General features: G+C 47.0%; 2 protein-coding genes across 4 annotated transcripts in view; both read left to right on the top strand.

Annotated features, from left to right (window-relative positions):
- The window catches only part of TMEM41B (transmembrane protein 41B), a 10,160-nt gene extending 475 nt beyond the window's left edge, over positions 1-9,685 (top strand). The window contains exons 2-7 of the mRNA XM_066583652.1: positions 705-822; positions 910-1,038; positions 2,060-2,153; positions 2,765-2,869; positions 6,691-6,829; positions 8,163-9,685. Of these exons, the coding sequence (XP_066439749.1) occupies positions 705-822; positions 910-1,038; positions 2,060-2,153; positions 2,765-2,869; positions 6,691-6,829; positions 8,163-8,332 (755 nt within the window). The 3' untranslated portion in view covers positions 8,333-9,685. The remainder of the gene's footprint in view (positions 1-704; positions 823-909; positions 1,039-2,059; positions 2,154-2,764; positions 2,870-6,690; positions 6,830-8,162) is intronic.
- A 9,584-nt stretch (positions 9,686-19,269) lies between these two features.
- DENND5A (DENN domain containing 5A) lies at positions 19,270-94,015 on the top strand. Of its 3 annotated transcripts, XM_066583653.1 has the most exons (23): positions 19,270-19,446; positions 33,802-33,873; positions 35,320-35,429; positions 38,459-39,119; positions 48,595-48,782; positions 50,623-50,940; positions 52,315-52,530; positions 55,019-55,253; positions 55,337-55,487; positions 61,767-61,860; positions 62,791-62,922; positions 63,063-63,215; positions 63,295-63,376; positions 84,702-84,786; positions 84,981-85,109; positions 85,254-85,375; positions 87,352-87,497; positions 88,545-88,663; positions 90,033-90,214; positions 90,314-90,396; positions 90,956-91,079; positions 91,164-91,332; positions 92,996-94,015. In XM_066583653.1, the coding sequence occupies exons 1-23, from the start codon at positions 19,341-19,343 to the stop codon at positions 93,177-93,179; spliced, it is 3,861 nt and encodes a 1,286-aa protein (XP_066439750.1). In that variant the 5' UTR covers positions 19,270-19,340; the 3' UTR covers positions 93,180-94,015. The 3 variants fall into 3 exon arrangements, with proteins under 3 accessions (XP_066439750.1, XP_066439751.1, XP_066439752.1); XM_066583654.1 differs by lacking the exon at positions 33,802-33,873; XM_066583655.1 differs by lacking the exons at positions 63,295-63,376; positions 85,254-85,375; positions 87,352-87,497; ... (4 more) ...; positions 91,164-91,332; positions 92,996-94,015.
- The last annotated feature ends 14,662 nt before the right edge of the window (positions 94,016-108,677 follow it).

Consider the following 108,677-nt stretch of genomic DNA (forward strand, 5'->3'; position numbering starts at 1 on the left):
AGGCCCGGACTTCCTCATTATCGCCGGTCTAGAGGAACTACAAGTCCCAGGAGTTGTGACAGCTGGAGGTCATGTGACCGCGCTCAGCCGCCGCCGCCGTCCTGCCGAACCGGATCCACAACCTGTAATCATGTGTCAGCAGAAAGCTGCGCGGCGCCCTGAGGGCAAAGGTCACCGGGAGCGCTGCGTCCAGTCTGCTGCTCTCTGTGATCAGCCAGCTCAAGCTAAAAGAGAACTGCGCTCGCCTCTCCTACAGTCACCCCTCCCCCAGCCTGACATGGCTGATAACGGGGAGCAATAGATTGTACTCGCCTGTCCTACAAGAAAAAAAATCTATTACTCTCTGTTATCAGCCACATAAAGCTAGAGGGGGGCTGTCGGACAGGTGAGTGCAGTGGTTTGCTCTCTGTTATCAGCCCCTCTCCTGCTTCGCTCCTGGTTTCTGTCTGTCCCCTTCAGCCTTCAGATGGTAATGAAGTGATGGCGGCCGCGAGCCCCCGGGACTCCCTATCCGTATCAAGATCTCTGCTTCATGTCGGTGAATGCAAGCCTTGCTGTCTCCTGACCCCTCGCTTCTCCCAGCTGAGGGTTCGTTACAATGTATCCACTGTGAGCCTCCGGCACTGATCCACTGTAACGGACTGCCTGGACACAAGAGCTTGCACTCGCTCCCCGAGGGATAACACTGGGCTTTCCTCTTGCAGGGAAGGCGCGGTCCGAGGGAGGCTCCGCCCGCGTCTCGCTGCTCATCCTGGTCGCCATCTTCCTCTCCGCCGCCTCCATCATGTTCCTGGTCTACAAGAACTTCCCGCAGCTCAGTGAGTAAGTGTCGCCGCCCTGCTGGAGGGAACTCGCCGAAGCAGCGCGGCCGCCATCTTTGTGTAACGTGCCTGTCCTTTCTCTGTCCAGAGAGGAGCGAGAGAAGATAAGGATCCCGCGGGACATGGAGGACGCCAAGGCGCTGGGGGAGGTGCTGTCCAAGTACAAGGACACCTTCTACGTGGAGGTGCTGCTGGCGTACTTCACCACCTACATCTTGTATCCTTCTGGCAGCGTGTCAGTCCTCACTGGAGTACCAGCATTCCGTTCATTGCTGTTTGCTTTGCCCCCATCGGACAGTGCAGGGAATTGTGGGAGGGCGCAGTGAAGTGCGCGGCGCTGATGTCAGCAGAAGTTTTATGTTAAATTCTTTTCATGTTTTTTGTGAACGTTCTGCCCCCGGGGGCTCTTAGCGTTCGGCGCGGCGCCCCCGGGGGCTCTTAGCGTTCGGCGCGGCGCCCCCGGGGGCTCTTAGCGTTCGGCGCGGCGCCCCCGGGGGCTCTTAGCGTTCGGCGCGGCGCCCCCGGGGGCTCTTAGCGTTCGGCGCGGCGCCCCCGGGGGCTCTTAGCGTTCGGCGCGGCGCCCCCGGGGGCTCTTAGCGTTCGGCGCCCCCGGGGGCTTTTAGCGTGCGGCGCCCCCGGGGGCTTTTAGCGTGCGGCGCCCCCGGGGGCTTTTAGCGTGCGGCGCCCCCGGGGGCTCTTAGCGTTCGGCGCGGCGCCCCCGGGGGCTCTTAGCGTTCGGCGCGGCGCCCCCGGGGGCTCTTAGCGTTCGGCGCGTGAAAACAGCGTGCGGCGCGGGGCGCATTTACTGGGTCGGTCTGATGCGTGCTGGTCGTTATCGCATTCGTAAACCCCTTGTCTATTTTTGGTCTTTTTTTCTGTTTTTTGTAACCGCTCCGCATCGCCGCGCACTTGTGAAAAACGCATGTTTCAATAGGACAAATAGAAAAAAAATAAAAACAAAAGTGATTTTTGTGCGATTCGTTTTTATATCTGGCTTTCCGGCGCCCCAAAATAAGAGGTAACGTAACCTGTGGCAGCGACCGGGATGGACGGGGGGCGCCGGGGATGGACGGGGGGCGCCGGGGATGGACGGGGGGCGCCGGGGATGGACGGGGGGCGCCGGGGATGGACGGGGGCGCTGGGGATGCGGCACCCGCCCTCTGATGGCTCACCAGCGCTGTGATGCCGCTCGTCTCCTCCGCTCTCATGACTGTTCTCCTTAACGGCGAGCTGCGCAGCCTGCAGACGTTCGCCATCCCCGGCTCCATCTTCCTGAGCATCCTCTCCGGGTTCCTCTATCCTTTCCCGCTCGCCCTGTTTCTGGTCTGCTTGGTGAGTATTTGTGCGCAGGGGGCGGGCTCATGTATACAGTGCTTGGATGGGCGGGACTTGCGCTCTTAGGCCGTCCTTACACGAGCGAGGAAATGGTGATGTCTACATTGGCGATTGTATTCTCACAGCGAGTCTGCAGGAATCTCGCCCGTTAGTAAATAATTGGCGCCCGCGGGTCCATTCACGGTGCAGTGCTAATTATTTTTTCTATTGAAAATATGACCTATTTCTTCGTGAACCGCGGCACTCACACCGCAGCCGCTCGTATTTACTTCATATTTTTGTCCTTATTGTGTGTTTTTGATTTTTGTTCGCGCACGCATTTCACGCCCCCCCCCCCCACAAGAACAAAGGGTCTCTCCTGCCTCCATGTGTAAACACTCGTATATCGTGCGTATTCGCCGCGTGTTTCTAGCGCTCCCATAGGGCGGTTTTGGTCCGTAATGCTGACTAGACGACGACTCGCTGCGAATTACACGTAAAACATCTCGCCTGACTCCCGGAGAGCGTGCGCCCCACGGCGTCTCCAGTCACATCCAGAGCCGTTTCCTTGTACATTGACTCCTGCGATGAGGGGGCACTTACTTTCCCTCTTCCCTCCCTGCTTGCAGTGCTCCGGTCTGGGCGCCTCCTTCTGCTACTTGTTGTCTTACCTCGTTGGACGGCCGGTGGTTTACAAGTATCTGACGGAGAAGGTGGTGAAGTGGTCGCAGCAGGTAAATATCGGGCGCAGTCAGACCAAACTAGTCCGGAAACATGAGAAATAATTGGTACCGACCCCTCAGCTGTGAGAAGGTAGGATGTTCCATCCGCTGACAGTAAGCAGAGGTCTTGACAGGATCTCTTGTGCTGAGAATTGTCACCTAGTCTGATGGGGAAATGCTGCAGTGATGCCACAGTGTCCTACAGACGCCCCCCAGCACCAGTCATGTCCTGCCTCTCACAGCCTTAAGGACCACCGAACAGCTATAAACACCCTGCAGGTTCAGGAGTCGAGTCCACTCCATAACCAGCAGCTATCGGCAGTTTCTGGTAGCTGCCATGGTTAGTTGGCTCTGATCGCAGCAGTTAAATGGCTAGTTGCCGCAGTCAGTGGGGGTGCCCACACCCAATCGGCACCCCCCTGCAGCGTAGTTGGAGGTTACTGATGGACTAGCATGGCGGCCTGGAGAAGGATCCCAGGGGCTGCCACACACATGCTTATTAAGGCAGCATCAAAATTACTATATCCTGCAATACTTCAGTATGGCGGTATAATGATTCAGTATTGCGGTATAGTATATTGTAGTATAAGTTAGTATTGCGGTATAGTATATTGTAGTATAAGTTAGTATTGCGGTATAATGATTCAGTATTGCGGTATAATGATTCAGTATTGCGGTATAATGATTCAGTATTGCGGTATAATGATTCAGTATTGCGGTATAATGATTCAGTATTGCGGTATAATGATTCAGTATTGCGGTATAATGATTCAGTATTGCGGTATAATGATTCAGTATTGCGGTATAATGATTCAGTATTGCGGTATAATGATTCAGTATTGCGGTATAATGATTCAGTATTGCGGTATAATGATTCAGTATTGCGGTATAGTATATTGTAGTATAAGTTAGTATTGTGGTATAATGATTCAGTATTGCGGTATAGTATATTGTAGTATGTCAGTATTGCGGTATAATGATGCAGTATTGCGGTATAATGATGCAGTATTGCGGTATAATGATGCAGTATTGCGGTATAATGATGCAGTATTGCGGTATAATGATGCAGTATTGCGGTATAATGATTCAGTATTGCGGTATAGTATATTGCAGTATATAGTACAAGCGATCAAATAATTTCAATAACTTAAAAAAAAATGTAATAGTTTTTTCAGCCATTAAAAAAATATTAAAAGTTCAAAAAAAGCGCCCCTCTCCCGATTTCTCCCGTATAACGCTGGTATTTGTGTCGCCGTGTATGGAAGTCCAAACTAGTGAAATATCACAAATATTTATCCTGCCCAGTGAAGGCTGTAAAACAGACCAGATGGAAGGCCGCCCTAATCTGAAGAAGAAGTGACTGCGATGTGCAGCCCGAATGGCAGAAATAAAATGTACAGCTCGGCCCCAGAGCCTCCCACCGCGCAGTCAGTGCCTCAGGTCACGGGTCACGGGTCACAGGTCGCGGTGTGGCCACGAAATAGCAGCTTTTGTTTAAGAAAAAAACAAAACCCGTTGTTGTACTTGGCGTAAAGTCTCATTCACTGGGGGGGGGCAGCCTAGAGTGTGGGGTGCAGCTACTGCCAGCAGGAGGCGGACACTAAAGTGCTAGCTTCTACCGGCACCAAGCTACCCAGGGATGTAAGTAGGATAGACACAGAGCTCAGCGCCGTGTGCAATGCCAGGGAGGCCGCCCCGCAAGGGCGAGAACACAGTAAGAAGGTGAACACCGTCTGATCCCACTTTGGGGGGGGTGCGCTGTTCCCCAATGAACAAGACGAGAAAGAGATTTTACGGTAAGTACAAAAATCTGCTTTGCTCCCAGGTTCCATTGTGGGACACCGCCTGGGACCATGGGACGTCGCAGAGCAGTCCATCAAGGACATGTCATGTGGGCGGTCTACAGCCGTCTGCAAGAGAGCGGCATCAGCACCCAATGGAGGTTAAAGGAGGTGCAGAGAAGCCCACGTGGAGGCGCCGCTGCCTACTGCCCAAGTAGTGTGTGCAGTAACACTGATGGGGGCGCTCTGCCTGTGGCTTCATAGGCCTCCACTACCGTGGACCTGATCTAACACAAGATAAGGATCTGGACGCCGGTAGGCCGTGTCTCAGGCCGGATGTAATCACAATAGTGTCTGAGCACCAGAGAGGTAGATACTCAAGGCTCTCACCAAGGCCAGTGTATGGAGAGCGGATGCCCTCGGCTGCCAACGGAGGGACAGAAGGGAGGTGAAATCAGTTTGCTGATTTGTTCCACCAAGAGAGAATGGCCGACTGTAGAGACCGCATGTAAGACTGCCCACATGGGATAACCTCGAAGCCCCGGGACTCGTGCAATGGTAGATGGTCACTGGGGCGGGGTCTGCAGGCAGCGCATCTTTGATTGAAGGTGATGCGGGACGAAAACTCTGCTCCGTGTTGTCGAATGACAGAACCAGAAAGATCAAACCTTGAGATAAGAGGAGGGACTTGGGGTGGTTGATCCACCTGAACCAAAGACCGTATAGATTGTTGGAGCTTTTACCAAAATGTCGTGGAGGTCCAGAATCATCTTGGAGTCGAGGAGAGCCGCCACCGATCCTGGAACCTTGGTGAAAACTATGGGGCCATGGCCCCCCCCGAATGGCAATGAGATGAGTCAATGGCAAAGTGGAGGAACCCTTGGTGAACTCGACACATGGAGACGAGAGAAGTGCCCTTCAGGTCTATGGAAGGCAGGGGATCTCCTGTGCCATGGCCAATATAGCTGCCCTCAACGACTACGGGTGGAAGTGACAGAACTTGGCAAAGCGGTAGAACTTCTTCAGGTCCAGAATAGGTCTGACCGTGCCATCCCTCTTGGGCACCACAAACAGCTTGGCATAAAAGCGTTCTGAGGGAGGAATTGGCATTATTACTCTGAGAGGACAGAGTGCCCAAGTGGAGGCTTATTAAGGAGATGCTGGGATTATGGAAGAGGAGAAGCGATTGGGGGGGGGATCGTACCCGGGCATCAGAGATGTGAGCAAGTCGGGGCGCCCAGAACAGGGATGGCTGAGTCCTGCTGGGGCAGAGTAGGAAAGAGGAAGTAAGCAGTGGAGGGCGGCCCCGACACCAAAAGTAGAGGAGGATACCTTCCACGGCGGAGAGAAGACATGCCGTGCAGCCCCTGCCGTCCAGCAGTTTACCCCCAGCGCTCGCCTGCCTTTCAGGAGGAAGGGCGTGACCAACTATAGGGGTCATCCTCGCCCCCATCTTTGAAAATTTTTGTAAATGTTTTCTGTACATTCAGGCCCGCTGCCCCCGAGTGGATTTGTTTTGTGGAATCCGCATGGGTGACCCGCGCAGTAGATCTGCAATTCAAGGTGCCCGTAGGGAGGCATTGGCATCCGCAACTGAATTTAAGCATGCAGATTTGATTTGTGGACGGGTTGGTACGGAAAACAAATGGCAGCGGCTCCATATCAGTGCGACGATCCACAGCGCATCCGTAAATAGCATTGGGGATGTGAAGGTTAAAATCAATGGGGAGGGGGGAGAAGGCCGCGAGGTGCGGTTGCGGATTTTTTTTCTATGCGGATGATCTGCGTTCATCCGTGTGGAATAACCATTACAGCCGCGATCTCCCGCAAGCACTGAAATTATTGTCGCGCGCCTAAATGGTCCCATTTTAAAGGAATGCGTCTCGTCCCGCATGAAATAAAGAAACCTGAAGGAGTTAAATCCAACAGCGCCCCCTGCTGCCCCCACCGGTCTAATCCCAGTCAGGAGATTAACGTGTAATATGATTACTGTATTCTGCGCTGCGTGTAACGCGATCTCTGATGTTTCCTCACTTCGGTCATATCCTGCAGGTCGACCGACACCGCAGTCATCTCATCAATTACATCATCTTCCTGCGGATAACGCCGTTCCTGCCAAACTGGTTCATCAACATCACGTCCCCCGTCATCAACGTCCCCCTCAAAGTCTTCTTCCTGGGAACATTTCTAGGTGAGAGCTGTAACCAGAGCGCCCTCCAGTGGGGAAGAGGAGTAATGACTGGAGAGAAATATATCACCACTGATCACTACTGTACAGGATACTCCAGGCACTGTGAGCGCAGCTCTGGAGGATAATACAGCTAATAACTCAGGATCAGTACAGGATAAGTAATGTATGTACACAGTGACTCCAGCAGCAGAATAGTGAGTGCAGCTCTGGAGTATAATACAGGATGTAACTCAGGGTCAGTACAGGATAAGTAATGTATGTACACAGTGACTCCACCAGCAGAATAGTGAGTGCAGCTCTGGGGTATAATACAGGATGTAACTCAGGAGCAGTACAGGATAAGTAATGTATGTACACAGTGACTACACCAGCAGAATAGTGAGTGCAGCTCTGGGGTATAATACAGGATGTAACTCAGGATCAGTACAGGATAAGTAATGTATGTATAAAGTGACTCCACCAGCAGAATAGTGAGTGCAGCTCTGGAGTATAATACAGGATGTAACTCAGGAGCAGTACAGGATAAGTAATGTATGTACACAGTGACTCCTGCAGCAGAATAGTGAGTGCAGCTCTGGAGTATAATACAGGATGTAACTCAGGATCAGTACAGGATAAGTAATGTATGTATAAAGTGACTCCACCAGCAGAATAGTGAGTGCAGCTCTGGAGTATAATACAGGATGTAACTCAGGAGCAGTACAGGATAAGTAATGTATGTACACAGTGACTCCTGCAGCAGAATAGTGAGTGCAGCTCTGGAGTATAATACAGGATGTAACTCAGGAGCAGTACAGGATAAGTAATGTATGTACACAGTGACTCCACCAGCAGAATAGTGAGCGCAGCTCTGCAGTATAATACAGGATGTAACTCAGGATCAGTACAGGATAAGTAATGTATGTACACAGTGACTCCACCAGCAGAATAGTGAGTGCAGCTCTGGAGTATAATACAGGATGTAACCCAGGATCAGTACAGGATAAGTAATGTATGTATAAAGTGACTCCACCAGCAGAATAGTGAGTGCAGCTCTGGAGTATAATACAGGATGTAACTCAGGAGCAGTACAGGATAAGTAATGTATGTACACAGTGACTCCTGCAGCAGAATAGTGAGCGCAGCTCTGCAGTATAATACAGGATGTAACTCAGGATCAGTACAGGATAAGTAATGTATGTACACAGTGACTCCACCAGCAGAATAGTGAGTGCAGCTCTGGAGTATAATAAACCTGCTTGGCTCTGGAAACATGCGGTAAATGACTGTATAGCTCACTAATTGTATAGTATTCTAGCGTCCTGTAATCTTAAGCTCCGCCTCTATATTCCAGGTGTGGCTCCGCCATCATTTGTCGCCATTAAAGCCGGCACAACGCTCTACCAACTCAGCACAGCGGGCGAGGCGGTCTCCTGGAACTCTGTCATTGTGCTGATGATCCTCGCCGTTCTCTCCATCCTGCCGGCGATTTTCCAGAACAAACTGAAAAAGAAATTTGAGTGATTTCTCTGCCGGTTCGCCGCCCGCCACCGCCGGAAGCTCCGGGAAGAGGAAACCTTATTTAATTTGTGGATATAAGGACTTCTGGACCTTTGTACTAAATGCAGCTATTTTATTTAGAACTCTTCTCCTTTCTCCCGCGCCTCCCTCCATGCCTGCAGCTCGAACTGCAGACGGTGATGGGGGGGAAGGGAAGCCGTCTGCCCCAATAATTTTCTGATTTTTTTTTTTAAGGCAGTTTAAGTGTTAATATTTAATTATTTAACCTGAGGGCATAATGTGAAGGCTGCTGCCCAGCGGGAGGCATCACTGCCATCGGGACAAGGATCCTGCGCTATAACCATCACCCAACTCCTCCGCATCGCATCATGTAGGACTTTTTTCTATCATATGGGACGGCATGGTGTGGACTGCTGCGGAGACTGATGGTTGTCCTGATTGTAAGCTCTGCAGCCTAGTACATTACAGCGGGAGAGGGTGGAATGGTTTAGGGGCTCATAATTGAACATGTGCTGGCTACTGGCTGCCATATTTCTCTGGTACATCCATGTGGCAGGAGCGGCTGCAGCTTGGACGGTGACTGAGGGTTTCGCCAGTGAGGGTCCTAAAGCTACAATTTAAGGGAACTTGCTCCTGAAACTTAGAACTGGGTGCGGTTCCCTATCAGAGGGGGAACTGTATGGGGGGGGGGGGGGAACGACACGGACAGCGGACCGGACAGTTTAGCACTGGAAACCAGCCTGACTCACCCTTACCAATTAACTATTGATGACCTAACCTGAGGATGGCTAATTAAAGGGGTTGTCTTGGTTAGTTTGGACAGATGACCTATTTCCCGGATCAGTCGTCAGCTGGTTGGCTGATCCCCGGTCCTGCGCAGGAAGTGTAAGAGCAGTGCGGCTCACCCTTTCCTCCCCTGTCCGGCTACACTGGAGAGCGGCCCAGACGATTAGTTGATTGACATCCGCGTCCGGTATGTTCACATGGTGGAAAACTCCGCCTCTAAACTCCCAGCAGAATTGGTGGTTTTCCCCGTCTGATTTGGCGCTGTTAATAGGCGTGCGGTATTTTAACATGGAAAATCACGTTTCCCGTCACTTCTTGAAATTTCACATTCGGATTTCACCCTTTGACGGGGCGAACTGCAGATCTGCCATGATGTTTACAGCACGGAACATTCCGGCATGTGAGCGTACCCGAAAGCACCTTCCTGTTTTTAGTGCAGCCCCCATGTCGGCCATGTTTTGTATTGGACTCCGCAGTGTTCGCGCCGCCCCTCCTCCGGTGACTTACAGTCTCGTTTTACTCATTTCTTTCAATATGTGATTGAATAATTCTATAAACCATGAAATCCGATCGCTGAGGTCTTCTGTCTGCTTTAAGGGGGGTGGCGGACCATGAAAGGGGTTTCTGGGGCAAAATATAAATTTTAGGCACAGGAAATGCTGTAACAGAATTAAATATCTGCCCCGCCCCCAGGAGCCCCGCCTCCAGCTCTGAGCCCTGAAGAAGGTCCTCACTGAAGCCTGTGATTGGCTGAATGGTATGTGACTGGTGGGGCGGCGGCGGCTGTGCCGGACCAGTCCCTGCTCCTGAAATTATGCGTTTTTGATGTCCCTGGTCGCCCCATAACCTCTCACAGGCGTCAGCAGAGATCCTTCCACGGTTACTGAAGCCTGCCATTGACTGAGCGGTCGTGTGTACAATGTACGACGCGTGACCGCCCGCCGCTGCCTCTGGGTTCTGTGCGTCTGGACTGGGGCAGTTGGGATACTGCAGTATTCGATCTTTCTTATTTTTAAGTGTTTTTTAACTGTTTTTCCTTTTTTCATGTCTTGGTAAATCTATACAAGATGGGTGCGGGTTGTGATAGCGGACACCACCGCTGCAGTCAGAGCTGACCTCCCCTTCGGCTGCCGGGGTCCTTCTGAAGGACCCCCATGGCTCCTATGAATGAATGCCTGTCAGAATGTGGTATTACATTATACTGTATGAGCGATCAAACGATTGCAAGTTCAAGTCCCCTAGGGGGCCAAAAAAATGTAAAAATGAGGGGGGGGGGGGGGTTAATTAGTGGGAAAAATAAAACAAAGTTTAAATAAAATCCTTTTTCCCATATTAATAATAAAAAATTTTAAAACATGGATATTTGTTATCACCGCGGCCGTAAAAGTCAGATCTGTCAAAGTAACACGTTATTCATCCCGCATGATGAACGGCAGAAAAAAATATGCCAGAATTGCACTTTTTTTGGTCACATTAAGTCCAAAATGATACCAATAGAAACTACAGGATGTCGCACAGAAAACGAGCCGCGCAAAACTGTAGTGACTGAGAAGTAAAAATGTCATTTTGTTTCCAAGAATATATATATTTTACTTTACATTAGTCAGCAAAAAAATATATACATTTGGTCTCGTAATCGTACCGAGGCGCTGAATAAAGGTTTCAGGTAATTATTTTTGGTGCAGTGTGTGCGCACCGTGAAAACGAGCCCCCCCCCCCCCCCAAAAAAAAGATGGTGGAATAGGTGTTTTTTTTTCTATTTCACTCCACTTAGAAAAATACAAATCGTCCCGCAAACAACAAGTTATCAAACAACGATGGAAAAAAAAGCCGCATCCTCAAGGGGTTAATGCGAATTAGAAACGCACAAAAAAGGCCAAGTGTAAACGGCCTCAGAGGCGTCCGGCGCGCTATTCTCCAGCTAGTCTGCCGAATGCAAAATTACATTTGTGATATTTCTCCGTTTCCATTGTAGCGCCGCTGGTCACATGACCCTATTCACTTGCGTTTCTCCGATACGTGTGCCAACCCATCCTCTCCTGGCTCCCTGCCCAGCTCCTTTCATGTACAGAGCGTCACTACTGACATCATATACACAGCGCCATAAAACACTCCGACTCTTACTGGGCATCTGTTGGTATCGTTAGCGGGTGAACCCCCTAAATAATAGGAAGGCAAGCTGGCAGAACAGGAGCGCTGAGCATGCTGGGAACTAAGATCAGAATAAGAAGTGCAGCACGCCAAAGCATAGCGGGGAATTCACATGAGCCGCCATGAAGATGGAAAAAAGCTTGTTGGGAATTTGACAACAGGGAAGGAAAACCCCATAGTGACCGCAGCACCCCTTTTACAGCAGTCACTAATGGGCTTTAGGACGCTTTCACACAGGCAACAAAATCACACAGATGCTTCACTCAGCAGGAGAGCTTTCAACCAGAACAATATGGGAAGGAAAGTGAAAGGCAAAAATATACAACTGATGATACAATTGAGAAACGTGTTATTAGAAGTAGATAAAAGAACAAAACATTCAGATGGAAAGTAGAGGAGCAAGAGACCCCGATCACAAACTAACATGTTTCTTCACAAATGCACAGAGCATGGGAAACAAACAAGGAGAATTGGAGCTCCTAACAGGAAGAGAAATATGATGTTATCGGCATCACTGAAACTTGGTGAGATGATACACATGATTGGATACAAGGCTTGAAGGATACAATGTATTTATAAGAAACAGACCTAATAAAAGGGGAGGAGGTGTTGTGTTGTATGTTAGGAAACATTCATCTCCACAGAGATTCAAGCTTCAGAGCTGGGAGTTCTGTAGAAACTGTTTGGGTGAGAATACAAGGAGAGAACAACAGAAAGGACACCATTGTAGGCATTTACTATAGGCCGCCTGGACAAGCAGAAGATATGGAGGAACTCTTTCTACATCAGATGGCCAAGCTCTCAGGGAAGCCGAACATAATGATCATGGGAGATTTTACCCATCAGACATTTGTTGGGAATCTCTCAGGTAAAAGTAACGGATCCAACAGATTCTTATCCGCTCTTGTGACAACTTTATCTTCCAGAAGGTAGAAGAGAAAACAAGGGGATCTGCTATCTTGGACCTAATTCTTACCAACAGGAAGGGAATGGTTGGGGAAGTAAGGGTGGCCGGGACCTTAGGAGGCAGCGATCAGGATATCCTTGGATGTTGGATAACAAGGGGAGGAAGACCTGAGAAGACTCAGACCTCAAGGTTGGATTTCAGAAAGGCAGATTGTAATGGACTCAGAAAGAGGAAGAATCCAATGGCCGGATGTTCTTAAGGACAGAAATGTCCAAGAAGGTTGGGAAATATTGTGGAATGAGATTCTCAGAGCACAATCGTTACCAATCCCTAAAAGAAGGAAGAGGGGGAAGCATTTAAAGAGATCAGGATGGATGAACACAGAACTTGTACACATGTTAAAGAGGAGGAACATATGTTTATCAAATGGAAAGAGGGGAATATCTAAAGAAGAATATAATGGGGTCTGCAGAAACTGTAGGGCAAGGGTCAGAAAAGCTAAAGCTGATAATGAACCGAGGCTTGTAAGAGAGGCCGAAAGCAATAAAAAAGGATTTGGGGTCAAAAGAAAAATCAAAGATGCTATTGGATGCTTACAGGATGAAAATGGTGAATTAGTTAAGAATAATGCTGAGAAGGTCAAACTTTTACATCCTATTCTGTATCCGTTTTCTCGCAGAAAGTAGCTGTAACATCAGCTGATCTTCCCTGCGCTATTGGGGGAATAAGAGAATACAGGCTATCTATAAGCAGAGAGATGGTGAGGGAACACTTAGCCAACTTACATGAATCCAAGTCCTAAGGTCCAGATGAATTACATCCTAGGATACTAAAGGAAGCAGCGGAGGTAATTGCTGAACCACTCGCCAGAATCTGTGAAAATTCCTAGAGAACAGGAGAAGTCCCAGAAGATTGGAAAGTGGCAAATGTTGTCCCTATCTTCAAAAAAGGGAAGAAGGTGGATCCAGGAAACTACAGGCCTGTGAGCCTGACTTCTATACCGGGAAAGATCTTTGAACAATTTATTAAACAGCCTGTATGCAAGTACTTGGATGATAATGGAGTAATTAACCAGAGCCAGCATGGGTTTGTAACAAACAAGTCATGCCAGACGAATCTAATTTCCTTCTATGACAGAATCACCGACTGGGTTGATCAGGGAAATGCGGTGGATATAGTATATCTTGACTTTAGTAAAACATTTGACAAAGTATCTCATACCATACTTATTGAAAAAATGACCAAATCTGGGATTGACAAGACAACTGTTAGGTGGATTCACAACTGGCTGAGTGATCGTACTCAAAGAGTGGTCATAAATGGCTGCACATCCAAGGGGAAGAATGTATCAAGTGGGGACCACAAGGCTCTGTCCTGGGCCCAATGTTGGTCAACATTGTTATAAATGATCTGGAGGAGGGAATTGTGGGAAACTGATCAAATTTGCCGAAGACACAAAGCTAGGAGGGATAGCTAATACTAGGGAAGAGAGAGAGAGAGGATTCACAAAGATCTAGAAAAGCTTGCACAGTGGTCAGCGACTAACAGAATGGTATTTAACAAGGAGAAATGCAAAGTCCTACATCTGGGCAAGAAAAATGAAGAAAGCACATACAGAATGGGAGGAATTGGGCTAAGCAGCAGCACATGTGAAAAAGACTTGGGTATTCTAATAGACGTTGGTTGTCTTGTGTGTGCGGACCCGTGAGACAGTGAGGACCGTAAAATGGGCTCACAGGTTTAAGTATCTTGGCCAAAATATGAACTAATCCCTCGTATTGCATCTGTTCCATCTGATTATACATGCGGGTATGCTTGGTGCTTGGTGCGTGTTTTGAGTGTTTAGCAGCCATAGGTTTGTGTCTGTCCGCGAGTATAAAGTCCGTTCCGCAGTCCTGCGGCTCAGTCTTCGTTCGCAGTTCGCGTGCCGGTAAAACTCTGCAGGATGTTCATGTCCCAGAATAGCGTTCCAGAATACACGTGTGTCAGTTGGGAGGGATGAACGGAATGTGCATGGTTCGGGAGGGATTATGCATGTCGTTTGGGCCCCTGTGTGGTGCTGTTCACCACCAATCTACAATGTGTATGGCCACCTGCAGTGCCAGGACACATATCTTCAGTCGGGACACGTATGCTCACTCAGGACACACATGCTCACAGCCAGCTCACTGAACAGAAGCCTGTACACATTCTTTCTGTGCTGCGTGTGAGGAAGGAGCCTTGCAGCGGTATACAGCAATGCTGTGCGGACCGACTAGTGATCAAGTGAGTACTACTCCTCTTCACTGCTGCAGACTCTGGGGTTCAATGATTCTTTATCTGCAGAGGAATTTATGGAGGATTAAATGACTGCCAGAGGGTGAAGGAGTCTGATTGGGAAGCTTCCTGAAGAATATATATGGCTGCAAGAGAGTGAAGAAATCTGGTTGGGAAACTTACTAAGGACTATACTTCTAGCTGTCAGAAGGGTAAGAGGACTGACTGGGGAACTTACTAAGGACTATTTTATGGCAGCCAGGGGGGGAAGTAGTCTGATTAGAAAACATACTGAGGATTATATTTATGGCTTCTTGTTGGAATAATGAGGAGACTGACTGAGAAACTTACTGAGGAAACTTGTAGAGTAATATTTTACTGCGGCTGGGGCATGAAGGGGTCTAGATTTATGGCTGTCGGCCTGTAAGGAGACCGACTGGGGAACTTTATGAGGTGCCAGAAAAGGGGGAGAAGATTGGCTGTTGGTTAAGTAGGTGGGGAAGACGTATGTACGTATGCTGGGCAGACAACAGAGATGTGACGCAGCCCCCACAACGGCACAGATGAGCAGTGATGCTGAGGGGAGGCGGCGAAGGATGAAAAGTGGAAATTGTGCATTCTGGGACCTTTTTAAATCAATTGGATCTGTAACCCTTTAAGGGTTTTGGTGCTAGTTAAGAGTCTGCTGCTCCTTTAGTCTGGTCCTTCTTAGGACCCCCACAATGATCACCCCCATTACCACATGGAATGTAGTGTACCTCTCTGTCTCCACCTACAGGTCACTTCACGCCAAAACCTGTTACATGGTCTATCAAAATCCAGATATTGCAGCTGCTGATCTGCGCCCCATGCCCCCCATTCAGGATGCCAGTTTATACTGCACTGATTGGCTGAGAGGGACCACATGACTATATCTGTGGTTCCTTTGGCATAGAACGCCCGATGCTGCCGCCATCATTAACATCATTCTCCCCATGATGAATGGGCATTAGGACTGCGGGGGAGGAAGATGGCAGCCGGGAACATGAGTGTCGTATCCGGATGGCGGGGGGAGGGGAGGTTTTCTTCTGACTTTGACATTATGTTATTTTAAGCCCAAGATTTCTTCTTCATAGCAGAAGAGGAAATAAAGAAACCTGATAAAAATCTGCGCCGAGTCAGCAGCAGAATGCGCGAGATCCTCCCGACCGCCGTGACACAAGAGGAGCAAAGCTGAGAAAGAAGATACAAGTGACATAAAATACAAACAAAACCGTTACAATGTAACAGAAGCCCAGTGATTGGATCAGCGGAGATCGGGAAGGAGGAGAGCCGTGAAATACCCAGGCAGCGCTGCGATCCCGGCCGGGCGCTTCTTGTTGGTTGGCAGCTCCACTTTAAAGGGGTTTTCCGGAATAGGTCATCAGTAGTCACCCGCCGGGGATCCCCTGCCATCACCTGGCACAGCTGTCAGTGCAGCGGCCGGACGTGTCATAGGCGGTGGGACTGGAAGTGGCCTACCTGGCTATTACACCGCTGGCAGCTCCAAGCCTTCAACAAGACCCTTGCTGCCAGTTCAACCCATCACGTTGCCCCTTTGGCCAGCATTGACAGTGGCATAAAAGGAATTTAACAGCCATGACTGGAGCAACCGCCGGCTGTCAGAAATAGCTGACAGCTACCACGTTTGTCGCCGGCTCTGCCCCGGAGCCCCCAAACCGTCCCTGTGCCACCTGCGCCATACACGTATGTCAGATCACAGGGGTCATGGCCGCACTCCCTTAACCCTCCTAAACATGTGGGACTGGACGGCGAATTACACGGACAGCATGATTCCAGGACATATTCCTTACGTAGGTTCCATCTCTGGGAGACAATATGGCCGTCAGATCCACAGATGCGGCGCAGCGTCCGTGAAAAGAACGTCAGTAACCACGATGCGCGGAGGTGGAGCCTCGAAGCTCCAGCGCCAAAGTATTAAAAACTATGCTGCATTGAAAACACTTTACAAATTCTGTGCACGGCGATGAAAAGCGGCTCCAGCCCCCGGGGGGCCGCGCAGTACAGTTAGAGGACGGCCGGCGGCTCATTCCTGGCTATTAAACTCAGTACACGGATGACTGAGCGCCTGAGTGGCGGTTACAGCAGCGCCGTTACCTGTGTGCGCCGTGACTCTCAGCTCTAGATAAAGCTGCAGTATGGCTTCCCGCGCCATATGTTAATTAGTCTCGGACAGTCCGATGGGCGGTTCACATCTGCCAGCGGTCCGAACTCTCTCCCGCTTCTGCTATAACCCCCCCTTCAATGTTAATGGCCGTCTCCAGCTGCTGGAGACATCATGCGCTCCACTGGCGCCGTGCCGCCTCTGCACAGGTAACGGCGCTGCTGTAACCGCCACTCAGTCGCTCATGTGGCCGTATATGGAGTTTAGTAGGCAGCAATGAGCCGACGGACATCCTTTAAATCACACAGAAGTGAGACGTGTGCAGCTATACAGGGATGTGACGCTTATCTCCTCCCCACAGTATGCAAACAGACCTGAACACGGAGCCGAGCAAATCTGCGCCAGAACTATTAATACGCTTAAGAGATTCGTTCTGAAGCGAAGTGAAGCGTTTCTTATTTTAACCGCTCACAATAGGTGCACCAAGAACCGGCCATCACACCTAGTACCTGTTGTCACACCTAGTACCTGTTGTCACATCTAGTACCGGCCATCACACCTAGTACCTGTTGTCACACCTAGTACCGGCCATCACACCTAGTACCTGTTGTCACACCTAGTACCTGTTGTCACACCTAGTACCGGCCATCACACCTACTACCTGCCGTCACACCTAGTGTCTGCTGTCATATATAGTACCGGCCATCACATCTAGTATCGGCCATCACACCTAGTACCTGTTGTCACACCTAGTACCAGCCATCACACCTACTACCTGTTGTCACACCTAGTACCTGTTGTCACACCTAGTACCGGCCATCACACCTACTACCTGCCGTCACACCTAGTGTCTGCTGTCATATATAGTACCGGCCATCACACCTAGTACCGGCCATCACACCTAGTACCTGTTGTCACACCTAGTACCGGCCATCACACCTAGTACCTGTTGTCACACCTAGTACCGGCCATCACGCCTAGTACCTGTTGTCACACCTAGTACCTGTTGTCACACCTAGTACCGGCCATCACACCTACTACCTGCCGTCACACCTAGTGTCTGCTGTCATATATAGTACCGGCCATCACATCTAGTACCGGCTGTCACACCTAGTACCGGCCATCACACCTAGTACCTGTTGTCACACCTAGTACCGGCCATCACACCTAGTACCTGTTGTCACACCTAGTACCTGTTGTCACACCTAGTACCGGCCGTCACACCTAGTACCTGTTGTCACACCTAGTACCGGCCATCACACCTAGTACCTGTTGTCACACTTAGTAAAGGCCATCACACGTAGTACCTGTTGACACACCTAGTACCGGCCATCACACCTAATACCTGTTGTCACACCTAGTACCGGCCATCACACCTAGTACCGACCATCACACCTAGTACCTGTTGTCACACCTAGTACCGGCCATCACACCTAGTACCGGCTGTCACACCTAGTACCGGCCATCACACCTACTACCTGTTGTCACACCTAGTACCTGTTGTCACACCTAGTACCGGCCATCACACCTAGTACCTGTTGTCACAACTAGTACCGGCCATCACACCTAATACCTGTTGTCACACCTAGTACCGGCCATTACACCTAGTACCGGCTGTCACACCTAGTACCGGCCATTACACCTAGTACCGGCTGTCACACCTAGTACCGGCCATCACACCTAGTACCTGTTGTCACACCTAGTACCGGCCATCACACCTAGTACCTGTTGTCACACCTAGTACCGGCCATCACACCTAGTACCTGTTGTCACACCTAGTACCGGCCATCACACCTAGTACCTGTTGTCACACCTAGTACCGGCCATCACACCTAATACCTGTTGTCACACCTAGTACCGGCCATTACACCTAGTACCGGCTGTCACACCTAGTACCGGCCATCACACCTAGTACCTGTTGTCACACCTAGTACCGGCCATCACATCTAGTACCGTCCATCACATCTAGTACCGTCCATCACACCTAGTACCGACCATCAGACCTAGTACCTGTTGTCACACCTAGTACCGGCCATCACATCTAGTACCGTCCATCACATCTAGTACCGTCCATCACACCTAGTACCGGCTGTCACACCTACTACCTATCATCATACCTAGTACCGGCTGTCACTAGTGCTGTCCATTAGACCTAGTACCTGCTGTCACACCTAGTACCTATCATCATACCTAGGATTTGTCCTTGCACCTAGTACCTGCCATTACACTTAGTACTGTCCATTAGACCCAGTACGACCGTCACACCTAGTACCTGTGTTTTTGGGGGTCACTTTGGGTTGAGGGGCTGTTTTGGGGTACTCCAGGAGTCACTTTGGTTTTGGGGGAGGGGGTTGTTTTGGGGTCCTCCAGGGGTCAATTTGGTTTGGGGAGCTGTTTTGGGGTCCTCCAGGGGTCAATTTGATTTGGGGGGCTGTTTTGGAGTCCTCCACGGGTAACTTTGGGTGAAGGGGGGCTGTTTTGGGGTCCTCCAGGGGTCAATTTGATTTGGGGGGCTGTTTTGGAGTCCTCCACGGGTAACTTTGGGTGAAGGGGGGCTGTTTTGGGGTCCTCCAGGGGTCACTGTGCCGTCGGGGTCTCACTCGCCGTCTGACTAGTAAATACAATGACATCACCCCCCACAGCAGTGCGCTGCGCATGCGTCACACAGCCCCGCCCCCTGCGCCGCAGGCCCCGCCCGCTTTCGGTGCTCAGCTGTCCGGACATCCCGTGATGCAGTGCGGGGAGCCCGGGCGCCGCTGACCGGAGAGATGAGTGGGGGAGGGGGGAACAGCTCGGCGCCCGGACGCTTCGCTGACTACTTCGTTCTCTGCGGGCTGGACACCGACACCGGGCTGGAACCGGACGAGCTCTCCGGTAAGTGGCGGGAGGAGGAAAGGAGAAGGAGGAGGAGGAGGGAGTAAGGAGGGGGCGCCGGGAGACGCGGGGGATGGAAGGAGGAGGAGATAACGGGACCGGCACATAACGGTGCGGCCACATCAGCTGTCCGCTCCCCTCCCTGCTCTGTATACAGTGTATCCGGGGCTGCAACCGCTGCTGTCACCCATAGACCCCCTATATACAGTGTATCCGGCAGCTGCAACCGCTGCTGTCACCTATAGACCCCCTATATACAGCGTACCCGGGGCTGCAACCGCTGCTGTCACCCATAGACCCCCTATATACAGTGTATCCGGCAGCTCCAACCGCTGCTGTCACCCATAGACCCCCTATATACAGTGTATCCGGCAGCTGCAACCGCTGCTGTCACCCATAGACCCCCTATATACAGTGTATCCGGCAGCTGCAACCGCTGCTGTCACCCATAGACCCCCTATATACAGTGTATCCGGCAGCTGCAACCGCTGCTGTCACCCATAGACCCCCTATATACAGTGTATCCGGCAGCTGCAACCGCTGCTGTCACCCATAGACCCCCTATATACAGTGTATCCGGCAGCTGCAACCGCTGCTGTCACCTATAGACCCCCTATATACAGCGTACCCGGGGCTGCAACCGCTGCTGTCACCCATAGACCCCCCTATATACAGTGTACCAGGGGCTGCAACCGCTGCTGTCACCCATAGACCCCCTATATACAGTGTATCCGGCAGCTGCAACCGCTGCTGTCACCCATAGACCCCCTGCATACAGTGTATCCGGCAGCTGCAACCGCTGCTGTCACCCATAGACCCCCCTATATACAGTGTATCCGGCAGCTGCAACCGCTGCTGTCACCCATAGACCCCCTATATACAGTGTATCCGGCAGCTGCAACCGCTGCTGTCACCCATAGACCCCCTATATACAGTGTATCCGGCAGCTGCAACCACTGCTGTCACCTATAGACCCCCTATATACAGTGTATCCGGCAGCTGCAACCGCTGCTGTCACCTATAGACCCCCTATATACAGCGTACCCGGGGCTGCAGCCGCTGCTGTCACCTATAGACCCCCTATATACAACGTATCCGGGGCTGCAACCACTGCTGTCACCCATAGACCCCCTATATACAGTGTATCCGGCAGCTCCAACCGCTGCTGTCACCCATAGACCCCCTATATACAGCGTACCAGGGGCTGCAACCGCTGCTGTCACCCATAGACCCCCTGCATACAGTGTATCCGGCAGCTGCAACCGCTGCTGTCACCTATAGACCCCCTATATACAGCGTACCAGGGGCTGCAACCGCTGCTGTCACCTATAGACCCCCTATATACAGCGTACCAGGGGCTGCAACCGCTGCTGTCACCCATAGACCCCCCTATATACAGTGTATCCGGCAGCTGCAACCACTGCTGTCACCTATAGACCCCCCCATATACAGCGTACCAGGGGCTGCAACCGCTGCTGTCACCCATAGACCCCCCCATATACAGTGTACCAGGGGCTGCAACCGCTGCTGTCACCCATAGACCCCCTATATACAGTGTATCCGGCAGCTGCAACCGCTGCTGTCACCCATAGACCCCCTGCATACAGTGTATCCGGCAGCTGCAACCGCTGCTGTCACCCATAGACCCCCCTATATACAGTGTATCCGGCAGCTGCAACCGCTGCTGTCACCCATAGACCCCCTATATACAGTGTATCCGGCAGCTGCAACCGCTGCTGTCACCCATAGACCCCCTATATACAGTGTATCCGGCAGCTGCAACCACTGCTGTCACCTATAGACCCCCTATATACAGTGTATCCGGCAGCTGCAACCACTGCTGTCACCTATAGACCCCCTATATACAGTGTATCCGGCAGCTCCAACCGCTGCTGTCACCCATAGACCCCCTATATACAGTGTATCCGGCAGCTCCAACCGCTGCTGTCACCCATAGACCCCCTATATACAGTGTATCCGGCAGCTGCAACCGCTGCTGTCACCCATAGACCCCCTATATACAGTGTATCCGGCAGCTGCAACCGCTGCTGTCACCCATAGACCCCCTATATACAGTGTATCCGGCAGCTGCAACCGCTGCTGTCACCCATAGACCCCCTATATACAGTGTATCCGGCAGCTGCAACCGCTGCTGTCACCCATAGACCCCCTATATACAGCGTACCAGGGGCTGCAACCGATGCTGTCACCCATAGACCCCCTGCATACAGTGTATCCGGCAGCTGCAACCGCTGCTGTCACCTATAGACCCCCTATATACAGCGTACCAGGGGCTGCAACCGCTGCTGTCACCCATAGACCCCCTATATACAGCGTACCAGGGGCTGCAACCGCTGCTGTCACCCATAGACCCCCCTATATACAGTGTATCCGGCAGCTGCAACCACTGCTGTCACCTATAGACCCCCCCATATACAGCGTACCAGGGGCTGCAACCGCTGCTGTCACCCATAGACCCCCCTATATACAGTGTACCAGGGGCTGCAACCGCTGCTGTCACCCATAGACCCCCTATATACAGTGTATCCGGCAGCTGCAACCGCTGCTGTCACCCATAGACCCCCTGCATACAGTGTATCCGGCAGCTGCAACCGCTGCTGTCACCCATAGACCCCCCTATATACAGTGTATCCGGCAGCTGCAACCGCTGCTGTCACCCATAGACCCCCTATATACAGTGTATCCGGCAGCTGCAACCGCTGCTGTCACCCATAGACCCCCTATATACAGTGTATCCGGCAGCTGCAACCACTGCTGTCACCTATAGACCCCCTATATACAGTGTATCCGGCAGCTGCAACCACTGCTGTCACCTATAGACCCCCTATATACAGTGTATCCGGTAGCTCCAACCGCTGCTGTCACTTATAGACCCCCTATATACAGTGTATCCGGCAGCTCCAACCGCTGCTGTCACCCATAGACCCCCTATATACAGTGTATCCGGCAGCTGCAACCGCTGCTGTCACCCATAGACCCCCTATATACAGTGTATCCGGCAGCTGCAACCGCTGCTGTCACCCATAGACCCCCTATATACAGTGTATCCGGCAGCTGCAACCACTGCTGTCACCCATAGACCCCTATATACAGCGTATCCGGCAGCTGCAACCGCTGCTGTCACCCATAGACCCCCTATATACAGCGTATCCGGCAGCTGCAACCGCTGCTGTCACCCATAGACCCCCTATATACAGCGTATCCGGCAGCTGCAACCGCTGCTGTCACCCATATACCCGCTATATACCGTGTATCCGGGGCTGCAACCGCTGCTGTCACCTATAGACCCCCTATATACAGTGTATCCGGCAGCTGCAACCGCTGCTGTCACCTATAGACGACACCCCCTATACAGCGTACCAGGGTCAGTAACCGCTGCTGTCACCTATAGACCCCCCATATACAGCGTGCCAGGGGCTGTAACCGCTGCTGTCACCTATAGGACACCCCCCCATATACAGCGTGCCAGGGGCTGCAACCACTGTTGTCACCTATAGACCCCCCATATACAGCGTACCAGGGACTGCAACCACTGCTGTCACCTATAGACCCCCATATACAACATACCAGGGGCTGCAACCACTGCTGTCACCTATAGACCCCCCATATACAGCGTACCAGGGGCTGCAACCGCTGCTGTCACCTATAGACCCCCCATATACAGTGTATCCGGCAGCTGCAACCGCTGCTGTCACCCATAGACCCCCCATATACAGTGTATCCGGCAGCTGCAACCGCTGCTGTCACCTATAGACCCCCATATACAGTGTATCCGGCAGCTGCAACCACTGCTGTCACCCATATACCCGCTATATACCGTGTATCCGGGGCTGCAACCGCTGCTGTCACCCATATACCCCCTATATACAGCGTACCCGGGGCTGCAACCGCTGCTGTCACCCATAGACCCCCTATATACAGCGTACCCGGGGCTGCAACTGCAGCTGTCACCTATAGATCCCATATTTACAGCGTACTCGGGGCTGCAACCGCTGCTGTCACCCATAGACGCCGTATATACAGTGTATCCGCCAGCTGCAACCACTGCTGTCACCTATAGACCCCCTATATACCGTGTATCCGAGGCTGCAACCACTGCTGTCACCTATAGACCCCCTATATACAGCGTACCAGGGGCTGCAACCGCTGCTGTCACCCATAGACCCCCCTATATACAGTGTATCCGGCAGCTGCAACCACTGCTGTCACCTATAGACCCCCCCATATACAGCGTACCAGGGGCTGCAACCGCTGCTGTCACCCATAGACCCCCCTATATACAGTGTACCAGGGGCTGCAACCGCTGCTGTCACCCATAGACCCCCTATATACAGTGTATCCGGCAGCTGCAACCGCTGCTGTCACCCATAGACCCCCTGCATACAGTGTATCCGGCAGCTGCAACCGCTGCTGTCACCCATAGACCCCCTATATACAGTGTATCCGGCAGCTGCAACCGCTGCTGTCACCCATAGACCCCCTATATACAGTGTATCCGGCAGCTGCAACCACTGCTGTCACCTATAGACCCCCTATATACAGTGTATCCGGCAGCTGCAACCGCTGCTGTCACCTATAGACCCCTATATACAGCGTACACGGGGCTGCAGCCGCTGCTGTCACCTATAGACCCCCTATATACAACGTATCCGGGGCTGCAACCACTGCTGTCACCCATAGACCCCCTATATACAGTGTATCCGGCAGCTCCAACCGCTGCTGTCACCCATAGACCCCCTATATACAGCGTACCAGGGGCTGCAACCGCTGCTGTCACCCATAGACCCCCTATATACCGTGTATCCGAGGCTGCAACCACTGCTGTCACCTATAGACCCCCATATACAGTGTATCCGGCAGCTGCAACCGCTGCTGTAACCCATAGACCCCCTATATACAGTGTATCCGGCGGCTGCAACCACTGCTGTTACCCATAGACCCCCTATATACAGTGTATCCGGCGTCTGCAACCGCTGTCACCCATAGACCCCCTATATACAGTGTATCCGGCGTCTGCAACCGCTGTCACCCATAGACCCCCTATATACAGTGTATCTGGCGGCTGCAACCGCTGCTGTCACCCATAGACCCCCTATATACAGTGTACCTAGGGCTGCACCCACCTATAGACCCCCTATAGACAGGATACCCTGCACGACTCGTCTATAGACCCCCCCCTATATACAGAATATCCGACGGCTGCAACCACTGCTGTCACCTATAGACCCCCCTATATACAGGATACACTGCACGACTCATCTATAGACCCCCCTATATGCAGAATATCTGGCGGCTGCTGTTACCTATATACCCCTGCGTACCATGTACCTGGGGCTGTAAACACTGCTGTCACATGTAGACCCTCCCTGTACAGTTTACTTGGTGCTATAATCACTGTTGTCACCTATAGACACCCTATATACATTGTTCCTGGCACTGTAATCACTGCTGTCACATATAAACACTCTATATATAGCATACTCATGGTTGAAACAGCACTGTTACCTATAGTCATACTGCATACAGTGCACTTGGCAGTATGTAATCTCTGCCATCCACTGTCACATATGTATCTTTTGTATTCACTGGCACTATCGCCTATATTGTTCCTCTATTGAGTGTACCTGCTGCTGTGCTATACCCACAGTTTACAGTCTGCCTAGTGCAGTAACCACTGCTGTCACCAATAGACCACCTATATATGGTGTACGTGGCACTGCAATCACTGCTGTCACCTATACACCCACTATATATAACATGTACCTAGGGTTGTAATAACTGTGTATAGACCCCCTATATGCTGTGTACTGCACACTTTGTAATCACTGCTGTCACCTATATACAGTGTACACTACTGTGGAATTACTGCTGTCACCTATAGAACCTTTTACTCACAATGTACCCAAGGCTGTACTTCAATAGACTTCCTATATACAGTGAACCTGGTGCTGTGTAATCACTACTGTTACCTATAGACACCACCTGTAGACAATGTACCCCATGCAGTAATGACTGCTGTCACCCATGGACCCCCTTCATGTACATTGTAAACTGGTGCTGTGTTCCTATAAACCCCTTTATACAATAAACCTAGGGCTGTTGCCTATAAACCGCCTATGTACAGTTTACATGGCACTATCACCTATAGACCTCCTATATACTGAGTACCTGGCGCTCTGCTCTTATAGACCCGCTATATACAGTATATTGTGCCAGGGGCTGTGTAATTACTGCTGTCACGTATAGGACCCCCCTATATACAATATATCAAGGGCTATAATCACTGCTGTCACCTATGGACTCATTATATACTGTGTACCTGGCACTGTCACCTATGGGCCCACTATATGCAGTGTGCATGACACTATTGCCTAAAGACCTATTTTATGCAGTGCACCTGGCACAGTAATCACTGCTGTTACCTATAGATCCCCTATATACACTTGGCACTGTGCAATCTCTGCTGTCACCCACCTATAAATGTTCTCTATGTAGTGTACCTAGCGATTTCACCCATAGACCTACTATATACAGTGTACCCATAGCTGTGCAATCACTGCTGTTACCTATAGATAAACTATATACAGTGTGCTGACACTGTGTAAAAACAGTTGTCACTCATAGACCCCCTGTGTACAATGTACCTCAAACTGTGAAATCATTGCTGTCACCTATAGATCACCTATTTACAGTTTCCCTAGTGTGTGATTTCTGCTGTCACCTATAGACCTATATTTAGTGTACACCGTGTTGTTTAATCACACCTGTCACCTGTAGACCTCTGATATACAGTTTATCCAATACCTTGTAACTTCTGCTGTCACCTACAGACCTCCTATATCTAATGTATCTGCAGCTGTCACCTATTAACATCTTATATACAGTGTACCTGGGGCTGTACAGTCACTGCTGTCACTTATAGACTTGTATATACAATGTACCCTGCACTGTGTAATTACTGCTGTCTCCTATGGCCTCCTGTATACAGTGTAACTGTCACCTATTGACTACTTATATACAGTGTATCCAGCACTGTGTAATCACTGTGCTGCATTGCTTTCACCTATAGACCACTTTTATATATGGGGTCCTTAACACTGTGTAATATCTGCAGTAATCCATAAACCTCCTGTATAGACATATACACTGTAGTCTTATTGCAACCTATATACATCCTATATACAGTTTACCTGGTGCTGTGTAATCACTGTGATACACTGCTGGCACCTATACGCCTCATATAGGCAATGTATCTGGCATGTGTAATTACTGCTGTCAACTATGAATACTTTGTACACCGTTTACCTGGCACTGGGGATTATCTGCTGGTACCTATAGACATTTTGTATACAGTATAACCAGCACTGTTACCTATAGTCATTCTGTACTTGGCAGTATGTAATCTCTGCCATCCACTGTCGCATCTAGATCTCCTATGTACACTGTTCCTGACTCTGGAAACTCTGCAATCCACTTCTGTCACATATATACAGTGTACCTGGTGCTATGTAAAGCTCTGCATGCACTTCACTGTTGACACCTATAGACATCCAATATACAGTGTACCCGGCAGCATGCCCTATTTCACCTACTACTATTACCTATAAATATCCTAGCTATATACAGCATACCTGACACTGTCACCTATATACATCTTATATGCAGTGTACCAGCACTGTGCCCAAAGGCATTTTATAGGGCGCATCACATGGTACACTGTATGGAAGATCTCTATAGTGCTCAGTGTTGAGCGTAGCATACATAGGCGGTATATAGACGATAGCACAGCGCTGTGCAGACTGTATGTATCCTCTGCTGTTCCCATATAAGCCGGTCACCTATAGTACCTGTGCTACTGTATTCTATATGTATGTCATATATTGGGGAGTTGTGGTTTTTAGATGACATTTGGGGTTACAGCTCCCATCATTGAGGGGAGGGTTTAGGGGAGTCTATAAGATGCTATAGGGTCTGTCTCTGGGCGTCTTCTATTTCTGGATTATTGACAGATCTGCTGCCTATAGGGGCTCACACTATAGTGTGGGGGGTGTTTGCTCTTTCGCGTATAGTGGCAGCTCCTCTCTGTATTATATCGCTGATTCTACCTTATTAATCTTCCCTTATAGAATCTGTAGTTGCTCATTTCCTGCTGGCCTGTATAGTGGACAGTGAGGCGGCTGCGGCGTATAATGGAGATGGGGTATAAATAATGTCCAAAACCCCTGTATGTGTCCCCTCTATACTTGCAGAATCTACTAGTCCCTATATTGTAAGCTATACAGGCCAGACGTGAGGAAGAGAGGTCACCCTCCTGACGTTGTGCCCAAGGAGTCTACGTGGTCACTATGGACCATATATGAGGCCACTGTATGTAATGTGGAGTCGCCATATAACTTCATGGGTCGGGCACTCTCCATAACGTGGGGTCTTGCACTGTATGTCAAATGGGGTCACCCTGGGTCGGGCTCTATATATAATGTGGGGTCATCATGAGCGCTGTGTTTAACGCGGGGTAACTGTGGGTTGGGCTCTATATATAACGTGGGGTTATTATGGGTCAGGAACAGAATTTCATGTGGGATCCTTATGGATCTAAAACTGTGGGTCATTATGGGCGCTGTGTGTAATGTAGGGTCACTGCGGGTTGGGTTCTATATATAATGGGGGGTCATTATGGGCTCTAAATATAATAAGGGGTCATTATGGGCGCTGCGTATAACGCCGGGTCACTACGGGTCGAGTTCTATATATAATTCGGGGTCATTATGGGCGCTGCGTATAATGTCGGGTCACTGCGGGTCGAGTTCTATATATAATTCGGGGTCATTATGGGCGCTGCGTATAACTCCGGGTCACTACGGGTCGAGTTCTATATATAATGTGGGGTCTTTATCGGCTCTATATATATAATGTGGGGTCATTATGGGCTCTATATATAATGTGGGGTCATTATGGGCTCTATATATAATGTGGGGTCATTATGGGCTCTATATATAATGTGGGGTCATTATGGGCTCTATATATAATGTGGGGTCATTATGGGCTCTATATATAATGTGGGGTCATTATGGGCTCTATATATAATGTGGGGTCATTATGGGCTCTATATATAATGTGGGGTCATTATGGGCTCTATATAATGTGGGGTCAATATGGGCTCTATATCTAATGTGGGGTCATTAAGGGCTCTATATATAACGTGGGGCCACTATGGGCTCTATATATAACGTGGGGCCACTATGGGCTCTATATATAACGTGGGGTCACTATGGGCTCTATATATAACGTGGGGCCACTATGGGCTCTATATATAACGTGGGGCCACTGTGGGCTCTATATATAACGTGGGGTCACTATGGGCTCTATATATAACGTGGGGTCACTGTGGGCTCTATATATAACGTGGGGTCACTGTGGGCTCTATATATAACGTGGGGTCACTGTGGGCTCTATATATAACGTCGGGTCACTGTGGGCTCTATATATAACGTGGGGTCACTGTGGGCTCTATATATAACGTGGGGTCACTGTGGGCTCTATATATAACGTCGGGTCACTGTGGGCTCTATATATAACGTCGGGTCACTGTGGGCTCTATATATAACGTCGGGTCACTGTGGGCTCTATATATAACGTCGGGTCACTGTGGGCTCTATATATAACGTCGGGTCACTGTGGGCTCTATATATAACGTCGGGTCACTGTGGGCTCTATATATAACGTCGGGTCACTGTGGGCTCTATATATAACGTCGGGTCACTGTGGGCTCTATATATAACGTCGGGTCACTGTGGGCTCTATATGTAACGTCGGGTCACTGTGGGCTCTATATGTAACGCGGGGTCACTGCGGGCTCTTATATGTAACGCGGGGTCACTGCGGGCTCTCTTTATGTAACGCGGGGTCACTGCGGGCTCTCTATATGTAACGCGGGGTCACTGCGGGCTCTCTATATGTAACGCGGGGTCACTGCGGGCTCTTTTATGTAACGCGGGGTCACTGCGGGCTCTTTTATGTAATGCGGGGTCACTGCGGGCTCTTTTATGTAACGCGGGGTCACTGCGGGCTCTCTATATGTAACGCGGGGTCACTGCGGGCTCTTTTATGTAACGCGGGGTCACTGCGGGCTCTTTTATGTAACGCGGGGTCACTGCGGGCTCTCTATATGTAACGCGGGGTCACTGCGGGCTCTCTATATGTAACGCGGGGTCACTGCGGGCTCTCTATATGTAACGCGGGGTCACTGCGGGCTCTCTATATGTAACGCGGGGTCACTGCGGGCTCTCTATATGTAACGCGGGGTCACTGCGGGCTCTCTATATGTAACGCGGGGTCACTGCGGGCTCTCTATATGTAACGCGGGGTCACTGCGGGCTCTCTATATGTAACGCGGGGTCACTGCGGGCTCTCTATATGTAACGCGGGGTCACTGCGGGCTCTCTATATGTAACGCGGGGTCACTGCGGGCTCTCTATATGTAACGCGGGGTCACTGCGGGCTCTCTATATGTAACGCGGGGTCACTGCGGGCTCTCTATATGTAACGCGGGGTCACTGCGGGCTCTCTATATGTAACGCGGGGTCACTGCGGGCTCTCTATATGTAACGCGGGGTCACTGCGGGCTCTCTATATGTAACGCGGGGTCACTGCGGGCTCTCTATATGTAACGCGGGGTCACTGCGGGCTCTCTATATGTAACGCGGGGTCACTGCGGGCTCTCTATATGTAACGCGGGGTCACTGCGGGCTCTCTATATGTAACGCGGGGTCACTGCGGGCTCTCTATATGTAACGCGGGGTCACTGCGGGCTCTCTATATGTAACGCGGGGTCACTGCGGGCTCTCTATATGTAACGCGGGGTCACTGCGGGCTCTCTATATGTAACGCGGGGTCACTGCGGGCTCTCTATATGTAACGCGGGGTCACTGCGGGCTCTCTATATGTAACGCGGGGTCACTGCGGGCTCTCTATATGTAACGCGGGGTCACTGCGGGCTCTCTATATGTAACGCGGGGTCACTGCGGGCTCTCTATATGTAACGCGGGGTCACTGCGGGCTCTCTATATGTAACGCGGGGTCACTGCGGGCTCTCTATATGTAACGCGGGGTCACTGCGGGCTCTCTATATGTAACGCGGGGTCACTGCGGGCTCTCTATATGTAACGCGGGGTCACTGCGGGCTCTCTATATGTAACGCGGGGTCACTGCGGGCTCTCTATATGTAACGCGGGGTCACTGCGGGCTCTCTATATGTAACGCGGGGTCACTGCGGGCTCTCTATATGTAACGCGGGGTCACTGCGGGCTCTCTATATGTAACGCGGGGTCACTGCGGGCTCTCTATATGTAACGCGGGGTCACTGCGGGCTCTCTATATGTAACGCGGGGTCACTGCGGGCTCTCTATATGTAACGCGGGGTCACTGCGGGCTCTCTATATGTAACGCGGGGTCACTGCGGGCTCTCTATATGTAACGCGGGGTCACTGCGGGCTCTCTATATGTAACGCGGGGTCACTGCGGGCTCTCTATATGTAACGCGGGGTCACTGCGGGCTCTCTATATGTAACGCGGGGTCACTGCGGGCTCTCTATATGTAACGCGGGGTCACTGCGGGCTCTCTATATGTAACGCCGGGTCACTGCGGGCTCTCTATATGTAACGCCGGGTCACTGCGGGCTCTCTATATGTAACGCCGGGTCACTGCGGGCTCTCTATATGTAACGCCGGGTCACTGCGGGCTCTCTATATGTAACGCCGGGTCACTGCGGGCTCTCTATATGTAACGCCGGGTCACTGCGGGCTCTCTATATGTAACGCCGGGTCACTGCGGGCTCTCTATATGTAACGCCGGGTCACTGCGGGCTCTCTATATGTAACGCCGGGTCACTGCGGGCTCTCTATATGTAACGCGGGGTCACTGCGGGCTCTCTATATGTAACGCGGGGTCACTGCGGGCTCTCTATATGTAACGCGGGGTCACTGCGGGCTCTCTATATGTAACGCGGGGTCACTGCGGGCTCTCTATATGTAACGCGGGGTCACTGCGGGCTCTCTATATGTAACGCGGGGTCACTGCGGGCTCTCTATATAACGTCGGGTCACTGCGGGCTCTCTATATAACGCGGGGTCACTGTGACCCTTACCTACACTCTGATAACTCTGCCTGTCACTGGGATTGTCATAGACCGGACAGCGGGGTAATCTGAGCGTCCATCACCGGTGGCGCCGCGGTCCTCCTGACATCACAGGATGAGATTTCCGTGTATTTGTCTATGCTCTGCGCGGTCTCAGTTGCCAGGGATACGGTATCTATTGCTAGTCCCAGGCATGCGACGCACCATCCACTGGGGGCCAGAAGTGGCCCCTGGGGCCGTTGCATCAGATGAACTGCATAACGCGATCATCAGAAATCCTGCCGGAAAGTCACGGCTTCTGTGGGTTACAGTTTGGCGCAGATTCCCGCGGCGCCATTTCCACTGCTGCGTTCTATGGCGGTCAGAGTCGCGCAGGATGCCTGAAGCGTTGTGATGTATGGCGTGACGGCAGAATACGCATCATGTGACGGCGCTCGCAGCTTTCTAATAAACGTCTTTAAATTCTAACCGTTCTAAAATCCTCTGCTTGCTGTCAGTGAATGAAAACACGCATTGATTAGATCCAGACACTGCAAACCCCTCCTGACCCCGTCCTGCTCTCACAGCTGAGGGTTTGTTACAGTTGTATCCATTCTAAACAATCCTAAACACATCAGCGTGGGAAGTGCTGATAGTTTGTTACAATGTATCAGCGCCGGCTCATTCACGACTGCTGAGATACGCAGTGCATTCATGTGAATGAGCCCTCAGTGTCTCTGGGGAGAAAGTCCGGCGCTCCTTGAGATGGTAGGAAGACCGGAATGCGGTTCGTCCTCCGACATCTTGAGGTCACACAACAGTGATGTAAAGTCTCCTTCACGCAATTGTGGCAAACCACCAGCTGTGAGTAGGACTAGGCCCGCAGCTCATCAGCATCTGGATGGGAGCTGTGAGTGTTCTCATTCACTGACAGCAAGCAGGGGAGATGAAACGTAAAGATCTAGTTGTGTGGTGGATGTCGGTGCTGCCTGCCGGCCCGGGCGTCACGGCTGCTGATGGTTCCACCATAACTGATAGTAGAGAATGACCCCCACGCCATGAGTGATCGCTGATCCGCAGAATTCAAGTGTAACGGGAAACCTGCAGGCTCCTCCTCCTTATTCTGGCTCCTCCCATTTGTCCATGTGCCACGGTTTCCAGATAATCGGCATCTTCTCACTTGTAGTTTATAATCTTTCAGTAATGTAATAATCTCCCTCTACTGACTTCAAGGTGATATAAAGAAGCAGGCTGCAGTGTAAAGCATGGGGGCCAAAGCAGCAGTCTGAGCCTCTGATGAGCCAGGAGCTGCGTGATACCGCGAGCTCGGAGTCGGCGATCACTGTGGTTCCCTAATGTGGCAGTGCGTCTTCTACTCCAGTCACATCAAGATCTGCCGTTTGATGCCCCCTGTAGCTGGCTTCCCATAATTCCCTGTGTTCTAGCCTGGTGCGCAGTGGGATCACACAAGATCCTCTACATCTCTCACAATGCAACACGGCAGCTGGTGCAGGACTAGAACTCCCAGCATGCCGTGACAATAGCCCGAGCCCCCGCCGCAGCTTGTGCAGATGTGATCCTGCAGCATTGTGGATGCAGCTCTGGATGTGACTGGAGTACAAGTCCTGGAATCTGTGAATAGCAGATGGGGGTAACCGGATCCCTGCGGCCCACCCAGTCTGTCAGCCAGTCCTCGGGGACCCCAGCAGGTCATGTTCTCAGGGTGTCCTCGCTGTTGCCTGGGGTGGTCTTACTGTATCTGAGCACGTGACCTGCTGGGGTCCCCGCGGACTGGGGTAACGCTGTATTGGGGCGTATTACGGCTCGCTCCGAGAACACGCAGTGTTTTCACGGACTGAAAATGTTGCATGTTCCTTGCGAATTGCGCATTTTTTGCACGTGTTGCGTTGTTTTTCATGAATGCAAAAAAACTGCGCAGTGGGCGCCATTGAGTTCACGTGTAAATAAGCGGTCCGAGAAGGTCGGAATACGCCGAGTCCCGGCCCATAAAAATGCTACATATTCACAGACCGAACCGCAGTACGCCCCCCGTGTGAATGAGCCCTTAACGCCTTCCTTCCCGCTTGCTGTGTGTCAGTCCGCACTGCTCATGGACCAGGAAGCTCAGGATGAGCCACAGGGGGTGCAGCTTTCAGTATGATGTTTGGGGGTCCGGGGGGTCCTGTGATTGTTCTGTGCTGATCATCCTGTTTCGTTCCAGCCCTGTGTGAGTACATTCACGCCTCTAGAGACAGAGATGGCCTCGGACGGTTCCAGTCCAGTGCGCCGGAAGGTAATCGGAGGAACGGCGGCCGGAAGCCGCTCCCACCCAACTAAAATACGCTTTAGAGCCGTGACTCCTGCTGCTGACTGGCCAGCCCTCCTTCTGGGACTTGTAGTTCTGCAAGGGCTGGGTAGTCATTGGTGGTAAGATGTAGCCTCGGGGTCCCAGACAATCAGTAAGAGAGCGCTCCGCAACAACACCGACATCTTGGATCTGGGATTCCCATTAGGAATTCTTAAAGGGGCGGTTCAGTTTTAAAGCTTCTCACCCGTTCAGGATCTCTGTTTGCTGTCAGTGAAGGAGAAGATTTTCGTTTGCATCTGAAGACTCAAAGCCGGCCTCGACACAACACTTCTCGCTGCGAGGGTTCGCTACATTGTATCGGTTTAGATGATCACTAATCCAGTTCTTTACTAACAGCAAGCAGAGATCTTGAAAATGTCGAGAAACTGAAACACAGTCATTTTTTAACAATGAGAATTGAAACCCCCTGAAGATGATCTACCTCTGCACGCCGTGTAACGCGGAGATCCAAGATGGAATCCAGCATGCAGAGTCGGTGCGCGTTCAGGTCGGTTTTACAAACACGTTGTCCTCTCTTTCTGTGTCCACACTTCTGCTCCGGGGCTACATCTGTGGAGTCGAGCTTCAGTAACCTGTGTGCTGCTAACTAGATCAGCTGCCTGAGATTTGCAGTGCTTTCTAGCCTCCTACTGACGTTGAGCTTTTCTAGCCTCCTACTGACGTTGAGCTTTTCTAGCCTCCTACTGGCGTTGAGCTTTCTAGCCTCCTCCTGACATTGAGCTCTCCTCTGTTTCTAGCAGCGCTCTGGATTTTCACTTCGCCCCAGAATGCATTAACTTCTGCATTTTTAACTACTTCCTGTGTCCTAATTTTGGCGTTTTTAGCTGCGGTGTCTTCTGGTCTTCTCCGAGGCCGGAGCTCGTCCTTGACTGCGGTGAGGATGATGATGGTACCGGCCTCTGAGCTGTCGTTCTGCCCCCAACACATGACCTAGATATCATTTTTTCATGCGGTTGCCCTCAGTATAGTCCCGCCCATAACATGGCGGCTGTGCGGCCATTTAGGGGTGGCGGTCCCGTCATATTTTGCCCCCTGCGGTCAGTCGCTGTGCGGCACGCTGTCATTCATCATTTTCAGCCAGTGTCATGGCGGCCTGGCGCTGCTGCCCGCGGTAATTTTGACTTTTGATGGCGTTTTCTTGCAGCTCGGGGTCGCGGCTCCGCTGTGCGCTGATGCGTTCTGGATGTCTGCTTCGATAACTATCACTAATGTGCTTTCTTCTACAAGCAGGGGGCGCTCTGTAGCCCGGAACTCTGTCGCATCTGTCCCTGATCTGCTGATTCTCCGCCTCTGTCGCTGCCTCCGCTGTTTTGGGGGAGCTGCGCTTTCTCTAACTTTTCCACTTGTTTGCTTGTTTTTCCCCTCTTTCAGGAGAGAATTTCGAGCAGACCCCCCTCAGGCGCACTTTTAAGTCCAAGGTCCTGGCACGGTATCCCGAAAATGTCGAGTGGAACGCTTTCGACCAGGACGCGGTGGGCATGGTACGTGAACGGCCGATATGCAGGAGGTTTGGTGGTGGTGGGATGTCACCAGGTGTAGAGCTGACAATGGGGTCTGATGGTGGGATGTCACCAGGTGTAGAGCTGACAACGGGGTCTGATGGTGGGATGTCACCAGGTGTAGAGCTGACAACGGGGTCTGGTGGTGGGATGTCACCAGGTGTAGAGCTGACAACGGGGTCTGGTGGTGGGATGTCACCAGGTGTAGAGCTGACAACGGGGTCTGGTGGGGGGATGTCACCAGGTGTAGAGCCGACAACGGGGTCTGGTGGGGGGATGTCACCAAGTGTAGAGCCGACAACGGGGTCTGGTGGGGGGGATGTCACCAGGTGTAGAGCTGACAACGGGGTCTGGTGGGGGGATGTCACCAGGTGTAGAGCCGACAACGGGGTCTGGTGGGGGGATGTCAACAGGTGTAGAGCTGACAACGGGGTCTGGTGGTGGGATGTCACCAGGTGTAGAGCCGACAACGGGGTCTGGTGGGGGGATGTCACTAAGTGTAGAGCTGACAACGGGGTGTGGTCCGGGGATGTCACCTGGTCTGGAGCTGACAACGGGGTCTGGTGGTGTGATGTCACCAGGTGCAGAGCTGACAACGGGGTCTGGCTGTGGCATGTCACCAGGTGTAGAACTGACAACGGGGTCTGGTGGGGGGATGTCACCAGGTGTAGAACTGACAACGGGGTCTGGTGGGGGGATGTCACCAGGTGTAGAGCTGACAACGGGGTCTGGTGGGGGGATGTCACCAGGTGTAGAGCTGACAACGGGGTCTGGTGGGGGGATGTCACCAGGTGTAGAGCTGACAACGGGGTCTGGTGGGGGGATGTCACCAGGTGTAGAGCTGACAACGGGGTCTGGTGGGGGGATGTCACCAGGTGTAGAGCTGACAACGGGGTCTGGTGGGGGGATGTCACCAGGTGTAGAGCTGACAACGGGGTCTGGTGGGGGGATGTCACTAGGTGTAGAACTGACAACGGGGTCTGGTGGTGGGATGTCACCAGGTGTAGAGCTGACAATGGGGTCTGGTGGGGGGATGTCACCAGGTGTAGCGCTGACAATGAGGTCTGGTGGGAGGATGTTACCAGGTGTAGAGCTGACAACGGGGCCTGGTGGGGGGATGTCACCAGGTGTAGAGCTGACAATGAGGTCTGGTGGGAGGATGTTACCAGGTGTAGAGCTGACAACGGGGTCTGGTGGGGGGGATGTCACCAGGTGTAGAGCTGACAACGGGGTCTGGTGGGGGGGATGTCATCAGGTGTAGAGCTGACAACGGGGTGTGGTCCGGGGATGTCACCAGGTGTAGAGCTGACAGCGGGGCCTGGTGCGGGGATGTCACCAGGTGTAGAGCTGACAGCGGGGCCTGGTGCGGGGATGTCACCAGGTGTAGAGCTGACAGCGGGGCCTGGTGCGGGGATGTCACCAGGTGTAGAGCTGACAGCGGGGCCTGGTGCGGGGATGTCACCAGGTGTAGAGCTGACAGCGGGGCCTGGTGCGGGGATGTCACCAGGTGTAGAGCTGACAGCGGGGCCTGGTGCGGGGATGTCACCAGGTGTAGAGCTGACAGCGGGGCCTGGTGCGGGGATGTCACCAGGTGTAGAGCTGACAGCGGGGCCTGGTGCGGGGATGTCACCAGGTGTAGAGCTGACAGCGGGGCCTGGTGCGGGGATGTCACCAGGTGTAGAGCTGACAGCGGGGCCTGGTGCGGGGATGTCACCAGGTGTAGAGCTGACAATGGGGCCTGGTGCGGGGATGTCACCAGGTGTAGAGCTGACAACGGGTTCTGGTGGGGGGATGTCACCAGGTGTAGAGCTGACAGTGGGGTCTGGTGGGGGAATGTCACCAGGTGTAGAGCTGACAACGGGATCTGGTGGGGGGATGTCACTAGGTGTAGAGCTGACAACGGGGTCTGGTGGTGGGATGTCACCAGGTGTAGAGCTGACAACTGGGTCTGGTGGTGGGATGTCACCAGGTGTAGAGCTGACAACGGGGTCTGGTGGGGGAATGTCACCAGGTGTAGAGCTGACAACGGGGTCTGGTGGTGGGATGTCACCAGGTGTAGAGCTGACAACGGGGTCTGGTGGGGGGGATGTCACCAGGTGTAGAGCTGACAACGGGGCCTGGTGGTGGGATGTCACCAGGTGTAGAGCTGAGAACGGGATCTGGTGATGGGATGTCACCAGGTGTAGAGCTGACAACGGGGTCTGGTGGGGGGATGTCACTAGGTGTAGAGCTGACAACGGGGTCTGGTGGTGGGATGTCACCAGGTGTAGAGCTGACAACGGGGTCTGGTGGGGGGATGTCACCAGGTGTAGAGCTGACAACGGGGTCTGGTGGGGGGATGTCACCAGGTGTAGAGCTGACAACGGGGTCTGGTGGGGGGATGTCACCAGGTGTAGAGCTGACAACGGGGTCTGGTGGTGGGATGTCACCAGGTGTAGAGCTGACAACGGGGTCTGGTGGGGGGATGTCACTAGGTGTAGAGCTGACAACGGGATCTAGTGATGGGATGTCACCAGGTGTAGAGCTGACAACGGGGTCTGGTGGAGGGATGTCACCAGGTGTAGAGCTGACAACGGGGTCTGGTGGGGGGATGTCACCAGGTGTAGAGCTGACAACGGGGTCTGGTGGGGGGATGTCACCAGCTGTAGAGTGGACAACGGGGTCTGGTGGGGGGATGTCACCAGGTGTAGAGCTGACAACGGGGTCTGGTGGGGGGATGTCGCCAGGTGTAGAGCTGACAACGGGGTCTGGTGGGGGGATGTCACTAAGTGTAGAGCTGACAACGACTTATCAGAGCTTCTAGAATGCCGCTCTTCTCTCACTGGAGTACCATGAAAACGACATCTCTCGGTATGCAGCACAGCAGGGCCTGCTCTTCACACTGAGCCAGCAGGGGGCAGCAGTGTGTGGAAGTTGTTCACTTAGAAGTAACAGGAAGGCAGTTGTGAATGCAGCTTTGGATGTAACTGGAGTATAAGATGTGACGTATAAGAAACCTCTTGTCTTCACAGCTGTGTATGCCCAAGGGCTTGTCGTTCAAGACTCAGGCGGACTGCCAAGACCCTCAGTTTCATTCCTTCATCATCACGCGGGAGGATGGCTCCAGGACGTTCGGTTTTGCGCTCACCTTCTTTGAGGAAGTCACCAGTAAGCAGATTTGCAGCGCCATGCAGACCCTGTATCACATGCACAACGCCGAGTATGACATCATCCACATGTCCGCCACCAACGGCAGCAGCGGCACAAACTGCATGACGGACTGCAATGACTCGTCTGTGACCAAACTGCAGAGGTTCAACTCCTACGACATAACCCGCGACACGCTGTACGTCTCCAAGTGCATCTGCCTGATCGCCCCCATGTCCTTCATGACGGCCTGCAAGAAGGTCCTGGAGCAGCTCCACCAGGCCGTCACCTCCCCGCAGCCCCCGCCACTGCCGCTGGAGAGCTACATCTATAACATCCTCTACGAGGTCCCGCTGCCGCCTGCTGGGAGGTCCCTGAAGTTCTCTGGGGTCTATGGGCCAATCATATGTCAGCGGCCGAGCACCAATGAGCTGCCCCTGTTTGACTTCCCAGTGAAAGAGGTGTTTGAGTTACTTGGTGTAGAAAATGTGGTGCAACTCTTCACCTGCGCGCTGCTGGAGTTCCAGATCCTCCTCTATTCACAGCGTAAGAGATGTTCTGTGATCACATGACCCACAACAACCCTGTGCTACCCCCGTAGTAATACCGCTATACCCTAGTACATAGGGGGCAGTATTATAGTAGTTATATTCTTATACATAGGGGGCAGTATTATAGTAGTTATATTCTTGTACATTAGAGCAGTATTATAGTAGTTATATTCTTGTACATAGGGGGCAGTATTATAGTAGTTATATTCTTGTACATAGGGGGCAGTATTATAGTAGTTATATTCTTGTACATAGGGGGCAGTATTATAGTAGTTATATTCTTGTACATAGGGGGCAGTATTATAGTAGTTATATTCTTGTACATAGGGGGCAGTATTATAGTAGTTATATTCTTGTACATAGGGGGCAGTATTATAGTAGTTATATTCTTGTACATAGGAGGCAGTATTATATTAGTTATATTCTTGTACATAGGGAGCAGTATTATAGTAGTTATATTCTTGTACATAGGGGGCAGTATTATAGTAGTTATATTCTTGTACATAGGGGGCAGTATTATAGTAGTTATATTCTTGTACATAGGGGGCAGTATTATAGTAGTTATATTCTTGTACATAGGGGGCAGTATTATAGTAGTTATATTCTTGTACATAGGGGGCAGTATTATAGTAGTTATATTCTTGTACATAGGGGGCAGTATTATAGTAGTTATATTCTTGTACATAGGAGGCAGTATTATATTAGTTATATTCTTGTACATAGGGAGCAGTATTATATTAGTTATATTCTTGTACATAGGGAGCAGTATTATAGTAGTTATATTCTTGTACATAGGGGGCAGTATTATAGTAGTTATATTCTTGTACATAGGGGGCAGTATTATAGTAGTTATATTCTTGTACATAGGGGGCAGTATTATAGTAGTTATATTCTTGTACATAGGGGGCAGTATTATATTAGTTATATTCTTGTACATAGGGAGCAGTATTATAGTAGTTATATTCTTGTACATAGGGGGCAGTATTATAGTAGTTATATTCTTGTACATAGGGGGCAGTATTATAGTAGTTATATTCTTGTACATAGGAGGCAGTATTATAGTAGTTATATTCTTGTACGTAGGAGGCAGTATTATAGTAGTTATATTCTTGTACATAGGAGGCAGTATTATAGTAGGTATATTCTTGTACATAGGGGGGCAGTATTATAGTAGTTATATTCTTGTACATAGGGGGCAGTATTATAGTAGTTATATTCTTGTACATAGGGGGCAGTATTATAGTAGTTATATTCTTGTACATAGGAGGCAGTATTATAGTAGTTATATTCTTGTACATAGGAGGCAGTATTATATTAGTTATATTCTTGTACATAGGGAGCAGTATTATAGTAGTTATATTCTTGTACATAGGGGGCAGTATTATAGTAGTTATATTCTTGTACATAGGAGGCAGTATTATATTAGTTATATTCTTGTACATAGGGAGCAGTATTATAGTAGTTATATTCTTGTACATAGGGGGCAGTATTATAGTAGTTATATTCTTGTACATAGGGGGCAGTATTATAGTAGTTATATTCTTGTACATAGGAGGCAGTATTATAGTAGTTATATTCTTGTACATAGGGGGCAGCATTATAGTAGTTATATTCTTGTACATAGGGGGCAGTATTATAGTAGTTATATTCTTGTACATAGGGGGCAGTATTATAGTAGTTATATTCTTGTACATAGGAGCAGTATTATAGTAGTTATATTCTCGTACATAGGGAGCAGTATTATAGTAGTTATATTCTTGTACATAGGGGGCAGTATTATAGTAGTTATATTCTTGTACATAGGGGGCAGTATTATAGTAGTTATATTCTTGTACATAGGAGGCAGTATTATAGTAGTTATATTCTCGTACATAGGGGCAATATTATAGTAGTTATATTCTTGTACATAGGGGGGCAGTATTATAGTAGTTATATTCTTGTACATAGGGGCAGTATTATAGTAGTTATATTCTTGTTCATAGGAGGCAGTATTATATTAGTTATATTCTTGTACATAGGGAGCAGTATTATAGTAGTTATATTCTTGTACATAGGGGGCAGTATTATAGTAGTTATATTCTTGTACATAGGAGGCAGTATTATAGTAGTTATATTCTCGTACATAGGGGCAATATTATAGTAGTTATATTCTTGTACATAGGGGCAGTATTATAGTAGTTATATTCTTGTACATAGGAGGCAGTATTATAGTAGTTATATTCTTGTACATAGGGGGCAGCATTATAGTAGTTATATTCTTGTACATAGGGGGCCGTATTATAGTAGTTATATTCTTGTACATAGGGGGCAGTATTATAGTAGTTATATTCTTGTACATAGGAGCAGTATTATAGTAGCTATATTATTGTACATAGGAGCAGTATTATAGTAGTTATATTATTGTACATAGGGGGCAGTATTATAGTAGTTATATTATTGTACATAGGGGGCAGTATTATAGTAGTTATATTCTTGTACATACGAGCAGTATTATAGTAGTTACATTCTTGTACATACGAGCAGTATTATAGTAGTTATATTCTTGTACATAGGAGGCAGTATTATAGTAGTTATATTCTTGTACATAGGGGGCAGTATTATAGTAGTTATATTCTTGTACATAGGGGGCAGTATTATAGTAGTTATATTCTTGTACATAGGGGGCAGTATTATAGTAGTTATATTCTTGTACATAGGGAGCAGTATTATAGTAGTTATATTTTTATACATAGGGGGCAGTATTATAGTAGTTATATTCTTGTACATAGGAGGCAGTATTATAGTAGTTATATTCTCGTACATAGGGGCAGTATTATAGTAGTTATATTCTTGTACATAGGTGGCAGTATTATAGTAGTTATATTCTTGTACATAGGGGGCAATATTATAGTAGTTATATTCTCGTACATAGGGGGCAGTATTATAGTAGTTATATTCTTGTACATAGGGGGCAATATTATAGTAGTTATATTCTCGTACATAGGGGCAGTATTATAGTAGTTATATTCTTGTACATAGGTGGCAGTATTATAGTAGTTATATTCTTGTATATAGGAGGCAGTATTATAGTAGTTATATTTTTGTACCTAGGAGGCAGTATTATAGTAGTTATATTCTTGTACATAGGGAGCCAGTATTATAGTAGTTATATTCTTGTACATAGGGAGCCAGTATTATAGTAGTTATATTCTTGTATATAGGAGGCAGTATTATAGTAGTTATATTCTTGTACATAGGGGGCAGTATTATAGTAGTTATATTCTTGTACATATGGGGCAGTATTATAGTAGTTATATTCTTGTACATAGGGGGCAGTATTGTAGTAGTTATATTCTTGTACATATGGGGCAGTATTATAGTAGTTATATTCTTGTACATAGGGGGCAGTATTGTAGTAGTTATATTCTTGTACATAGGGGGCAGTATTATAGTAGTTATATTCTTGTACATAGGGGGCAGTATTGTAGTAGTTATATTCTTGTACATAGGGGGCAGTATTATAGTAGTTATATTCTTGTACATAGGGGACAGTATTATAGTAGTTATATTATTGTACATAGGGGACAGTATTATAGTAGTTATATTCTTGTACATATGGGGCAGTATTATAGTAGTTATATTCTTGTACATAGGGGACAGTATTATAGTAGTTATATTGTTGTACATAGGGGACAGTATTATAGTAGTTATATTCTTGTATATAGGAGGCAGTATTATAGCAGTTATATTATTGTACATAGGGGGCAGTATTATAGTAGTTATATTCTTGTACATAGGAGCGGTATTATAGTAGTTATATTCTTGTACATAGGAGCAGTATTATAGTAGTTATATTCTTGTACATAGGGGCCAGTATTATCGTAGTTATATTCTTGTACATAGGGGACAGTATTAAAGGAGTTATATTCTTGTATATAGGAGGCAGTATTATAGCAGTTATATTCTTGTACATAGGGGGCAGTATTATAGTAGTTATATTCTTGTACATAGGGGGCGGTATTATAGTAGTTATATTCTTGTACATAGGGGGCGGTATTATAGTAGTTATATTCTTGTATATAGGAGGCGGTATTATAGTAGTTATATTCTTGTACATAGGGGGCAGTATTATAGTAGTTATATTCTTGTACATAGGGGGCAGTATTATAGTAGTTATATTTTTGTACATAGGGGGCAGTATTATAGTAGTTATATTCTTGTACATAGGGGCAGTATTATCGTAGTTATATTCTTGTACATAGGCGGCAGTATTATAGTAGTTATATTCTTGTACATAGGCGGCAGTATTATAGTAGTTCTATTCTTCTACATAGGGGCAGTATTATAGTAGTTATATTCTTGTGCATAGGGGGCAGTATTATAGTAGTTATATTCTTGTACATAGGGGGCAGTATTATAGTAGTTATATTCTTGTACATAGGAGCAGTATTATAGTAGTTATATCTTGTACATAGAAGCAGTATTATAGTAGTTATATTCTTGTACATAGGGGGCAGTATTATAGTAGTTATATTCTTGTACATAGGGGCAGTATTATAGTAGTTATATTCTTGTACATATGGGCAGTATTATAGTAGTTATATTCTTGTACATAGGGGGCAGTATTATAGTAGTTATATTCTTGTACATAGGTGGCAGTATTATAGTAGTTATAGTCTTGTACATAGGGGCAGTATTATAGTAGTTATATTCTTGTACATAGGGGCAGTATTATAGTAGTTATATTCTTGTACATAGGGGGCAGTATTATAGTAGTTATATTCTTGTACATAGGGGCAGTATTATAGTAGTTATATTCTTGTGCATAGGGGGCAGTATTATAGTAGTTATATTCTTGTACATAGGGGGCAGTATTATAGTAGTTATATTCTTGTACATAGGAGCAGTATTATAGTAGTTATATTCTTGTACATAGGAGCAGTATTATAGTAGTTATATTCTTGTACATAGGGGGCAGTATTATAGTAGTTATATTCTTGTACATAGGGGCATTATTATAGTAGTTATATTCTTGTACATAGGGGCATTATTATAGTAGTTATAATCTTGTACATAGGGGGCAGTATTATAGTAGTTATATTCTTGTACATAGGGGGCAGTATTATAGTAATTATATTCTTGTGCATAGGGGGCAGTATTATAGTAGTTATATTCTTGTGCATAGGGGACAGTATTATAGTAGTTATATTCTTGTATATAGGAGGCAGTATTATAGCAGTTATATTCTTGTACATAGGGGGCAGTATTATAGTAGTTATATTCTTGTACATAGGGGGCAGTATTATAGTAGTTATATTCTAGTACATAGGAGCAGTATTATAGTAGTTATATTCTAGTACATAGGAGCAGTATTATAGTAGTTATATTCTTGTACATAGGGGGCAGTATTATAGTAGGTATATTCTTGTACATAGGGGGCAGTATTATAGTAGTTATATTCTTGTACATATGAGCAGTATTATAGTAGTTATATTCTTGTACATAGGCGGCAGTATTATAGTAGTTATATTCTTGTACATAGGGGGCAGTATTATAGTAGTTATATTCTTGTACATATGAGCAGTATTATAGTAGTTATATTCTTGTACATAGGCGGCAGTATTATAGTAGTTATATTCTTGTACATAGGCGGCAGTATTATAGTAGTTATATTCTTGTACATAGGGGCCAGTAGTATAATAGTTATATTTTTGTACATAGGGGACAGTATTATAGTAGTTATATTCTTGTACATAGGGGGCAGTATTATAGTAGTAATATTCTTGTACATAGGGGGCAGTATTATAGTAGTTATATGATTGTGCATAGGGGGCAGTATTATAGTAGTTATATTCTTGTACATAGGGGGCAGTATTATAGTAGTTATATTCTTGTACATAGGAGGCAGTATTATAGTAGTTATATTCTTGTACGTAGGAGGCAGTATTATTGTAGTTATATTCTAGTATATAGGGGGCAGTATTATAGTAGTTATATTCTTGTACATAGGGGGCAGTATTATAGTAGTTATATTTTTGTACATAGGGGGCAGTATTATAGTAGTTATATTCTTGTACATAGGGGCAGTATTATAGTAGTTATATTCTTGTACATAGGCGGCAGTATTATAGTAGTTATATTCTTGTACATAGGCGGCAGTATTATAGTAGTTCTATTCTTCTACATAGGGGCAGTATTATAGTAGTTATATTCTTGTGCATAGGGGGCAGTATTATAGTAGTTATATTCTTGTACATAGGGGGCAGTATTATAGTAGTTATATTCTTGTACATAGGAGCAGTATTATAGTAGTTATATCTTGTACATAGAAGCAGTATTATAGTAGTTATATTCTTGTACATAGGGGGCAGTATTATAGTAGTTATATTCTTGTACATAGGGGCAGTATTATAGTAGTTATATTCTTGTACATAGGGGGCAGTATTATAGTAGTTATATTCTTGTACATAGGTGGCAGTATTATAGTAGTTATAGTCTTGTACATAGGGGCAGTATTATAGTAGTTATATTCTTGTACATAGGGGGCAGTATTATAGTAGTTATATTCTTGTACATAGGGGCAGTATTATAGTAGTTATATTCTTGTACATAGGGGGCAGTATTATAGTAGTTATATTCTTGTACATAGGGGCAGTATTATAGTAGTTATATTCTTGTGCATAGGGGGCAGTATTATAGTAGTTATATTCTTGTGCATAGGGGGCAGTATTATAGTAGTTATATTCTTGTACATAGGGGGCAGTATTATAGTAGTTATATTCTTGTACATAGGAGCAGTATTATAGTAGTTATATTCTTGTACATAGGAGCAGTATTATAGTAGTTATATTCTTGTACATAGGAGCAGTATTATAGTAGTTATATTCTTGTACATAGGGGGCAGTATTATAGTAGTTATATTCTTGTACATAGGGGCATTATTATAGTAGTTATATTCTTGTACATAGGGGCATTATTATAGTAGTTATAATCTTGTACATAGGGGGCAGTATTATAGTAGTTATATTCTTGTACATAGGGGGCAGTATTATAGTAATTATATTCTTGTGCATAGGGGGCAGTATTATAGTAGTTATATTCTTGTGCATAGGGGACAGTATTATAGTAGTTATATTCTTGTATATAGGAGGCAGTATTATAGCAGTTATATTCTTGTACATAGGGGGCAGTATTATAGTAGTTATATTCTTGTACATAGGGGGCAGTATTATAGTAGTTATATTCTAGTACATAGGAGCAGTATTATAGTAGTTATATTCTAGTACATAGGAGCAGTATTATAGTAGTTATATTCTTGTACATAGGGGGCAGTATTATAGTAGGTATATTCTTGTACATAGGGGGCAGTATTATAGTAGTTATATTCTTGTACATATGAGCAGTATTATAGTAGTTATATTCTTTTACATAGGGGACAGTATTATAGTAGTTATATTCTTGTACATAGGCGGCAGTATTATAGTAGTTATATTCTTGTACATAGGGGCCAGTAGTATAATAGTTATATTTTTGTACATAGGGGACAGTATTATAGTAGTTATATTCTTGTACATAGGGGGCAGTATTATAGTAGTAATATTCTTGTACATAGGGGGCAGTATTATAGTAGTTATATGATTGTGCATAGGGGGCAGTATTATAGTAGTTATATTCTTGTACATAGGGGGCAGTATTATAGTAGTTATATTCTTGTACATAGGGGGCTGTATTATAGTAGTTATATTCTTGTACATAGGAGGCAGTATTATAGTAGTTATATTCTTGTACGTAGGAGGCAGTATTATTGTAGTTATATTCTAGTATATAGGGGGCAGTATTATAGTAGTTATATTCTTGTACATAGGGGTAGTATTATACTAGTTATATTCTTGTACATAGAGGGCAGTATTATAGTAGTTATATTCTAGTATATAGCGGGCAGTATTATAGTAGTTATATTCTTGTATATAGGGGGCAGTATTATAGTAGTTATATTCTTGCACAAAGGGGGCAGTATTATAGTAGTTATATTCTTGCACAGAGGGGGCAGTATTATAGTAGTTATATTCTTGTACATAGGAGGCAGTATTATAGTAGTTATATTCTTGTACATAGGAGGCAGTATTATAGTAGTTATATTCTTGTACATAGGAGGCATTATTATAGTAGTTATATTCTTGTACATAGGGGGCAGTATTATAGTAGTTATATTCTTGTACATAGGGGCAGTATTATATTAGTTATATTCTTGTACATAGGGGGCAGTATTATTGTAGTTATATTCTTGTACATAGGTGGCAGTATTATAGTAGTTATATTCTTGTACATGGGGGCAGTATTATAGTAGTTATGTTCTTGTACATAGGGGGCAGTATTATAGTAGTTATGTTCTTGTACATAGGGGGCAGTAATATAGTAGTTATATTCTTGTACATAGGGGGCAGTAATATAGTAGTTATATTCTTGTACATAGGGGGCAGTATTATAGTAGGTATATTCGTGTACATAGGGGGCAGTATTATAGTAGTTATATTCTTGTACATAGGGGGCAGTATTATAGTAGTTATATTCTTGTACATAGCGGTCAGTATTATAGTAGTTATATTCTTGTACATAGGGGGCAGTATTATAGTAGTTATATTATTATACATAGGAGGCAGTATTATATTAGTTATATTATTATACATAGGAGGCAGTATTATAGTAGTTATATTATACATAGGAGGCATTATTATAGTAGTTATATTCTTGTACATAGGGGCAGTATTATAGTAGTTATATTCTTGTATATAGGTGGCAGTATTATAGTAGTTATATTCTTGTACATAGGTGGCAGTATTATAGTAGTTATATTCTTGTACATAGGGGGCAGTATTATAGTAGTTATATTCTTGTACATAGGGGGCAGTATTATATTAGTTATATTCTTGTACATAGGGGGCAGTATTATAGTAGTTATATTCTTGTACATAGGGGGCAGTATTATAGTAGTTATATTCTTGTACATAGGAGGCAGTATTATAGTAGTTATATTCTTGTACATAGGAGGCAGTATTATAGTAGCTATATTCTTGTACATAGGGGGCAGTATTATAGTAGTTATATTCTTGTACATGGGGGCAGTATTATAGTAGTTATGTTCTTGTACATAGGGGGCAGTATTATAGTAGTTATATTCTTGTACATAGGGGGCAGTAATATAGTAGTTATATTCTTGTACATAGAGGGCAGTATTATAGTAGGTATATTCGTGTACATAGGGGGCAGTATTATAGTAGGTATATTCGTGTACATAGGGGGCAGTATTATAGTAGGTATATTCTTGTACATAGGGGGCAGTATTATAGTAGTTATATTCTTGTACATAGGGGGCAGTATTATAGTAGTAATATTCTTACGTGTTGTTCTTCTTCTTCCTCCCCCATATTGGCTCTCAGTGGATGGATGCGATGGGACGGTTGATGAATTGATGCTGTTTTCTTGATTTTTAGACTACCAGAGATTGATGACTGTGGCGGAGACCATCACCGGCCTCATGTTTCCGTTCCAGTGGCAGCACGTCTATGTCCCCATACTGCCAGCATCACTCCTGCACTTTTTGGATGCTCCCGTGCCATATTTGATGGGTTTACACTCCAATGGTTTGGATGACAGGTCGAAGCTGGAGCTGCCGCAGGAGGTAGGACTTGCATGCATGGGTGTGGCTGGGGAGGTGTCGGAGCATTAATCTGAGCTGACGGGTGTCGGGCAACCATCATGATGTCCTGGGTTATCTCGATGTATCCAGAAGACTACAGGACCAGTAGTGGTTATGTACCGTGTGCTGTGCAGGGGGCTGACCCCTCTACATTAAAGTGGAGGTCTCATGAAGCTGGCTTCCTTTATTTTGTGGCATTGAGCTTATGTCGTCCGTTGGCCACTGTGCTATGTGGCGGCTCTCTGATACAGCACTTCCTGGCAGCTCTTCATTTTCACCACTACCTCATGGTAACTGACTGCCAGGAAGAGCTAACAGAGGGAGGAGCTTTAGAGCCAGGAGTAACTACATAAAACTTGGATTGTGGGCAGCAGTCAGAGATATCGGTCTCTTGATTACTAATACGGCTGATGGAGAGTAGCTGTGCAGCAGTTTCGGGGCTCGTATAGAGTACGCAGCTCTGGGGTTTTGCTAGTTATGACTCGGAGTTATATAAAAGCTGTTTATGAGCCAGAAGGAGCAGCGAGCAGATCCGACACTATAATCCCCCGATTGTTCTGGGCTCTCAATGCCTCCTTGTCCGCTAGTTACACAGCAGCTGCTGTCTGCGAGGTATATGGAGCCGAGGTCCTGAGAGTCCTGCCAGGGAGCTGCTAACCCGAGAGAGGGCAGGAGTTATGTGAGCGTTAGAAAATTCCCCGCATGGTTCCCTGGACAGTTGGGCATATTTGAAATTTTGGACCTACTCTGATTTGTCACTGCCACCCTCTAGTGATGGATAGGTGGCATTCTCAGTGATGTCACCGCTGCTCTCTAGTGATGGATAGGCAGCGTTTTCTGTGATGTCACCGTTGCTCTTTAGTGATGGGTAGGTGGTGTTTTCAGTGATGTCACCGCTCCTCTTTAGTGATAGGTGGCATTCTCAGTGATGTCACCACTGCTCTCTAGTGATGTATAGGCGGCATTCTCAGTGATGTCACCGCTGCTCTCTAGTGATGTATAGGCAGCATTCTCAGTGATGTCACCGCTGCTCTCTAGTGATGGATAGGCTGCATTGTCAGTGATGTCACCACTGCTCTCTAGTGATGGATAAGCGGTATTCTCAGTGATGTTACCGCTGCTCTCTAGTGATAGATAAGCGGTATTCTCAGTGATGTCACCGCTGCTCTCTAGTGATGGATAAGCGGCATTCTCAGTGATGTCACCACTGCTCTCTAGTGATGGATAAGCGGTATTCTCAGTGATGTCACCGCTGCTCTCTGGTGATGGATAAGCGGTATTCTCAGTGATGTCACCGCTCCTCTTTAGTGATAGGTGGCATTCTCAGTGATGTCACCACTGCTCTCTAGTGATGTATAGGCAGCATTCTCAGTGATGTCACCGCTGCTCTCTAGTGATGGATAAGCGGTATTCTCAGTGATGTCACCGCTCCTCTTTAGTGATAGGTGGCATTCTCAGTGATGTCACCACTGCTCTCTAGTGATGTATAGGCAGCATTCTCAGTGATGTCACCGCTGCTCTCTAGTGATGGATAAGCGGTATTCTCAGTGATGTCACCGCTCCTCTTTAGTGATAGGTGGCATTCTCCGTGATGTCACCACTGCTCTCTAGTGATGTATAGGCGTCATATTCGCTGATGTTGTTAATGAGCTGCTCTGGGCTTCGGTTCTGTTCGCTGCTCTTCCCCTCTTCCATCACATTGGGCAGCAGATGTAACTTGACTCTTGTGATTATTGGGGGACCCTCTGCCTCGGTGCCGCATGGCCTTGCTGTGCTTCGTCTTCTACGCTGTTGAGTTTTCCGTGTCTTCCGCTTCCTCCAGGCCAACCTGTGCTTCGTGGACATCGACAACCATTTCATTGAGTTACCTGAAGATCTTCCGCAGTTTCCGAACAAGCTGGAGTTCATTCAGGAGGTGTCCGAGGTCCTCATGTCCTTCGGCATCCCCCCCGAGGGGAATCTGCACTGCAGCGAAAGTGTCGCCAAGCTGAAGAACCTCAAGACCGCCGACCTGGTGTCGGACAAGAAGAACGGGAACCTGGCGGGGTTGCCGCTCAATTCCTTTGATCTTCTGAAAGAGAATGAAACCCTGGCGCGGATCCAGGCGCTGGTGAAGCGGACGGGCGTGAGCTTGGAGAAGGTGAGGGATCCTCGGGGAGCTGTGCCGGGACTTTGGGGTTTGCCGTGTTGAGTGACTTGTGCACAAGTTTTGCGCAGTTTGTGTCGTTGAGCGACAGTCCGGCTCCAATAGAACTCCAGAAGTAAAACTTGTTACAGTGGGGAGCGTTCTGCAGCTTGTAACATCATTTATTTCTATTTCCCGCGGTTACAAGACCTCTGCTTGTTGTCAGTAAATAAGCAAGTGCTTGATTACATCCCAAAGCCAACTGCAGACAAAGGTTATAGCGGAGTATTTCTGCCAACCTCCCCGCATGTATGATCACCTGAGCTGATGTGTGCGGCTCCGTCCTGCGAGCCCTCCAGGCTGTTCGGCTCACAGGGGATTGTAGCAAACACTCAGCTTTGAGCCATATTAGTCTTTAGGGCTTTTTCAGCCTCTGGACAAAAGCAAAATGGTCTTCAGTTACTGACAGAAAGCAGAGATCTTGAAAACGGTGAGAAATCCAGATTCCAAGTTTTAATGCAGGCAACTTATTTAACACCTTCCTGCCCCTAAATGTATGACCCGGGTGGAAAGTGGTTCCCGCCAAAGGGCATACACTCATGTCCTCTGGATGGCGCAGACTCAGAAGCTGAGCTCATGCCATCCGCAGCGGGAGCCAGCTGTGACGGTCAGCCGAGCTGTAACAGTGGGGATCGATGTGAATACCGACTAGCGCTGTTAACCTTTTACATGCCGTGTTCAGTGTAGATCACAACACGTTAAGGTTTGACAGAGGGAGGCACTCCCTCTGTGATGTCAGTGGCCCTCTGTCATGTAATCGTGGAGGGCCAAAGGGTTGCCATGGCAACCAGGTGCCAGACAATGGTGGAGCTATAATGCATTATTACCAGTGCAATCATAAAAAGTGTAACAATAAATAAAAATAGAAATCTACAATTTTGGTGTTGTGGTCGTCGTACCAATCTGCAGAAATAATGCAGTCACTTACGCTGCATGGTTAACGCTGGGGAAAAAAAGAAAGAAAAAGGACAAAACAAAATAGCGGAATTGATTGATTTTTTTCTCCCTGCCCTCCAGAGAAAAATGTATAAAAGTTCTACAATAAGTTTTTATACGTATCCAAAAATGATGCCAATAAAACCTACAGCTCGCCGCCCGACACCCATCCCCCATACGGCCTCGCTGACAGAAAATGTAAGAATAAAGCGACAGATTTTGAAAAATAGAGACAATTTTTTAAACAAATTATTGCGTCTTTAGGGTCAAAACGGGCCGTGTCACTAAGGGGTTAATGGCGTACAACCACAGCAGTGGCGCATCATTTACCGAAGGATTCGGGGACGAGTCTGTGTCCGCTGCCGCTCATGTTTCAGATTCCCTTTCCTGCAGGTGGAAGTTAAAGAAGAGATGATCAGTAAGAAAGACACCAAATTCCAATGCGAGGAGGAAGAACTCCGCGTCCATCAGCTGAACATCCACGTCCGGGAAGTGTTCGCCAACCGCTTCACCCAGATGTTTGCCGACTACGAGGTGTTCGTCATCCAGCCAAGTCAAGACAAGGAGTCGTGGTTCACGAACCGCGAACAGATGCAGAACTATGATAAGGTAAGCCATTCGGCACCTTACGTGTTTCCACATCTCTGCTTGTTGTCAGTATGCAGTCCAGACAGTGCTCCTCATTGTCTACACCAGGGGGTCTCAACTGCACCGTCCTACCAAAGGTAACCGGACCCCTGAGCAAGAATCAGAAGTAGTAGTTGTTTCCATATATCCATACTTGGTGGGGCGGCTCTGGTCCTGATGACCTCGGACACTCTCCGCGGTATACTCCTTACTGACGTCCGATACCCGACAGCTGGTGTTCCTATCAAGCGACTTCTATCGGCCAGTCTACAATGGCGCACGGAGCGCCGTCATTGGAAGTTCAGCAATTGGAGAACGTTCTATGCAGGGATGAATGTAATTACTCCACCTTCACAACAGATGGCGGTAGCTGGGTGTGGGCGATGCTGGGGAACGTCTTCTGCCCGCGTGGGTTGTGCCAACAGGTAAGTACAACCGAGGTTCTGTTAGGTCTGGTGATGCTTTGTGTTACATGGTCTCGGTCCGCTGGTTGTAGTGACAAGAACCATGAACACGGAGGTGGACCCTGACCATATTAACAGAAATATGCTACCAGCAATGTGGTGATACTCTGGCAGCGGTCAGCAATACTTCCAACAAGACCTCGCGCCTCGTCACACATCCAACGCGGTGTTACGTTGGTCTGAGGATATGGATGTCCCACGATTGGACCCGCTATACGGTCCCCACCTGGACCCACTGAACATCTCTGGGACGAACTGGAACATTGGGTCAGGAAATATGAACAGCGCTTCTCTTCTCTGAGAGAACTTGCCAGAGGTTTACAGGATGAATGGAGGGAAATACTGAAGTGTATCAGATATTAGTAGAAATGCCATGGAGAGTATCCAATGTCATTAAGGCCGAAGGAGCCCCACTGAGGATCATATGGAAATAACTACTGATTTTTGCTCAGGTGTCCCATGACTTTTGGTAGGATAGTCTAATCTTAGCCACTTCAGGACCGCCAAATGCCTATTAATGTCCTGCGGTCCTGGAGCAGGCTCGGGAACCAATTCTGCTCCGTACCCGATGGCCATCAGCCCCATCGGTACCCACTCAACCCGATGGGCTAGTGTGGCAGCGTGGAGCCCACTGAAGGGTCCCAGGGCTGCCACACATAGATGTCTTTCACTCCCTGCCAAAAATTGCTATTTACTGCAATACTGAAATATAACCGTTTATAGTTCAAGCGATCAAATAAGAGTAGAAAGAAAAAAAGATTTAAAAGTTTTGTTTTTTTTATTAAAAAAAAGTTAAAGAATATTAAAAAAAACATTTCCCATTTTTTTTTTCTATAAAAAAAAACTAATTGATTAAAGAACCCGACATATTGTGTATAGCTGTGTACGGAAAAGTCAGAACTATTAAAACAACAGGATTACTGCGCCGTCAAGGCGGGTAAAAAAGGGGAATGAAAAAGATGTCTGCACCCCAGAATGATGGTAATAAAGGCTCCGCCCACCCTGCAGAAAAGGGGTCCGCAGAGCCCAATTAATAAAACGTTACCGCGTTCAGATTATGACGATGGAAAGCAAGATTTGGTTAAGAAAAAATAGAAAAACATTTCAAAAAACTATCTAAATGTAGTGTCCTGACAATCGCACTGACCGTAGAACAAAGTTCATAGCCGCTTTTACCGCACTGTGAACGCCGGAAAAACTGAAACCCACCTGAAATTGCGCAGTTGTTGTTTTTGTTTTTCATTTCTCCCCACTAAAAATGTTTTTTAAGTTTTTGCTTCCATTATACGGTCGTCCCGCCACTAAGCCCTCAGCCGGCTGTCAGCGCTAACATTAAAAGGTTGTGATTCCTGGAAGGTGAGGATGAAAAAGTAATAAATCTCTGGTCCCGAAGGGGTTAACGAAGGTCCATTTACCGGGGTCTGCAGTCAGGCGAAGGACGGAGCTGAACACCAACAGCCAAGATTAGACCCGACCCTTACAGTTAATTAATTTGTATCTTCCTCCTCCCTTAAATTAACCCCTACAGCCCCGAACATCTAAAATTAATTTGGACTCCTCCGCTATTCCTGAACCTTAAAATGGAATTTAGATTGCAAACCAAGGGCGACCCCCCCCCTAAAATAATTTAAGCTCCTCCTCCAGGCCTGACCCCCAAAATGTAAGCACACCCCCCGGTATTGGCTAGTTATATTGGAGGAGACCCAGCGCTCTTCCTGTACGTCTATGACAGCATGTCTGCAGGATCCGGTTCAGACCGCGGCCTATCAGTTGTGTACCTGGTCTAGACTAGATACAATTGTAGCAAACCCTCAGCAGTGTGAGCAGAACTAGATCAAGATGTAAACAAGAATGTTCACATTCACTGACAGCAAACAGATCTAGATACTGAGGAATTGAAACAAAAAGTCTAAAGTTGCAGAAAAATAACCGAACTTGATCTGTTTATAGCTGGATGACGAGGGGCTCGCCCTCCGCTGATCACATGACCCTTTCTTTCCGTGCAGGCGTCCTTCCTCTCCGACCAGCCAGAACCGTACTTGCCTTTTCTCTCGCGTTTCTTAGAAACTCAGATGTTCGCCTCGTTCATCGATAACAAGATCATGTGCCACGATGACGACGACAAAGACCCGATTTTACGCGTTTTCGATGCAAGAGTTGATAAGATCCGACAGTTGAATGTCCGGACGCCGACCTTGCGCACATCCATGTACCAGAAGTGCACGGCTTTCGAGGAAGCGGGTAGGGCTTTACTTGGGGGCGGATGATGACGGTGCGGGGTGTTGTGCAGCGCCATTCATACGTTGCTCTTGTCTCTTCTGTAGTGAAGGCCATCGAGCTGCGACTCTCCAAGATCGACCACACGGCCATCCACCCGCATCTTCTGGACATGAAGATCGGACAAGGCAAATACGAGCCGGGGTTCTTCCCGAAGCTGCAGTCTGATGTGTTATCCACAGGACCAGCGACCAACAAGTGAGCAAAACAGTCATGGCGAATAGACCACTGCTGATGAGGAGGATGAAGGTCCTATATATATTACTGCTGATGATGAGGAGGATGAAGGTCCTATATATATATTACTGCTGATGAGGAGGATGAAGGTCCTATATATATTACTGCTGATGAGGAGGATGAAGGTCCTATATATATTACTGCTGCTGATAGGGAGGACGAAGGTCCTATATATATTACTGCTGATGAGGAGGATGAAGGTCCTATATATATATTACTGCTGCTGATAGGGAGGACGAAGGTCCTATATATATTACTGCTGATGAGGAGGAGGATGAAGGTCCTATATATATTACTGCTGCTGATGGGGAGGACGAAGGTCCTATATATATTACTGCTGCTGATGGGGAGGACGAAGGTCCTATATATATTACTGCTGCTGATGAGGAGGATGAAGGTCCTATATATATATTACTGCTGATGAGGAGGATGAAGGTCCTATATATATATATATTACTGCAGATTAGGAGGATGAAGGTCCTATATATATATATATATATATATATTACCGCAGATGAGGAGGATGAAGGTCCTATATATATTACTGCTGCTGATGGGGAGGACGAAGGTCCTATATATATTACTGCTGCTGATGAGGAGGATGAAGGTCCTATATATATATATATATTACTGCTGCTGATGAGGAGGATGAAGGTCCTATATATATTACTGCTGATGATGGGGAGGACGAAGGTCCTATATATATATATATTACTGCTGCTGATGAGGAGGATGAAGGTCCTATATATATATTACTGCTGATGATGGGGAGGACGAAGGTCCTATATATATTACTGCTGCTGATGAGGAGGATGAAGGTCCTATATATATATATATTACTGCTGCTGATGAGGAGGATGAAGGTCCTATATATATTACTGCTGATGATGAGGAGGATGAAGGTCCTATATATATTACTGCTGCTGATAAGGATGAAGGTCCTCCCCACTGCGGACTCCTCGTATAATGATGAGCGGCAGGCAGCGCTGACCTATAATCCACACCCGTCCGTCCCTGCCAGCGCAGGAATTACACGGTGTGACAGAATGGGGTTATACGACTAAGTCCTTCCAGGCACCCGAGAATTTATTGTATGGGGGACATTGCACCTGGTGGATACTTTGTATCACATCTCATTAACCCCTTGACACCACATGATGTACCGTTACGTCTTGGAGGTTTGTATGGAGCGGGATTGTGAGACGATCCCTCTTCATACAAAGCGGGTGCTGTGTCTGTCTGTGATGGCACATAGCCACCTGCAACAGCCGCGATCAGCCCTGATGCTCAGCGTGGCTGTTAACCCTTTAAATGCTGTTGTCTAATCTGACAGCAGCATTTAAATACCCTGATCATCGATCGGGGGTCCCCAACAGACCCCTGGCGATGAGATTGCGAGGTGCCATTTGGTTGCCATGGCAGCCAGGAGCCTTCTGAAGTCCCCTGGCTTGATAAACTGGCTGTCAGAACTTGGTATAGTGCAATACTGGGCTATTGCATTATACTCTATGATGAAAGAATCACACGTTAAAGTCCTCTTTAGGGACTAAGAATAAAATGTAAAAATACGTTGAAAAAGAAAATTTTAAAAGTTTTATTAATTATTGTGGAAAATAAAAGTAAGTAAAGGTTTAAAAAAAAAAAAAACTTTTTCCATATTAATAATTAAAATATATAAAAAACCTATTTGGTATCGCGGCATCCGTCCAATCTATCAAAGTAATGCAGTATTTATCACACATGGTGAATGTCGTCAGAAGTGAATGGACTGGGATTATACAGATTTACCTGCCTGACCCTTAGAAGGCAAGGAGATATAGACCCTCCTGTGTACCGTTTAGCTAAAAACAGCACCCCCTACCTGTGACGGACGCCTCATCCATTTCAGAATGTAGGCGTCAAAAAACTGGAATCCCTAGCTAAAACTTCCTTTGATGCAGTGGGTTCAGCACTTCACCCCGTTTTTGCCTCCCCCTGGGTCAGTAGGTTCACTACTGAATGGGCTAAGCAACTACCGTGTGGCCTCCTCTATGGCTCTTCTCCAGAAGAATTAGCAGACATTGCACCGCAAATAAGTCAAGTGGGAAAATTGCTCCGTGAAGCCTCCATAGATACGGCTGGACTATTGGCTCATGGGTCGGCCGCTGTCGTTTACACTGTCGCTCGAATCTTGGGCCGCGGGTGCCTCCTCTAAGCAGTCTTTTACATGTCTTACTTCGCACCTATTTTGCACCAAACCAGACAAGATTATTTCCGAGGCCACTAGTGGTCAGAGGTCTCATATTCCACAAAACAAGGTCACCTCTGCAAGATCTACACAGGAGAAGAGGCTTCGGTTCTGTCCCTTTCGCTGCTCCAGCCCCGGGATCTCGGATAACAAAAAAAAATCCTTGCAGGATCAAAACCGAAGACCCTCATACGAAACCCCGTCCTCCGCATGAAGGTCAGCCTCCACCCAAACCATCCAGGGTGGGGGGACGACCCGGCTCGCTCACGTCTTGGACACCTGGTTGTAGGAGGTCATCTCTTCAGGCTGTGTAATAGAGATTTCCAACTGCCCCCAGATCGTCTCTTTAGTTCCAGAATTCTGGCGTCGTCTATAAGGCCAATGCTTTGGCTCATGCAATACAGACACTCTCCCCTCAGGGCGTAATTGTCCCTGTTACCCCCTTAGAATAGTAAAGGCTTTTATTCTAATCTCCAAGAAGGTTGGCACTGTCCGAGCCGTTCTGGATATGAAGAGGTTACATCAATATGTCAAAGTTCAACACTTCCATATGGAATCCTTTAGATCTGGACACTGAACTGTTTCTATCATCCATTGACATCACGGATGTGTATCTTCATATCCTTATCTGTCCAGCACATAGATTTCTCCGCTTTGCCATCCGGTCAGAACACTACCAATTCATGGCCCTTCTGTTTTGATTGGCCACAGCCCCCCGAGTCTTTACAAAGATTCTGACATCAGTGATGGCTCTCTTCCACTCCAAGGGGTTTGTGTCCATCCCCTATCTCAATGACATCTTAGTCAAGGCCCCGGCTGGGTAGGACAATCCACATCACTCTGGACACTCTATTTCAGTTCGGGTAGATCATCAACCATCCCAAGTCTTCGATCTCGCCATTGCAACATCTGAACTTTCTGGGTCTCTTCTTTGACACGGCTTGTTCCCAGCTTCTACTCCTAACACAGACGTTACACCTCCTCCACGGGCAGGTGCGCTCCCTGCTAGCTCGGAATCCTGTGACTGCATGAGAATGCTGGGGCTGATGGTTTCATCCTTCGAGGTGATTCCATTGGATCAGTATTACACCCAACCTCTCCAGTGGACCATCCTCTTCCTGTGGGACAAATCTGCAAACTTCCTCGAACAAGTGATCCGCCCGCCTCACCAAGTTCAGCACTCCCTTCTCTGGTGGCTGGACTTTCCAAAGGTCCATTTGGGGTGCTCCTTTGTCATACTCCACTGGCAGGAGTTCACCAAGGACACCAGCCTACTTGGCTGGGGGGTGGGGGGGGTACGCTGTGGAAGATCACAGCGCAGGGTACTTGGACCATAAGGGAGTCGGTCCTTCCTATAATCATGTTGGAGCTGCAGGCCATTCTCCTGTCTCTTCATCACTTTTCACCCCATCTGACAGGTCTCCCTGTTTGGGTCCAAACAGGCAAATGTGATGTCTGTCGCATACATAAATCACCAAAGCTGCAGATCACCTTCTAACACTCTTGGCGGTCCTCATTCCAGGTGTGGACAATTGAATAGCCGACTTTCTGAGCAAGGAAACGGTCAACCCAAGTGTCCCATACTATTTGCCAAAAATGGGGTCACTGGACATCGATCTGCTCAACCACAAGCTCCCCACCTTTGTGTGAAGCCTCAGGATCCCCAAGCTTGAGCAGTGGATGCCCTTGTAAATTTCTGCACTGATTTCCAGTTCCTGTATGCGTTTACTCATTTTCCAATTGTCTCACAACTCCTCAAGAAGATTAAGATGGAAGACCTTCCGGTAACTCATCACCCAAGAGTGGCCTAGTTGCTCATGGTGCACAGATCTAGTCAACCCTCCATGACACCTTTCTTTTCAAAAAGATCTTTTGCTACGGGGACCCCTCTTCCTCCTGAGTTTGTCCACACTTCCCCTAACCACGTGGCAGTTGAAACTACATCCAGAGAGCCCATGCTTTTGTGGAACTAGACATTTAAACTATGATGGAGGCCAGAAAGGTTAACCATCATGTCTAGAAGACCTTTTTGCTTTGGTGCAAACAGCACAACTTCAGTCCTATGCGTTTTTCGTTATACTGCCTTCTGTCCTTTCTTCAAGAGGGTCTAAACATGGGATTGGGCCTCAGCTCCCTGAAGGATCAGGTGTCGGCGTTGTCTGTTCTTTTTCAACACTCCCTGGTTTCTAAGTCGGCTGTCTGGACCTTTCTACAGGGAGTTGCCCATGCTGTGCCTCCATACCGTTCTCCTGTCCCACCTTGGGACCTCAATTTGCTACTGGACGCTCTGCAGTCTCATCCCTTTGAACCATTCCAGCTCATCTTTTGTCTTGGAAAGTGGCCTTTTCGGTAGTGTCCGTTCAATGGGTCTGTGAGCTTGCAGCTTTGTCGCCCAAACCTCCGTTCACCATCTTCCATCAGAGTAAGGTGGTCCTGTGTCATCCTTTTTGCCTATTGTGATGTCAGCTTAAGGCCCATTTATACGCAACAATTATTGCTCAAAAGCCATCGTTTGAGCGATAATCGTTGTGTGTAAATGCTCCCATCTTTCACTCTTTGGCTAAACGATGATTTTTAGGTGAGCATAAAATCCATTGTTCAGCCGAGACAACATAACACAGACTGCTGGCTGTGTTTTCTGTCCGTGGTGCTGTATTCTCCACGGAAGCATTGACTACATTGTGTTCAGTAGAAAGCCCATGGCAGAACAAAGGAGCTGCATGCAGAGAACAGACCACCTGCTGTTCTCTGCATACAGGTCCCAGAGGCTCATTTACATGCAAATGAAGGTGAAGGGCTGCTAATGGACATTAGTGACTATTAGCAGTTGATGCAAAACAATCGCTCCAGACCTATGGTTTGAACAATTATCTTTGCGTGTAAATGGCCTCTTACCTTCATTCAGCCACTGATCCAAAGGAATGCAGTTTCCACAAGTTGGATTTGGTTCGAGCCTTGACAATATACCTCTTCTAATTGTCTTTTTTTCAGATGCTCTGATTCTCTGTTTGTGATCTCAAATGGTGTGAGATCTGATCCTTTGGCTTCCAAAGCCATCATATCACACTGGATCAGATCAGCAGAGACTGGCTGTGCCAAGGGCAAGGAGTCTCCCCTCCGTATTACAGTGGGTGCTTCTTGGGCGGCTCACAACTGTACTTCCACCCTTCAAGTGTCCAAGTTCTACGGGGTGCACAACCTTTGCATCTGCTGCTGCCTCTCTTTGTTGAAGAGTTTTGCAGGCGGCCATTAACTGACCACTTGTCATTGTGTACTTTCCCTGCACCTCAGGGGACTCCTCCTGGAAAGTCCCACGACCTTTAGCTATGTCCCCCAATGTAACAGATTTGGTACATAGTGTAAAATCTGTTCTCATCAGGGTCATTGGGGGACACGGCACCCACCCAGTTGGAGGATTTCACAACGTTTTCTCCTTGTTGTCCTTTGTCTCCAGAGTTCACACGGTTCGCCTCTGTGTTGCCCTCCAAAATCTTTTAAGGTTTTAATATTGACTGTCTGTTTTTCTCTCTCGTATCTTACTTGGCTGCTCCTACTACTTGCATACAAACGGATTAGCTTGGTCCTGTAGGGGGTATATAGCTAGTAGGAGGAGCTAATACTTAGTGTCCGCCTCCTAGTGGCAGTAGCTATACCCACGCTCTTCAGCTGTGCCCCCCAATGAATGTGAAACAGATATAACAAGAAGTACATTTCGTTTCACTCCACTTAGAATTTTTTAAAAAGTTGTTAGAACATTATCTGGTAGATTAAATAGTATCACTTAACAATACAACTCGTCCCGCAAAACGCAACGGCGATGGAGAGGTATGACTATTTGAAAGTGAGGAGGAAAAGGCGAAAATGAGAAAAAAAAGGGTCTCCTCCTTAAGGGGTGAAAAAGGTTCTTCAGCAGCTGGAATGAAGAGGAGGAGGAGGGGAGAAAGAAAGAGAGGTTCCGATCAGCAGGAGCTCCGTGTCCGCCATGTTTTTATTTTTATCCTGTTATATTACAGGTGGACGAAGAGAAACGCGCCGGCACAATGGAGACGGAAGGACAGACAGAAACAGCACACGGAGCACCTCCGACTCGATAATGACCAGAGGGAGGTGAGTGACCCGTGGAGACATCCAGCGTAAAGGATCGCTCCACCTATGGTTTGTTTTCTCTATATGTGCTGGGAAGGTAAATTCAATACGTTGCTTCCTGTTATCAGCCACGTAGGCTGTGGATGTGTTAGCTGATGATGATCATACAACAAGATCCCTGTGTATACAGATGTACATAGCCACCACTAGGGGGAGCTCACTGCATACAGATATATACAGCCAGCACTAGGGGGAACTCGCTATATACAGACACCACTAGGGGGAGCTCCCTGTATACAGATATATACAGACACCACTAGGGGGAGCTCACTGCATACAGATATATACAGCCAGCACTAGGGGGAACTCACTATATACAGACATATACAGACACCACTAGGGGGAGCTCCCTGTATACAGATATATACAGACACCACTAGGGGGAGCTCCCTGTATACAGATATATACAGACACCACTAGGGGGGGCTCCCTGTATACAGATATATACAGACACCACTAGGGGGAGCTCCCTGTATACAGATATATACAGACACCACTAGGGGGAGCTCCCTGTATACAGATATATACAGACACCACTAGGGGGAGCTCCCTGTATACAGATATATACAGACACCACTAGGGGGAGCTCCCTGTATACAGATATATACAGACACCACTAGGGGGAGCTCCCTGTATACAGATATATACAGACACCACTAGGGGGAGCTCCCTGTATACAGGTATATACAGACACCACTAGGGGGAGCTCACTGCATACAGGTATATACAGCCATCACTAGGGGGAGATTAGTGTATACAGATATATACAGCCACTACCAAGTTGCCGTGTAGAGTGATGCAGGGCATTTGGAGCGGTGTATCTGAAGATCAGAGCTCCGCCCCTCTGACTATGATGTGATTTTATATTTATTTTTCTCCATGATTTTACAGAAATACATCCAGGAGGCGAGAAATATGGGCAGCAGCATCCGGCAGCCCAAGCTCTCCAACCTCTCTCCCTCCGTCATCGCTCAGACCAACTGGAAGTTTGTGGAAGGGTTGCTGAAGGAGTGCCGTAATAAGGTGCGCGCCCCGTTATAGTTGTTATAACTGCTGCAGGGCAGGAATGCCGCGTATGTCACAGCAGCTGCCCCCTCCTGGGAAGTCTACGTGGGGAGCGGCACTTGTGTTATTCTGGATTATCGGAGTTCATTGTCTTCTAGACCAAGAGGATGCTGGTGGAGAAGATGGGCCGCGAGGCGGTGGAGTTGGGCCACGGCGAGGTCAGTATCACAGGGGTGGAGGAGAACACGTTGATCGCCAGCCTCTGTGATCTGCTGGAGCGCATCTGGAGCCACGGCCTCCTTGTGAAACAGGTAGCGTCCTGCTTGTGGTCAGTCATGCGACTCGCCATCTTCCAGAGGCTTCACCCCTTGTACTGTGTTTGTGCCGCAGGGAAAGTCGGCCTTGTGGTCCCACCTGTTGCATTATCAGGACAGTAGGAGGAGGATGAATGCCGGAAGCCTCAGTCACACAGGTTATTGCATGGCTTTTATTGGTGCCCGCCCTCACCAGGCACCCCGTCTGTCACTATCGGACAATTTCTTGTCACCTGTGCTTTATCTATGTATGGCGGCTCCACCAAAGATTTCAGTGCCGGACTAAGGTTTAGATGGCGCTCTGTCCGGAATTTCAGTATTTTTTTGGGGGGGTCTATTTCCCTTGAATGACATAGGAACAAAAATTTTATAAATTGTCGTCTACTAGTATATACGGAGGAGGATGTCCTCTATGTAACATACAAGTATATAAGCTGTAGGACGTCGTCTACCAGTATATACGGAGGAGGATGTCCTCTATGTAACATACAAGTATATAAGCTGTAGGACGTCGTCTACCAGTATATACGGAGGAGGATGTCCTCTATGTAACGTACAAGTATATGAGCTGTAGGACGTCGTCTACTAGTATATACGGAGGAGGATGTCCTCTATATAACAGACAAGTATATGAGCTGTAGGACCTCGTCTACTAGTATATACGGAGGAGGATGTCCTCTATATAACAGACAAGTATATGAGCTGCAGGACGTCGTCTACTAGTATATACGGAGGAGGATGTCCTCTATATAACAGACAAGTATATGAGCTGTAGGACCTCGTCTACTAGTATATACGGAGGAGGATGTCCTCTATATAACAGACAAGTATATGAGCTGCAGGACGTCGTCTACTAGTATATACGGAGGAGGATGTCCTCTATGTAACGTACAAGTATATAAGCTGTAGGACGTCGTCTACTAGTATATACGGAGGAGGATGTCCTCTATATAACAGACAAGTATATGAGCTGCAGGACGTCGTCTACTAGTATATACGGAGGAGGATGTCCTCTATATAACAGACAAGTATATGAGCTGTAGGACCTCGTCTACTAGTATATACGGAGGAGGATGTCCTCTATATAACAGACAAGTATATGAGCTGCAGGACGTCGTCTACTAGTATATACGGAGGAGGATGTCCTCTATATAACAGACAAGTATATGAGCTGTAGGACCTCGTCTACTAGTATATACGGAGGAGGATGTCCTCTATATAACAGACAAGTATATGAGCTGCAGGACGTCGTCTACTAGTATATACGGAGGAGGATGTCCTCTATGTAACGTACAAGTATATAAGCTGTAGGACGTCGTCTACTAGTATATACGGAGGAGGATGTCCTCTATGTCACATACAAGTATATGAGCTGTAGGATGTCGTCTACTAGTATATACGGAGGAGGATATCCTCTATGTCACATACAAGTATATGAGCTGCAGGACGTCGTCTACTAGTATATACGGAGGAGGATGTCCTCTATGTAACATACAAGTATATGAGCTGCAGGACGTCGTCTACTAGTATATACGGAGGAGGATGTCCTCTATGTAACATACAAGTATATGAGCTGTAGGACGTCATCTACTAGTATATACGGAGGAGGATATCCTCTGTCACATACAAGTATATGAGCTGCAGGACGTCGTCTACTAGTATATACGGAGGAGGATGTCCTCTATGTAACATACAAGTATATGAGCTGCAGGACGTCGTCTACTAGTATATACGGAGGAGGATGTCCTCTATGTAACATACAAGTATATGAGCTGTAGGACGTCGTCTACTAGTATATACGGAGGAGGATGTCCTCTATGTAACATACAAGTATATGAGCTGTAGGATGTCGTCTACTAGTGTATACGGAGGAGGATGTCCTCTATGTAACATACAAGTATATGAGCTGTAGGACGTCGTCTACTAGTATATACGGAGGAGGATTTCCTCTGTAACGTACAAGTATATGAGCTGTAGGACGTCGTCTACTAGTATATACGGAGGAGGATGTCCTCTGTAACGTACAAGTATATGAGCTGTAGGACGTCATCTACTAGTATATACGGAGGAGGATGTCCTCTATGTCACATACAAGTATATGAGCTGTAGGACGTCGTCTACTAGTATATACGGAGGAGGATGTCCTCTATATAACAGACAAGTATATGAGCTGCAGGACGTCGTCTACTAGTATATACGGAGGAGGATGTCCTCTATATAACAGACAAGTATATGAGCTGTAGGACCTCGTCTACTAGTATATACGGAGGAGGATGTCCTCTATATAACAGACAAGTATATGAGCTGCAGGACATCGTCTACTAGTCTATACGGAGGAGGATGTCCTCTATGTAACGTACAAGTATATAAGCTGTAGGACGTCGTCTACTAGTATATACGGAGGAGGATGTCCTCTATGTCACATACAAGTATATGAGCTGTAGGATGTCGTCTACTAGTATATACGGAGGAGGATGTCCTCTATATAACAGACAAGTATATGAGCTGTAGGACGTCGTCTACTAGTATATACGGAGGAGGATGTCCTCTATATAACAGACAAGTATATGAGCTGCAGGACGTCGTCTACTAGTATATACGGAGGAGGATGTCCTCTATGTAACATACAAGTATATGAGCTGCAGGACGTCGTCTACTAGTATATACGGAGGAGGATGTCCTCTATGTAACATACAAGTAGATGAGCTGTAGGACGTCATCTACTAGTATATACGGAGGAGGATATCCTCTATGTCACATACAAGTATATGAGCTGCAGGACGTCGTCTACTAGTATATACGGAGGAGGATGTCCTCTATGTAACATACAAGTATATGAGCTGCAGGACGTCGTCTACTAGTATATACGGAGGAGGATGTCCTCTATGTAACATACAAGTATATGAGCTGCAGGACGTCGTCTACTAGTATATACGGAGGAGGATGTCCTCTATGTAACATACAAGTATATGAGCTGTAGGACGTCATCTACTAGTATATACGGAGGAGGATATCCTCTGTCACATACAAGTATATGAGCTGCAGGACGTCGTCTACTAGTATATACGGAGGAGGATGTCCTCTATGTAACATACAAGTATATGAGCTGCAGGACGTCGTCTACTAGTATATACGGAGGAGGATGTCCTCTATGTAACATACAAGTATATGAGCTGTAGGACGTCATCTACTAGTATATACGGAGGAGGATATCCTCTATGTCACATACAAGTATATGAGCTGCAGGACGTCGTCTACTAGTATATACGGAGGAGGATGTCCTCTATGTAACATACAAGTATATGAGCTGCAGGACGTCGTCTACTAGTATATACGGAGGAGGATGTCCTCTATGTAACATACAAGTATATGAGCTGTAGGACGTCATCTACTAGTATATACGGAGGAGGATATCCTCTATGTCACATACAAGTATATGAGCTGCAGGACGTCGTCTACTAGTATATACGGAGGAGGATGTCCTCTATGTAACATACAAGTATATGAGCTGCAGGACGTCGTCTACTAGTATATACGGAGGAGGATGTCCTCTATGTAACATACAAGTATATGAGCTGTAGGACGTCGTCTACTAGTATATACAGAGGAGGATGTCCTCTATGTAACATACAAGTATATGAGCTGTAGGATGTCGTCTACTAGTGTATACGGAGGAGGATGTCCTCTATGTAACATACAAGTATATGAGCTGTAGGACGTCGTCTACTAGTATATACGGAGGAGGATGTCCTCTGTAACGTACAAGTATATGAGCTGTAGGACGTCATCTACTAGTATATACGGAGGAGGATGTCCTCTGTAACATACAAGTATATGAGCTGTAGGACGTCGTCTACTAGTATATACGGAGGAGGATGTCCTCTATGTCACATACAAGTATATGAGCTGTAGGACGTCGTCTACTAGTATATACGGAGGAGGATGTCCTCTATGTAACATACAAGTATATGAGCTGTAGGACGTCGTCTGCTAGTATATACGGAGGAGGATGTCCTCTATGTAACATACAAGTATATGAGCTGTAGGACGTCGTCTACTAATATATACGGAGGACATATCTATGTAATGTAGTAGTATATAGGGAGGAGGACGTCATCTATGTAACATAGTAGTATACGGGGAGGATGTCGTGTATGTAATGTAGTAGTATATGAGGAGGAGGACGTAGTCTATGTAGCATAATAGTATATGAGGTGGAGGACGTCGTCTATGTAACGCAGTAGTATATGAGGAGGAGAACGTCGTCTATGTAACGCAGTAGTATATGAGGAGGAGGACGTCGTCTATGTAACGCAGTAGTATATGAGGAGGAGGACGTCGTCTATGTAACGCAGTAGTATATGAGGAGGAGGACGTTGTCTATGTAATGTAGTAGTATATGAGGAGGACGTCGTCTATGTAATGTAGTAGTATATGAGGAGGAGGACGTCTACATAACGTAGTATATGAGGAGGAGGACGTCTATGTAACGCAGTAGTATATAGGGAGGAGGACGTCGTCTATGTAACGCCATAGTATATAGGGAGGAGGACGTCGTCTATGTAACGTAGTAATATATGAGGAGGAGGACGTCGTCTATGTAATGTAGTAGTATATGAGGAGGACGTTGTCTATGTAATGTAGTAGTATATGAGGAGGAGGACGTCTACATAACGTAGTATATGAGGAGGAGGACGTCGTCTATGTAACTTAGTAGTATATAGGGAGGAGGACGTCTATGTAATGTAGTAGTATATGAGGAGGAGGACATCGTCTATGTAACGTAGTAATATATGAGGAGGAGGACGTCGTCTATGTAATGTAGCAGTATATGAGGAGGAGGACGTCTATGTAACGCAGTAATATATGAGGAGGAGGACGTCGTCTATGTAATGTAGTAGTATATGAGGAGGAGGACGTCGTCTATGTAATGTAGTAGTATATGAGGAGGAGGACGTCTATGTAATGTAGTAGTATATGCGGAGGAGGACGTCTATGTAATGTAGTAGTATATAGGGAGGAGGACGTCGTCTATGTAACGTAGTAATATATGAGGAGGAGGACGTCTATGTAACGTAGTAGTATATGAGGAGGAGGACGTCGTCTATGTAATGTAGTAGTATATGAGGAGGAGGACGTCGTCTATGTAATGTAGTAGTATATGAGGAGGAGGACGTCTATGTAATGTAGTATATAGGGAGGAGGACGTCGTCTATGTAATGTAGTAGTATATGAGGAGGAGGACGTCGTCTATGTAATGTAGTAGTATATGAGGAGGAGGACGTCGTCTATGTAACGTAGTAGTATATGAGGAGGAGGACGTCGTCTATGTAACGTAGTAGTATATGAGGAGGACGTCTATGTAATGCTGTAGTATATAGGGAGGAGGACGTCGTCTATGTAATGTAGTAGTATATCAGGAGGACGTCGTCTATGTAATGTAGTAGTATATCAGGAGGACGTTGTCTCTATAATGTAGTAGTATATGAGGAGGAGGACGTCGTCTATGTGATGTAGTAGTATATAGGGGGGAGGACGTCGTCTATGTAATGTAGTAGTATATGAGGAGGAGGACGTCGTCTATGTAATGTAGTAGTATATGAGGAGGACGTCGTCTAAGTAACGTAGTAGTAGATGAGGAGGAGGACGTCGTCTATGTAATGTAGTAGTATGTGAGGAGGAGGACGTCGTCTATGTAATGTAGTAGTATATGAGGAGGACGTCGTCTATGTAATGTAGTAGTATATAGGGAGGAGGACGTCGTCTATGTAACGTAGTAGTATATGAGGAGGAGGACGTCTATGTAACGTAGTAGTATATGAGGAGGTGGACGTCGTCTAGGTAGCGTAGTAGTATATGAGGAGGAGGACGTCGTCTATGTTACTTAGTAGTATATGAGGAGGACGTCGTCTATGTAACTTAGTAGTATATGAGGAGGAGGACATCTATGTAACGTAGTAGTATATGAGGAGGAGGACGTCTATGTAACTTAGTAGTATATGAGGAGGACGTCGTCTATGTAATGTAGTAGTATATGAGGAGGAGGACGTCGTCTATGTAATGTAGTGGTATATGAGGAGGTGGACGTCGTCTATGTAATGTAGTAGTATATGAGGAGGTCGTCGTCTCTATGTAGCGTAGTAGTATATGAGGAGGAGATCGTCTCTATAATGTAGTAGTATATGAGGAGGAGGACGTCGTCTATGTAATGTAGTAGTATATGAGAAGGAGGACGTCGTCTATGTAATGTAGTAGTATATGAGAAGGAGGACGTCGTCTATGTAATGTAGTAGTATATGAGGAGGAGGACGTCGTCTATGTAATGTAGTAGTATATGAGGAGGAGGACGTCGTCTATGTAATGCTGTAGTATATCAGGAGGACGTCGTCTATGTAATGCTGTAGTATATCAGGAGGACGTCGTCTATGTTATGTAGTAGTATATGAGGAGGACGTCGTCTATGTAATGTAGTAGTATATGAGGAGGACGTCGTCTATGTAATGTAGTAGTATATAGGGAGGAGGACGTCTATGTAACGTAGTAGTATATGAGGAGGAGGACGTCTATGTAATGTAGTAGTATATGAGGAGGAGGACGTCTATGTAATGTAGTAGTATATGAGGAGGAGGAGGTCGTCTATGTAACGTAGTAGTACATGAGGAGGAGGACGTCGTCTATGTAATGTAGTAGTATATGAGGAGGACGTCTATGTAACGTAGTAGTATATGAGGAGGAGGACGTCTATATAACGTAGTAGTATATGAGGAGGAGGACGTCGTCTATGTAACGTAGTAGTACATGAGGAGGAGGACGTCGTCTATGTAATGTAGTAGTATATGAGGAGGACGTCTATGTAACGTAGTAGTATATGAGGAGGAGGACGTCGTCTATGTAACGTAGTAGTATATGAGGAGGAGGACGTCGTCTATGTAATGTAGTAGTATGAGGTGGAGGACGTCGTCTATGTAATGTAGTAGTATGAGGTGGAGGACGTCGTCTATGTAATGTAGTAGTATATGAGGAGGAGGACGTCTATGTAACGCAGTAGTATATGAGGAGGAGGACGTCTATGTAACGTAGTAGTAGATGAGGAGGAGGACGTCGTCTATGTAATGTAGTAGTATGAGGTGGAGGACGTCGTCTATGTAATGTAGTAGTATATGAGGAGGAGGACGTCTATGTAACGCAGTAGTATATGAGGAGGAGGACGTCTATGTAACGTAGTAGTAGATGAGGAGGAGGACGTCTATGTAACGCAGTAGTAATATGAGGAGGAGGACGTTGTCTATGTAATGTAGTAGTATATGAGGAGTAGGACGTCTATGTAATGTAATAGTATATGAGGAGGACGTCGTCTATGTAATGTAGTAGTATATGAGGAGGAGGACGTCGTCTATGTAATGTAGTATATGAGGAGGAGGACGTTGTCTATGTTGTGATAGACATGATAATTATTTAGTATAAAATGTCTATCGCTATTTGTATATAACCCAAATGTATTTTGCTATTGTAATGACTTTCAGCTCTGAGGAGTTCAAAGGACACACACACAATCTAATGTTAGTTAAGTACATAGAAGTTACACAAGTTGCACAACCAGCTTCTAAGAGTTAAGGGCTATAGTGTCGTGTATATCCTTATATCCTGTGGTTAATACTGAGTGTTTGTCTAGCCCCCTTCCACTCCTCATCCTGAAGCTAGGTAAACAATGAGTCATCACTACACGGAGATGACTTCAGCTAGAGGACGAAGTCCATACCACCTCAACACTTGGAGGGGGTGGGCAGAGAGGTGGGGGATTCTGTATGATCCGACAAATGAGAATCTTATATGTTACTGATGTAATCTGTTGCACGCCCATTGAAGGGCGGTTGTCATGTGTTATAATAAAAGGCTTGAGCCTCTACACATTGTAGAGACTCTCCCAGTTTTAGACCAACATTGGTGTCTGATTCTGGTTCGATGATGTGTGCACACGATACTCAATTTGGAAGCGACAAAATACCCCAAAAGCCTGCTGGAGAAACCATACTCCAGATCAGTGGAGTCCCTGGGTGAGCGAGTGGATCTGTGAGGTCACAGCCTGGAACGTACAGAGATCGGCAGATGGCACGCAGAACTCAGGGGCCCGAAAATCTACAGAACACGGTAAGATTGCTTTATCTACCTGTGTCAAAGCTGGGTTCTGACTGCTTTTCTGCCTGTTCCTGATCCAGACTGGACCTTCACTGAAAGACAGGTCTGTCCACTCGAAAAATCACCTTGTTACCTGTCTAGGGGTATTTTGTATGCTGTTGTGTCTGTTATGTCTGAGACGGTTAAAAATTGTTTATGCAAGACCAAGAGATAAATTCTGTGAGGGTTAATGTGTCGGGAGGGCGGACTCGGCTGTTTAAGTCTGAGGGAACACGCCAGTGACACGTGCTCCTAGGTAAAACTAGTGTGAGGTTAGGAAGATTTATGATACGTATACTTAACTTTATGATTGAGCGTGTTTTGTTCTCATATGTGGAAAGGTATATACGTATGAAGTATAGTCGTGCTTTGTGACGGCTGATTTCTCCAGAATATTATTGAGGTTTTGGTCATTAAAATAATCGTCAGTCTCTGTGTATAGCTAAATGTCCTGTCTAGATCGTGTACAAGGAGTGCTCTTGGGGATTACTAGACGGTGGGTTGTTAAAAAAGGTAGATGAGATATATATATATACCTTGAGCCGTTGTGGGTATTCTCCAGTAATCCCGTCTGTCTGCTATTATAGAAAGAATGTGCAGTGTTGATTGTTGGGGGGAGGGGTGCTGGTAAGAGAGTGAACTGAAAGCTTTTTCAATTAACCCTTTCTGTTTCCTTTGTCTTTTCTGAGTGGGAAAGAGAGGTTATATGGGAAGGATTTGAAGAAAGCAGATTTTACAAGAGAAACAGTACTGTGTCCAGAAACTTTGAATATAATAGAATAAGCAGGTAGCATAAAGTTGAGCAGATTGAGAAGGTTCAGGCATAGACGCAGGTTGTTTAGAGAATGGGGAGCAAAGTGAGCAAGGACAAAGGTCATAGAGCTTGTGATTTGGTTACTGAACAATGGGAAAGGATCAGGAAAAGTTGCAGAAAGAAATGCCAGGTTATAGACAGATAAGATAGATTGTAGAAAGTTTTCAGAAGATGAGCAGGAAGCCTAGCAGAAAGAAATGTGTTTTTAGATTGCTAGAAGGAGGTATAATGTAGTTAAGAGATTGAAGAGGGGAAAGCATGTAGGGGGGGTATGTGTATTGCTTATGAACAATGTAATGTCTTTGTGTTGACTACAGCCCCTCCCTGTAATGGCGGCCGTGCTTGCAATGTTTACAATCCAACATAGTGTGACTCTGCAGAAAATGTAGTGAGGCCTGCCCCCACCCTGAAGTTACTTCCCCCCATGTGCTCACTTTCAGGGTGTGTGATGTTACTTCCGGTCCCTCCCCATCCGGGACAGGACCTGGCCCTGCCCCTTCCTCCTCCAGCGGCCATCTTGCCTCACCTGGAAGTGCTGCTACTCAGCAGCCATTTTGCCTCACCTGGGAGATTTTTAGCCCCGCCCCTTTCTGCCTCTGGCGGTCATTTTGCTGCATTTGGGAGGCCTATATTTCCCAATGCCACTGTATCCAGTGCTAACATCATGATTGTCTGAACAAAGGTTTTGTTTGACCAGACTTTGTTACGCTCCAAGATGTGGCCACTTTGGATGTGTGATAAGTTCAGGGAAACAAACCTTTGTGGAGATGCAGCTTGGGACATAGTAGACGACTAAGCTGGTTTATAGTGCATGGAAGATTGGAGTTGATGCATGGGGGGCAGAGGCCGGGAATACATGACAGGGGACGCTCTCTCATGTTCCCAGGGGCTCTGTTTTCCACTGCCCGCTTCTCCAATGGATGCTCAGACAGATGATGTTATGGAAGGCTCCTACAGATGGAATAATTTCCCTATAGTCACCCAGCAAACTTTTTCATGCAATTTGGTGAAGTAATTTTACTTTTTATGTGAAGAAAGAGGGACTGAATTGCCCAGAGTAGGATGTTAATTCATCCGTATTCTTTAGTTTTTCTTTAAGTCTTTTGTATATTCTAGTGTCAGTTTACACTGAAGCTATAATTATATTCCGACAGGAGAGTAAAAGCTAAACGCTGGCCATACCCTGAAATACTATTACACTGGGTGACGTAAAATTTGAATCGTGTGGCGCCCCCTTGTGTTAAAAAAATACTAACTGCGACCTGAAATTAAAAAAAACAACATTTTTTTTGTAAGGAGATTTTCGCTCAGACTTCGCTGCATACAATGTCACCTTGACCTACAAAGTGTTTGTTTTTGTGCCTCTTGGTTTACTAGTTTGAACGCAATGACTCTTTTTCCATTGAGTATTGCGGTTCAAAAGGGGGGAGGCATAGGTGATCTGGGTCATAGATGATCTAGGTGTTGTAGATCAGCTATTGGGTTTGAAAAAAAATAAATAAATGATTTTGTGCTACAAGATTTCGAGCCATGTGAAATAGAACATCAGAACGATTATTTAGTACTAATTCAGTAAGAAACTGCAGATATGCAAACAGTTATCAGAACCTCTGTTGATAATGCATATGTTGAGCTTTTTGCAGATGGTACCAGGGTGAGGATTGATGACTCCACATCGGATATGCAGTGGTCACACAACAAGATGTCCTAGAAGCAGAAGCTCTGCCTCCGCATGTCACAGTACAATAAGCGGAATTGAAGGCCCTCACTGAGGCGAGTAGAGTGGTGAGAGGTAAGACGGCAACCCTTTACACTGACTCCTGGTATGCATTTGGCATAGCTCATGATTACGGCCCAATATGGAAGGCCAGACAGTTTTTTACCTTAGCAGGACAACCAATTGAGAATGGTGCAACGGTACAGAGTCGCATGGAGGCCCTACTTCTACCTGACAAAGTTGAGAGTTCGCACCGATTCCTACACTGGAGAGGCGAGAGACGACACCCTCGCTGACAGCGCAGCAAAGGCAGCGGCCCTCAAGCCGTGGAAGAAAGAAGAAAGATACTGACAGCATGAGTCAGTGGTAAAAAACTTTGGACATTGACAAAAATTTGGACTTTGATATGCTAAAAGACTTTTACAGTTACAAGCCAGCAAGGAAGAAAAGAATAAATGGACTAATATGGGAGCAGCAGAAACAGGACAGCGTGTGGTGAACGGTCAACAGCACTTGCCCACCACAGTTCCTGTATCCCATGATGGCCCAGCTGATGGACGGAAAGACCCACCTAGTAAAGCAGTAATGACGACGACGCTTGAAAGAGGTTGGGCGACTTCTAGGTTCTCTGTAGCTGCTGTATCATTTGTCCAGTTTAGCATGATCTATGCCATGGGTGAGACAGGGCAGAAGTAAATTTGCCACATCACACTTGCCGGGACCACTCTACCCATTTCAGGGATTGCAAATTGACTACGTTCAGCTCCCACTTGTTGGGAAGTATGACTACGTGCTTGTTGTTGTTGATGTCTTTGCAGGTTGGAGGCCGACCCTGTTACCAAGGTAAACAAGTAGGTAACCGCAAAGAAGCTCATGAACGAGGTAAACTGTGAATATGGGGTACCAGAGGTGATTCAGAGTCAGACAGAGGTATAAACTTCGCAGGTGAATGTAACATGTCATGTCTGCTCTGGGTGTATCCCAGGCCTTTTACATACTGTACCACCTTTAGTGTAGTGGAAAGGTGGAGAGACGTAGTGGCACGCTAAAAAGTAAGATATTTAAAAATGACGCCACTTTGGAAAGACTGTCATCCAATAGCCTTATACAGTGTTAGATATGAACCCAGGGGGGATTATACATTATCTCCCTACGAGATTGTTTGGGCTAGCCCCAAGGCTAGGTTGTTACTATCCTCAGTGGTTACAATTACAATCTGATGTGTTGACTAAGTATGTGATTTCCGTTGTTAAAGAACTAACTAAAGCCTATGCACAGGTGTTCTCTTCCAGACTCAGAGGCAGACACTGGGACACATATCTTGCAGCCTGGGGATTGGGTGTGCGTCAAGAAGTTCCTCAGGAAGCACCCTCTTGAGCCCGATTTGATGGCCCCTACCAGGTGCTTCTGACTACTGTCACAGCTGTGAAACTAGCCGAAAGACTTACATGGATCCATGCTTCATACTGTAAGAAAGCTTCAGATCCGGGAGACCAGTCTTAGTTGTGTCAAAGACGTTACTCTGGTTAGGGCTAGTGAGAAAGGAAGGTAGCAACTGGAATCCTTAGTCGGAAGAATATGGGGGTATGGTTACCTTCTAGTATAACTCGTCCAATGCTCAAGTAGCTGCATATTCCTTCGACTATTGTACTGTGGTCCCGTGTCTAGGCGCAAGATCCCACCGCAGGCCAGATTTAGCTCAGTCCAGCTGGTTATATGACTTATATACCCGGGGAATACAATATGTTTGCGCCACTGATAACGTCTGGGGAGAAGACTGCCGTTATTGGGGATTAGTGGGATGGAACGCAGGAACAGACTAGTCCTATAAACCGCGAAGTGCCTTAAATAAGAAAAATAAGAGCGGGAAATCCCTAATTGGTCGTATAACCCTCCTTGAGAATAATAAGGACAGCAGGTATTGGAAGGCTGAACTTAGTATGCTGCTTGGTTTTAATGCGGTTGTTACACTAACCATGGAAGATCCAAGCCCGGGGGACGGGGAGACTTATAGTCTGGGGACATACCGGTACGGGAGGATAGATCCCTTAGGGAAGTTTAAAATAAGGGATATGGTAGATGCAGCCGAATGGAAGCCTTCACTTAGTCCCGTGCCCATAATTAACCCCCTCCGCCGTAAGATAAAGACCTTGACGAACATGATGATCATAGCCGACCCTACCTTTGAGGACACCTTGACAGTAGCGACTGGCTACTCTGACCAGAATCTCTGGTTGGAGTTGATGAGGTACAATGCTAACAGGAGCAACAAGTCTAACTGTTGCGTGTGCGGTAGTGCCCGACCACACTCGGGGATGGTCCCCCTAAATCTCCCTGTAGATGCTGAAGAGTGGTTTATTAGTCTCTTCACGAACATTTCCGCTAATTACACTGTCCGTGAGAAATGGAAGAAGGAATACTCTATAACTACTTAAGTGTTTTGCACCGGAGAGAGTATTACTGACTACCCTGGAAACTACACCTGCCAGGCAAATAGGCAGGGTGGAGGGAGATTTTTGGGGAACTCACCAACGGGTATTGCTCCTCCTACAGTATGATAGGAGGGGAATAGATGCAGAATCAGGTCCAGTCCTTAGGAGACGTTTACTGGCTTTGTGGAGACATGAGGTAGAGGACCCGCCTGGAGGGTAATTGGACAGGGGAGTGTGCCTTAGTAAAGCCCTTATGCTCCTCCACATCCTGTCAGACACCAACGTTTCCCTTGTTTAAAAAAGATGAAGAGCCAGTTCCGATAATGCCAAACACATACGCTACCAAAGAAAAAGGAGAAATGTACTAGTACTGTGCCTGCCCCGATCTCCTAAGATGGATTGTCAGTGGAATTCCCATTTGCCTAGGGATAGTGCAGAAGACCTTAGGTTCCGGCGAGGGCACACCCTGTGGGGTGTTAACTTGTACAGATAGAGGGTATGGATGCCCGGAAATGAGCCCAGGGAATCCATGGCCTCCCTCTGAGGTAAGGTAGGGATCCCCCCCCTCCTAGGAGTAGGGACTTACGGGCAGTGGGAAAACCCTGACGCAAGGGTGAGGCGACTTGGACGTGTTCACCATTAGGACTATCTCCAGGAGGGACATTGGTGTGGGTGAAGATTAGGGAGTCCCACACCGTGCGTGCCTGTGCACACTACTAGTATTGTAACATTATGCTAGAGCGAGAAGAGAGACCCCTGGTGGTAGTTTTGATCTACACGTGTACATTGACGTCTTAGGATAGCCAAGGGGGGTACCTGACAAGTTTTAAAAATTAGAGACCAAGTTAAAACTAGATTCGAGTCCATTTTCCTGATCATTATGGTAAATAAACGTTGACTGGATTAATTATGTTTATTATAATTAGCAGTGGTTTATAAATTATACTAGAGACGCCTTATAGGGACTAGTCGACCAATAGGACCTACCTCGACTATGACTTTTTTAAAAATAGAATGGCCTTAGAGACGACTTTAGCTAAAAAGGGGAGTGTCTGAAAGATGATAGGGGAGACTTGTCATACCTACATCCTAGACGACACGTGACCCGCGGGTAAAGACGCACTTGCCATTAAGAAGCTGACCGCACTAACTAAAAAGAGCTAACTTTTGGGACCAGCACTCGCCATGGATGAGCGGGTGGTAAAGGATCCTGGCACAGACGGGCGTCGCTGTTGTATGTGAACTGATGGTTACCTTTTCTGTTCTAGTCTGCTGTGTTATCCCCTGTGTCAGAGAGACCTGTGAAACTGATGCTGGAAAAGCCGCCCCCACCATGAGTTTGCTGGATGCATCCCCAGAAGGAGTGGACAAGTCCTACACCCCCTTGAAGACCCTAAAACGAACCTTCAACGCGCTCCGGTTATAGGCTCATGCGCAGAAGACTGTGAAAATTAGATAAAGAATTAGAGGATAAACATTTTAAGGGGGGATTGTGATAGACATGATAATTATTTAGTATAAAATGTCTATCGCTATTTGTATATAACCCAAATGTATTTTGCTATTGTAATGACTTTCAGCTCTGAGGAGTTCAAAGGACACACACACAATCTAATGTTAGTTAAGTACATAGAAGTTACACAAGTTGCACAACCAGCTTCTAAGAGTTAAGGGCTATAGTGTCGTGTATATCCTTATATCCTGTGGTTAATACTGAGTGTTTGTCTAGCCCCCTTCCACTCCTCATCCTGAAGCTAGGTAAACAATGAGTCATCACTACACGGAGATGACTTCAGCTAGAGGACGAAGTCCATACCACCTCAACACTTGGAGGGGGTGGGCAGAGAGGTGGGGGATTCTGTATGATCCGACAAATGAGAATCTTATATGTTACTGATGTAATCTGTTGCACGCCCATTGAAGGGCGGTTGTCATGTGTTATAATAAAAGGCTTGAGCCTCTACACATTGTAGAGACTCTCCCAGTTTTAGACCAACATTGGTGTCTGATTCTGGTTCGATGATGTGTGCACACGATACTCAATTTGGAAGCGACAAAATACCCCAAAAGCCTGCTGGAGAAACCATACTCCAGATCAATGTAATGTAGTAGTATATGAGGAGGACGTCGTCTATGTAATGTAGTAGTATAGGAGGAGGAGGACGTTGTCTATGTAATGTAGTATATGAGGAGGAGGACGTTGTCTATGTAATGTAGTAGTATATGAGGAGGACGTCGTCTATGTAATGTAGTAGTATATGAGGAGGAGGACGTCTACATAACGTAGTATATGAGGAGGAGGACGTCTATGTAACGCAGTAGTATATAGGGAGGAGGACGTCGTCTATGTAACGTAGTAATATATGAGGAGGAGGACGTCGTCTATGTAACGTAGTAATATATGAGGAGGAGGACGTCGTCTATGTAATGTAGTAGTATATGAGGAGGAGGACGTCTATGTAATGTAGTAGTATATGAGGAGGAGGGCGTCGTCTATGTAATGTAGTAGTATATAGGGAGGAGGACGTCGTCTATGTAATGTAGTAGTATATGAGGAGGAGGACGTCGTCTATGTAATGTAGTAGTATATGAGGAGGAGGTCGTCTCTATGTAGCGTAGTAGTATATGAGGAGGATATCGTCTCTATAATGTAGTAGTATATGAGGAGGAGGACGTCGTCTATGTAATGTAGTAGTATATCAGGAGGACGTTGTCTATGTAATGTAGTAGTATATGAGGAGGAGGACGTCGTCTATGTAATGTAGTAGTATATGAGGAGAAGGACGTCGTCTATGTAATGTAGTAGTATATGAGGAGAAGGACGTCGTCTATGTAATGTAGTAGTATATGAGGAGAAGGACGTCGTCTATGTAATGTAGTAGTATATGAGGAGGAGGATGTCATCTATGTAATGTAGTAGTATATGAGGAGGAGGACATCTATGTAATGTAGTAGTATATGAGGAGGACGTCGTCTATGTAATGTAGTAGTATATGAGGAGGAGGACGTCGTCTATGTAATGTAGTAGTATATGAGGAGGAGGACGTCTATGTAATGTAGTAGTATATGAGGAGGAGGACGTCGTCTATGTAATGTAGTGGTATATGAGGAGGAGGACGTCGTCTATGTAATGTAGTAGTATATGAGGAGGAGGACGTCGTCTATGTAATGTAGTAGTATATAGGGAGGAGGACGTCGTCTATGTAATGTAGTAGTATATGAGGAGGAGGACGTCGTCTATGTAATGTAGTAGTATATGAGGAGGAGGACGTCGTCTATGTAATGTAGTAGTATATGAGGAGGAGGACGTCTATGTAACGCAGTAGTATATAGGGAGGAGGACGTCGTCTATGTAATGTAGTTGTATATGAGGAGGAGGACGTCGTCTATGTAATGTAGTAGTATATAGAGAGGAGGACGTCGTCTATGTAGCGTAGTAGTATATGAGGAGGAGGACGTCGTCTATGTAACGTAGTAGTATATGAGGAGGAGGACGTCTATGTAATGTAGTAGTATATGAGGGGGAGGACGTCGTCTATGTAATGTAGTAGTATATGAGGAGGAGGACGTCTATGTAATGTAGCAGTATATGAGGAGGAGGACGTGGTCTATGTAATGTAGCAGTATATGAGGAGGAGGACGTCGTCTATGTAATGTAGTAGTATATGAGGAGGAGGACGTCGTCTATGTAATGTAGTAGTATATGAGGAGGAGGACGTCGTCTATGTAATGTAGTAGTATATGAGGAGGAGGACGTCGTCTATGTAATGTAGTAGTATATAGGGGGGAGGACGTCGTCTATGTAATGGAGTAGTATATGAGGAGGAGGACGTCGTCTATGTAATGTAGTAGTATGTGAGGAGCACGTCGTCTATGTAATGTAGTAGTATATGAGGAGGAGGACGTCGTCTATGTAATGTAGTAGTATATGAGGAGGACGACGTTGTCTATGTAATGTAGTAGTATATGAGGAGGACGACGTCGTCTATGTAATGTAGCAGTATATGAGGAGGAGGACGTCGTCTATGTAATGTAGTAGTATATGAGGAGGAGGACGTCGTCTATGTAATGTAGTAGTATATGAGGAGGAGGACGTCGTCTATGTAATGTAGTAGTATATGAGGGAGAGGACGTCGTCTATGTAATGTAGTAGTATATGAGGAGGAGGACGTCTATGTAATGTAGCAGTATATGAGGAGGAGGACGTCGTCTATGTAATGTAGTAGTATATGAGGAGGAGGACGTCGTCTATGTAATGTAGTAGTATATGAGGAGGAGGACGTCGTCTATGTAATGTAGTAGTATATGAGGAGGAGGACGTCGTCTATGTAATGTAGTAGTATATAGGGGGGAGGACGTCGTCTATGTAATGTAGTAGTATATGAGGAGGAGGACGTCGTCTATGTAATGTAGTAGTATATGAGGAGCACGTCGTCTATGTAATGTAGTAGTATATGAGGAGGAGGACGTCGTCTATGTAATGTAGTAGTATATGAGGAGGACGACGTTGTCTATGTAATGTAGTAGTATATGAGGAGGAGGACGTCGTCTATGTAATGTAGTAGTATATGAGGAGGACGACGTTGTCTATGTAATGTAGTAGTATATGAGGAGGACGACGTCGTCTATGTAATGTAGTAGTATATGAGGAGGACGTCGTCTATGTAATGTAGTAGTATATAGGGAGGAGGACATCTATGTAATGCTGTGGTATATGAGGAGGAGGACGTCTATGTAATGTAGTAGTATATGAGGAGGAGGACGTCTATGTAATGTAGTAGTATATGAGGAGGAGGACGTCTATGTAATGTAGTAGTATATGAGGAGGAGGACGTCGTCTATGTAACGTAGTAGTATATGAGGAGGAGGACGTCTATGTAACGCAGTAGTATATGAGGAGGAGGACGTCTATGTAACGTAGTAGTAATATGAGGAGGAGGACGTCGTCTATGTAACGTAGTAGTATATGAGGAGGAGGACGTCTATGTAACGTAGTAGTATATGAGGAGGAGGACGTCTATGTAACGTAGTAGTATATGAGGAGGAGGACGTCTATGTAACGTAGTAGTATATGAGGAGGAGGACGTCGTCTATGTAACGTAGTAGTATATGAGGAGGAGGACGTCTATGTAACGTAGTAGTATATGAGGAGGAGGACGTCTATGTAATGTAGTAGTATATGAGGAGGAGGACGTCGTCTATGTAATGTAGTAGTATATGCGGAGGAGGACGTCTATGTAATGTAGTAGTATATGCGGAGGAGGACGTCTATGTAATGTAGTAGTATATAGGGAGGAGGACGTCGTCTATGTAACGTAGTAATATATGAGGAGGAGGACGTCTATGTAACGTAGTAGTATATGAGGAGGAGGACGTCGTCTATGTAACTTAGTAGTATATAGGGAGGAGGACGTCGTCTATGTAACGTAGTAATATATGAGGAGGAGGACGTCTATGTAATGTAGTAGTATATGAGGAGGACGACGTCTATGTAACATAGTAGTATATGAGGAGGAGGACGTCGTCTATGTAACTTAGTAGTATATGAGGAGGAGGACGTCTATGTAACGTAGTAGTATATGAGGAGGAGGACGTCTATGTAACGTAGTAGTATATGAGGAGGTGGACGTCGTCTATGTAATGTAGTAGTATATGAGGAGGAGGTCGTCTCTATGTAGCGTAGTAGTATATGAGGAGGAGATCGTCTCTATAATGTAGTAGTATATGAGGAGGAGGACGTCGTCTATGTAACGTAGTAGTATATGAGGAGGAGGACGTCGTCTATGTAACGTAGTAGTATATGAGGAGGAGGACGTCGTCTATGTAACGTAGTAGTACATGAGGAGGAGGACGTCGTCTATGTAATGTAGTAGTATATGAGGAGGAGGACGTCGTCTATGTAAAGTAGTAGTATATGAGGAGGAGGACGTCGTCTATGTAACGTAGTAGTATATGAGGAGGAGGACGTCGTCTATGTAACGTAGTAGTATATGCGGAGGAGGACGTCTATGTAATGTAGTAGTATATAGGGAGGAGGACGTCGTCTATGTAACGTAGTAATATATGAGGAGGAGGACGTCTATGTAACGTAGTAGTATATGAGGAGGAGGACGTCGTCTATGTAACTTAGTAGTATATGAGGAGGAGGACGTCTATGTAATGTAGTAGTATATGAGGAGGAGGACGTCTATGTAATGCTGTAGTATATCAGGAGGACGTCGTCTATGTAATGTAGTAGTATATGAGGAGGACGTCGTCTATGTAATGTAGTAGTATATGAGGAGGAGGACGTCTATGTAACGTAGTAGTATATGAGGAGGAGGATGTCGTCTATGTAATGTAGTAGTATATGAGGAGGTGGACGTCGTCTATGTAATGTAGTAGTATATGAGGAGGAGGACGTCGTCTATGTAGCGTAGTAGTATATGAGGAGGAGGTCGTCTCTATAATGTAGTAGTATATGAGGAGGAGGACGTCGTCTATGTAATGTAGTAGTATATGAGGAGGAGGACGTCTATGTAATGTAGTAGTATATGAGGAGGAGGACGTCGTCTATGTAATGTAGTAGTATATAGGGAGGAGGACGTCATCTATGTAATGTAGTAGTATATCAGGAGGACGTCGTCTATGTAATGCTGTAGTATATCAGGAGGACGTCTATGTAATGCTGTAGTATATCAGGAGGACGTCGTCTATGTAACGTAGTAGTATATGAGGAGGACGTCGTCTATGTAACGTAGTAGTATATGAGGAGGACGTCGTCTATGTAATGCTGTAGTATATCAGGAGGACGTCGTCTATGTAATGTAGTAGTATATAGGGAGGAGGACGTCGTCTATGTAACGTAGTAGTATATAGGGAGGAGGACGTCGTCTATGTAACGTAGTAGTATATGAGGAGGAGGACGTCGTCTATGTAATGTAGTAGTATATGAGGAGGAGGACATCTATGTAACGTAGTAGTATATGAGGAGGAGGACGTCGTCTATGTAATGTAGTAGTATATCAGGAGGACGTTGTCTATGTAATGTAGTAGTATATGAGGAGGAGGACGTCGTCTATGTAATGTAGTAGTATATGAGGAGGTGGACGTCGTCTATGTAATGTAGTAGTATATGAGGAGGAGGACGTTGTCTATGTAATGCTGTAGTATATGAGGAGGAGGTCGTCTCTATAATGTAGTAGTATATGAGGAGGAGGACGTCGTCTATGTAATGTAGTAGTATATGAGGAGGACGTCTATGTAATGTAGTAGTATATCAGGAGGACGTTGTCTATGTAATGTAGTAGTATATGAGGAGGAGGACGTCGTCTATGTAATGTAGTAGTATATGAGGAGGTGGACGTCGTCTATGTAATGTAGTAGTATATGAGGAGGAGGACGTTGTCTATGTAATGCTGTAGTATATGAGGAGGAGGTCGTCTCTATAATGTAGTAGTATATGAGGAGGAGGACGACGTCTATGTAATGTAGTAGTATATAGGGAGGAGGACGTCGTCTATGTAATGTAGTAGTATATGAGGAGGAGGACGTCGTCTATGTAATGTAGTAATATATGAGGAGGAGGACGTCGTCTATGTAATGTAGTAGTATATAGGGAGGAGGACGTCATCTATGTAATGTAGTAGTATATGAGGAGGACGTCGTCTATGTAATGCTGTAGTATATCAGGAGGACGTCTATGTAATGTAGTAGTATATGAGGAGGAGGACGTTGTCTATGTAATGTAGTAGTATATCAGGAGGACGTCGTCTATGTAACGTAGTAGTATATGAGGAGGAGGACGTCGTCTATGTAACGTAGTAGTATATAGGGAGGAGGACGTCGTCTATGTAACGTAGTAGTATATGAGGAGGAGGACGTCTATGTAATGTAGTAGTATATGAGAAGGAGGACGTCGTCTATGTAATGTAGTAGTATATGAGAAGGAGGACGTTGTCTATGTAACGTAGTAGTATATGAGGAGGACGTCGTCTATGTAATGTAGTAGTATGAGGTGGAGGACGTCGTCTATGTAATGCTGTAGTATATAGGGAGGAGGACGTCTATGTAACGTAGTAGTATATAGGGAGGAGGACGTCTATGTAATGTAGTAGTATATGAGGAGGACGTCGTCTATGTAATGTAGTAGTATATGAGGAGGAGGACGTCTATGTAATGTAGTAGTATATGAGGAGGACGTCTATGTAACGTAGTAGTATATAGGGAGGAGGACGTCTATGTAATGTAGTAGTATATGAGGAGGACGTCGTCTATGTAATGTAGTAGTATATGAGGAGGACGTCTATGTAATGCTGTAGTATATGAATCCGAGGATGTAGTTATTTTATTTTATTCTCTTTTAGAATTGTTTGTCGATTCTGAAAGACGTAAATCGGATCCCAGCCCGGTGATGGCTCCACTGAAGATCTCGCTGGTCCAAGACATGTTGTGAGTTTTATGAATGAGCTATGATGTGAGGAGTATATGTGGAGATGATAGCGGGGGAGTCCCAGGAAGTCTGTGGTTTAGTAATTTGGGGCCGTGCCTGCAGGTACATATGTGGGGTCAGTGGTTTTGGGGGATGCTGGAAGAGGCTCCTTCATGCTGTATGTCATAGACTCTCCTGTCGTTTCTGCTCTCAGGCACATTCAGAACATTGGGGAGATTAAGACGGATGTGGGGAAGGCTCGGGCCTGGGTCAGACTGTCCATGGAGAAGAAACTTCTATCTAGACACTTGAAACAACTTCTACTGGATCACGAATTAACCAAGTAAGTTCCCCAGTGTCCACGATCATACCCTAGAATCCCTTCCATCATCCTCCATTGTATGGAGAGTAACGCCGCGGGTCGCTGAGTCTTGGGAGCTGTTCAGTTTTTGTGGTTGTATTCACAAGATATTTTGTTTTTCACTAGAAAATTATACAAGCGCTATGCCTTCCTGCGGTGTGACGACGAGAAGGAGCAGTTCCTGTACCATCTGCTCTCCTTCAACGCTGTGGATTATTTTTGTTTTACCAATGTCTTCACAACAATAAGTGAGTATAAGACTTAGTAGAAATAACCTAGATAAACCACGAAGTCACTGTGTACATACATTATCCTGACCCGGACTTACATCCTGTGTTATACTCCAGAGCTGCACTCACTATTCTGCTGGTGGAGTCACTGTGTACATACATTACTTATCCTGTACTGCTCCTGAGTTACATCCTGTATTATACTTCAGAGCTGCACTCACTATTCTGCTGGTGGAGTCACTGTGTACATACATTACTTATCCTGTACTGCTCCTGAGTTACACGCTGTATTATACTCCAGAGCTGCACTCACTATTCTGCTGGTGGAGTCACTGTGTACATACATTACTTATCCTGTACTGATCCTGAGTTATATCCTGTGTTATACTCCAGAGCTGCACTCACTATTCTGCTGGTGGAGTCACTGTGTACATACATTACTTATCCTGTACTGCTCCTGAGTTACATCTTGTATTATACCCCAGAGCTGCACTCACTATTCTGCTGGTGGAGTCACTGTGTACATACATTACTTATCCTGTACTGACCCTGAGTTACATCCTGTATTATACTCCAGAGCTGTACTCACTATTCTGCTGGTGGTCACTGTGTACATACATTACCTATCCTGTACTGCTCCTGAGTTACATCCTTTATTATACCCCAGAGCTGCGCTCACTATTCTGCTGGTGGAGTCACTGTGTACATACATTACTTATCCTGTACTGATCCTGAGTTACATCCTGTATTATACCCCAGAGCTGCATTCACTATATTGCTCGTAGAGTCACTGTGTACATACATTACTTATCCTGTACTGCTCCTGAGTTACATCCTGTATTATACTCTAGAGCTGCACTCACTATTCTGCTGGTGGAGTCACTGTGTACATACTTTACTTATCCTGTACTGATCCTGAGTTACATCCTGTATTATACTCCAGAGCTGCACTCACTATTCTGCTGGTGGAGTCACTGTGTACATACATTACTTATCCTGTACTGATCCTGAGTTACATCCTGTATTATACTCCAGAGCTGCACTCACTATTCTGCTGGTGGAGTCACTGTGTACATACATTACTTATCCTGTACTGATCCTGAGTTACATCCTGTATTATACTCCAGAGCTGTACTCACTATTCTGCTGGTGGAGTCACTGTGTACATACATTACTTATCCTGTACTGCTCCTGAGTTACATCTTGTATTATACTCCAGAGCTGCACTCACTATTCTGCTGGTGGAGTCACTGTGTACATACATTACTTATACTGTACTGATCCTGAGTTACATCCTATATTATACTCCAGAGCTGCACTCACTATTCTGCTGGTGGAGTCACTGTGTACATACATTACTTATCCTGTACTGATCCTGAGTTACATCCTGTATTATACTCCAGAGCTGCACTCACTATTCTGCTGGTGGAGTCACTGTGTACATACATTACTTATCCTGTACTGCTCCTGAGTTACATCTTGTATTATACTCCAGAGCTGCACTCACTATTCTGCTGGTGGTCACTGTGTACATACATTACTTATCCTGTACTGATCCTGAGTTACATCCTGTATTATACTCCAGAGCTGCACTCACTATTCTGCTGCTGGTGGAGTCACTGTGTACATACATTACTTATCCTGTACTGCTCCTGAGTTACATCCTGTATTATACTCCAGAGCTGCACTCACTATTCTGCTGGTGGAGTCACTGTGTACATACATTACTTATCCTGTATTATACTCCAGAGCTGTATTCCTTATTCTGCTGGTTGTTATTGGAAACAACAAGCGTGAGGACAAACACCCCTGTAACAATTTAGCTGAGGTCCTATCATACAGTAACTAAGATGTATGCAGTCACTAGGCGAGCAGAGAATGTTGGGAGATTCCAGCTCTGAAGCCTGAGAATAGTAAATGCAGGTCTATAATAGAACACACTCTGCAGATGCTATCTATACGGAGACTGTATGACACATCTTGTATCTCCTCAGTGATCCCGTACCACATCCTCATAGTGCCCAGTAAGAAGCTGGGAGGCTCCATGTTTACTGCCAACCCGTGGATCTGTATCTCGGGAGAGATGGGCGAGACGGGTGTTCTGCAGGTGCCCAGGAATATCTTGGAGATGACCTACGAGGTGCGTTGGATCTCTGCGACTCCTAATACTGAGCATCCATATAGCCATGGGCGCTGTGGGCTCCGCTCAGTACATTCACGAAACCCATTCAATCATGAGATGTCGGTGCCCCATTTAACCCTTTCATGCCCCAGGACATATATTTACATCATGGGCTTGTATGGAGCAGGTTGGCACCTAATCCTCTTCCATACACAGCGGGTGACGCCTGGCTGCAAGAGCTGCGAACAGCATCAATGCTGAGCGTGGGTGTTAACCCTTTAAGTGCCCTGGTTGGTATTTAAAGGTTCTGAAAGACCCCCTCCGCAATGAGGTGGCAAGGTGCTGTTCTGTTGCCATGCCAGCCTGGGGACTTCTGAAGCCCCCTGGGACTACCATGTCTGATAGCCTGTGACGTGGCTCGCTAATTGCCCTATAATGTAATATTCTGATGCTATTATTAGAAAAAAGGTAATAAAAGTAACACATTATTTATTCTGCGCGGTGAATGTTATCGGGTAGGAAACCCACGGCGCCGCCCGTCTGCGAGGAGAACGTTCATCAAGAAGTGATCCCAAAGCCAAAATGGTAAGAGTAGAAACTACGGGACGTCCCGCAAAACAATGACCCCCGCACAACTACGGCCACCGGAAAATGGCGTCACGGCGGCAGAAAATAATTGGATTTTTAACAGTAGTAGAGCAAAAAAACCTCTCTGACTTTGGTCTGGTAGTAATCGCAGCGCCCCGCAGACTAACGTCCTCTTGTCATTTTTGCCGCAGTGTGTCACCATAAAAACAAGACACCTGATCAAAGATGGCGGCACCGCTCTTTTTATCCTATTTCCCTCCACTTTTGCCGTTTTCAGTACATTATATTGTGCATTAGAGATCACCGCCCCTCAAAGCTGCATTGATGGCTTCTTAGAGTGAGGGAGAAGGAAAAGAGCCTGCGTCATGAAGGGGTTAAATGCTTGGCTCTGGATTCATCCTCCCGTCTTTGTGTCACAGCGACTCCTTCCTCAGATCTGCATGATGTAATCTGCTTTTCCTGTCTCTGTCTTCACAGTGCCAGAATCTCGGCAAGCTGACGACCGTGCAGATCGGACACGACAACTCCGGGCTGTACGCCAAGTGGCTGGTGGAGTACGTCATGGCCCGGAACGAGATCACCGGCCACACGTACAAGTGAGAACCCCACGGTTACTCTTCTGCAGCGATAGGGAGACACTGCAGGCAGCACTGCACCAAGGCAGCCTACACCAGACTCCCCTGCAGGGGGCTCTGCAGCCCAGCAGGTTACGGGGGTTATGGGGGGAGCTTGTTGCTTTAGATACATTGTAGATCCTTGCTAGAATGTTGAGTAAGTTTATAAATAAGTAACTGTTACATTGTTTCTTGTACTCCAGTCACATCCAGAGCTGCAGTCACTATGCTGTCAGTAGCCTCAGTGTCGTGATGTGTAGCAGAGGTTATATAACGCCGAGTGCTTTGATGCACGGACGATGGGAGATGTATTTTAGCTCATTGTCTAGAGCTTGATATAGATACTCTATCTCCCACAATGCAATACATCGGTGCATGTTTTGCATACACAATAAACCGCAGCAGCAATGAGATGTGAAGCCCTGCAGCCTGAGCTATGCAGGAAACCAGCAGAATTTTGAATGCTGCTCTGGATGTGACTGGAGTATAATTCAGGATCTATGTAGAGATCAGTACATGATAAATAGATCGCCCCTTTTCCATGACACTGCTGCCTCAGGTAGGGGGCGGCGGCGGGCTGCCACCCAGCTGGTATTTATTTTTTTACCAGCCATATTAATGAGCAGTAAAAAATAACTGCTAGCCGTGATCTGCCGGGGAGCGACCCAACAAGCATTGAACTCGCTCCGTCCGTGGCTCCCTCCCGGCAACTGCTGTTGTAATAAGTCTGTGATCCCTGTCTTCTTCTCATCACCACCCGACATCCATGCTCCTGCATGCAAACACCAGGAGGGAGAGGTCAGGGGTCACAAACATTACAGCAGCAGCATGGGCCGCCACGGAAGGGAGCTGTGGATGGAGTGAGTTCAATGCTTGTCGAGTTGCGGTTCGAGGTCCACTATGGGGGACACTGTTACTACTGGGACCACTAACGGGGCCACCGTTACCACTGGGATCTCTAACGAGGCTACTGATACCTCTGGGGCCACTAACGGGGGGACGCTGTGGCCACTAACGGGGGGACGCTGTGGCCACTAACGGGGGGACGCTGTGGCCACTAACGGGGGGACGCTGTGGCCACTAACGGGGGGACGCTGTGGCCACTAACGGGGGGACGCTGTTAGTGCTGTGGCCACACTTATTCTGTCACTTCAGACAAGTCTCAATGGTTCAGATATGTGTTGGGTATCTTGTGTTTTGGTGCTTTCAATGCCTGTAACATGTGTGTGGGGTATTTTTCGAAGGGGGGGAGGCACCCTTGGTGACAAGTATTGGGAACTGATGGCAGCGCAGGGTGCAGCCTGGTTGCAGTTTGGTTACACCAGTGATATTTGTGCATTTTCGCTCCCAGGTTCCCATGTGGCCGATGGTTGGGGAAGGGGATGGATGATGGGAGTCTGGAGAAGGTTCTGGTTGGAGATCTTCTCACGTCCACACCAGACACTGAGGAGAGACCCTGCCGGACGCCTCCGCTGCAGCACTCGCCAGGCATGATCCGGAGACTTGTGGCCATATCCCCAAACAGCAGAGCCAGTAAGTGGCAAGCAGGCCTAGAGCGCCTCCTGCTGGTGACATGAGTCTGCGTGTCGCTTCCCCAGTTTTCTTCATCCTGCGACATTATCTTCCTCACAGAACTGAACACCGGGCAGATTCAGGAGGCCATCGGAGAGGCTGTGAACGGCATCGTCAAGCACTTCCACAAGCCAGAGAAAGAGGTAACCTGCCGTTCCCACCCTGCGCCCCCTTCTCTTCCCTTCCTTTCTTGGATATCTTCCACTTGGCATCTTCAGCTTTAACACCTTCAGGACCATAGAGACTTTTTGTTTTTTTCCTTCGCCTTCCAAAAGCCATAAATTTCTCATTTTTCTCTTGCTGTCTGCGGGCGTGTTGTTTGTGGGCGGAGCTGTGGCCATAATGGGGCCATGTAATAAACTGCATATTGGGCAAATACTTTAAAGAATTCTTAATTGGAAAGAAATGAAAGAAGAGATTTGATTCCATGTTGGTGGGTTAAGTCTTTACGGCATTAACAGGGTAGTAAAATGCCATTTGAGCTTTGCTCTGTGGGTACAACTACGGCGATGCCACATTTATAGAGTTTGTTAATGTTTTTAAAAGGTGTAACATGTTTAAATTTCTCATTTTTTGTTACACTTTCTCTTCGTTCTCACCGGGGACTTGAACTTGCGATCGTTTGATTACTTGCATCATGTACTGCAGTACCTCAGTATTACAGTGTTTACAGTGGGCGCTCATGACGTGTTTGTGTTGCAGAGGGGCAGCCTGACGCTGCTGCTGTGTGGAGAGTGCGGCTTGGTGTCGGCATTGGAGCAGGTTTTCCAGCACGGATTCCGGTCCCCGCGACTGTTCAAAAGCATCTTCATCTGGGACTTTTTAGGTAAGGAGGCCGACGGCCTCGCAGGGCAGAGGAGATGTAAATGCTTCTGTGCGACATTGTAGGTTTTTGTCGTGTTCTCTGTAGAAAAAGCACAAGCGCACTACGACGCACTGGACCAGAGCGACACGGCGCTGGGCGAGGACTGCCAGAAGAGGGTCCGTATCTTCAGCCGCTTCATCACTGCCATAAACTGCACCCCCAGAAACATTGGCAAAGATGGCAAGTTCCAGATGTTCGTGTGTTTAGGAGCCCGGTGAGTGCGCGGCCGTAGATTGGTCTTACGGTATGTTCACACATACAGACCCGCACCACAATCTGCAGCATGTTTTGTCCCGTAGATTTTGGCATGGATCTGCATTAACCCCTTAGTAACATTTTTTTCTCTCTCCATCAGCAAAGCTTGTGAGGATTTGTTTTTTGCCCGACAAGCTGTATTTTTCATTGGTACCTTTTTGGGGTACATATGGCTTCTTTTATCACTTTTATTGCATTTTTTGGGAAGCGGAATGAACAAAAAAAGCATTTTGGTTCAGTTTCTATTATTTTGTAACTATTTTTATATTTCCCTGTGGGTGACTTTCTACCTACCATGCTCCTGATTCCTCTGATAATACATTGCAGTACTTCTGTATTGCAGTGTATTATCGCTTAGAATAGCGATCACAGGACCCGGATGCCGTTGACTGGCATCCAATTACCATGGCAACCCATCGGCCTTCCACAATCCCATGACAAAGTGTTAATGATGTCCCAGAAAGAGCGCCCTCCCTCTGTGAACCCTTGACATGCCGTGGTCAGCATTGATCGCAGCGCGAACGGCACGAGCTTCGCTTTTGAGCCCTAACCATCCATGGCGCGGAAATGTACGTCCATTCGTGTGAACTATTTTTGGGCGGGGGTTGCTTTTGCTTTCATGGTGCAGTAGAGATCACGCTGGCTTCATTGTATAGGTCAGCACCGCCATGAAGAGAGAGTTGTTTTTTTTGTTTGTTTTACTAAAAAAACTAAATTTGACATTAAAATAAATAAAATAATTAAAATTAACGCTTTTTGAGTCCCATAACGTCCTTATTTTTCCGTTGAGGGCTCACGTGTTGCGAGATGAGCTGTGTTTTATATTGCCACCATTTCTGGGTAAATGCAATGTTTTGAAGACTTCTTCTATTTCTATAGGCGACGGCCGTGACAAAGTAGCAGTTCTGGCATTGTGTATTTTTCCTTTTGTTTTTACAGCATTCAAAATGTGAAATGGGTATTGAGATCCTTCGATCGGTCGGGCTTGATGTGGCGATGCCAATTATTTATTTAGTTTTTTTTTTTTTTAGATTTGTCTTTTGGGGGAATTTTTTATTTTTTTTTTGAAAAGAGGTTTTTGAGTTTTTTTCTTTTCTTTAGAGGACTTGAAATTTGATTGTTTGATCACTTCTACAATATACTGCAATACTGAAGTATTGTAGTGTATTGTATTTTATCCTTTAAATGTTAAGTCCAGATGCAGATAGGCCTTCATAGGGTTAAATACTTGGCAGTCTTAGGAGCCTTCACTAGGCCTAGGACTACTGTGGCAACCATCAGCACCCCACGATCACATCCCAGGTGAGTCAGAGGGGATCGCCTCTAACGGTTTATATGCCACGGTGAGGATTGACAGTGCAGGTAAGCTGAGATTGCAGCTGTTTGTGGCGGCTGTTTGACCCAGCTGGCATCCACCAGGTATGCAGTTGGCTTCACTACCAGGCCCACCTCCTATCCAACCCGCACCTTTGTGAGGTACATGAATGTCACAGAGGAGGAAGCAGTTCTATATTTCTCCTGACGTCCTCCAGCTCGTACGGACTATGTAACACTCCGTCATGACGCTACATGTTATTCCTAAGTCGTGTGCTTATTGACCCTCTTTCTAATCTTTTCCGCAGGGATCATCACTTGCACCATTGGATCGCCCTCCTGGCCGACTGCCCCATCATAGCACAGATGTACGAGGACACAGCGTTAATAAAGGACCACACCCTCGTCAACTCGCTAATCCGCGTCCTGCAGACGCTGCAAGAGTTCAACATAACCCTGGAGAGCTCCCTCATCAAAGGGATCAATATCTGACCCTCCTCCCGAAGCAGCATAGCCAAACCCAAGAGATCTATTCGTACTGTGCACGGAGCGGCGGCGCCCCCTGGACTGGCGCCGTGTAATATATTACAGAGTATCTTTATTTATGTAAATGCTTTATGACTCGTTACATCCTTTCATACCAGAGAGGTGGCGGCTTATTGTCAAGCTGTCCTATTTACTCACCGTGGAGCCGTTTTCCGAGCCATTGCGATGTCGCAGGATCCCGTGGAGGGCCGTCGTTCCTCCGTCTGTTACATTATTCGGATACACGGCGCCTCCTCCTTTATTTGCTGTTACAAGAAAGAAAAAAGTCTATATTTTTAAACCTTCTCGTGCCGAGCGCAGTGTTAGGGAGTCATGTGGGGGTTTCCTCGTCAGTATTACCTTGTGATTAGCGGAATGTTGAGAGCGTGTTTATATATTGCGACACAAATGCACAGAGCGAGGGTTTTTTTTTTATTAATATGCTTTATTTTATTTATTTAACTCTTCATGTTCTCCAAACTGCATCGCTTAATGAACCCCGCGCCTCCCCCGGCACAGAGGGCGCATGAAGACGGAGGGCATTCTCTCTTGGATCACCCACTTGCCGGAGATTCGCTCCTTGTCCACCCCGATCACCGCTGACATTTCCTTTATCATGTATTTTCGTCTGAGATGAGTTTCATTTTGCTGCTTCATGTTTCTCCAACATGCAATAAACAGGCGGTGGTCCAGCCACTCATCGTCTTTGCCCTCTCCTCGCCGCCCGCCATCCGGTTTGGGTGCAGGAGGCATTTTGCACAGATCAGGTTAGAAAAAAATAAATAAATCCTTTACACAATTGGCGTCTTTGGCTTCTGGGTTTTTTTTAATTTCTTTGTGGGGAGGATTTTAAAAGGGGTGTCGCATTATAAAGTTATACCCTATTGGGGATCCAACTGCTGTGCCCCCATCCATCCCAAGAATGGGGGTCCTAAAGGTGCCCACAGGAACTGTGCGGAGGTCACACATGCACGCTGCCGCTCCACTTATATCAGACCTTGCTGAGCGTTTGTAATTAGCAATTTCTGATGCTGCCATTGGTGTGAATGGAATGGTGACATGCATGCACAACCTTTACACCATTCCTGTGGGCACCCTCCGGACCCCTTTCTCCAAATGAGAGTCCCAAGAGTTGGACCCCCAATAGGGGATAACTTTTTATAAGTTGGCGCAACCCCTTTATGGAAAATTCTTTGGATAAAATGAACAGGTAATTGAGGGCAAACGGATGAAGTTTGTCGACGACACAATGATAAGAGGGATGCCTAACACTGGAGAAGAGAGAGTATTCAAAAAGATCTAGAAAAGCTTGCACAGTGGTCGGCGACTAACAGAATGGTATTTAACAAGGAGAAATGCAAAGTCCTACATCTGGGCAAGAAAAATGAAGAAAGTGAATACAGAATGGGAGGAATTGGGCTAAGCAGCGGCACATGTGAGAAAGACTTGGGTATACTAATGGATCATAGACTGAACATGAGTCAACAATGTGATGCAGCAGCCAAAAAGGCAAACACAATTCTGGGATGTATTAAGAGAAGCATAGAGTCTAGATCACGTGAGGTCATTACCCCCTCTACTCTTCCTTAGTCAGACCTCATCTGGATTACTGGGTCCAGTTCTGGGCACCCCACTTTAAAAAAGACATAGACAAACTGGAGCAAGTTCAGAGAAGAGTTACCAAGATAATAATAATAATCTTTATTTGTATAGCGCCAACTTATTCCGCAGCGCTTTAGATGGTGAGCGGTCTGCAAATCATGTCCTATGAGGAACAGTTAAAGGATCTGGGAATGTTTAGCAGAAGAGAAGGCTGAGAGGAGACTTAATAGCAGTCTACAAATATCTGAAGGGCTGTCACAGTGCAGAGGGATCAGCCCTATTCTCATCTGTACAAGGAAAGACTAGAAGCAATGGGATGAAACAGAAAGGAAGGAGACACAGATTAGATATTAGACAGTGAGGGGGATCAATGAGTGGAACAGGTTGCCACGGGAGGTGGGGAGTTCTCCTTCAATGGAAGTCTTCAAAGGCCGGACAGACATCTGTCTGGTATGATTTAGTGAATCCTGCAGTGAGCAGGGGGTTGGACCCGATGACCCCGGATGACCTGGGAGGTCCCTTCCAACTCTACAATTCTATAATTATATGAATTTGGGGAGTTGAAAGAGAAATGGCTGCATAAGACTTGATGCCCGATTTAACTTTAAAGCCTTTTTAACGAGGACATCCATAGTCCTCCATAAACTGGTCCCCCCATTACAAGAACATTCACAGTCCTTTCATAATAGTCATGATTTACCCACTAACAGTCGTGGTGCCCACTCTCCAGATTGGCACGGCGCTACCCAGATGGGTATTGTTTGGGGAAGGATAGGCTGTACTTTGTGTCTCTGACTAGTTTTTCATTTCCTCCTTTTAATGATTCCAGATTGTGGGGCAATTTTGAATTCAAGAAAAGCTCCTGAGTTTCATGATGAAGCCTCCGGCCGGGCAGACTGCAGTGCGGCTGTACTGGTTATATTTTTACTGTGGAGCACCTGTACCAAAAGGGGGTGTGGTCAGGGGCGGGACTATGTGCATTTATAACGCCATATGGTTTTACCTCTGTCATTTCAGTGGCCCCACTAGTAATAGTGCATCACATATGCCCCTGATTGACCCTGAACTCAAGGACTCGGATGCCGAATAGTGCCTGTCACTGATACCCACATCTTCTTTTGTATGCTCCCATACTGTCTGTCATAGATGCTCCTAAAGGTCCACAACCTCAGATTCCCCCACAGTGCCAGTATCAGATGCCCTATGGTACCAGCCCCCATGCTCCCTACAAGCCTGCTGACCTGTTCCGACTTGCTCATTACTGACCCTCCGGATGCTGCGCTGAAGCGATTAGCTGACTCCTCCCACCGATCCTAATAGACATATATGCAAAGTGCATACAGATCCAAAGGGAGGAGTCAGCTGATCGCTTCAGTGCGGCGCCCGAACAGGTCAGCCGACTTGTAGGGACTCTGCCCGGTCCGAGGTCCCACACGCTGCCTAATTACTTTTATTGGCTAGTAATATGACCGGTAAAAAATAATTACTGGTATTGTCCTCTAGGCAGAATTACCAGCTGTGGCCCCCCGCTTGGGAATCACTGGGTTATATGTTGGGTGCCTCAATCTGGAGATATATGCGGCGTTTAGAACGTGGCTCACGACCGCCAGCCTAGGAGAGAACATTTTACGCTGTAGTTATTTCTGTGCCCCAAAGATTGGGGTAAAGCTGTGTGATACTGCAACAGAGCAGCATGGGTTTGTACTACAAGTGGCCACCAGAGGGCGCAGTTTACAGATCTTCTCCACATCTCCCACAATATCCCCAGATAAGGGTATCACGGCCCCTCCAGAGCGTGGATGATATGTGACAAGGCTTCCTGCTTCATTATATATGCTGTATACCGGCCGCACCATTTGAGACTATATTTCAATGTAATTTTGGGTGGTCGTTTCGAAGCAACAGTGATTAGTGGAGAGAGATGTATATAAATCTGAGTGTGCGCTCACACGGGTGACGGTGATATCGGTCCGAGAAGCTCAGACTAATATCACACTTTCATGCATCACACATCATGCGATTATCACGCCATGTTTCAATACGAAAAATCGCATCGCCTTTACATGAAACTCGCATTTACATGTGAGTGTGATGTCATTTGATTTTGTCCCGTAGGAAAGATTGGGCGATTCCTAACGGGGTCCTGTCATTAGAGAAAAAACATTCACTACTTCCCTATTTCTCCCCAGGCTAGCTTCTTACCGCATCTTACGGTGTCACGGTCATGTGATTCCTGACTCCACCTAGGTGATCGCGTGATGGTGACATCAACACAGGCACGGTAGTAGCTGCTGTCAGTTTATCCAGTACTTTCTACCAAACTGCACAATGGCTCCTCCCACAGTAGTGATGTCACTGCAGGTCCTTCAGCCCACCGGATCTCTGTGGTGGCAGTAGGTCAGTGTCTTCTGTCAGGACCGCTGAGTTGTGTCTGAGATAAGAACACCTTAGTTGTATTCTCATTTTGTTATTTTTGTTCTCCCCTTGTCAAGAGCCCTAACTGTGTTGTTCTTCTGTCGGTCAGAATCTGTGTTTTATATATGTTGTAGGACCTTCAATGATGTCACCAGCTGGCGGAGCATGAGAAGCACTTACATACTAACTGACAAGTGGTCGTTAGTAGTTTGATTTGTTTGTTTTTTTTTCTAATGACAAGACCCCTCTAAAACTGAATTGCCGAAAAACAGGAGATGCTTCGATTTTTCGATCTTGGGCTATTAGTACGATCGAAAAATTGCTCATGTAAATTAACCCATTAAAATAATTTAAGAATAACCTAGGGTTAATATACACTGACTGTCAAAACCAATCCCTTCCTAGAAGTACATATACACGTTGTCAGTAATATCCTTTCTCTAGAAGTTGTCGGATGTAATGAAACTTTCTCTTTGAGACTGAAGCGTTGATACAAATAAGTGATTATAAGAGCAAAAGGATCATTTATTGTGGAGAACTGACCCTTGAAGGGAGGCTCTAGGACCCTGTTGTACAGCCTCTAGCTTGGATACAAGATGTGATACAGGCAGGCATGGAGGCTCTAGGACCCTGTTGGGCCACCTCTAGCTTGGATACAAGATGTGATACGTGCAGGCATGGAGGCTCTAGTACCCTGTTGTACCGCCTCTAGCTTGGATACAAGATGTGATACGGACATGGAGGCTCTAGTACCCTGTTGTACTGCCTATAGCTTGGATATAAGATGTGATACGGGTGGGCATGCAAGCTCTAGTACCCATGTGGGGCCGCCTTTAGGTTGAATACAAGATATGATAAGGGCGGGCATGGAGGCTCTAGCGTGGGTGCAAGATGTGATACGGACAGGCATGGAAGCTTTAGTACCCTTTTGGACCACCTCTAGCTTAAAACAAGATGTGATATAGGTGGGCAGCCTTCAACTTCGATACAAGATGTGATACGGACAGGCATGGAGGCTTTAGTACCCTTTTGGACCACCTCTAGCTTAAAACAAGATGTGATATAGGTGGGCAGCCTTCAACTTCGATACAAGATGTGATATGGGCAGGCATGGAGGCTCTAGAACCCTGTTGGGCCGCTTCTAGCTAGGATACAAAATATGATACTGGCGGCGTTGTTACAAGAGCTACAGGCGGGCATGGAGACTCCAGAACCCTGTTGGGCCGCCTCTAGCTTAAACACAAGATGTGATACGGGCACATATGAAGGCTCTATTACCCTGTTGGGCTGCCTCTAGTTTGGATACAAGATGTAATGCAGGTGGACATGGAGGCTCTAGTACCCTGTTGGGCCACCTTTAGCTTAGATACAAGATGTGACACAGCATAGAATCATAGAATGGTACAGTTGGAAAGGACCTCCCGGGTCATCGGGTCCAACCCCCTGCTCAGTGCAGGATCACTAAATCATCCCAGACAGATATTTGTCCAGCCTTTGCTTGAACACTTCCATTGAAGAAGAACTCCCCACCTACTGTGACAGCCTGTTCCACTCATTGATCCCCCTTACTGTCTAATATCTGATCTGTGTCTCCTCCCTTTCAGTTTCATCCCATTGCTTCTAGCCTTTCCTTGTGCAGATGAGAATAGCGCTGATCCCTCTGCACTGTGACAGCCCTTCAGATATTTGTAGACCGCTATTAAGGCTCCTCTCAGCCTTCTCTTCTGCAAGCTAAACATTCCCAGATCCTCTAACTGTTCCTCCTAGGACATGATTTGCAGACCGCTCACCATCTTTCAGTAATCGTCTAAACAACAATTACAGTCTTGCAGTAATGGCAGAGGTATTGCTTTGCAATCAACAGATAATGTTGCTCCACAGTTCAGTTCAGTACAACACAAATTAATCTTCAACGCTCACTCTATATTTGCATTTAGAGGTTACTCAGTAGAATTCCCACAGTCCTAGTTATCTGATGGGGCTTTGCTAGAAGATTACACAGTAGATGAATGAAGTTGATTTAAGATGGGCCTCTTTCACTGCAGAGGAGGGAGTAGCAGTAATGGCGGTGATCACGGTGGTTCCGCTGCTCCGCCTCACCAACCGCGGCAACGGCTGACAGTAAAAATAATACAAATTAAATGTTGTAATTTGGGTACTACCCATGAAGTTGAATAGGTAAGAAGGTAAATTTGTTAAGTTCATGAAGCCACTCCGTATACAGGCCGAGACCTGTGCCAGACAAAATAATAATAGAAATGGGAAAATGAAATAAAGTAGGAATTTGTCCTTTCCCCTGGAGGGTAGTGTGATACCTCAGTGCAGATATTATGGTGGTGAGAAGGGACTTCAGGAGGCAGGAGGTAAACTTTGAATCAGTGAAACAATCTATCATCATCAGTAACTTCATATATTTAGCATTACTTCGTTACTTGAGGTAGATATGCACATCTATTCACATGCAGGCATTAAGTACATGGACTTCATCTGTACACTACTGCCCTATAATAAGTTAGAAGCACAGGAGTCCTCTTCCATCCTCTATGCTTTGCCCTCCTGTTTCTCTTTCTTTCTATTCTATTTCTTTAGGCATGAATATTCTTCACTCTTTAATTACTACTTCTCAAGCTGTTCCTTCCTTCCTTCATAAACTGGTACTCCCCTTGATTCTTTCTTATATACAATGCTCCTTTTTGTACTCACACTTTCTCAGCGCACTGTCCCTCCTGGTTTTGCTTTCTCAAACTCCAACCATTCTCCTATTCCTTTCAGACTCATCTTGTCAGTCCCCTCTCTACTTCTTATACCAGCTACTCTCAGCCAAACCATGTGTGAGACTCATCCTCCAATCCCAGGACAGCTATCTACCAGCTATCTAAACAACAAAACTATAACCTTTTAAAGACATATACTTGCATTAAAGCAGTATCCACATTTCTTTATGGAGTGTACTACTGCGGTACACTACACCTGGATTTGGGGATTTTCTGCCCTCTGTCAGGCTGGATGGGGGCCGTCTGCGGACAGCCATTGTCAGGTGTCTCCAGAGATGCTTCATTGGGTTCAGAGCTCTGGCCAGCCCCTCAAGGACATTCACAGAGTTGTCCCCACTCCTGTGTGGTCTTGGCTGGGGTCTCAGGGTCATTTTCCTGTAGGAAGGTGACACTTCTGCCCCGTTTGAGGTCCCTTGTGCTCTGGATCAGGTTGTCATGATCTCTGTACTTCGCTCCATTCAGCTTTCCATCCACCCTGACTGGTCTCCGCTCCCCCAGCATGATGCTTCACCACCAGGCTTCACTGTAGGGATGGTATTGAATAGGTGATGAGTGGCGCCTGGTTTCCACCCATCCTGACCGGTCTTCCCTCTCCCAGCATGATGCTCCACCACCAGGCTTCACTGTAGGGATGGTATTGAATAGGTGATGAGTGGCGCCTGGTTTCCACCCATCCTGACCGGTCTTCCCTCTCCCAGCATGATGCTCCACCACCAGGCTTCACTGTAGGGATGGTATTGGACAGGTGATGAGCGGCGCCTGGTTTTCCCCAGACAGAATGCTTAGAGGCCATAAAGTACCATTTTGGTGTCATCAGAGCAGAGAATCTTGTTTCTCGCAGTCTGAGAGTCCTTCAGAGTCTTTTCGGAAAACTCCAGGAGGCTTTTATGTCTCTTACTGAGAAGGCTTCTTTCTGGCCCCTCCGCCATAAAGCCCAAATTAGTCTGCAGTAATGGTTGACCTTCTGGAAACTTCTCCCATCTACGTATAGGAGCTTGGGAGCTCAGCCAGAGTGACCATAGGGTTCTTGATCACCTCTCTTACAAGACCCTTCTTCCTTTAGTATGGTGGGTGGCTCTAGGAAGAGTTCTGGTTGTTCTTCCATGTAAGTATTATGGGGGCTGCTGAGGCTCTTGGTCTCCTCTCTTACAAGACCCTTCTCCCTCTTAGTTTGAGGGAGTCGGTGGCTCTAGGAAGAGTCCTGGTTGTTCTTCCATGTAAGTATTATGGGGGCTGCTGGTTTCTTGGTCACCTCTCTTACAAGACCCGTCTCCCCTTAGTTTGGTGGGTCAGCAGCTCTAGGAAGAGTCCTGGTTGTTCTTCCATGTATGTATTATGGGTGGCCGCTGAGTTCTTGGTCAACTCTCTTTCCAAGACCCTTCTCCCCCTTAGTTTGGTGGGTCAACGGCTCTAGGAAGAGTCCTGGTTTTTCTTCCATGAAAGAATATGGGGGCCGCTGGGTTCTTGGTCTCCTCTCTTACCAAGACCCTTCTCACCCTTAGTTTGGTGGGTCGGAAGCTCTAGGAAGAGTCCTGGTTGTTCTTCCATGTAAGAATGATGGAGGCCCCTGGGCTCTTGGTCACCTTTCTTACCGAGACACTTCTCCCCCTTAGTTTGGGGGTTGGCGGCTCTAGGAAGAGTCCTGGTTGTTCTTCCAGGTTAGTATTAGGGGGGCCGCTGGGCTTTTGGGAACTTTCAGGGCAGCAGAAATGTTTTTGTAGCTTCTCCAGATCTGCGCCTCCACACAATCCAGTCTCTGAGCTCTCCAGGCAGTTATGTCCTCCTCAGGGCTTGGTTTTGACTCTAATTTGCATTGTTAGCGGTGAGACCTTATATACACAAGGCTGTGGGAGATCTTTAATGTCCAGTCAACATAATTTACTCTAAGTAACTCCAATCATGGTGTACAAACATCTCAAAGATGATCCAGAGAAATGGGAGCCCCTAGAGCTAAATGTGTCATACCAAAGGCTGTGAATATTTATGTCAATGCAAAATGTTAGTGTTTCGTTTTTTAAAAATGTACATAAATTACCCCCATCCTGTTGTCATTTTGTCATTATGGGGAACTGAGTGCAGAATGATGGGGAACACAAGGCCACAACATGACAACACGTAAAAGAAGTAAGAGGCTCCGAAGATTCTACAGACCCGCTGTGAGTGAGGGGGATGGATCCTGTGGGAGGCCCAGAACGTCTCCGCAGCTGCATGTTTTGCCCCAAAAGTCCATCCTCTTCTGCCGTAGATGAGGTAGTAGGCATCATTCACACACTGCTGCGAAGTCTCACACCTCTGCCGTGTGGTTGACTATCAGCGCAATCATAAGGGGCAGTTTATCTGTGCATGCGTCAGTAGCTAACCTCATGGTGCAGGCGTGACACTTCGCAGTATATCTGACACCCGCTCCAGGTCTAATGATGGGCGCACCTCTTACTGACACCCATACCAGGGCTAATGGTGGGCGCACTTCTTACTGACCCCAGTACCAGGGCTAATGATGGGTGCACCTCTTAATGACATCCGTACCAGGGCTAATGGTGGGCACACCTCTTACTGACACCCGCACCAGGGATTATGGTGGGTGCACCTCTTACTGACACCTGTACCTGGGGTAATGGTGGGCACACCTCTTACTGAAACCTGTAGCTGGGATAATGGTGGGTGCACCTCTTACTGACATCCATACCAGCGCTAATGGTGGGCGCACCTCTTATTCACCCCCGTACGAGGGCTAATGGTGGGCCCATCTCTTATTGACATCCATACCAGGGCTAATGGTGGGTGCACCTCCTACTGACATTCATACCAGGGCTAATGGTAGGTGCACCTCTTACACCCATACGAGGGCTAATGATGGGCGCACCTCTTACTGACACCCATGCGTGGACTAATGATGGGCGCACCTCTTACTGACACCCGTACGAGGGCTAATGATGGGCGCACCTCTTACTGACACCCGTACGAGGGCTAATGATGGGCGCACCTCTTACTGACACCCGTACGAGGGCTAATGATGGGCGCACCTCTTACTGACACCCGTACGAGGGCTAATGATGGGCGCACCTCTTACTGACACCTGTACCCAACAGGAAGAAAATGTCTGATTCATCCCAACGTGCTATCATGTATTCTTGGTGACTCTGTACGGATCTACCAGGGGTCATGATACCCCACCAATTCCTTCTGGGTGGAACACTTCTAATTTCCACCAGTGTAATAAAGGAAGTTACTCCCCTACTGACACCCGCCACTCCATACCGCCTTGTTGACATTGTCATGTGAGGGCTGCCGTTGGTCAGTGGCTGAAGCGGGTCACCAGGAAGTGTCAGATCACGAGCGGTTGGGTCACTTAGGGTCCTTCTACACAGAACAATCATTCATATTCTTGCTGGATCGCGGGAACCTGAATGATCGTTCAGTGTAAATGGAGCAAATGGCAATTAATTAATTTATGGTTCGTCATTCAATTTCAACACTCGTTGAACGATCACTCCGTGTAAACAGGCAGCTTACTGTGAAAGGAGGCGGGCGGCCGGAAGAGACATCCGATCACTGAGCGATGTAAAAGCAGTTTATGCTTGACAAAGGCTCCAAGCCGAAACGCGTTGCATAGTAAATAAAAAGTCGTTTATATGAAAGAAGAGTCTGAAGGTCCATCCTTGGAAGCGCTGGGTATTTTTCCACTTTTCATTGAACCACTTGCCATTGAGTCCCCGACATTGGGGTACTCGAGTATCCTGAGCAGCTCTCCTGATTTGAAGGATTTTGGATAAAAGGACCATGGAGGAAGACTTTTTTGATGCTACAAGCCCATCGGGACATGGAGGTACTAGTGGGGTATCCCCAAGTGGAACCCTACTAAGTACTGGGTAAGTCCTGTTATTTCATTGTCACTTTCACTAGTTTTTTCTAAACTAGTTCCTTCCCATAATATTGTGTGGAGCGCTAATCTGACCCATGTTTCATCCGATGTAAAAGCATAGGAGAGATGATCACTGGGGCGACTGTCCGTTTCAGCTGCTGACCACCGTCCCGTGTAATAGGACCCTAAAGTGAGTGTTACTTCATGTTATCGTAAAGGTTTGTAAAGTGACGGGTCCTTTAACGTTATCGGTGCGCGGCGATTCCTGCTGACGCTGTACGCATTTATGAAGTGTCCAACCGTAGTGGCCCAGAACCAGCGGGGCCCCTCCATAATGTTAAATGTTTGTCTCGTGCCATTTGTCTTGTTAGTGTCTTATGTGTGGTGTGCATTTGGTATGTGTATTGCACCTCTGCAGCACTGAATGGGTTAAAGTCTGGGTTATGTCTGGAAAATGTATCTTGCTGTAAGTCATGTGACCTTGTGATATATAAGTGTTTGCAGGGATGCTAAAAAGGCGAGAAAGAGAAAGTCTGAGAGTTAGTGAGCTGGTCTTCTTGCAAAGAGTGTTCTGTAGTCTGTGCAAGTCAGTGAGTGAACCCAAAGATCCAGATTGGTCTGTGCGTGGAGAATGGAAGAAGCTGAAGGACACCCTTTAGCTCGGCGTGGGCCTACCTAGTAGTATTGTACCTTGACACCACCGGAAGCTAGTGGTTTGACAGCAGGAACAACCCTGTCACACCCCTAGCTCTTGATTGGCTCAAGGCAGAAAGGTTTGTGCCATCCGGCCGTCCACTCACCTGTCTGTTTGCAGTGGTGCCACCTTCACGGCCGGCGGCAGTGATCTCTGTTCCGCCGGCCACATTACAGGTGTGTGACGGCACAGCACTGCACCCATGCAGCCTACGTGCCCAGCCACTCACCTCACATTTGTGTGCGGCACCTCCCTCCCAGGCAGCGGCACTGTCTGTTGCGGCGGCCGCATCACAGCCGTCCGGCTGACGCTCACTTCTTTGTTTTCTGCGTTGCCTCTCTCCTGGTCGCCAGTAGTGCTCTGTGACGCTGGCTTCCAAGAAAGTTATGTAATTTGTGCTTTTCCTCCCTTTTGCCAATGGCGCAAGCCTTCCAACTCTCGGGGGGAGGGGAGGTGTTCGGCCTTCTGGCACCCTCCCGCCTCCGGGTAAGTCACTTGCTCCGGGGGTTAGTATGCCTCTTTGAAAAATCTTTACTGGCCTTGCAGGACTTGGCGCTCAACAGCCTGTCGAGCCAATCAGGTAGAGGGAGTGTCACCCCCCCTGTCAATCTTGGCTCCACCAGGAAGACCTGGTGGCGTCAAGGTACAATAACACCGGCCTACCCTACCCGGGATGTGCTGGTGCCACCACTAAGTACTGAGAGAGAGAAGGACTGCTGCTTAAGAGAGAGACACTAGAATCGTGAGTGAGGACGGGTAGAGAGTTAGAGAGAGAAAGAGAGTCGCCGGGAGCGGGATCACACAGATAACTTGGACTGTGGATTGTCCAGATTACCCCAAGAAGTCCTCCCTGTCACATCACCTTCTAGAAGTGTACTTTGTGCCTCCCAATTGTTGTACGTTGCAACTTTACTGAAGTTACAGTAAACTGACACTACTGACTGTTCCCGGTTTGTCCAGAAAGTTTCCGTGCGTATGGACTATTTTATTTCACCATCAAGATTCACCGCAGAGGATGGAAGGGTGGCGTCACGAGTGACAAGAAGCTTACAGGTAACCTACGGTTATACTTTCCCTGTGACCTTCCCTAGCAGTAACTTAGATGGGTGCTGAGCTACCCCCAGGGAAGGAGATGGTAGCGCCACCGTAACAAGGCCCGTATCTACCCTGCCATCTCCTCGGCTGTGGGCCCTCTCCTGGGACGCTGCACCACCAGATGCAACTATTTTGTGACCTGCTGTGACAGCTTGACTTGGTCTGTATGGGTTTTACCTCATTTTTGTAGAGGTTTCCAGACACTGACAGCAAGCAGAGATTGTGAAAAGTGAGATATTGAATAGAAAATTGCAGAGCTGTTGGTTATATGGAGATGAATCTTTATATTTAGGAGGCTGGGGCCCTGATAGTTATTGTGTCCACTGGCGTTACGGACGGCTGCTGACTACTGGCTCTGTATACAGCGGCTTGTGTTTCTCCGCAGATCTCTTCGCTGTACGTTGTGTTTTGGCCGCTGCTTCTTCTGCTCCCCCAGAGATCTGAACATCTGCTGTAAGGATTGTCCATCACGATCCCACGTCCACCTTCATATCTGAAGCCTGGGAAAGACAAATGCGTGATGGGAGGAGTCAGAGTGATGACTGGGAGCCTCGCAGACCCCGGGACAGAGAACTTGGCCCGCAGACCCTGGCACGTAGAACTCGGCCCACAGACCCCGGCATGCAGACCTGTAGTTATACACTGTACACAGTACACAAGGCAGATATGGCCTCGGCACACAGACCTGTGGTTATATATCGCACACGGTACACAAGGCAGATATGGCCTCGGCACACAGACCTGTGGTTATATACTACACACGGTACACAAGGCAGATATGACCCCGGCACACAGACCTGTGGTTATATACCACACACGGTACACAAGGCAGATATGACCCCGGCACACAGACCTGTGGTTATATACCGCACACGGTACACTAGGCAGATATGACCCCGGCACACAGACCTGTGGTTATATACCATACACAGTACACAAGTCAGATATGACCCCGGCACATAGACCTGTGGTTATATACCGCACACGGTACACTAGGCAGATATGACCCCGGCACACAGACCTGTGGTTATATATCGCACACGGTACACTAGGCAGATATGACCCAGGCACACAGACCTGTGGTTATATATCGCACACGGTACACAAGGCAGATATGGCCCCGGCACACAGACCTGTGGTTATAGCACACGGTACACAATGCAGATACGACCCTGGCACACAGACCTGTGGTTATATACCATACACAGTACACAAGTCAGATATGACCCCGGTACACAGACCTGTGGTTACATACCGCACACGGTACACTAGGCAGATATGACCCCGGCACACAGACCTGTGGTTATATACCGCACACGGTACACAAGGCAGATATGGCCCTAGCACATAGACCTGTGGTTATATACCGCACACGGCACACTAGGCAGATATGACCCCGGCACACAGACCTGTGGTTATATACCGCACACGGTACACAATGCAGATACGACCCTGGCACACAGACCTGTGGTTATATACCATACACAGTACACAAGTCAGATATGACCCCGGTACACAGACCTGTGGTTACATACCGCATACGGTACACTAGGCAGATATGACCCCGGCACACAGACCTGTGGTTATATACCGCACACGGTACACTAGGCAGATATGGCCCTAGCACACAGACCTGTGGTTATATACCGCACACGGCACACTAGGCAGATATGACCCCGGCACACAGACCTGTGGTTATATATCGCACACGGTACACAAGGCAGATATGGCCCCGTCACACAGACCTGTGATTATATACCACACACGGTACGCAAAGCAGATATGGCTCCGGCACACAGACCTGTGGTTATATACCGCACACCGCACACAGTACACAAGACAGATATGACCCCGGCACATAGACCTGTGGTTATATACCGCACACGGTACACAAGGCAGATATGGCCCTAGCACACAGACCTGTGGTTATATATCGCACACGGTACACTAGGCAGATATGACCCCGGCACACAGACCTGCGGTTATATATCGCATACGGTACACAAGACAGATATGGCCCTGGCACACAGACCTGTGATTATATACCGCACACAGTACACAAGGCAGATATGGCCCCGGCACACAGACCTGTGGTTATATACTGCACACGGTACACAAAGCAGATATGGCCCCGACACACAGACCTGTGGTTATATACCGCACACGGTACACAAAGCAGATATGACCCCGACACACAGACCTGTGGTTATATATAGCACACGGTACACAAGGCAGATATGACCCCGGCACACAGACCTGTGGCTATATACCGCACACGGTACACAGGGCAGATATGGCCCTGGCATACAGACCTGTGGTTATATACAGCACACGGTACACAAGGCAGATATGACCCCGGCACACAGACCTGTGGTTATATACCGCACACAGTACACAGGGCAGATATGACCCCGGCACACAGACCTGTGGTTATATACAGTACACGTTACACAAGGCAGATATGACCCCGGCACACAGACATGTGGTTATATACCACACACGGTACACAAGGCAGATATGGCCCTGGCACACAGACCTGTGGTTATATATCGCACATGGTACACAAAGCAGATATGGCCCTGGCACACAGACCTGTGGTTATATACCGCACACAGTACACAAGGCAGAAATGGCCCCGGCACACAGACCTGTGGTTATATACCGCACACAGTACACAAGACAGATATGGCCCCGGCACACAGACCTGTGGTTATATACCGCACACAGTACACAAGACAGATATGACCCCGGCACACAGACCTGTGGTTATATACCGCACACGGTACACAAGGCAGATATGACCCTGGCACGCAGACCTGTGGTTATATATCGCACATGGTACACAAAGCAGATATGGCCCTGGCACACAGACCTGTGGTTATATACCGCACACAGTACACAAGGCAGATATGGCCCTGGCACACAGACCTGTGGTTATATATAGCACACGGTACACAAGGCAGATATGACCCCGGCATACAGACCTGTGGTTATATACCGCACACAGTACACAGGGCAGATAT

The sequence above is a fragment of the Eleutherodactylus coqui genome, chromosome 11 (assembly GCF_035609145.1).
Source record: "Eleutherodactylus coqui strain aEleCoq1 chromosome 11, aEleCoq1.hap1, whole genome shotgun sequence".
Taxonomy (NCBI): Eukaryota; Metazoa; Chordata; class Amphibia; order Anura; family Eleutherodactylidae; genus Eleutherodactylus; species Eleutherodactylus coqui.

Coding starts and splice junctions, on each gene's coding strand:
- DENND5A (XM_066583653.1), top strand. CDS start 19,341: ATGAGTGGGGGAGGGGGGAACAGCTCGGCGCCCGGACGCTTCGCTGAC. Junction 90,215..90,313: donor ATCCCCAAACAGCAGAGCCA/GTAAGTGGCAAG, acceptor TCTTCCTCACAG/AACTGAACACCGGGCAGATT. Junction 91,080..91,163: donor CTTCATCTGGGACTTTTTAG/GTAAGGAGGCCG, acceptor TGTTCTCTGTAG/AAAAAGCACAAGCGCACTAC.